The following is a 144,179-nucleotide window of genomic DNA, read 5'->3' on the forward strand; positions in this document are numbered from 1 at the left end:
CTTCTAACAAAAAACAGTGCCACACTAAAATACACTATGTTGCATATATAAAAACACCTAAACCAAACCTAAACACCAATATCCCATTTCAGATTTCAAGTCAAGTCATAAAGCTTTTACTGTCATTTTGACCATATATAGCTGAGGCAGTGCATAATGAAATGAAACAAAGTTCCTCTAGTTCCCTGGCACTACATAACGACATGTAGGCATAGGATAACACAGGACTAAGCTAAAAAGTCAAATTTTAATCTATCAGATTTAGCCCTGCCTTTGCTGTTATAATAACCTCCACACTTCTGGAAAGGCTTTCCACTAGAGGTTGGAACGTGACTGTGGGGATTTGCTCATTCAGCCACAAGCGCATTAGTGAGAGCAGGCGCGAACGTCGTGTGAGGAGGCCTGGGGTATATTCGGCATTCGGTGTTCAGTGGGGTTGAGGTCAGGGCTCTGTGCAGGACAGTCGAGTTCTTCCACACCAACCTTAGCAAAGCAGGTTTTTATGGACTTCATGTTGTACATGGTAAAACTGTTATGATGGAACTGGTTTAAGTTATTTTACATTTACTTATAGTAAATAGTTATTTACTATTATAAGTTATATTACAGTGTACAGGTATTCTAGACAATTGTGTGCTTCCAACAGTTTAGGAAAGACTCATATATGGGGATGGACATAAAAGTTCTCTCTCTCTCTCTCTCTCTCTCTCTCTCTCTCTCTATATATATATATATATATATATATATATATATATATATATATATATATATATATATATATATATAAATTATTATATTTATATATATCATGTTGTTTTGCCTTGTCATGCCTTTATTTATTTTAGTATTAATTATTCTAATATCATTTTCATGGGATATTAACAATATTCTAACAAACAGGTAAACACTTTCTGTTGTGCACCATCCATTTATTTATTTAACGTTACACATAAAAACCTAGACTGAAAATGTCTTAAATATGATTTTATCAAGTGTCTGTGTTCTGCCTCCTCTCTCTCTCTCTCTCTCTCTCTCACACACACACACACACACACACTAAGCTGTAGTATTTGTCGAGTGAGCAAGCTGTAATGGCAGAGCTCTCATCACCATGTGAAGAGGATGTGAGCAGAGATGAGTGTGTAGTCTGGTGCCAACCAAATATCACACCTCTTTCTTCTCCCTCTTGTCTTTTTTCCACTTGTCTTTCCTCTGCTTGTCTTTTTCCCATTACACAGCCCTTATCCTAATGTGTATGTGTGTGTGAGTGTGTGCTGATACCTGCTGAATCAGTAAGCAGGGTGGACTGACCTGTGGGGGCGATTAGATATTACAATGACGTCCTACCAGGACAGGAACTGTGCTCCCCTCCCCAAACAGGAAATGGATAATGGAGGACCTTGACCAAGGCGGTCCTGATGATAATGATGAGAATGATGCATCACTCATATGCAAACAACCCGCCCTCATACACACACAAACACACACATAAACTAACACATATATCATGGTATGTAGTGTGTATCAGAGTGGGATGTGAGGTTGTGATGAATAACTAGGATGTTAAGAGTGCACTTTTATCTCTCATGAGAAGAGCGGAAGGGTGGATTTCTGTGTGTGGGTGTCTGTGTGTGTGTGTGTGTGCGTGTGTTCAAATTGCTTAAAATATTGCTGCATGTGATTGTCTATAATGTTCACTGCAATTTGAGTAATGTAAAACATTTAAGTCTATGTGTAGGAGTGTATGTGTAAATGCCTAGTATGAATTTTATGTGTTATTCTCAACATACACACAAATACACACAAACACATACAAACACACACAAACACACACAAACACACTGTCAGTCACACAGCTCTATTGGCACAGCTCTATCTGACAGAGATTTCCACAGCGACAGCTCCTGTCTGTATCTTATTTCGGTGCTATTTTTACTGCCCGACCGCTGAAAGGCCTCGAGAATCAGTGTGTCAGTATCCTCACTCCTTTTAGTCCCACGCTGCCACGTGGTAATTTATTAAGACATCATTCATTACTGAAAGCGCCGATCCTGGACCGGCCTCCGCAAACAGTTACTCAGGAACACAGAGCTAGTACCCAGGCAAAAAGCCTTAGCTTTGCTTGATCGATGCAGTTCCGGCTGCTCTTAACCTCACTAATGTTCCAGGATGTTTGGCAGGGGAAGAGATTGCTGTGGGTTTTTGGAGGTGTTGATGTATATGACCTGTCTCTCATCTCCCCCGACACTTCGTTTAGATTTGGTGTAAACAACCAAAGAGAGTGTCTGGGGCCGGGGGTGATCAGATGTTTGTGGACATGCTCAAGCAAGCAGGAGGTGTACATATGTCCAATCATAAAGGAAAGAAAGAAAGAAAGAAAGAAAGACAGACAGACAGACAGACTGAATGTAATCAGTCTGAACGCACAGACAGACAGACAGACAGAGAGAAAGAAAGAAAGAAAGAAAGAAAGAAAGAAAGAAAGACAGACAGACAGAAAGAAAGAAAGAAAGAAAGAAAGAAAGAAAGAAAGAAAGAAAGAAAGAAAGACGAATGCACAGATAGAAAGAAAGAAAGAAAGAAAGAAAGAAAGAAAGAAAGAAAGAAAGACGAACGCACAGATAGAAGAAAGAGAAAGAAAGGTTTAATAAAAATTTATAATTTATAATTAATAAATAAATTTAAGTAAAGCCAGTGCTTTTTCCTAGAACTGTGGCACACCCAAGCTGTATTTTTTTTTTTCTTTCATTTATTTCAGAGTTCTTTTAAATGTCGTGATTCTGGTTGGTGAGTAGAAATAGTGTTGGACACTGCAGTGGTATAAGAGGAATAAAACACATAAGGGTGTGCTGTTATTGAAAAATAATCAGCTTTATGGTGTAAAAAACCTCACAGTCCTGAATGATTACATTCCAATAACAGCATGCTCCTGCTTGTTTTATTCCTTACTTAGCACATGCACTGTAAAATGACACATTAACACCTTATAATAGCACAGTCTTCAGGGTGTGTTTTGTGTGAGTGTGTGTGTGTGTGTGTGTGTCTGAGAGAGAGAGAGAGAGAGAGAGAGAGAGAGAGAGAGATAAAGGGGAAGATGGAAGGTTTTACCAGAGCTCACTGGATTTATAGCCATTTTAGTTCTGTGTCATGTTTATCACAGCTGCAGCAATTTCCAATAATATTATCAATATGGTTGTTGATTTTGTCTGTCAAGTGTTTCACTGTGATTCTCTATCTTTATAGACTGCACCTGGGGAAGGTGCAACAAACTTGAAGGAAGAATGGGCGGAAGAAAGGAAGGAAAGTAGTCAAGCACCCTGGAAAGAACAGTGTGCAACAAACTTGAAGGAAGAATGGGCGGAATAAAGGAAGGAAGGAAGTCAAGCACCCCGGAAAGAGCAGAAATTTGAGCAGTCAAGCGCAAAAGACAGAAGGATAAACAATAAAAAGAATTTAAAAAGGAAGGAAGGAAGGAAGGAAGGAAGGAAGGAAGGAAGGAAGGAAGGAATATCAAGCACCACAGAAAGACCAGACCTTCAAAACATCAAGAAAGAAAAATGAAAAAAGAAATAAAACCAAAAAATTTGAGAAAGAAAGAAAGAAAGAAAGAAAGAAAGAAAGAAAGAAAGAAAGAAAGAAAGAAAGAAAGAAAGAAAGAAGTCCAGCAAGTCACAAAAAATGACAAGACAAAAATAAAGTAAGAAGGATGAATTAAAAAAGAAAAATAAATAAAGAAGTAAAAAAACTGAAAGAAAGAAAGAAAGAAAGAAAGAAAGAAAGAAAGAAAGAAAGAGAATTATTAGTTAAAAATGCAATAAAGCCTTTCTGTACATTTTAATAGAAATTAAAATAAATCAACAGTTTTAGAAATGAAAAGTAATAAGTGGAAAATTTGAAACAATCTTCTAAATCAAAAGGTAGAGTCAGAGTCGGAGTAAACGTGGTAGAAGTCTCTGAGACTGAGACAGCGTCAGACCTGTGCAGAGGGGTGTCTATTCTTCACTCGTTCACCCCCCTCCTCCACCTTCAGCTGCGTTCCCTCGCTCCCTCCCTTCTCTCCTCCCCTCCCCTCCCCTCCCCTCCGCTCTTGTGGATGGTGTACTGCTCTGTCTTTCCCTCTCAGTCTGCCTGTGCACTGGACAGGACCAGAAGTGTGTGTTAGAGTGTGTGTGAGTGAGTGTGAAGCGTGGATGTTACGGGATCCATGACAAAGTCTGCAGTCCCTGGACACAGATTCACACTCAGCACCTTCCAGAGCCACAGAGGAATACACCTTAAACCCTAACACACCTCACACCTCACCCCCTTCACATTCCCAACCACATGGAGCCATGTGAGCTCCTGCCTGCCTCGCCGAGAATCTGACTCGGATTGCCTCCTGTAGAGACGCTCACGGACGCTCTGGATCTGCCTCGGAGCGCACAGAGAGGAGAGGAGCAACTGCAGAGATCTTGACCCAGGAGGGAAGTACTGTTCCCCGGGCACTGTGGGCCGGGAGCCCTCCGTGGGCTGGAGACCGGCGCTCCAGCACCATGGATTACCTGCTTGGGATTGTAGTCCTGCTGGGCATGGCAGCTCTGCCCGGGAGAGTGGCCCTGCAGAACCCTAAGAGGAGCGTTCCACGGCTCCGGCTCTCCTACAATGGTGAGTTTTGGGTGAATTTAATTTATCTATCTATCTATCTATCTATCTATCTATCTATCTATCTATCTATCTATCTATCTATCTATCTATCTATCTATCTATCTATCTATCTATCTATCTATCTATCTATCTATCTATCTATCTATCTCCATCTTTCTCTCTGTCTGCTGTCTGTACAAACTCAACCGTTCTGTATATTTTTGCCTCTCTGATTGAACCAGCTCCACTCTGTCTCTCTACTCTTTCATTTCTGTCTATTTTCTCTCTCTCTGTCTCTCTCTCTCTCTCTTTTTCTCTCTCTCTTGCGCTGGCGTACGATCGTCTATTCTCATTTCGCTCTGACAGATTGTTTCCATATGTTCCGGGAGGTCTCAGGGAAATGGAGCTGTATGTGTTGGCCCGTGTTGGGATCTCTCCTCAGGTTTGAACCCTGTGCCCGGTCCCCTGTTTTATAGCTGCCATGCATAACCAAGAGCTGTCTCCTGCTGTAACGACCCGATCGGCTATCCTGCGCTTTGGAGTTTAATGGTTGCACTCAGGTTTAAACAAAAAAAAAGTCACACAGATTCAAGTGCGTACATGCGTATAGAGTATAGCTATGGGGAAGTGCCCTCATACCCTAAGAAACCCTCATGCATTACTGGTAATGTGCTGTAGTGTGTGAAAACTGACATGAATTGTAGTGGTGGTGGGGAACATTATTCTTGGGACAGAGTGCTATTTTGCATGGAGACTGTGGAGAACCAAAAACTAGCACAACATCTTTTCTGAGCCAGCCTCTTTCATCTCAAATGGAAATAAGCACCAGCATTTTTGCCATATTTTTGGCCATTTCTCTTTTATTGTCAGCTAGGCAAGCCGCTGCGGTTCTTTGTCCAGACACATGGCCAAAAGTATATGACTCGACATAGAGTGGCAATCTCTCTCTCTCTCTCTCTCTCTCTCTCTCGCTCTATTTTTTCCCTCTCAGTTGTTTTTTAAAAGCTCACGTTAGCATGTATACTTCTTCCAGTGCTGGTGTTGATTGTAAGGTTAGTGTGAAGCTTAGGCTTAGATTTACTCCAGTGCGAGCCATTAAAACACCCTCTCATTACTTTTATAGTTGGCACGAGTTATTTTGATCCCTCAGCCTGTCATCTGAACTGCTCCGAAAAAGTGATGGTGTGAGAAATCACACACATGCTCACAGAGATTCGGTTAAAATTCACAGAAAGTACAGCTCAGGACTGAATATACATAAAAAACAACAACTTTAGTGTACCAGACTGGAATGTGGTTAGGATCTGCACTCCAGCATGTGTTTTTCAGGGGGAAAAAAATAGCTGCAAGGATTTAATATGAAAAAGGTGCATGTCCACCTGTAGCCAATCACATGCCTCTTAGAGCTAATACCACTGCTGGGATGGCCCAAAGGATTGTGGGAAATATGTTTGACATCAAAGCGGCTGCTTTCTAATGAACAAAAAAATAAGGAAATAAATAAGCGGTACTTGCCATTCATCTTTGATGTGACACAGAGGGAGTGGTGGAGTAGGAAATAATTGACAGATAACTTCATACATTAGGATTCCAAAAAGGACTAATCTGAGATGAGTGTGACATTTAAAAAAAATACACTTGAGTGCCATGTTTGGTACAAAGATCCCCAGTTTGTAAGAAAGCATGGACGATGGAGAGTGTCTGAAAGAGAGAGAGAGAGAGAGAGACAGTAGACGTGTTTATGGCGAGCTAGATGTGAGGATAGAGCCAGGCTAAGATAATTAGACACCTGGCCATGGTGATAGAGTTATGTGTGTGTCTATGTGTGTGTGTATGTGTGTGTGTTATTGAGTGGTCCACAGGTGTTTGATGGCTCTTTTGATGCCTCGCAGAGTGACAGATCGGCATTCACACCCACACTCTTTGTAAGTGCCAGCAAGCGAGAGAGACGGATGGAGGGATGGAGAGGGAAAGAGAGAGTGGCTTAATGAAAAGAGCCGGCAGACAGTAGTTGGCCAGACGAGGCTGGTCGTTAAGTGAAGTGTCATTCATTCGCACTCCCCCCTGTGAATACAGCATAGTAATTAAGCCAAATAAATGTGCCGAGCCACTCTCAAGGGACGCGCTCTTAAACAAGCACGAGGAGAACACACTCTCGAGGGAGGGCTGGTCTCTTTTTCTTCGCAGACACATACAAACTACGTAGATTTATCATGGCTTGTATCATCAGTGACAGCCAGTAACGGCAGTCTTCCCTAGGGGAAGGCCTGTCAAACAATCCCAGAGAAGGCGGTTGTTGAGCGATGGCCAGGTGATGGATACTCTTTTCTGTCTGCTGGTCCTGTAATTATCCCACCAGCCTTTGCTTTCTTTTTTTTTGTTACCCAGTTCTTCCTGTTGGCTGGGGCTGAAAATTGCTCCTGTCAACATCATCGTTGCATTGTTTCACGTGTTATCCATGGTATTCTGACGCATTCCTAAAATTAATGCCACATCCCAGATTTTGTGCTTCAGTACTTCACACAGGTGAAAGGTTTCCCCATCCGGCCTGTGATGCCATCACATAAGTACAGCACTTCCTCTCTTTTGCTCTTCTCTCTGTGGCTGGCTCCTACTTAGTGGAAATGAAAACAGTGCCCCCTGCAGGCAGCAGCATGTGTGTGCAGCCCACTGAGATGTCGGTTTATTTAACAGGGCAACCCCGTCGCCCGAGTCCTGGCCAACCAGCATGCGCGGAGGAGTTTAAAGAGCTTGTGAAACAACCTGATAATTACTCACTGCAGAGTAATTATGCAGGGCCTCCCATCTCATTACCCTGGCCAGCACCATCCTGGGATTGATTGGGATGGCGCTGGTATGGGGAGCCATTGTGACTCATCGGAATTCAACCTAAATCTTCCAAAATAGACACTGGGTGCAGTCTGGATGAGGTCTGTAATAGCGACTGCTCGCTTGTTGACAAAGGAAGTGCTGGATGGCACCGGCCCAGACTTCAGGGATGGAAGCTATTATACAAGGAGACATTTGTGTTGTTCTCTATTTCTCCCAATTCACTGTCTCTCACACACTCTTTCTGAACTGTTCACTTCATCCCAGCCTTCACCACCAAGCCACAGCAGTTAACAATATCAGTTCAGTATGTCTTCCTTTCTGACTCTCTCTCATTTTTATCTCTATCAGGGCATTTGTATGTTCTGCATTGTCTGGCTCATAATAGGAGAAGAAATCTCTAGAAAGCACACCATCCACTTTGTAATTCATACTTCCATGAATGGGATGTTGCTGTCTCACAGATCCAGGGTCTCTGGTTCAAATCTGACTTTGGGTTACAGTAACAGCGTGTGGAGTTTTTGTGTCTTTGTGGGTTTCCTACTGGTAGGTGGACTGGCGACTAACGGATCCACCGCAACCCTGACCAGTATAAAGCGGTTACTGGAGATGAATGAATGAATTATATGCTCACAGTGCAATTATTCCACAGTTCAACTGATACGCAGCCTATCCAGTACATTCATACATAGTTATTTTCTCCCTACTACACTCTTAGAAAAGGGTTCTTCAAGAGATTTATTTGTTTAATGTAGCTCAGCTTTTTAAAATCCATCCCTATATTCTCCTAAAGGAATTCCAACCAATCCTGTTTGCTTTCACTGGAAGTCTGGCCGATATTGCTTGCTCCAGTTATTTTATTTTAAATATAAACAAAATGTAATTTAAAGTACAGCTATTGCTTAAAAGACTATATTAAAGTCTTTTCTGAAGATTAATGATCTGAAAGAAGTGAATGTGGTGTTCTCTGAGTTTTGTATCTGAACTCTAGCTCCTGCTCACATGAGAGTAAAAACTGGATTCCTCTGCATGCCAGTCCTAACACAATGTATTATGTATACTTGGACCACTAAAAGTTTGCTAGTTTGGAACCCTTTCTAATAGAGAAACAGTTCTTTAAAATTTCCACCTTTAAATGTTCCACTTCCAGATTTGACCTCTTGCTGTTTTTAGAGATATAATATATGACATGTCAAGCTTTTAAACCTGTGATCATCAGATCATTTTTAAGATACTTCAGTAAAAACTGTGATTTACAATATTGCTTTTCAGTGGATATTGATATTATTTAAAATCCTTTTTTCGGACCCACAAATCAGCTCCACCCCCGACAAGTTAATCTCTTAAACCATCTCTCCTTTTCCTTTAAAGGTGATGACATCTGATGACAGGCAGAAAGGGTGGGTTTGATGAGGTGGAACTTGAAAGGCTGGTCAAGCACCATTCATCACTATAAACCAAAGGCTTTGAGTATTTCAACCATTATTTCTATCTCAAATATGTGGTACTGTTGGCAGTCTCAAATTAAATAAATAGTTAATAACGATTAATATGTGAATACGCAACAGTGGACCAGAGTAGGTGTTACAAATCAGAGGATGCTATGAGGAGTTTTCCATCTGTATTAAAAATTACATGATCATTTAGAATAAATGGACTACACTTCCCACATTTAGTCCCAGCATTAACAGGAAATAGGCATTGTTAAAGTTGACCAGTAATCTCTAAAATGTAATTAAATAGATCCTAAATTATGACAACGTAATTGATTAAAAAGAGTTAAATTAGCAGAAAAATGCAATAAATACTTATTAAATACTTATTGTCAAACGTCTGACTTCATTTTTTTATGTTTTTTCTTCTTCTCTTCTGTGCTTTTATACATCTAATTCTCTTGGATTTGAAAGTGGACTGAAGTTAAGCATATGTATGTGTTGTGCGCAATCTGGGCAGAGAATTAGCTTTCCTCTTTAGGTTTGACCTTTTCACTGAACTGTGTTAGGTCCAATTACACCTTATCAACCCCTATTTGACTTTATTATTTCATTTCCTCTATGAGGCAGACATGATGATATAGAGATGATGTTGATGATATGGTAGTGTCTATTAGTATGTACACCTGTGGGTCATGTGTTGCGGATCCAGTTACAGACTGGACATTGGGAGCAGTGTGGCAGGAAAGAGTGCACCTGTCTTGGAATGTCAATATCCATAGAAAAGCATTTTGGGAGTATTGAATGTCACAAGGCTTCTGTGTCTTTCTGTGTGTGTTTGTGTGAATATGTCGCAAGTAAGAAACTTTTAGCTCCATCCCAGTGGTGCTATGAGAAAACCTCCACCTCATTCTTCTCCAACCACAGACTTTCTCCCTGTAGCATTCCAGTCCATTAGTGATATTAATGATGTCCTGCTTTCTCTTTTCCTCTCTCTCTCTCGCTCTCTCTCTCTACGAGTCAGTGTATAATCTAGGACACTAGGGAGGAGAGTTAAGTTCTGTCTCAGCAGTGTCTGGCTGCATGCTCTGTGGCCAGAGGCGTGCTTCGAGCAGTCTCTGCGGTTTGCTTGGCATGTCCAGGGCACATTCAGGAGTAATTAAACACTTCCACACACTCTCCAAGTAGGGCCGCCTCGGGATAACGTCCCAGTGCTGTTTCACAGGCTAAAACAGAGGAGAAATTGGGAATTGTTAGACACAATAATGAATGCACATGCAAGCAGGAGAATGCATATACACATATTGACTAATTTTTGAACAGCTTTTGGAGCGTCTGTTGATTTTGCCGTGTTTTAGATTGTTGCCTTGTTTTTAGGATGCAGCAACATTTCATTGTTAACTTAATGGGATTCTATACTGGAGATGAATTGTTAAAATAGAGCTATATCTTGTACACTTCGCATGTGAATACTATAAGTAAATATGTGACATTAATAAAGCAATTCACATTTTAAAAAATTCACATTTTTTAAAAATTCAGACAAGAAAATATATTAGATAATAAATAAATTAGAAATCAATTGTGAAAGTAAATGAAGCATATACAATCAAGACAAATAAACTGTGTGACAATAATACATCAAAAATGTATTATTATGCACTTGTGGAGCTCATGTGGAGATATTTCTATAAGAATTTTACCCAGAAATCATGGGGGATGTAAACTTCTGCACTCAACCGTATTTATATGCAGGTAAATAGATGCTAGGCTTTACCTCACTGATTGCACTGTTGCCTCGAGTAATTTTTCTAAGCCATAAATCACTCCCAACTCATACACACTGTCTTTTGGGGGCTATCTGCTACGCTGATTATGTTTCCTGTTGGTGTCTTTGGGAGTCGAATGACTCTGCGGGTGCCTGCTTCCGCTCAACCGCCTGTCCTGAGCTGTCAATCAAAATGTCCTCATAGCCTGGCGCACAGCTCTGTTACCGAGGTTACTGTCACAAACCTGCAGCCAGATCATGATATATGAAGAAAGGTTTAAGCAGAAGAGCGTGTAAGCCAAGCATAGTGAAGCAAAACTAGAGTCTCAGAGCGACATTCAAACCAGCATGTTAAGCAAAGGTCCAAGTTTCCGTAAGCATAGTGAACTCTGGCATCGAACAAACCCTGAACAAAACCGCACCACACACTTCGCTTGCTAAGCGCTGGAGAGGATGTGAGTGAGCTGTCTGGCAGTGAGACTGGGGCTGAAACAGGGTCAGAGGCTGACGCGTGGTTTGAAGTGCACCATTGTTCTTACTAAAATAAATAGGTAGCGCCCAAAACCATCTGAAATACTGCTTTTCTTTTTATTCTTTTTTTTCATCTCTCTCTCTCTCTCTCTCTCTCTCTCTATGACGGCCAGTGGCAGACTGCGCAGACACAGAGGAGCCCTAAAACACACAGAACACAACTGCAAATGGACTGTTATGACTGATTGAAAATGTCCTATAATAATCCTGTGTGTAATAGCACTTGTCTGTTTGCTTCGTTCAAATGTAGCCAAGAATATAAAGCAATCCCAGTGAACAATTTTAGCTAAATATTACAGTTGTAAGAACTTTTTGTTTAAAGCAAATGGATTAAGGCATCCATCAAGCACACACAGGGGGTTCGGTTTCAATTCTGTTACAATGGTGGAAATCACAACTAATACTTTTGCTTACTTGAGTGGTTTACTGCATGGTTTTAATGCTAACTAAAACACACAGGCCTGTAAATAATGTGTTCTAAAAAAAAAATAGAGTCAAAATAAAAATAGAGACAAAAATGAAATTTTTAAGTAAAATAATAAAATAATAAAATAATAAAATGGTTTAAAATGGTATAAGAATATTGAATTCAGTTCAGTTTTTTTGTATAGCACTTTTAACAATGGACAATGGACTCAAAGCTGCTTTACAGAAATATAGAATAAAAATTATAATCTTTAAAATTAAGTTTATAGCATATTTATCCCTAACATTTAATAGTTGGATTATAATAATAAGATAAAATAAAATAAGTCAATAAAATAAGCCTGTACTACTGAGGTCAATAGATTTATTTTTCTTTTTTTTTCCGGTATAAGAGTTACTGACTCCCAAAACCCTGCTTTAATGAACATCTAGGACGTAGGAACTTTGTGTGTGCAACATTCTAATAACATTATGAAGCAAGCCAATATACGAGCAGATGTTGTTTTAAATGTTATGGAATATTATCTCTTAACATTATACCCTAACCATCTTAGAACCTGTTTGAATTCTTACTGAATGTTCTAGTAATGCTCTCCAGCAGATGTGATTTTATGTGTTTGTGTGAAAACAAGCCAGAGCGAGATTCAAGATTCAAGAGTTTTATCATATGTACAAACAGTCAGTTACACAATACACTGAAATCCGTACTCTGCAAACGCCTCCAACAACCTCTGACATAATTTAGAGGACATTTGGAAGAGACAAAAACAAGAATGATGCTTGTTTTACATTTCCTCAGCTTAAAACTTGATTCCCAAACCAAACTCCATTTGGGTTTAAATCTAATCTTCTAATCAGCCAAGACGAGTTTGGATATCCTATCGTTTTTGTACTATATCTGCAAGGAAACTCTTATTCTTTATCACCCTAAATCTTTTGGGTAACATTACTGCAAGCTTCAGACTAGGCTTTCCACACTTGCATTTCTTTTAACCACTGTGACACAATGACCTTTTCTGGAGCAATTTATAATTATTAACAAAAGTTCACAGCATGCCATCTGTAAAAGTTATACAAGAGTCTGCTTGGAGTGGTTAGTGGTGAGTAAACACGAAAGTAGGCGGCTATTGGCTGCATTTGATAACTAAACGTACCAGACTTTACAGCAAAAGCTCAAAGTCTGACTAATAAGTCTACCAGACTTCATTTGTGTTAAGAAGAACATTGTGTTCCTTTCGGTTGAACAAATCATTTAAAATCATATCATACGCATGAAGGTAACATGGCCACGTTCTGAAATCGTGTGTGTGTGTGTGTGTGTGTTTAATCACTACCCATTTGCAGGCCACCTCTTGTGATGAAATATAAGAAAAAATGCTTGATCTTTCTGAAGTTCAGGCAGAAGTCATACTCTCACCTTCTTTAAGCTCAGAGAAGGCTGAAACTGACCGAGCCGACAGATCTTCTGCCAGAATGGCAGGAGTGAAAGGTGTGAGGCAGATGGGGCAAAGAGAAACAGAATGAGAAAAACCAGAAGGAAAATACAGTGCATGTCTTAGTTGTAAATGGAAATGAGATTTATACTTTAAAACTCTTTTGTTCTCCAATGAACAAAATGTATTCAGATTTTGAACCAGAACTAGGCATGTTTTAGACCAGAGGCTTTTCATTGTTGTTGTTGTTGTTGTTGTTGTTGTTGTTGTTGTTGTTGTTGTCTTTAATGTCGTTGAACCCTTCTGGCAAAATTCTGGCATCAAGTGTGACTGAAAAAAAATTAGGGGAAACTATTTGAGGAATGTAACCATTGTTTCCCAACAGTTGAGCTTGATCACTTGATCACAATTTAGCAGATTTATTTCTAGTTTTTGGTTTTGTTTACAGTCCAGAAGGATGAGGACAAGTTTAAATTAGATCTTGCTCAAACTGAATGTAGCTTGATCAGTTGATAATGTCAAAAAAGATGCGCAATAGATGTACAGAGTTATATTTCTAATAAAAAATAGTGATAGAAATAAAAATAGTGCTTTAATTGAAATAATGCTTTGCACAGCATCTGGTGAGGGATCGACCAAATAAAAGAGTTTTTAGTGATTTTGGCCACAGTGAAAGAAATATAGTAGAAATATGATTTTATTTTGGAGCTCAGTAAAGTAGTATTTAGCTATTAGAGAAATCACTAATGTGGTTAGTGCTTAATCAGCAGTTATTTTAAATAGTCCTAGCTAGTAGCTCTCCAGGATGAATCATAGACTCTTACTGCTTAGTTAATTGTGAATTCCTCCATGCACATTTATTGTGTAATAAACTTCTTCGTAGAAAGTTAGTAGATAATTGGATTAACAAAGAGCTTCTCGTTTATTTCTGCTTAGTTTTTCCATAATAACCTATGGGATATTATGATATTATTAATTATTAATTGTTATTTTCCCCTCCTATTTATTTATGACCGGAATGAATAACTATTTATTTTTTCAGTTCATTTTGATTCTGAATTAGAAATGATATTTTTACATTCCATTCCATTTACATTTTATACCTCTTCTTTAGATGGAAACTGCTTGAGACTGAAATGGTTAATAACATTCTTTACATGGATATGAATAAAGCCCTCTTAATAAACCAGAAATGTGTATAAATTTTTCAACATGTTCGAGGAATCCTACTATCTGATGTCTTATGTTCCTGTAACAATCTAGAGTGAATTTGTTCATGTTTTCAATCAATACATTCAAGCAAAAATGTTTGGTTTTGTTTTTATTCCTTGTAATGTTTCTAATCCCGTGTGCAGGACACCGGTTGAGTTTCATTTGGGAGCCCATCATGGTTTCTATTTACTCAAGAACACTTGAACAAATGTTTGTTCACTGTGAGATGGATCATTTGGGGCCTTTTCAAATCCATTCCAGCTCTCTAACTGCACGTGATGCATTTGGGAAATTTCTGTACTACATGTACTACGTGCTTAATGGCTACTGCCACATACAAAGGATAGTCAAAAAGCCTATTCAAGTCTTTGTTCTGAGATGCACACACCGTTGTCCCGGTAGTCCCATGGGGGCATTTAGTTAACCGGTGATAGATGAGCTCTCACTTTCTATCTCTCTCGTTCTCTCTCAATCACTCTCTCCCTCTCTCTCCTGTTCTCCAAGCTCGCAGATGTCCAGAATCAAATGCAGATGGCTACTACAGCAGCACGTCGATCTGAGCTCTAGAGACTCACTGCAGTCTCTACGTGTCACTGATCATTATGATTCATAGACAGTCTGTGCTGAGCGCTGTCCAAGCATTGCAGAAATGTTCGCTTCTTTTGCGGAATAGGCAGAGGTGCCGGGAACGGACCAAGTGGGGATTTTTCACAGTCTGGCAATGATTACAGAGAGCCTGGTTTTCCTTAACTTCACCTCATTTACCTCTCCTACGCTTCATCTCCACCTCTTCTGCTCTGCCTTCTTTGTCTTTACGCTTTGGTAATCTTACTGTCTGTGGGAGCAGTTAAGTGTAGTTTCACTAATTGAACCTGTTCTCATTAAAATGCGTACAAATTCCAATGATGTCGTTTGGTTTAATTGGCTTCAAATGAATTAAAGTTGTAAGAAAAGGTACACACACTTACTCTTCCTCACTAGAGGGTGAACTTTAGACTTTGTTTTACTATATGTATAGTTCTGAGAACTACAGAACAATGTTTCTCTTGTGCATGTGTCTCAACTACGAGCAAAGTTTTTTTCAACCTGAATTCATTGCAACTGCTGTGCAGGAGCATCACAGACATTTTGACGGCTGGTATCTGATTGCAGAGTGTATTGAATTCAGCGTATGCCCATTTCTCTACACAACACAGCTTTCCAGAAACTTGATCAAAGCCTGACATTCACTGTGTGAGGAAGTCTTAGCTAGCAAGGTTTTGGACATGTTTAGTCAAACTGGCTGTTTTTACCGGTGCATTTGTTAACCTGACTCATAACCATAAAGAGAAACTAGGTAAGGTTAGAAAAAATAAATAAATAAAACATTTCCACTCTGTCCTAGTGAAATATGTATTAAACCTTTTAAACTTGTCAAAGTATGTTATAGGCTAAAAGTCAAATATTTCTAAAGAAATATGGGCACTTTCAAATTCAGATATTCAGAATAGATTATACATATTGCTATAATTCATTATGAAAATGCATTACACTTATCATCTACCTTTATCGCACGTTATGACATGATTCATTTCAAGATGTGTTCATAACACTTTACATCAACAAAACCAAACAAACTAACCCTAATTTTGCATAATGCATGGTATTATTTGATTTTTTTTTATTAACTATACCAGAGAGATTATCAGGAAAGCATAGTACAAAACTTTATAGATTATAAAACTTTAAAGCTAATAGGATCTGTTAGTATGTCTATGACTACACATAATCCACTACGCAAACTGCGACCAAATCTCTTTGGTATTAGCAAAGTGTCATAAACACTGCTTAAAATACATTCTGTACAAATTTTATTCTGTACAATGTTTTTTAAACCAGTAATGCCCTGTCACATGCCCTATTATATCTAATTATGATGTGATTATTATGATTGCATTTAAAATTCATTATTCATGTTGTCTACCTTTTCTACCAAAATGGCATTTTACAAATCTTAAACTAAAATATGTTTTTATTTTTATTTTTATATTTTTTTTGGTTACAAAGCATATAAATTATGTTCAAAACCTCCAGTGAAATCTATTGCACTTTTTATTGTATACTACGAATCTCTACTAGTCTCACATATTCATTACACATTGAAGTTACCTTAAAGTGAATAATTAGTATGAAATCAAACAAACAATGGGCATGTAAATAGTTTTACACAACATCTGACCTATATTTTTTTGATAAAATAGTCATTTTACTTTTAAATACTTGGATGTGAACACTTTTTGAGTAATTTAAGTAACATTTATTCAAATTCAATTCAATATCCATAGTTTTACTAAAATATTATTTTTCTGCTCGATGTTAACTTTCATATCTTTTTTAAAAAAAAATTGAAAATTATGGAAATTTGCATGTCTGAGGCCCATTTAATTTTTAAGTTTAATTTTACATACAATTATAAAATAATAATTTTACATTAGCTGTCAGTGTGTCAGGCAAATATTTTAATAATTATGACTTTAATGATCTTTTCCTGTCATTTTATTCCATCACCTGACATTCAAAAGATTAAAACTGTTTTATTTATTTAAAGTTTTGCTATGTGAAGACACTGTGGGAAAATGACTGAAGATTTCATTCATACAACTCAACTCATATGCTCAAAGTCCAAGTCCATACTCCATCCTTGTCTCAAGTTTAGAATAATGATTAAGAGACTCAGCCAATGGCATGAACACATTCAGAATCCTTGGGTGCCTGATTATAACTAACTCTAGTCTGATATTTCAGAATCTGACCTCATAACTCATTAAAAATACTCTAAGCGTCTCTCAAAATTTTGTTTCTTGAAATGCTGAAGAAATAAGACGTGGATATGGAACTGTCATCAAGCATCATGTGTTCTTACCAAGGAGCCAATAATACTCCATAGACTCATTTGTCTTTCTCTTTTTTTTCTTTTTTTTCTCTCTGTCTTAGAAATGTTGGACTCCAGTAATTTAGTGACTTTCACTGGAATAACAAACAGTTCAGGTTACGACACATTTCTAATGGATGAGGAGCGAGGGAGGTTACTAGTAGGAGCAGAGGACCATATCTTCTCTTTAGACCTCGTCAACATTAACAGAGACCTCAAACAGGTAATAATTACACACACACACACACACACACACAAAGACAAATCCTTCTCTCTTTGGCTTACCTCTGTTGAAATAATAGCTTTGGCATTGAATGATTTTAGTCTCATTTCCAAAGGATCGTATTGCATTCAAGCAAATGGGCATTTGGTATTCCAAAACCTCAGAGAAGAATGCTTAATTATATACTTTTTTTAAAAAAAAAAATCATCTTCCACAGTCATGCAAAATCTGTGTATGCAACCTCTCGTTTTTGTGTATAGATATAATTGCCAAAGATTTGTACCACACCACCAAACTGGCGTGAGTCCACTACTTTGTAAAGGGCAGTATGGCATTTCGAGTACAAGCCTGTCATTTCATTGTAGCAAATCATATAAGTGGTATTGGTAAAACCCAAAACAGGGCAGTGAGAGTTCATAGGAGCTGATTAAAGGGGATGAATGAAATTAACACAGTTTGAACTTTATGCCATATGTAATCAATCAGCCAAGACATGATTGGGGTCTGAAGTCCAGAAGATTTGCATTAAAAATGTCCACAGTAGTTTGGTTCTTTTTTTTTCTTTTCTTTTGCTTATCAGATCCATGTTTTCCTTCTGTTGTCTCTCCCTTATGTTCAACATTTGCCCATCTGTACTCAGTGATATACAGTATATTCCAGTAAAGCTGTCTTTCTCTCTCTCACACACCTTCCATCCTTTTCCATCTATTTGGGAAAACTATTCCATCTATTTTTCTTAGCATTCTGTCTTTTATTTATTTGCTCTTGAGAGGTCTGAGAACGTGCATTACAAACCCATGTATTAAAGTAGAGAGGGTTATAATAGATAATAGATAATAGCAATAGATATCATCAGCATCAGTTTCTGTTGTATCCCTATACTACCAGAATGAAACTGAGGCTGGTTTTATTTGGAGTTCACTGGACATAGTCCCATCTCCGAAAGGACTAATTATAACTCATTAATTTATCTTCTGTAAGTTTTATCATAATGAATCTGGACCCTAATCCCAGGGAACACTAGTGATATTGACATCTAGGACCAATTTAGTGTAGCCATTTCACCTACTAGCATGTTTTTGTGTGATAAAAGGAAAGACTTCCATTATAAGTGAGTTCCCAGATAAGCGGATTTCTGTTTTTCTCTCATTACAAGGAAGCATGTTTGTTGTAATCATTACATACACTACACATGCTGTGGACTTTAAAGTAAAAACAAAAACTATTCCTTCAAGAATGCTAGATGCAGACTTTTAAAAATACAAATGCTTTTTGCTATAAAGACACATTTTTGATTATATCGTTATTGATTTTTTTGAAGTGAGAATCAAACCGCTATTAAGTGCTATTGCGTGAACTAAAATAGGCATGTTTTGTTAAGTCTGTTGTGCAAGATGTGAAAGTAAACAGCTTTTATTGTGTTATTTATATAATAAACAATCACTATTAAAAATTGTGAATCCGCTTGATTCAAACTGATTCAGAGAATTCTATAATGCCAATATTTTAATTTATCTTATAAAATATGACAGTATAGCAGTTTAGCTGACTGTTTTTCGTCTGTACGTATCCGTAAGATTTATAGTGGCTGTTAGATTACTGTTGTAAATTTGCTAAATAATTAAGCTTTACCTGTTTGTGTGTGTGTGTTATTTGGACTCCTGAGATTTGTTCAGTGGTAGGTCCCGCTGGATCTTTCATTTATTTGCCACAGATGGTGACAACAGAAGGATGGCAGATACTAATCTTCAATTATTTTACTGCCTGCCTCATGTAGTCATCAATCATTTGCAGTTCTTTGTATTAGGTAATTCACACATTAACACACTCTGTCTTGCAGATCGCCTGGCCGGCCACACCTTCGAAACGAGACGAATGCAAGTGGGCAGGAAAAGACCTGGGAGTAAGTACCTCTGCTTTCAGTATGCTGTGTCGTTTAAACAAAACAAAACCGCAGGCAGGCGTGTGCGGAGCCTGTGATTTAGAAACAATGACATCACTGTGCATTAACGTTATATTTGTTGTATGTGTAAGTCTGCATGTGTGGTGTAGATGCTATGCTGTGTGTTACACAAGAAAGTATGCAGGGTAATGGGAATTCTTGCTGTCTTTGTTGTGTGTGTCTGCTCTGTCGTTCCTGCTGGATGTTTATTTACCCAGAGTGCCGTGCTTGGCAGCCGAGCCAGAACTCTTGGGGCCTAGCCTTGATCACAGACAGTTTATTTACTCAACAAGCAAATCGAGCATTCTCTTGCTTTCTGTTTGTGTGTGTGTGTATCCATTTGTGTATATGTCTGTATGTGTGTCTTCATGTCTAGAGTGTAGTATCTAATGCCAATTTCACGCATGAGGTCTTTCGTAGTGAAATGAGGGGCACCAGGGGAGGGGGAGTGGGCATAATCATCAGCGATAACACATACCACCTGCTCCACACACACACATGCACACACATGCACACTCGCGCACATTCACAAGTTAATCATGCACCTAATGAGAAAATGCTCTTACATGCGTTCCTCAGATATGCGTACAGTAAACAAACACTGTAGCCCCAAATTCCAGCCAGGAAACATTAAGGCTAAAGCATGCCCTGAAACTGTTCTGGAAAGATGTATGTTGGGAGTAAGTGAGAATGTTTGATTAGGACATTACGAAGCTATTTCCTTTTCTGTAGTCAGAAGTCTCTCGATTCTCCTTTTTGGCTGAAGGCTAGAGACGGCTGGTCCATCTGTCCTTCTTCCTGTTCAAAACTCCACACTTGTGAGAGTTAAAAATACCAAGAAGGGCAATTCTGTGAACATCAACTCCCTGTACAAATGCAGTTTCTGTCATTCTGACTGGCCTTGTCTTTTTTTAATCTAGGACTTCCCGTAAAAGTCCCCCTCAAACTAGGGTGAATGGATCTGTAGTCTCAAGAATCCTTGAAAAGCCCTTCTTATCAGGATGGACCCTTCCCTGATTGTTTAGAGTTCATTTAACATTGGTTTTGCAGGCAATTTATATACAATGGATGAGACTTTCAAGCATCTATGTTATGTACATTCAGCTCCAGAAGTATGGTAATGAATGACAAAATGATTTGACCTTATATTTAGTCAAAAAAAAAGAAAAAGCTGGAGGTTGTCATCTGTGGCCAGGAGAGCAAAAGAGGAAAATAGCCTTGCCCTCTAAATGGGAGATCAGATCAGAGGGACACTAGCCAATCATCAGCTTATGTGAGCACATGTATGTGGAAGAGAGCAGACAGCACATTCCACCATGTGTGTTACTCTGCTTAATGGTTTCATCAGGGCTGAGTTAATACACTTAGAGCCCATAATTATACAAGGACCTTTATCCGAAAATGGAAGCTTTTCCCTTATCAGTTGGCTGACGTTGTTTACTCCCTATTAATTAAATCACTTCTGTTCTGATTAAACTATTGATTAAAAGCTAATCTACCAAACAGAGCTCAGGGTGATAACTCTATATTTCAGTAGACTCATTAATGTTCTGTTAAGCAGTCCTGATTCTGGCTGGTAGTGCGATTGTGGATATGTCTACGGGAATATACTAGCACGAGAGCCTGCTGTTCTAAAAAATGAATCAGAATCTCCTGGCCAATCAGGTTTAAGAATTCAGTACTGCTATGGTATAATACTTTTATTTACAATGCCATGTTTCCCATCATTAACATAGCAGGCGTATTGTGTATTTGTAATTACACGGTAATTAGTAGAGTTAAAAAGCCCTGCTAGGTGGTTCTCATTGTGTGTTGGAGGTTTTGTGTGTTTAGAGAGCAGCAGGGAGCTCCAGCCGAACAGCTCACTGAGCCTGAGTCCCACCCCCGAGTGCTGTCTGGCACGGAGCACGTGGGCCGAGGCTTTCACACAATAACAGCTACGGGAAATTTCAAACACGTCAGTCAACACTGGGAGAAGTCGTGTTTTGTAATGTGTCCAAAATGAATTTGTTAGGAATGTATACACATATTTGTGCAGTTTAATGAAACAGAGCTAGCAATGTACAGCCGTTTTTGTTATATTTGCCAAAGTTATGAAGCAAAATCAGGAGGTTTAGAGCTAATTATACTCCCGTCTGTGACTGTATATGTTGCAAAAGGGACACTAATGAGTATTGAAAATGCCTAGTTTGGTTAAATACAGTTGGCAGAGATGTTAAAGTCATGGTTAAGTAGCATAAATAAAAGTCTGATGCTGTGTGGCTTGTCTGGCTTCAAACAAATGGCTCGTTTTAGTGTGCATTTAGACTTTTTATTTTAAGAGCTACAAAGAGCAATGTTGTGTTGTGTTAGTTCTTATAGCCTCTCTTTCTTGAACCTGATTTTTAATATTCAGTTGCAGTGTCTCAAAGGTGGACAATATAATGATTTATAGTGCAGTGAGTCACAAATCAGATCGCTCAGAAGGTATTAATTCATTTTCTATAAGAGCAGCTTTGACATAAATGTCAGCTATAATTCAAATCACAGGTTCATGTTAATGCGCTCATTCTTATTTTATGCTTTCTACACGAGGGTGAGCCAAATGAAAACCTTAAAAGCTTTGCAGCATAATTAGAAGTGAGTCTAATATTTTGATTATGCAAATGTGGACACTCATTAAGCGCTTGAACGCTTTCATTAAACGAAATGGAGATTATGTAGAAATTTATACACTTTTGTTATATCCATTTTCAATAAACCGTGCAAAACTGTGTGTGGACCAAATCACACTAGCTTGTCAATGGTTGTGTTCCTATAATATCATCCTCCTATCATCATCCTAAGTTATCATCAGTTCGAATAAAAAATTGTAGTTTGAAGTTGCCTTTACTAACAAGCTTAAACATATACGTTCTTAATGATATACTCTAGCAGTGTGTAAATGTGTAATTTTTCATCGTCTGTTGATTTATAAGAGTCAATTCTTTACTATTTTTTATAGACAAAATTGTAGTGCTGGTAGGAATCAGGAAAAGAGCCTTCACAAGACATTTCTATAACAGAAAATAAAATCGTTCTTGCATAGAAAGGGATAAAATAATGAAGCGTTTAGGTGAGACTGTTACTAACATGGATGCAAAGACATGACCAGAAAGTGGAGTATAAATATATACTGTACATAAATACATACATAGATATAAATATACATAAATACATGCATAGATAACTAATACAAGCTGTTTTAGAACTTTAGAAAAATCCAAATCCAACAGCAGGAGACCTGATAAAGTCTTTTTTTAAACATGTGTCGTTTTGTACTTGTGAAAATGAAAGATGTGTGAAATCTGACTCACATTAAATGTCTTACTGGAATCATATCATCATTTTAAAGGAGGGTGTGCAAATTTTTCAAGTACTGCTTTACTCTAAAAGTGTAAAAGCTGCAAAGCAGCTGACTGAGTGTTATGCTAATGATAGTTGTGCTCTTATTATTGTGTGTGTGTGTGTGTGTATTTGGTGGATGGGTAACTTATAATTGCCAGAGACTCTGTTAACATTGTTAGTGTGTTAGTGAACTCTGTGATTACACATATTTATTTTACAGTGTTTTTTTTCTCACTTTTTCATACTGCTTTGCAAGTGTGTTGAGTTTATTTCGTCTTCTGATATGATGCTGCCCATATCACCTACTTTCTGTATCCATTCTCGGTAACATCTTGTCTATAACTGAAAAAGAGGTGATGTGGAAGTAATAAAGAGACAGATGGCAACATCACTAAAAGACATTTCTGTCAGCTCCCTCTGCAGATGACACACACTACACACTACAGCACTGAATAATCGCTGTTTATACAGATGGGTTGCTCTCTTTTATTTAACAAGGAGGGTGTGTGTGTGTCCCTGAGCGTGCACACAAAAGAATCTATACCTCTGTGCCTGTGACTATGGACATGTGTGTTAAGCACACATCATTACATGCATACTCATCTGGTTTGCGTGTTTCCTGTGTTAAATAGATGTTTGCACTACGTAATGTGTGTTTATTATTGTGGAAGCCATCCTTCATGTATCTCTTAATTAAATGAACCTTGAAGTCGTTCATGGACTAAACAATCACACACACACATCGGTTTCCTCTCCGTCTCGTGTATACCGCATCGGGATTAGTCACATGTGCTGGTGGTTTAAGTCTCATTAAATCCAGATACACACTAATGCGAGTGAGCTGAGTGACTAAAACGGATAGAACGGGTTGGACTGTAATCTGTGGGAATTCGCAGGCATTTTAATGACATTTCAAGCTAAAATATTAGGGTTTGGACACGTTAAAATCGGTTTTGTATATATAAATTACAGCGTGTTTATTCACTTACATGTGTTCTCATAACGTAAGAACAGATCGGTCACTCATCGTGGATGAATAATTTATATTATACGGTTTAGCGCCGAAGTTTGCATGCCCCTCATGTACATCTTTATTAATATATCTGCCAATGAAATGAAATGTGGCTGTTTCCTTCAAACAGACAATGATCCAGAACATAATGCAAAATCATCTATAGTGTTAAATGATGTATGCAAAAGGAGAGGTTTGGGTGTTTCCAAAACATTAGGTGGAATAATAGTGTGATTTAATGTTAAATCATATACTGAAGAAGCAGGTTTGTTTACAATCTGTGTCGTATGTCTTTTTCAGAAAGAGTGCTCCAACTTTGTGCGGGTGCTGCAATCCTACAACCAAACACACCTATATGTGTGTGGCACGGGAGCGTTTCATCCCATATGTGCGTACCTGGAGATAGGCAAAAGAGCAGAGGTATACACACACACTCACACACATACGTAACATGCAGTGCTGCAATATTTTATCGCTTATCATTTTAACAAGATTTTTTCTCCTCGCTGCCTCTCATGTAACACATCTCCCAGACAGATTCACATTCACACGCTGCCTCTATAAGGATAGCGAGATTAATTATTCAGAGGATATAATCTCAGGCTAACACTTCCGATGACGCCTTGTGAATGATTTCAGCAGAGAAGTGAAAAATGAGAGAGGGGGAAAGAAGCACATTTGTTGAGAAACGGTGATTCATATGTGGAGAAAGAGCTGGTCTTTAGTTGCAAATAGCTTCTGCTTGAGATTTGGTATTTCTGCCTAATTATTCGGGGTGGAAGTTATTTTGTTGAAGATTATTGTCAATATGCAACACTGAGGAATATTTGGAGTGCAGGATATAGACGATGTGCATTAACTTGGCATTTATTTAGTATGTGGATTTCATTTGGGAACACTTTAAATTCTCTTCATATTTATTTACAAAATTAGTAATAAATCCTGGAATGAATACAAAATATATTGAAGGATTGGAATTAAAATTAAGATATTTTAAGCCTTATCAATTCATTGTAAATCAAAGAATAAATCAGTTTAAAATTATGTTAGTTTATATCTATGGGTCAAGTGCATTTTTTTCTTTCTTTTTTAATTGCAGCAAAATAAGGACAATAGAATCTAATGTAATTTAAATAGGAAATTCAATACTAAGAACAACTTAAGCAAAAAACAATAATAAAAACAATAGAAGAAAGAAAAGAAAAAAATAGAAAGTGACAAAAAAAATAGAAAGTAAAGAGAAGGAAAAAGGATAAATAATAAATATTTTTTTAAATCCATGGAAACAAATCATAATTAAGGAATAAAGCACAATGTGGAATGATGTAATAGGAAAATAATCAACCATGAGTTGGTGTGATGACCTGACACTAAGTCAAGATACTACTTCCCATCCCAAAATTATTGTCAAACAGCAACGTGTTTTATTGTTTTTACACCACACCAAATAGTCACCAATTATTTTTATTTGTAATGTCATCCTTTTTAACCATTTAAATGCTGTGGAACATCCGCAAAACGAGTTTGTTCCTATTATCACTTACTTTACAACACGTTATAAACAGTCCTTCTAGAACCAGTCATTTTTTTCTCTCTTGAAGTGAAAGAAACAAAAGAAATTGCAATTTCTTGTATTATAATAGCAAAGCCGCAAACTCCTTCATCCTGAAGGCTGTACTGTCGGTAGTCAAATTACTGGCTCTTATAAAGCGCTGACACTGGAGACTCCTTCCATAAATGTTAAATAAACATTCTTTTTTTTAAAAAAAACTAAAAAAAAAAAACTTCACTGTATTACTGACTATATGTTTTTCTTTCTTAAATAACAAGTACAGTAGTTGTAGTATAATTTTGAAAGCCATTGATTTTTACAAAATTATGTAAATGTCAAAAAATCACAATACAAGTGAGGTTTCTTTCTTTTATTTATTTATTTATTTATTTTTATTTTTACAGGACAACATTTTTAGGTTGGACACATCCCACTTTGAGAACGGCCGTGGGAAAAGCCCCTATGACCCAAAGATGCTCTCATCCTCTCTGCTGATTGGTGCGTTTCTGCAAAATATTTTGGATATTCTTGATTATCAACAGACTTGCTCTAAATGGATAACTTACTCTATTTTAATTAATGGATAGATGGGGAATTGTATTCCGGAACTTCGGCAGACTTCATGGGACGAGACTTTGCCATTTTCCGAACCCTCGGAGCTCATCACCCGATCCGGACAGAGCAGCATGACTCCAGATGGCTGAATGGTAAGGCAGACCATGTGTTTAAAAGACAGCTGATGATTGAGAGAAGAAAAGCAAGTAGGTGTGTGTCTATGCGAGAAAGTCTGCGGAGGAGATTAACTGCCCCTGAATGTTTCCTCTGACAGATCGTCTGAATTAGTTGGGACTTACATGACACAAAAGATCAATTTCTTCTTTAAGAGGCGGCATCGTATTTTCCCAGGATGCTAATCCCCCTCTCATCTGGCCCTGTTATCGGTTCTTATTTCAGCCATCAAACGCCCAGACCCTGGGTCACCATCACTGCCATAAACACTGCCATATTGTCATAAGAAAAGATGCTTTTGTGAAGGTATTCTTCGCACCTTAATCCCCGTCATCTGTTTCCACGGATACTTCAGATCTCACCTTCATTGTGCCTCTTTGAATGCTGTCTCTCTATCACAAAAGAGCCAGTGCCGTTCACAGGATTAGTCCAATGGCCATTCTATCAAGCCCTTATCAACAGACACACGGTCTCTTCAGAAAACTAACACACTGCTTTCAAAGCTATTGACTGTTTGCATCAAAGGAGCTTTTTGTCCATTTTTTAAAAGAAAAACTCTTGACCATGTATTCATGATTCACATATTTACACTGTTATAATACACTTATAATACGTTTATATGTTGTATATTAGTAGTCTATTTGCTAGAAGTCTGTGCCTTCTAAAATTGTTATTAAAATAGTAATAATATATGTTGACTACTACTGAGGATGAAAGGCTCAAACACAAAGGTCTGACAGACAAAAACTTGACAAAAAAAGTACCTTTAAAAATGGCAAGTCCAAATTTATTCAGTTTTTTAATTTTCTGTAACCATTTGATCCAGTTCTGGTTGTGGCTCCAGTATCTGTCCCATGCGCAAAGCGGTAAAACTACTTCAACTGGATGAAAGAACAGGATTCATTTTTCAAACCTGACACGTAAATGTTGACTTTCTGTGATAGCTGTACTCATGTTCAACACGTGTGAATCACAACACAGCTGAATGTGTGTTGTGGTGATGTCACATGATGCTTTTTGGCCCAAATCTGCAGAAAATCTGCTGTAATTTTGAAAAATTGCAAACACCTCAGAATATTGCAGAGTTTGCTTGATTTTGCATTCATTTCTGTGATCTCAAAATCATAAAATCCTGGACGGACCGATATGCGTGTCATGTGAATTGCATTTGAGGCAAAGGGGAGCAGAGATGGACATGTTGTGAGTGGGGATGAAGCTAATTTTATTCTAAAACAAAAAAAAAAAAAATGTAAAAAGAAGTCAGAAATGAAGTTATTGATCAAATACAAGGCTAGTATTGGGAATCACTGTTGATGTTGATGAGTTATTTTTGCATCAACTCCCTGAATTACTTGACATTTATATGTGTACCGATAATGAACAAAGGTTATGAGAAGGTTAATGAGTAAAAAAGAATAGGTTGAGGAATGATTGAAGAGCAGATGTATGACTTTTCTGTTGTTGTTTAAAAAGACACACACAAACTGATCCACATCCAGACAAATATATTTTGTATGATTGTAGTTTTCTGCATCATTTAATTGATTGTGTGGTTTTAAACAGCACCGGTTGTCTATGTGCTTGTATTCCATTAGGGAAAAAGTCAGTTTAAATGTGTTGTCACACTGTGGTCTAAGGACCTCTTGAGATTAACTCTTAAGATTAAAGATTAACATCTTTAATTATTATTATTTCTTGTTTCTTATACTTTCACCAGATCCCAAGTTTGTTGGAATTCACCTTATCCCTGAGAGCGATAACCCAGAGGACGACAAAATCTTCCTGTTTTTCAAAGAGAATGCCATGGACGGAGAACACACAGGCAAAGCCACCATCTCCAGAATAGCACAACTGTGTAAGGTAACAATATACATACCTCCACACTTCCACACAAGTAACTCTTATAGATAAATCTATGATCTCTTGGTTCTACAGTAAAATGTTCAGTTGTGATTGGAGATTGTGATTGTGAGTCTCAATCTCAGTGACGTCACAGCCATCCATGGCTGGGAATAAAGAGTATGATGTAACCCTGCTGTCTGAGTGTGAGGGAATCTTTCCCTGTCAATCACAACAGCACTAGGAAATTGTCAGTGTCCGTAAGATCACGTATGCAGAAGATTTTGCTGCCCTGTGATGCATGAGCAGCAGTTTAAAAAGATGTTAGGCTTGGAGGGGGCATGTGTTTGCCTTCATTCTGTCCATTTAGTAATTGAGTTGGGAATCAACAGAAAATTATGAACCCTTAGCTATTTTTTTTTTATACGTGTATCTGTATGTGATGTGTTTTGTGTGTCTCTGTGTGTTATCCAGAATGATGAGGGAGGACACAGGAGTCTGGTGAACAAATGGACTACGTTTCTAAAAGCTAAACTGACCTGTTCTGTCCCAGGGCTTAACGGCATTGATACACACTTCGATGAGCTCCGTAAGTGGGTGTTCATTTTTACACTCAAAAGAGCTACACGAGATAACAAAAATCACTCTATGTACAAGAAGAATGAATTTTGCAATGTTCTGCCCTTTCAGAGGACGTGTTTTTAATGAGTGCCAAAGACCCGAAGAACCCAGTGATCTATGCAGTCTTCACTACCTCCAGGTAAAAGCAATCAATCTCTTTCAATCGTTTTCCTTTACCTTAATAAATAGATGCAGGTCAGATGTGGATCATGATGCAGCTCAATGTGCCTCCTTCCTGTAATCTGTCAGATCTAAAGAAATTCCCCTTTTATCCCATATTCAAACTCCTATTTACTGTACCTGCTGCCTGATCAGCAGCATCTCAGCCCAGTCTGGAGGAAATGCGATTAAAATGGGAAGCCAAGTGGAACAAAAGCAGACAAACTAGTTACATGAGAAGGCCAGACTTTGTGGATAATGGATGAGCATGCGGTGCTTTCACACATATTGCCTCTGTTTATGCAAGCGAGATAAGAGGAAGGGAGCAAGCACATCATGATTAATTACTGTCAAGCAGCGAGAAAAAAAGTGTGGTCAGACAGAGCGAACTCAGCACTCCCTCCTCGCCGCATATCTAATGTATGCAAAGAACACGACCCTTGAAAATTCAATTACCAGCTTTGAGGAATTAGGCTGCTTTAATTGGCTTTCCAAGTGCTCTGTTCAAGAGATGAATAGAAGTGCATTCTGGGAACTGGCATTTAATATTACTACTTAATGAACCTCCAAGGCTACAGCACTGGATCAATGTTTTATCTAAGTGTGTGTGGGTACATGTGTGTATACGTGGCTATGACCTTGAGTGTGTACAAAAGAAACAGTAAGATCATTTCCCCTGTGCCAAATTGAATTTTTCCATTAATTAACATTTTACAAATGCATTTATCTTCCTTCAATTTTTTGATTAGTTTTAGTTATTTTTTTATTCTGTCAAATAAAACATCATTTTCTTCATTTACTTGCACAGTAACATCTTTCGTGGGTCAGCGATCTGCATGTACAGCATGGCTGACATCAGGAGGGTGTTTCTGGGCCCCTATGCCCACAGAGATGGCCCAAATTACCAGTGGGTGCCCTTCCAAGGCAGGGTCCCATACCCCCGCCCTGGCACAGTAAGTTAAATTTGTACTTTAGTATAAAATAATATAACTTGTGCACATTTAAGCCAATTGTATGTATAATTATATTGGTTATATGAACTTAAACTATAGTCCTATTGCTCCATTCTGATTGGTCAGACCACTTGTTCTAACACATTATAGTTTCTATAGTAACAAGAAATGGAGGAACTTGTTTGGTAAAGGATCAACAAATAGACTTAATTAGTGTGTACTGATTATGGTCACCTTTTTCTGTGTGCAGACTGTTATTTTTAGGTATTTGTTTGGAAATTTTTGGAAAGAGTCAGCATTTAGAAACTGTCAAAAAGTAAACTGTCAGCTATAACTAACACTAGTAAGTCTTCAGGACAGGTGACTTTGCACTTTCAAGTCTTTCAGTAACATGACAGGCTGCATTTTTTGTCTTGTTAACTTCAAGACAAAGAAAAAGAGGTTGCTGAGGGTACAAGCCATGCCAACAGTCACACAAAGTCTAGACCGGAGCATCTCCAGCTTTAACCTCATCTTCTTTTCCCCCCCTTCCACAGTGCCCCAGTAAAACCTTTGGTGGTTTTGACACGACCAAAGACCTTCCCGATGATGTTATTACATTTGCCCGTCTGCATCCTGCCATGTATAACCCAGTGCAGCCGGTTGGTGGACGACCTATCGTGGTGCGCACAGATGCAGAGTACCAGTTCACCCAGCTGGTGGTGGACCGTGTAGAGGCTGAGGATGGGCAGTATGATGTCATGTTCATTGGCACAGGCTAGTAACTATTCATCATGACACTGAAGAACTACACATAGTTTTGGACCACCACTGACCAGACATTATTATGATTGATGGACTTTTCAAAACATATTTACAGCAACATTGTAATAGTATGCTGCTTGTTCATGTATATCAGACGTAGTACTACAATGGCTTAAAATAAGTGTTCATCCTTCTTGAACATTTTGAAACTGAATTATACTTAATTGGGATTTACATCATGACCTCCATTGCACATCACATAAGATCCTATAATGCTCCAGATGTTGTCAAAGAACATACCTATACAAAGAGCATTCGGGAAAAAAGGAGCTACCTAAACTAATCTGAAACTAAATCACTGGAAAAGTATCTAAGAAGCAACCAAGAATTCACTTCCCCACATGATGCTAACACCACTATGCTTTGCTTTCCAATGAAATGGCCATTGAGTTTACTGTATGTGTGTATATATGTGTATGTATGAACAGATATGGGGACAGTGCTGAAGGTGGTGACCATCCCCAGAGAGAGCTGGCATGACCTGGAAGAGGTGGTGCTGGAGGAGATGACCGTCTTTAGGGTATGCTCCTCAATATTCAAAATAGCAAGAGTTATTGCATAACCACACAATTGTTTTACAGTCCCACAATTTATGCACAACCCTATAATCATTGCACAGTCCCTAGTTATTGCAGTGCCTTTATTAATACATAAATCTGTTATTATACAAAACCGTAATGGTTGCACAATCCCACAGTTTTTGCACAGTCCCACAGACACTGCATGGCTTCAAAATGAGTTAAAAATCCTACAGTTCGTGCACGACCTCATTACTTTTGCACACTTTATTGTAGTTAAACCGTATAATAATTCCTATTTAATATCTTTATTGAAGCAGGCGCAAATGAATTTTTAAACGGTTTTAATTTGCACATTGGCACTCTATATTTTCTGCCAGAAGGTAGCAGCTGGTACTCAGAGTGGAGGACATGGGATTGAGTCCACCACTATCTTCTGTGCTCAAGTAAACAAACTGCATTCATAGATGCCCTGGAGAGACAGTTTCAGTTTTTCCTATGACTTTCAATACTGTCTATGCTATGGAACTAAGATTTTGACTTAACAGAAAGGCTACTGTACCATGCCTTCAACCCATGACCAATTTAACTCTCTAAAACCAGAGAAATAGCAAGTTTATTGCTGATTCCATACACTGTAAGCGTTCTTTCAGCAAAGGTTTTCTATATGGATGCATTATCAATATGTACACTGAGATATTTGTAGGAACATACTTTATTTTTAATTTTTATTTAGCCTTTTTAAAAGGAAAAGCACATTGAGATAAATACACTTTTTTAAAAACACCTGGGTTAACGGGAATGGTGTGGATGATTTCCTGACTATGGTTGTTGTTGTTGTTGTTGTTGACCTTCTGCTGCTCCCTATTTGGAGACACCGCAGCAACTTTTTATTTGATTTTGGCACAGGTTTTACTCTGGATGCCTTTGATTTCCTGGTCTAAGTGAAAAATAGCCATAACTCTGAGCTGTTTTTTTCTGTGTAGGAACCCACCCCTATCACTGCTATGGAACTCTCTACTAAACAAGTAAGTCTACACCTGATAGCTGGTTGATATCACCTTGTGTGTGGCTCAGGAAATGTTACATTGGTTTGTGTTTTCTTCCAACAGCAACAGCTGTACCTGGGTTCAACAGTGGGAATATCACAGATGCCGCTGCATCGCTGTGAGGTGTATGGCAAAGCGTGTGCGGAATGCTGTTTGGCCAGAGACCCATATTGCGCCTGGGACGGCACTGAGTGCTCCAGATACTTCCCCACCGCTAAGAGGTCAGGACTTGCATTCAGACCTACTTACAGTTGAGTGCAAAGCACTTCATACCCTTAGGGCAAAAGGAATAAGACAAAAAAATTTTTGTACCAAGAAGAGTTTCATTTTATAATGCAAAATGCACTCATTTGTGCCAATCAGTCCATCTGGAAATATACCTCTAAGAGGATTCATTCAGCATTCCGCAGTCTGACCGCCACACATCATTCCACAAGTATTCATAAGCCAAGCAGTACAAATTCTACCTCTAAATATACACATTTATTTCCCACAGTCTCATACTATACATACACCATACACCACCCTTAGAGTCCAGTTCTGCCGTTTTTAAATATAATCGACCACCTACATCTCATATACCACAGGATAGGAGCTCCACACATCTCAGTAAATAATATAGAACACACACACCCATACACACACATATATACACACAAAGCTCTCTCAGCTCTTTACCACAAGCACATATCATTTCTCCTGTAAAATATACACCACTTTCTATCCTGTAGTGGGGATACCATGTGCAGCCATGATATTATGGCATTTCCTCTTTGGCATATGTGGACATGGCGACACCCTTCTCATCAAAGAAATATTTTATTCCACCAATCCAGCAATAAAGAACAAACTTCTCAGACCTGTTCCGTTATGTGTGTGTGTTTGTGTGTGTGTGGACGGATAGAATTACAGGGTGTGACACATCAAGATGGAGTGTAAGAGGAAGAGGGATTTAAAAAGTGGATATATTCAGATCCGGGGGAAGCAAGTAATTAGGAAATGGAGGGAAATTACACAAACAGATGATGTTTAAAGTTCTTGCCTATATCTTTAACGTGAGTCTGATCCAGAGGTGCAGCTGGTGGGATTTCAGGTCTGAGCCATCATAAATCACAATTTTAAATTGTCAGTAGGTCATTAATATGACATACAAAGAGCAAAGATAATTACAAACATGAAAGACAACACAATTTCTGCAGTAACTGTGCTGAATATAGTCATAAATGGACAACAACAACAAAAAAATCATTATCTAAGGTGCAGGATGAACATGTCCCTTAGTTTGTATTTGTACTTAGTACTTAGTTTGTACATTTGATGGGCTATGGTGAGAATGAATGAGAATAATTATGGTGTGGATTAACCAATCATAATCAATCTTTTTCTTTTAAATAGATCTGGCTCTTTATTAGGAATGCCCATAAAGACACATTAACATTATTTATATGGCAAAATTGGTTAATTGTAAATTATTATTATTATTATTATTATTATTATTATTATTATTATTATTATTACTAAAAAAATCCACAAATCCTCTTATCCGAGATTCATTTTATAACCTGTTCAAATATTAAGTTCAGTGATTTGCCTTTCAGTTCTTGAGGCACGAATTAAGCCTGTTTAATTCAAGTCACCAGTCAAACAGGTTAACTATAAAATTAAAAAATAAAACTTAATAATTAATATAGCTTTGGTCATAGTGAGTTGATAATGGTGGGATTTCCACTACTGCAACAAAATTAAAAAATCACCTACCCCCGGCTATGCTTCATGGACCGCACTCTGAGAACCACTGCCTTAAATAATTAAAATGAGAAGTAATGAATATCATCAACCGAACTGCATGAGCATGTCACACTTCACTCGTACAGATCATGCTGTGATTTTATTTAACATAATTCCTCATTCCCCAAAATTAATTCCTAGCTATGTCACAGGTCTAATCTTTGGATTTTCCCCCCCAAAGTCATGTTTAAGAAGCGTGACTTGACTCACATTCTTTTAAAAAAAAACAAGCCTGGGTTCCAGTTTTTATTTCAGTGCAGGAAATCCTTATAATTAGGTTTAAGCAGTTGTAAAAAATGAACAGGGATATGACGCTCTGCCTTGTTCTTCAGCATGTGGTAGCATAAAGATAGCACAAAACTGCAATAACAGGCCTAACTTGAGCTTGGACCAGGCACCAGACTGAAAGTGGCTTCTAGGACTGCAGACTCCTATTTTAACTGGACATCAGAAGGGACTACAGAGTGGAGGCCCATAATGAATCAATGGAAAGTCTCCCAGCCATGAGTCATTTTGCTGTGTGCACCAACTGGCCTTCCAGCATTCAGTTTGTGTGCCAGTGTATTTTCTTCCCCTGGCTGAGAAGTACTGTGCGTTGCTAAAGTTGCTTTCTTAGATTAGAGCAACAGTGCACTCTAGTGGTGTTGTGTTGGCCAAAATGGAAACTGTGATCCGTGAAACTGAGCCCTGTGCATTAAACACTCTCAGTTGTGTTTGGTCAGAAGGTGCTGAATCATTTTCTAACCTTGACAAGCTGCAAGGTTTAATCTACTTGTTCTAATACATTATAGACTTACTGTATATGTCAGACATGCCAAGTAGTCCAATTAAATAACATGTGTCACTGTTCCTATGGTGATGTTTTCTATGTGGAACTGTCTATTTAGCAGTTTTGAATGGAGACTCCAGTGTCAGTGTTTTGTGACCTTTACATTTACAAACGTAAATTTTCTGGTTAACTCTGAGAAAAAGTGTTGCTGCCACTCCCTCTACTGATATCAGGGAAGTTTCTTGCCATATAACCGCTCAGAGAGAGTGATTGAATAGCAAAACTCTTGAATGATGAACAAGGAGTATTTATACAGAAGAAAGATGTTATATTTTGTGTTATCTAATGATAAACAGACATTGTGGTTGATGTGTTCGTTGGTGGTTTGGCGAATTTATTACAAAAGGATTATCTAAATTACGAAGCACATGTTTATCTAAAGAGGACAGGAAGAATTTCTAGGACAAAACAAAATATATCACGATCATAAGATAAGGTCATAAAACAAACAGTATTATAGCAGAGCGTGCCAAGATTTATTCAGAATGTATCAGTAACGCTACAAAAAATAAAGTACTGTAACCTTACATTTTCCAACAAAGTAGGTCACAGTTTCTCAATTACATAACAAGCTGGGCTTTTTTATTTTTTCCTTATTAACTCTTTTAAAAGAAAGAGAGTAAAAGAAAGGTTGGTGAGAAAATGGCTGCTTGTAGCTGGTATAACATAAGGGATGGCAGGAACTAATTTGTTTTGTGGATATTCTACAATGATTGTGACTATAAGTGGATAAAATGTATAGTGGATCATTCTTTAATTAATTGAAAATAAGTTATTAACATTTATGTAGACTAAGCAGAATAAAACATGCTTTGTGCTGGTCTGCATTGCACTGCAACATTAATGATTTCTACCTGAGTTCCAAGTTACTATTTAGTTATTTAGTAACAATTATAAATTATTCATTAAATACAGTGAATTTTATAGAAAATAGATAAAGAGAGTATGCTTTTAGAGTCAAATAGTTCTCTTGAATTACATCATTAATCTTCTTCTGCAGGAGAACAAGACGTCAAGACATCAGAAATGGAGATCCTCTGTCTCAGTGCTCTGATCTGCAACACAATGGTAATCACACACACACACACACACACACACACGTGTCATCATAATCAAATGCACACAAAAAACAAATCAAAAGAAAATGCACTGCAGGTGACTGAACGTGTATATGTGTCTGGTCTGTTTGCTGTAGATGATCTGGAGGGCTACAGCAGTGTAGAAGAGAGGAATGTATATGGAGTAGAGAACAGCAGTATGTTCCTGGAGTGTAGCTCGAAATCTCAGAGAGCTCTCATCTACTGGCAGCTACAGAAGCCCAATGATGAGCGAAAGCTTGAGGTAAGACCTGCACACACACAGCTGGTCCATTTTTTTTTGTTGGTGGTGCCAGATGGTTTGAGTATTTCAAAAAGTCCTGAAATCCTTTCACGTACATGAAATGGTGCAAAAAAGGAATGTCCTGTTAATGGTAAAGATCAGAGGTGAACGGTCAGACTGCTTATAGCTTGCAGACTGCTTTAAATAACCACTCTTTACAACTGTGGTGAGCAGAAAATCATCTCAAATCGTTACCCTTATGATTTTATGCTTTATGCTGCTGCCACATGATTGGCTGATTGAGTATCTGCACAAATAACCAGGTACACAGGTGTTCTGTCGAGTGCATTTCAAATGGAACGTATTTATTTGTGCTTGACATATAAAGGCTAAAACATGATACTCTAGTCCAGGAATCATCAAATGTCAGAGTCATCAAATCCTCCAACATATCACAACAGGCATTCAGATGTGCTTGCAGGTAATATCATTGGAGTGTGATCACTGAGTGCAAGCATACTCACATTAACAGCTAAAGGTGCTACAGTAAACTCTTAGTCTGAAATATCTGTGCTGTTAGACACAGTTTTGGAAAGAAACCTTTCGGTTTTGTCTAAAACTTGGCACAGCAGTTACCTTTAAAATACTAAACATTTAAGATGTTGTGGATTACATTTAATCTTACGTTGAAAACATAGATAAAGACAGAGATGCACCTTTACTGTGTGACATTCAGCTCTGTTTTTATGGAGTGTGCAAGGTAACTGTGTTACACACGAGTTAGAGTGAAAGACACGCAGATCAAATGTTGTTGTTTTTTTTTTTATTAAAATGCCAATCAGTGTAATAATCTCTTATTGAATTATGGTGTACATTGTTAATAGATCATTATTTGTGCTCATATCAAATCTAACTGAAGTCTTTCACTAAGCATCTGGGAAATATGAACACAACGCATGATTTAGCTCGCTCTAAGACTTACTGGTTATTTCATATTGTCAGTTTAAAGGTAGTTAACAGTGGAAATGAGGTAAAATATCAACCTTTCCATCAGATATGTTGTAATTGCTAAGACGCTCCAGTTGCACTTAGAATACTAGAATACTAAGAGCGTGGTTTAAAATGAATTATTACAATTTTGTATCTTTGTCGATGCTTCATCTTCATATCTCACTTCATAACTAGAGAATGGTGTAGCTTTTGTCTGACTGAAGATTTTATTATGGCTGACAAAGGATACACACACACACACACACACACTCACACACACAGCTGTATTGCTCTTACAGATAGTAATCTTAAACAGTACTGCACCCCTCACCCTGAAATAGTAATGATGATAATTTAATAACTCTCCTTTTACATCCCTCCCACTGTGGAAGAAAGCCTTCTCACAGAATGTTTAAACATCCCTTCACCCCATGGATGACCCAACACTCCTCAACCCAGCACGCAGAAGCAGTTCTATTTACAGTAATCAGCTTAGAATAATTATTAATGATATTATACAACAGGACGTGAAATAAAGATTTGGATAAAACGCATATATAAATTGATGTAAAGTGAAACTATAAGCAATAGTGTTTCATATATTTTTGGAACTTATGATTTAACTGTCTGTTTCAGATTAAGCTGGATGACAGGGTGAGTCACACCGAGCGTGGCTTGTTGATCCGCAGCCTGACGCAAGCTGACACCGGAGTGTATCACTGCCATGCTGTGGAGCACGGCTTCATCCAGCCACTCCTGCGCCTCACACTGCAGGTCATCCCGTCTCAGCGTGTGGGGGAGCTGCTTCTGCGGACCAGTGCTGCTGAACGAGACTCGACTTCCAAACAAAAAATCTGGTACCGAGACTTCCTCAGTTTGCTGGAGCACCCAGACCTGAACAGTGTGGACGAGTTCTGTGAGCATGTCTGGAAAAAGGAGCGCAAGCAACGAGGCAAGAAAGCGCCGAAAGCAGGGCTCGGACTCGCTCAGGCTCAAGCTCAGGCACAGAAGAGCAGCCAGAATTTACAGACTTCAGCCCAGATTCAGAATGATGGCCCCAAAGCGACAATTGTTCCAAATCTGCCCAAAATACAGAGAAGCCAAGTTCCACAAGGGACCACCAGCACAGATAACCAGAGCCCCAAGCCGAGTCCAAGCACCACCTTGAAACTCTCAAGCACTCAGGCAACCCAGAACCAGGGGAGTCAGGGAAAGAGGGGCAACTCACCAGCCCGAAGAACATCAGGCAGCACAGCCAAGTGGAAACAGCTCCAGGAGAATAAGAGGGGACGCAACCGGCGCACCCATGAGCAACAGAGACCACCTCGCAGTGTGTGAAACAAACAAATACACACATAAACACACATATACACACATATACATGCATCCATTTACACATGCCGACGTCGATTCAGCAGCCCTCATACATGTGTATGTTGCAAACATTTAAACAAAAGCACAAAACTACTAGTTGTACTAGTTGGAGAAATGTCACTGCTTTACCAGAGGAAGCACAATTACAGTGGCATAACAGAGAAAAAACATTTCACAGTAACGTGTATAGTTAAGGACTGATACACCTTCCTGTACATAGAAAAGTTTCTAGAGTGTGTGGGTCCCCTAAGACTCGTTACTCCTGGACTGAGAGTGGGGGAATTGCCATTTCCAAGACTGCTTCCACTGCTGAAACATCTGTTGCAAAAGTGGTCGAAAAGCTTCCATGGAAACCAAGATGATTTATTCAGGAATAAAACCCGAATGTTGACTATTTACTCAAATTCTTCCTGGAGGATTGTACCTGTTACTATGGTTATGGATCTGACAATGTGGACTGCATTTCCAGCCCTAAAGATAACTATAAAAAAATTAAAAAAAAAAAAATACTATGGGAACTTCTCGCTCTGATTCACAACAACAGTGTTATAGGAGTAACTATAGTGGACACTGTAAAAATAACGGCGTATCCATGCATACAAGACGTGGTTGGCCAAAACGTTAGCATGTGTTGCTACCAGCCCGTCTGACCCTTGTAACCCTTTGACTTAAATGTTAGCCTAATTATTTGTTGTATATTCATAATAAACGAATCACAAAACAAATGGACTAAAAAGTCAAAAAGCGTGGAAACTATTTGCCCCACAAATAGTACAGAATTCAGATATGTTGTGCATGATGTTTAATTGAATACAAAATCTTTTCTTTTTTTTTTTTTCGGATTAAGTTGCATAGCAAAACTATTCAACAAATTACAGGGGGTCTTAAGGAATTTAGCTATTTGATTTCATTTAAAATAAAATTTAAAAAAAAGTCTTGTGCCAACCGTTGCATCGAAGGTGCTATGTTTGGTTATTGCCACATCATCAAAAAAAAAAAAAGTTTTTTATTTTTTAAGTTATTTTTATGCCTCATACAAATGTGCTCTTGCAGTCTATGTTGTAGCTTAGGCTGAAAGTGTAAATATATACAGTCAGACACCACATGACTATTTATTGCTGATTTTTAAAGGGTTACAGTTATTTTTGATATTGTAATGTTTTGAGCTCAAATGTAAACAAAAGTGACTGAAATATGACAAAGCACATGGAAGGACCAATAATCTGCCTTTTTTTAGTTGAACATATTGTTAACACATTACTCCTAAGAACCCAGAAACATGCAAAAATTTTGGTTAATTTTTTAAATATCTTTTTTTTTCTGTCAATGACTCTCTCTCTCTCTCTCTCTCTCTCTGTCACTATGTCTCTCTTTACTCTTCAGATTTTCTCTGTAATGCCCCCCAAACAGATCTGTCTATATTTCTGTACTGTATTTGTATGAATGACTCATTCATGGAATTGCAAAATAATATGGAGCTATGAACAATTTGTAAGAATGCCATTAGATGTGAGACTCCTGTAGAAATGTGTAGGCTAAACATTTGACTGACAGCCACTCAGTACGAACCGCATGTGCATTCGAACCCTAGTGTATCTCCTTTTACTGTCAGTGTTTTGTGTGTGATAACTTCCTTTCCATGAATATAAAAGATGTGAACATTTTTGTTTCGTTTTAATAAGACAATAAAAAATACCCGCCCCTTTTGTGCATTATAAAGCTGTAATCTTTTGTACAAATACCTCCCCCAGAACTGTATGATGTTTCAATGCAATACAGAGCGCTCCCAGTGTTTGTTGCTTCAGACATGTTTTGTCTGGTGGAGATGGGGAATCTAAGGGAGACAGGAGCTCTTATAACTGTCACTGGGTGTTTCTGGCATGTTTCGGTTGTCTAAATAAATATTTCCTCTATCATTATATGTTGGTCTTTAATGTTTCTATGTTCCCAGGATTCTTACCTTTGTTTTTGATGGCTTTTCTGTGGTTAGGGATATCTGACTGTCTTTCTGTTAGACATGCTAATACACAAATAGCCGATCAGCTGGCAGTTACTTCCACATAAAGCTTGACAGCCCGTACTGGACACAAGGCTGGCCTGACCATTTTTTCTTCTGTACCAGCAGATCGACTGAAAGGTTAAAAAATATGCTGTGGTAACAGTACCTTTCAAAGGAATGTTTGGTTTGGACACAGATGCTGTATGCACTGACTCATTTAGCAGTAATGATGGCCAGCAAATGCTTCAAATAGTATCCTGTACAAACTGCTTAGCAGTTAGTCCATATCCTATGTACAGCAGAACCATTGTTTTGCGCAGAGGTCAAATGTAAGCCTACTGACCAGCCCCAGTGTGCAGACATTGCTGCCAAATAGTGTGCACACAATGGTGATAAGTTTTTTACATACTTGTATACAATCACTGCACACACTACAGCATGTCCACCAATAAGACTGTGTTTGATTTCTTGTGACTGTACAGTATGCTGGGCCAGAACCATAATTTGAAAGAAGAGCATGGGGGATCCATCAATAACAGATGGACCAATGATCAATTTCAAATAAAGCCAGAATGGGGTTATTTTCAACATTGGTTACATGCTATCAGTGTGACCCATAGAAACATCATCAGTAGAAAACGGTACAGCTATACATATAGTGAGCACATCTTAGCCCACTCACAAGTGTTCCTCTGCTTCCCCTTTCCTTACTCAGAGACAACTGTTACAGTATCTTTCTTTACAAGGGGATGAATCAGATGCATGCGCCATAGAAAGAAAAAATGTGAGCTGGACCACATACTTACATGTTATTGTGTTATGGATGAAACACAGTAAAAATTCATCCAATGCTGTACACCAGTTTTGAACACCCCGGGTGCTAAAAGGTAAGGACCTTGAAGTAGTGGTAGTAGAAGTCTGTGGTCCACATCATTTGGAATCATGTTTGTTCACCACTCTCATATCTAGAAGCTATTTCAAAAGGAATTCTTTGATAGAACATGGAGTGGATGTCTCTCTTTTTCAGAATCAGAAAATAATATCAGTCAATCTGGTTGATGTACCATCATTGTTGCCTGTTGTTCTAGTAGCAATTGCCCGTGTAGTCAGTATTACCAATTGATACAGGGTTTTGCACCCTTTGTGAGAGGATGTTGGGGTCCATGTTTCTGGTGATGGTCAAAGGTGAAACTGAAACCAACATTGTGGAAATAGTGTAATAAGATATGAAGGCACCTACTGCTGCATATCTAAACCCATGTATTTGCTGATGGTCAGCAGTGAAGCTGTAACCAATACCAATGAAAAAACCAGCATTGTGGCATTAGAGTGACAAGAGCTGCTGTGTATCTAAACTGTGAGCTGCTGTGTATGTAAACTTTGAGACAAAAAGAGGCATTGATCTAGTGCCATGTCCACAGTTTAGCCCCAGGGAGTGTGGCTCAAATGGTTAAAGCCCTGTGTTCTTGTTTGGAAATCTGGGGTTCAAGCCCTAGCACTGCCTGTTGGACTCCTGAGCAAAGCCTTTAACTCCCTCTGCTCCAGGTGCTGTATCATGGTTGAATCTCTGCCCTGACCCTGACTTTGTAATAATCTGGAATAAAATCCTGATTGACCAGTGTGCCAAAACATTGCAATTTTTCCTTTCTCCTAATGGTGGCAGCAAACTTAGGTAAAATACTTCAGCCTTTTCTTTCTCAAACTAAACATGCAAATGAATTTACAGAAAGATATGTAGTTAAAAATACAGACAAAAATCACAAAGTTAACAGTGAGAAGGCAGAGTGGTGTAGAATGTGTGTGTGTTTGTACAAGTCTGCAGCAATGATGTTTGGGCCAGACACACTTCTGTAGCACTCTCATTGCTTGTGAAACCGTAGGACCCTGTAGGACCTCTGTACATATTGTGCGGGCATTCATTCATTAGAAGCCAGGAGCTACTTTGCCACTCTGGTAAGGATACAAAGGATCAGATAACAGAATCATATCAGTACTCTTATTTCCAAGCTGTAAACAAAATGAGTTTATGACTTCCACCAGCCTGGACCACAAAGTGAGGCAATCAGTGTCTATCACATTTGCTATTGCAGCTAGCAAGTGTGTCATTTTATAGGGTCATAATTTTATTCACTTTTAAACATGCGCAAGGGATTTCTAATGAATTTGGTGGACTACATTCTGGCTGCCACAACATTCCAGCAACGGGCTATCAACAGGATGAGGTCATTAACCAAGATCAGAGTCACTGAGATTAGATCAGTGTTTGTTTCTATGTGTGGTAGCTGTATTACACTTATTTAATGGTGCGAATTTAAACAGTATCACAATAAGTATCAATACACAAATGATGAGAGAGCTAGTTTCTTTGAATTCACTTTCTTAATTTCTGGCAAAATGATGGGTAAAACATATCACTGGGTGATTTGGTTCACCAGCTAGAAAGTGAACTTCATGCAAATATATAGTTGGTCCAAAATGGTGTTTGCACCTTTTATAGTAAAAGCCATCTCAAGCCACATTTAGTACACAATACAAAAGTATTTTTGTGATTCTGCTATAGCCTCTTGAACCTAAAAAAATATAATTAAACTTGACTCAAAGCCATTATCGTCCAACAAAGCCATAGTCATTGAGCTAAACAGGGTTATTCACAATAAAGGTAAACTAAACCTATACTTCCATCTAGTGGTTATTATTAAACTTGCACCCTGAGGTAACTTTTAACACATTACCCTAAGCTTTCTACCAAAGTGCTTCAGCAGATTGTTCACCAGAATTGTTTTAGTGCTGTTTTACGTGTAGAGGAAAGACTCCACAACTACTACAAGGTAAAACCACCATCTGCACCATTAAAGTAATGAACGTTGAATCTGCTGAGATGAACTGGTTGAAAATAGTTTCCTGTTTTCCAGGCGCTTTATATGAACTATTTTATGGTTTTAACATATAAGTCAATTCGGTCTAATTTATTAAAAATAAATAAATAAAACGTTTGAGGCCATGATGCAGTAACTCGAGTTTACCACTAGGTGGTAGGCAATAACTTGAAATGTGGAATAGTGTTTTGTATTTAAACCTGTCTGGCACTTTTCCATATTTACTTAATAGGGATAATATGTATGAATCTTTTCTTCTTTACAAATAAAACTGATGCGATGGCATATCTGTTCACCCCGTTGCTGTGAAATCTCTATATTACTTTATCAGAGGTCAGAACCTAAAACCTGAACATGTTAGAATGATCCAGCCAAGGCCCAGAGAATCTGTTGCAATACTTGAAAATTACTGTTCATCAGTGGTCTACATCCAATCTGACAGAGCTTGAAGAATGTGGTCAATAAGAATAGGGCAGAAATATCAAAATGCAGATGTAAAAAAAAGCCAAAAGAGGCGTACCCAACCTGAAACTTCCACCATATATTGACAAAAGGGGAAGAATATGGATGGAATGATTTTGTGTTTATTTAACCTTTGTGTCACAATAATTATTTACACCTTGAAATGTTAGCTATACGTAGATTTTGTGTAAATCAAATGGTAAATATTCCAGGTTGTAACACTACAAAACATGGAAATTTTCAAGGAGGTGAGTACCTATGAAAGACATTGTAAATGTACTGGATCTGACAGTATATATATATATAAAAGGAAATGCCGGCATTCTATATATATGAAGATGCATAACATATTGTTTGAAATATTGGCCTTCACATCAACCACTTCACACTTTCGGTTAGGGTACTATTTTCAGGTTTTGTGTATTTTGCAGGGAAAAATCAAGCTTGATCATATATTGTGATACACAGTGACACAGTTCACATCATGGTTTAATATGATTCGAGGCATGCAGTTGGTTTAAAATATGCCAGTGAACCATGATAAGTGTGTCTGAAACCCTTAACTACTCATATGATGAGTGTATTTGTCATGTGAGGTGTGTATGTATGTTCTATGACGAATACATGCTTGTGTTGTATGTGTGTGCATGAATATGTTGACTTGTGAATCAATGCACACGTCAGACTCCCTGACTCACACTGCAGCCCAGAGAATTCTGAGTGAAGGGATAAACTAGGCAAACAAGTAGATTCAGGTCAGCCTGAGATAAAGCAAGTCTTTTCCTCCCTCTCTCTCTCTCTCTCTCTCTCTCTCTCTCACTCTCTCTCTCTCTATCTTTCTCTCTCTCTTACCTTCACTTTCTCTCTGCATTTCTCCGCTTCCAGCCAAAGTAAGTACAAATGGATTATAATTGCTGACCAGGCCAGATAATGTTTTTTTTTTTTGCTGACATGCAATTATTTTTAACAGTGTTCACAGCCCAAATAACAGACTGCACAGGTCTAACTTGAAAACATGCACACACATTCACACACTCGCATTCACTCACTCATGCCCCTGATTGCACAAAATGTCTGTTAAACACCTCATAATTACACACCCCAGGTGGCTAGAAATGGCAGGTAACCATAGCAACACTGGGCTGGGTTATAGCATGATGGCCTGACGGATGAATTCAGGAAAGCAGTTACATAACTGGGCCAGAGTGGTGGCCAACTCACAGCTCAAGAATCCTGGGTTTTGTCCTGAGCTTGAGTTGCTGATAATATGGAGTTTCTCCATTTTATGGATAAAATGGAGTTTCTGGTGGAAGGATTAGTGACTCTGAAATCAGCTTGGTGTGTAAATGTGAGTATGTGTGGTAGCCTGTAATGGACTGGTGACTGGCAGGGTGTATTCCTGCCACAGCCTGACCACTCTTTCAACCTGACCAGGAAAAAGCGGTTATGGTAGATGAAAGATGAGATACAACAATCAGGCATAACATTATGAACACTGACAGGTGAAGTGAATAACACTGATGATCTCCTAATCATGGCACCTGTTAGTGGGTGGGATATATTAGACAGCAAGTGAACATTTTGTCCTCAAAGTTGATGTGTTAGAAGCAGGAAAAATGGACAAGAGCAAGGATTTGAGCGAGTTTGACAAGGGCCAAATTGTGCTGGCTAGACGACTGGATCAGAGCATCTCCAAAACTGCAGCTCTTGTGGAGTGTTCCCGGTCTGCAGCGGTCAGTATCTATCAAATGTATCATTTAATTCCTGTAAGTCCTTCAAGTTCTCTAAGTTGCAAGCTGGGGTCTCCATGGGCCTTCTGCTAACATCTGTCCGGGCCTAGAGAGGTCAGGGCTGTTTTGGCAGCAAAGGGGGATTAACACAATATTAGGCAGATGGTCATATTGTTCTGTCTGATCGGTGTAAGATAATCCTTTATTCGTCCAGCATCGGGGAAATTTGCATCGTTACAATGGCAAAGGGAGAGCAGTTAAAGAAGAAGATCAAGAAAAAGATATCAAAGCAAGGTGACTTGAAATTATATGAGATATTTTATAGAGACTTAAAAAGACTTATAATAATAATAATAATAATAATAATAATAATAATAATTTACAAGTTGTTATAAAAACATACAAAAAAAGAGAAATAGTGGCCACTTTAAAAGGAACACCTGAACACATGTACACCACCAGTCAAAAGTTTGGACACACCTTTTAATTCAATGTTTTTTGTTTAGGGATTTATTTTCTCCATTCTAGAACAATACTTGAGATTTCAAAACTATGAAATAACACACATGGACTTAAGTAATCCATATGTAATGACAACAAAAAACAGTCAGTTGTTATTTTAAGACACGAAGGTCAGGTGTTCTGGAATAGTTCTTGCAAGAACAGTATTGTCAAGTGCATTTACAAAACCCATCAAGCACCATGATGAAACTGGCTCACATGAAGACCATCTCAGTAAAGCAAGACCAAAACTGACCTCTGCTGCAGAGGAGAAGTTCATTTAGAGTTACCAGCCTCAGAAATCACCAATTAACAGCACCTCAGATTAGAGCCGTTATGAAGGCTTTACAGAGCATCAGTAGCAGACATATCTCAATATCAACTGTTCAAAGGACATTATTGTGCATTTCGGCCGCCTTCAGCATTGTTTTACAATGTAGAAAGAAAGAAACATCAGGAAAGACCATGGAATTAGAAGATGTGTCCAAACTTTTGACTGGTAGTGTACATTGATGCAATTATTTAACCAGTCATGCTGATGCAGGTCAAGAGTTTTAGTTAATCTTCACATTAATAAATATCTAGATGTGGAAAAATGTAACTGTCATGTTTGTTATTTTGAGTTACTGTCTAATTCTGGTGAACTTTTTGCCCAGTGTAGACTCTTTGCAAGGAACACAGTGTAGTGTTCTGCTGTTGTAGCCCATCCACCTTTAACATCTAAGCTTCACCATCTGCATTCTGACATCCTTTTCTGTGCACCACGCTTGTAAAGAGCTGCCGCAGACTTCCTGACGGCTTGAATCAGTCTGGTCATTCTGTGTGTGTGTGTGTGTGTGTGTCCTTCCCATAATATGACTCAACGATTCACCTCTGTTCTACATTGATGGATATTACAGCAAATCCACAACACATTTATCTCCCTTTCTCTTTCCTAGCCCATTTCAGTGTGCTTACAATTTAAACACACTACATTTCCATTTCTTCCAAAATTTTTAGGTAGAGTATTGATAGTAGTAGGAGGTTGGTGACTGCCTACCTTTTGTCCCTTATTGTCTCATTATTGCTTTTGCCAAATACTATTCATCAGAACAGATTAAAAGAACAGATTAAAACAGATTAAAAGACAATCGTTTTTAACAATCATTTTAAAAACAGTGATCAAACGCAATGTGTTCCAATTGCTAGGTAGCTTTCTACTGTAGGTAGGCTTTAGCCAGCATTTACACAGTCCTGAGATTAGTACTGATCCACTAGGAAGTCAGTTGCTCACTGAGGTGCTTATTTTGGCCAAAATGCATTGCATGAATCGTTCTCTAACACAGCTAGCTAATATGTAGCTGTAGTTATAGCTAGACGTAAGATTATTCTGAAAGGGTGTCCCAAATGCACACTATACGCAAAGATGACTTTTTTTTTTCTTAAAATGCTGGTCAGATATTTTACCTTCGAGGAATGTGGCTGTGGAAACAAATGGAACTCAAACAATAACAGGTACATAAAACACCACCTACTGGCAGCATAAGGCATGTTGCCTTAATTCTCGCCCAAAAAAATATCAAATAATTATTTCATTTTAGTTATCCAGGCATCCAACCGTAGCCTTTCTGGATAACATGACATGAAGATGTTCTGCCAAACTGATCATAGTTAAAGGTAAGTCCTGTATGTTTTCAAAAAATGTTGCAAAATATTCAACAATATTATTTATTTGGTCCTAATATATGCCTGATTATAATAGCAGAATCCTCATGGAATATTTTTTTAGGATGTCAGAAAGGACGTTTAATGCAAGTGAATTTTTTATTTATTTATTTATTTATTTATTTATTTTTCAATTTAACAATAGGCATGGTCTCAAATAAGCTAGACAGAAATTTGGAAGAAAAATGGAAAATCTTACTCATATCTTTCTGGTTAAAAATAAGCTAATATATAAAGCTGAATGGCATTAAAATAAAAATAAACAGACATCCTCATGATTTTTGACCTGATTACCGAGCTCAGGCTTATCTGCAGCATGTGGGCAAAGATAGACAACAAGTGTGTGTGTGTGTGTGTGCAAGAGAGAGAGAGAGAGAGAGAGAGAGAGAGAGAGAGAGAGAGAGAGAGAGCGCAAGTTCTCTGGCTATTTCACCTTGTCCTGATCTAAGGTTAAAAACAATTCCACTCCACCTACAAACATTAATGCAGTGTTATATAATGATGCTGAGGAGGCGGTCTTCACCTGTTGAACAACAGAATCTTTTAACATCTCCTGTTTAACTGTAAAATTAAATTATTGTCTATTGTTATCTCTTGTTAGTTTATCAAGTGCTTGTTAATAGCATGTAGTATTTGACCTAAGGACTGTGTGTGTGTGTGCGCCCATGTGTGACTGAGCATGTGTGCTTTTCCTGTCCGTCTTTCCTTGTCATTGGCTGTTGGATCTTAAGAAAGCAGATTAGGCCTGGGTGAATTAAATGGGGTGTGTCTTATCGCTAAGGTGAACTGCTACAGGGAAGAAGAGACACACGCCTCACTGTCGCTTTAAGAGTCTATTTTAGTCAGACACTTTTTAGTTGTCATCAGCAGCAGAGCGGGACGTTAAGGGTGGAACCAAGAGCGTGGAACTGTTAAGAGGGGTTAGAAGACTAATACATCACAAATGAGGAAGACTGAGCAGCTGGAAACTTGTCCACAGACAGTTTGCTCTATATGGAAAGAGACCTAGAACACTGTGAAGGTATGTGATCTCATAGTATTAAACTTTATATTCTCTCTCTGTACTATTGTATACATGTTAGTGTTGCTGTATTTGTTCAGCACCGTAAGTATTTATGTATTTATTTTGACAAACTGAAACATGAAGACATATTGTATCATTCACCGGAATATTTAAACGCTGGTGTGTTTTGTGTCAGTTTTCCAACGTACACTTATCTGTAAGTCTTAATATTGGACTATTTCAATTTCATTGTCTCTCACACACAATATTCAGGCTATAGAGGTGCATATTCAAATTTTAATGAAGGTCATGGTGTGTGTGATCAGGTGTCAGGCTTCAGTTACACACTTCACATGAAGTGCAGCTGTATGCACTCACGATATACACCAAATATGTCAGACACACACCACACATATCTGTGGTAACTGTGGTTGCCTTTTTATCAGTGAATATGGCACGGCAGAGCTCGTGTTCATGTTTCCACTTGAGAACATTAAAAGCATTATAGTATTGCACCACTGCTCAGTCATTCTTGGGAATAGCTGTCTGTCTTTCAGTCATCATTGTAGTAGAGAGAGAGAGTTAGAGAGCGAGACAGAGATGGACAGAGACGTGGAGAAAAAGAACACCATGGGGTGGATTCTGTGATAGTATTTCTTGTGTTAACAGCAGATAATGCTAATGGGCAGCTTAGTCTGACGTTAATACGGTTAGACCTCTTTAACTGATGGGCTAAGGTCATTCTTGGTCTCTAACACAGATAAAGGCCAGTGGGATGATCTCAGCATGGACACTGAAAGAACAAGTTAACCCCTGAGCTTTAAAAACGTCCTCAATCGTCTGTTAAGTGAGGTGGATAGAGTTACATTAACTTTTGGGGATATTTAGCGCCAAAGGACATCTACGCTTCTGTGATTGAGATGCATCTGGTGTTTTCAGAGCGTTTGCAAGGCATGTGTTCATGCTCGGATGAATGTGCAGATGACATTGAATGTGTCTGCATGTCAGCAATGATGAGGTGTGTCGTGAAGTGAAATGAAATCCTTCTCGAGAAAAATATATTCTTCCTAAGAGATATCTTGTCAAAGTTATGGTTTCTCAAATAAAGCTGCTGTCATGAACTTGGAGCTATGAACTTTTTACAGATGCCGAATTTTTTGGGACACTTTACATAAGAATAGAGTCTAACCAATCAGGGCTACATGACACCTTCATAAGCCATTCATGATAACTGAAATACCTTCATACATATTAATAAAGGCTTATTCCAGTAGGTGTCAGCTGTCATAAAGGCTGCGTGGATCATGACTCTTTGGTTGAAACAAGGCTGCTTCATGACATTTTCCAGCCTTACTCATGCTAGACTTCTGGTCAAACATCAGAGCCAAACACTAGAGACATTCAGTATAACACTCTCATTGAGATATCATGGAAATGGCAGAAGAGTTCATTAATAAATGTTTAATCCTGCAATCTGTACAATACCACAACATATACACAGCAAATTGTGTGTTTGTAGTTGATGCTCTGCATAAACAGTAAAAACGTGGGGAATTGTTGATTTGGATATTTTCTTTTTGTAAGGAGTCTCCAGTCTCACTGTTATACATTATAGCTGTGGTCATGCATAAGTAATAAAAGAACTTATGCTCCATAAGATTAAATAACTATGGATAAATGGATAAAAAGTGTGTGTGTGTGTGTGTTTGTGTACACCGATCAAGCATAGCTTTATGACCACCTGCCTAATATTGTGTTGGTCCTCCTTTTGCTGCCAAAACAGCCCTGACCCACTGAGGTATGGATTAGATCCCTGAAGGTGTGCTGTGGTATCTGGCACCGAGATGTTAGCAGCAGATCCTTTAAGTCCTGTAAGTTGCGAGGTGGGGCCTCCATGGATCGGACTTGTTTGTCCAACACATCCCACAGATACTCGATTGAATTATTGAGGATTGATTGAGGATTGATTGAGATCTGGGCAATTTAAAGGCCAAGTCAACACCTCAAGCTCTTTGTTATGTTCATCAAACCATTCCTGAACCATTTTTGCCTGGCGCATTATCCCACTGAAAGAGACCCCAGCCATCAGGGAATATTGTTTCCATGACAGGGTGTACATGGTATGTAACAATGCTAGGTAGGTGGTACATGTCAAAGTAACATCCACATGGATGGCAGGACCCAAGGTTTCCCAGCAGAACATTGCCCAAAGAATGACACTGCCTCCGCCGGCTTGCCTTCTTCCCATAGTGCATCCTGGTGCCATGTGTTTCCCTGGTAAGTGACACACACACACCCGGCCATCCACGTGATGTAAAAGAAAACGTGATTCATCAAACCAGGCCACCTTCTTCCATTGCTCCGTGGTCCAGTTCTGATGCTCATGTGCCCATTGTTGGCACTTTCAGCGGTGCACAGGGGTCAGCATGGGCACCCTGACTGGTCTGTAGCTACGCAACCCCATACACAACAAACTGTGATGCACTGTGTACTCTGTCACCTTTCTATCAGAACCAGCATTAACTTCTTCAGCAATCTGAGCAACAGTAGCTCGTCTGTTGGATCAGATCACACGGGCCAGCCTTCACTCCCCACGTGCATCAATGAGCCTTGGCCACCCATGACCTTGTCACCGGTTCACCACTGTTCCTTCCTTGGACCACATTTAATAGATACTGACCACTGCAGACTGGGAACACCCCACAAGAGCTGCAGTTTTGGAGATGCTCTGATCCAGTGGTCTAGCCATCACAATTTGGTCCTTGTCAAACTCGCTCAAATCCTTACACTTGTCCATTTTTCCTGCTTCTAACATCAACTTTGAGGACAAAATGTTCACTTGCTGCCTAATATATCCCACCCACTAACAGGTGCCATGATGAGGAGATAATCAGTGTTAGTACTCTCACTGCTCATAATGTTATGCCTGATCAGTGTATGTGTATATAATTTCAAATTTTATATTTTGCATGTTGCATATTGTTACTGACTAAGCTGCTGTAACACAATAATTTCCCTCATGATATCAAAAAGTCTATCTATCTATCTATCTATCTATCTATCTATCTATCTATCTATCTATCTATCTATCTATCTATCTATCTATCTATCTATCTATCTATCTATCTATCTATCTATCTATCTATCTATCTATCTATCTATCTATCTATCTATCTATCTATCTATCTATATCTATCTGTCTGTCTATCTATCTATCTATCTATCTATCTATCTATCTATCTATCTATCTATCTATCTATCTATCTATCTATCTATCTATCTGTCTATCTATCTATCTACCTATCTATCTATCTATCTATCTATCTATCTATCTATCTATCTATCTATCTATGTTTGGCGAAAAAATGTCAGTTGTCAGCTTATGTCAGTTGTCATGTAAGTGCTATGTATCTCTATTAACATTGCCATTAAGTAAAATGTTACACATTTCTTTCTCTATAGATTAGAGTATAACAGAACTATGTACTTTAAAGTGGGTGATGACTTCCACCATCCAAATGAGGTTTATTACATTGTAGCTGATATTTAGGCACACAGGTTTGATATAGTAAACAACACTCAAGTGCCTGTATGTACTGATATCCCTTGCTTAGAAAATATCCCACAGCATATGATGTACATAGATTGCAGTTATATGGTTAATGAAAGGCAAGTTCTTTGAGGTTGTGTAGACTCTTAGACTCCACCATAGACACAATCTGTTCTGCAGTGGAGATCAATGAAGAGCTGAGATTTCACATCATTATAGCCTAAGAATCTTCAGACCTTGAGAAGGTTAATCATGTATGCATGTTTTTGGGGTATTTTCCAAGGTATGGCTGCTGTGTATGTAGATAGATTGTATTATATAGATATAAACAATCTATATAATATTTTCTATCTATATATCTTTGATAGATTTATATTCAGCTTCATCAGCCATATTAAGTAAATGAGAGTACAACTACTGTCTGAAATCATATATCACATCATGCACTCGCATAGTGTAATATATCTGTGTGTGTGTGTGTGTGTGTGTGTGTGTGTGTGTGTATTAAATATAAGGATTCTTATACCTCCACTGCTGCCTTGTGGAGCTTGTTGGTGATATAACTGACTGTTATTTTGGGGTTTTTCTTCACAGTTCTCACAATTTTTCTGTCATCAACTGGTGTTGTTTTCCTTGACCGACATTTTCAATGTCTGGTTGTCATTACACCAGTGTTGTCCTTTTTTAGGACAGACTGTCGTATTGGCTGTGCCCAATGCTTTTGAATCGATCAGATGTTTCCTCTTTTCTCAGTTTCAGAATGGCTTGCTTTTCTCCCATGGACAGTTCTCATGTTGGTTAACCCTTTTTAAGAACAAATGCAGTCTTCACAAGCAAAACCCATATTCATGTTTAAAACAATCAGTCTAACACAGCACACCTGGGTAAGAAGAAACTCGTGTCAGTCACATGTTCCAATACTTTTTGAAAATGGGTGCATTCAAACAAAATGTGCCATATTCTAAGTTGTTTAACACATCTGGATGTAAGTATCAGTAAAAGCTATAATTCTGATATACCATCACTTATCTAATTTCAGCTTTTGATCACAAACCCAAATGCTTTAAGTGTGTAACAAAAACAAAAGAAGTGGCCTCACTGTTCTTTCCATTCCAGCCTTTATAATGTTCTGTACTATATACACTTATACACTTATATAAACTTTTAGATATGCCTCTCAGGGAAAATATTTTATGAAAGGTCCTACAAGAGTGGTTCCCTATCAGAAATGCAACCCTTTTCTAATGTTGAGAGAGCTTAATTATCCAACAAACAAAGTAACCATGAGAAACCTTTTTTTAAGGTTCACAATGCAGCCATAAAAAAGACACTGGACTAAATTCGGATGGGAAAAAATCATCATTGTGAACTGCCTTTGGTCTAAACTATTAGAATGGAACCTAACACATGTCTAAGCAATGTTTTCAGATATACACACTGACCCCATTTAAATATAGACATTCTAAATGTAGTTTTATGCATTAAATATTAACAATCCACTGTTGGGTTTTGTTGCCAGTAAACAATTATTTTACCTGCATTTATATAAGGGACTGGTTGCTCTGATGTCCATATGTAAATGAAATTGCTGTGATTTTTTATATGACATCGACTACTGATATACAAAAAAAAAGGAACCGAAAGAATCAAGACACTGACACAACCTAAAATGAAAATAGTAAGGAAACAGATTCAGGTGTCTCATTCAATATTATTTCTCTGTTGACTTTACCACAATCTTTGGTGTCTAGCTCCTTTTGCGTCATCCACTCTTTTGTGGATGTGGCCACGTAGAATTCAAGGACTGGAGGAGCATACTGAGTAGGAACTGTGTTCTTGTGAGTAGGTGTAGTCACGAGCGTATGATCTCTATGGCTGTTTGATGATTTAACCTATTGAGAGGTGACTCACTCGGCAAACCTTATGACCGATGACTAAGTGTGTGTGCACGTAACAACTTGGGGAATGCTCCTCAATACTGTAGCTAAGATGCATTCAGCTAAATGTACAGACCAGTACAGTGGCAGCTTGGTGGCCCTGGGATCTGAACTCAAAGCTGCCACTTGCCATACATGCATCATTAGATTATTATTAGTATGCCTTATCTATTCATTCAGTAGCATTCTAAGTGAGACTATTTTGTACTTTTTTGGAGATTTTATAATCATAGCAAAGTCAAGATAGACATACAATGTTAGGAAATGTATTAAATACAGTACATCCCATCCTATCAAGGTTTATTCTCTCATTTTAATAAGGAGTGGCAGTGGCAAATTAATGAGGCACTGATGATACCCTGTAATGAACAAAAGCACTAAGTGGGAAGTAGCTAATTAAGACTTTAGTTATTTAATCTGGACACTGTATTTTGGAAGATTACAGTATGCGACTTGTTTTGGGTGGATGGGATGGGTGTTGTGGGGGGCTGGTTTTAACGCAGCTGGTCTCCTTTAATTTCGTTTCTCCTTTGCGATGGCTCGCGATCGCCTGTCACGGTCGGCGCATGCGCACTGCAGTCAAAGGGAGGCGAGGACTAGAGGAACCGCGCGCAGAGACACCGTTCTCGGTAAAACAGAGATGCGCGTTATTGACCAAAGCTCTCGGACAGCGAGTCGCGCAAATACGGATGTGAAGACGGTGTAACATGCCGTGGAGAGCCGCGGACACCGACCTTACTGCCTTCTCCCAACCTGTGAATCCGTATCTCTGAAGGAGAAGGTAGCTACAGGAAGGGGAAGAGGTTTTGATCATGGGGAACGAGGCGAGCATGGAGGGTGGCGACGGCGCGCTTGCCGGGGAGCTCACAGGTCCAGAGGCGGAGCTCAGCCGCCTGAGCGAGGAGGAGCGGAGGAAGCTCATCAGCACCATGGCAGAGGCGCAGGCCAGGCGAGTTGTTTATTCCGGGTCGGAACGTATTTTAGGTGTTGGAGGGATGCGCAGACCTACTACGCGCGAGCGTGTGTGTGCGTGTGTGTGTGTGTTCTGCGTTGTGTTTTGAACGGGCTTTTCTGCAGGTTGGCACCTCACGACAGAACAAAACACACCCACTTAAGATGCATAATCCCAATCAGCTAATAGAGTACTGCACCAAGAGTCCAAACGGTTTAGACGCCACGGTTGTATTTGATTATCTGCTGATGGCCAACTTACGGCAATAAATCCCAACCATCTTGCCTACAAACAGAAACCATAGCAAGTAAATGGGTATCACTGCTTCCTGCCTTAGAAAAATGCACCTTTTGCAAGACTGATATATTTCTATGAGTGTTTGGATCAAATGCTTAATTTTCCCACTAGAATTCATCAGATAGCAGTAAATTCTAAAAATTACATTTATACAGAAAATGTACATTTTCTTGTAGAATCCCTGGCTCCTATCTGTTCTATATTTTCTCCAGAGGTCCTTGTTATTTTCCCCTCGTATTATTTGTCGATCTGTAAGTGATTGGCCTTCGCTTTCTCCGTGTTACACACACCCCCTTCTTTACGGGCTGGGTGGGTGATGTCATACGCTGCTGTGGAAACCACTGGGTCGGAATAAGACGCAAAAGGAGAACGCGTCAAAATCAGATCTAATGCAAAAAATATATATATATGTGCAAATATAATTTAAATTGTCATGCTGCCAAAAGCCAGAGGTTTAATAGGAAGCGTGATAGCAAAACGACCCTGTTCTAGTGAATTGTTTTTAATTTGAGGGGTAAAAAGGGGAGGGGATATAAACGTTAAGAACACTATATATAGCACGGCGAGCAGGAATGCCGTGACGCGCCATGGATCACTCTCTCTCTCTCTCTCTCTCTCTCTCTCTCTCTCTCTCTCTCTTTCCTTTAAGGAGGATGTATAGTGTAATGTTACAGCTGAGGGCGGAGAGGATCGAAGGTTATAAGGAAGCAATGATGACCGCGAGGAGCCTGCGATGGCTGTAAGCTCGCTCTCCATGGTGCTGAAAATTTTGATTGGTGTGTGGAGAAATAGAAAACGCATATAGAGTTACATTTGTGCCAATGTTAACTTTTAAAATGAAGAAAGAAAGAGAGCAAGAGATGTTGCAAATACAAATAATGTGTTGAATCAAATTTAAATAAAAATCGTGATGTGCTATTACTATTTTTCACATCATTTTGCTGTTAATGTCCTTTGAATCAAGTATTTTACATCTTTGATACAATGCTACACTCTCAGAAAGAAATGAACCAAGCTATACTTTCATTGTCCCCACTCTTCTGGCAAGGCTTTTCAGTAGATCTTGTAGCATGACTGTGGAAAATTGTTGTCCATTCAGACACAAGAGCATTAGTAAGGTCAGGCACTGATGTTGGGTGAGGAGGCCTGGCACATAGTCAGCATTACAATTTATGATAAAGTGTTCAGGAGATTGAAGTTTTAAGTTCTTAAACTTCAACTTTGGCAAACCATGATTTTATAAAGTTAACTTTGTGCTCAGCAGCACTGTCATGCTGGAACAGGTTTGGGCCTATTACTTTCCGTGAAGGGAAATCAGTGGAAGGAAGCTAGCACATGAAAGGCATTCTAGATACAATATTTTTCAAATATTTGAGGACTTTGGGGAAGATCCACATATGGGCATATTGGCCAGGTGTCTCTTTGGTAAACCCTAAAGCTCTGAGAACTGAGAACCTGATACAGACATCATCAAGCATCTGATGGTGCCATGTTTTACGAAATGTGCTGTCATGTCCATATGCATAATTTCTTTTATGTTTGTCAACCATTGCATGTTTACAGATATGTCAGTATCTCTAAACAATACAAACCCTTCATTTCAAGCCACTGTCAGCATCTGTACTATTGGACAACTAGACATTTAAGGTGCATACAAGCCTGACTTAGGATCATTTGTGTTTTCAGCATCTATTTCTAGATTGCTAGGCGTAATGTAATATTTTGTATGCAGATACATTTGGTACAAAATCATCCCATGAGTGTTTTTTTGGCAAAATGAAAAAGCATCAGTATCATACAGTAGACAGTGCTGTGTAGCATATTTTTCAAAGATCAATGTAGATTCAGATCACACTATAATTCCTGGTGGGTGAAATGTTGCATATAACTGCATTAAGAGTGCATCTCACTGTGCCTGAATAAAGTATTGATCAGAATGAAGCATGTATTGATGTGAAGTGACATTTAAGACCATCCAACTGCTGACCTAATCACCAGGCACATGTTTAAGTAGTTTTATTCAACCTCTTTCGTAAGGTTTTTATAACAGTGTATGGCACTGTACATTGGGGTGGAAGATAGTTAAGGAATAATCCACAAAGGGGTGTGCTGTTATAGGAAAATAATCCATGATGGAATGCAGAGTTGCTGTTGAGTATTTTTTTTTAATAACAGCACAGTTTATATTTATTAAAGAATTACATGACATTACATGGAACCTAAATGGATAGATGCATTTAGGTTCCATGTAATGTGGTGAAATGTCTGCAAAAAAAGTTAGTTCCTGTTTCTATGGCAGTTCTGCTTTACCATACATGTACTGTGCACTCTATCAACCCCTTAACTGTATGAAACAGCCTAGATGTGTTCATGCAAGTCAAAAGTAGGTCAAATAAAAGTAATTGGTAGATGATAATTTAAGTCTTTGTTTGTTTGGTTTATTATGTTGAATATGTTCACCAAGCAATGCTTTTATATTCAATGGATGTCACTTTACTGTCATACAGTGTCTGAATTCAGATGTCGGCTCATGTTGTCTGCCGTCAGTAATCAATATGTCTGGATCATTTATCCACATTAGGCCTAAAGTTGTTTTAACGATTTCAGTTATGTTATGTAATCTGTGGCATAGACCACCAATCTCAATTCTTAACAGAGAAAATCAATTTACCCATTATTTGTTTACGTTACAGGTCTTCAGAGCATCAGCCGTCTGGAGGAAGAGGTTCTGGGGGCCTCAGTAAGAGTCGAACAGTAGATGCATTCGGAGAGGGTCCACCTCCCAAGCCAAAGCCAGGACGCAGCCCTTCCTCCCTTAGCCTTCTTGAGTCCCGTTTTCGGCAAGAGCCCAAAGACCCTGAGCAGCCTCGCACCGGCATGTTTTCCTCATCCTTTCTAAGTGGGGTTTCGTCCGCTGTCTCCTCTGCTAGCATCCCCAAATTCAGCCTTTTTGGTGATGATGAAGAGGATGCAGCCAAACAGGGACCAAAATCCCCTGGCCCACAGCAAGGTTCGTCCAAAGGACAAGGACCCCCAGGGCAGAAACAGGGAGCTGCACCGCAGGGACCTGGGGGAAAGCCTACTGGGCCTAGTCCTGGACCTGGGCCTCAACAGCAAGGACCTAAACCTAAAGACTCTGGGCCCCAGCAACAAGGTCCTGCTAAAACAGATAAAGGAGGATCCGGCAAACCAGGTGGGCCACAGCAAGGCCCAGCCAAAGCTGCACCTCACCCTGGTGGGACTGCACAACCTGGTGGACTGCTTTGTCCTCTATGTAAAACTACTGAACTAAACTTGCAGGCCAAAGACCAGCCACCCAACTACAGCACCTGCACACAATGCAAACAACAGGTGTGCAGTCTGTGTGGATTTAGTCCTCCTGACTCAGAGGTAAGATTTCGCAACAACCTTTACATAACCCTTAATGAATACACCAAGACACCAGGGTGGAGATAATTAATAGCATTATGTACTGCATAGATAATTAGACAATGTATTTTTTAGACTTCCACAATAGGGAGGTGTGCACTGAGAATTTTTCTGATAAAAACATATGAACATTTACATGCTCATTAACATATGAGTTTTCTTTATATTAATCAATTTTTTAATCCTGAAGTTGATGGTTGGCAGAATGGAAACTTCTGCCTCTTATGATTTGCAGATTAAGATTGCAGATTGAGATTTGAGGATTAAAATTAAAATTTATAGAAAAACAGAAAGGTTTAGTCCTAAAAAATCAAGTGCCCAAATAGCTGGGTGTTATTGTATTTAAAGCATGGCTGGGATTAATTATGAAGGATGCTCACCAGGCATGGTAAAGCTGCTGCCTGTATTGTTTTCACTTAGCCTAAAGTGAATGTGGCCATATGGGCTGTGGTGGAGGATTATCAAGGTGATTCCCATCGTCCTTACTGGATATTTAACATTTATTTTCAAGAAATCTTTTGTATTCATAATAGTAATTTATTCTGTACCAAGTGTTATATTTACAAGTGTATTCGGTTTCCTATGTCTGTATACTGAAAAAATAGATACAATTTACTTCAATATTTAAAGACTGAACAATTGGCTGAACTGTTAGCAACATTAGCCATACAATGGACGGATGTCTGATTCAGGGTCTGTCGGATTCATAACTCCCTTACACTCAGTGTTCTCAGGATAAAATCCAGATTTCAACACTGACCAGTGAAGTGATTACTAAATGATTACTAAGTGCATGACTAAATTGACTTTTTATGACTTTTTATTCACCATGCATTATCATTATTGTTATTAGTAATCATAGTAGTAATCATAGTAGTAGTATAGTCACATGCATAAGGACATCATTACATCAGGGTCCATAATATATGTTCAAAGCAACATACAGTCATCACTAATGTTTAGAGGCTCTGGCAGAGTCTGTACTGCATCGTATAAGGGTCATAAATTTACCTTGGATTTCAAATTATTCTTCAGCATTTATTATAGTCTTCAAAACATAATAAAGCAATTTGTCGGGTCATTTTTTGTTTACTTGATGTAAACTTATTTTAAATGTGCACAGAATTTAATTTGTGAAACCAAACATGTCTGTCAGGATGTCTTATATAACATGCAATACAGATACTGCACCAGACCTTGTGCTTTAGAACACTTGTATGTACCATGTTTTTATAAACAGATATTATAACGCATTATATAATCTGACATTTTTACTCCATACAAACATGATCTGGGATTACATTAATGGGTTAACCTCATATGGAATGACACTTTGTTAGTTCTATGAATACCTGACCCTTAGAGTTATGAGCTCCAATCCACCAACTGGAAATGCAATCTTCTTTGCATTATATTTTAATGAGGGAAAATATAAACAGACTCTGTTCATAAAATTGCTTGTGATTGTAGTGTATGTGTTTTGTTAATTAAATGTTTTCGCTTGCCCTTATCTGTTAATGTTTCTGTTTGTTTTTTTCCTAGGGTAAAGAATGGCTATGTCTAAACTGCCAAATGCAAAGGGCAATGGGGGGTATGGAACCTCCTGGCCCTCCAATGATGAAACAGCCTCCCAAGCAGGGCTCGGCCCCTCCATCTCCACAGAGGAAGGAACCACCAGCTGGGTTGCCCTCAAAAGATGAACCAGGTAAGAAGCCCCCAATGCTGACCAAGCAGCAAAGCATGTCGGATACAGGAAAAGGAGCCACTCCACCACAAACTCCCAAACAGAAGAGTACTGGTCCAGTGGCACAACAGAAGCCCACTAAAGGCCTGGAGGAAGCACAACCTGGACCAAAAGGTGGACAGCAGCCATCTCCACTTCAGAAAGCTGAACAGAGTCCAATGGGCAGTCCCCAACCCTCTCCTGCAAAAACCACCCAAAAGCAGGATGGTGGTGGCTTTTTTGGAGGCTTCGGTCTTGGAGGGTTGACAGACATGACAAAACCTCCTGCAGAGTCAGTTACAGGGAAATTATTTAGTGGTTTTGGCTCATCCAAACCACAGGGTGGCACTGCGCCACAGGCAAGTGACTCAGTTACTGGGAAGCTTTTTAGCGGGTTTAGCGGACTGACTGAAACACCTAAGCCACCCGTGGCCACTTCTCAGTCAACTGAGGGTGTATCTGGAAAGATGTTTGGGTTCGGTTCAACCATCCTAGGCTCAGCCACCAACCTCATCACTGGGGAAGAACCGAAGTCTCCTCCAGGGTCATTGTCTGACTCCACCATTGGCTCTGGATCAAAATCTACTCCAGGCTCTCCTCTAGATTCTGCATCCCCACCAGACACCCCACCAGTCTATTCCAAAGAGCCTACTTCACCCAAACCTGAGTCCACTGATGAAAAAGTCCTAGCAGATAAACCCATCTCAGAAGCTGCAAAAACAGAAGAGCCTCAGACAACCTCCAACTGTCCACTCTGTAAAGTTGAACTCACTGTGGGATCAGCAGATGTGCCCAGTTACAGCACCTGCACAGAGTGCCAGAAAACTGTCTGCAACCTTTGTGGATTCAACCCCATGCCACATCTCTCAGAGGTAAGTTGTATGTCCTTTATTAAAAATGATATTCCACTTGCAAACTTCTAACAGGCTGCACAAATCAAGCTGAAGGAAAAGTTAGAGGGGTGGGACTATTTACAACAACAGCTGGTCAAATTTGCCCAGATTTCTCAAGAGATCATGAAACTACCCATTAGCTTTTAGGCTGTTAATTTCACCAAAGACTGACAGTGCATGAAGAAATATGCAGGGTCCTAGAAAAATGGTTCCTCTGGGGTTCATTGTATTGTTAAGGGTTCTTCGCTTTCTAAAGAAGTTTAGTTTGGGAACACAAGAAAAACACCATTTTGAAGAGTCTTGAACAGCTTGTCCAGAGGGACAAACCAAAGAACCCTTAAGGGGGGTGGATGGAAACTTTTTGTCAGAGTCAGAACAGATGGTAGCCAATATCGTTGCACCAGTGACATAAATGCAAGGTCTGAGCTTTGGTAGTGGTATCCTGTTAGATAAAGAGAGCTGTAACTATACTCATACTGAGTTTTTTGTTGCCATCTTCTTTAAACAGATTTACTTTTCTTAAAGACTGTAATGTGCATAATTAGAAACACTTCAGTTTTACTTTTTAAAGCTCCACCCATGCTCCATACTCTTCGAAGAAACATGAAGTGACAATGCACAGTGCTAGCATGTACTTGGATTTTGAGCATCCGGTTCCTTGTTGTAATCCTGCTAAACTATTTCAGGTGTGCTAATCAGATTAGCCCTAAGCATGACCATCCTGCAATACCTCACATGGCCAATACTGTGTGATTCCTTGTGACTGCTCCCACTGCTGTGTAATCAGTGTAGTTGTGGGCCAAGGGGGAAATTTTAATATCTGCCATCTTAATGTCATCATTTGATGTAATGTAGTGAAGGTCTGTGGTGTGTGTGAAGCTAAATGTCAGCTCCAATATGCTTCCATTTAAATAAAAAGAATGGTACCTTCCTTTACAAGATCACTGGCTTTTAGTACAGAACATAATGTTGTTATAGCATTGCTAATTATGGGAACAGACTGATCATGCTTTTAGAAATATCCCCTCCTCCCATTGTTGAGTGCTTGTCTGAACTGATCATGTATGAGAATTTGTTTGTGATGTTCTTTGCCTGAGGCAAAGGAGCTTGATAAATTGGATAATTGGCAATGGTGTGGACTGGGCACTCAGCATATTATTCTACAGTTGCTCAAAATTGTATTATCATCTTGCTGAATATTGTGCACACAAGCCAAAAACATACATTTTTCCCTTTTTGGTATGTTTATGTGTTATGAAGTGTCTGCATGTGCATATGTTTCTCTCTCTCTCTCTCTCTCTCTCTCTCTCTCTCTCCCTCTCTCTCTCTCTCTCTCTCTCTCTCTCTCTGTATGTGTGTGTGTAATCCTTTTTTGCTAACAGGATTTAAAATGTAGCAGAATGCCTAGAGGTTTTTGTAAAAGCGGAACATTTCTTAATCTGTCCATATTTATTTTATACTGCGATGACAAGATTTACCTTTAGTCCCATTTGCTTTCCCCCTTTGTCTCTTTCTCCTCACTCCATCTACCCAGAGGCACCACTCATCCTCTCCTTTGGGGTTTTCCCTTAATAGGACTGCGATGCCTCACAAAGCCTTTTCTCCTTTTTATCCTCTCTGTTCACATATCTGATTACAGAATAAGGACGTTCTAAGAATTGCCTTTATTCCGAGATAACCTTATTTATACTCACAGCTCACCATTTTAATTGCTTATCTACGGCTTGCTTTGAGCTAAGTGTTTTGAGATGCTCCCTCAGCTGAACAGGCTGTGCACTTGTGGAAAGCTGAGCAGCCTAATGGCCCATTCAGACGCGTTTTAGTACCTCGCCCCCTTGATGGAGGGAGCGTGTGCCAAATGCATGCCTTCACTGCTGTTGCTCCTCCATGGCGACAGTGCATAGCAACACTGCCATGTCCCCCATAGTAGTCAGTTATGAAACGCTGTTCAGACAGCCGTTGCATAACAGGAGCGCACATTAGAACTGAGTGCTGATCTCTTCAAATAAACGGTGATTGCTTTTTCAACTAGCATACTGCTACAGTTTACATTCAGTTCTATATGAGCAGACATATCCTAAATTCACACTACATTGTAAAACATTGGTTTAAATTTCACAGTACTTCACAGTGAAGTAAAATTCACAGTCAACAACTATAATACCTATTTATGGTAAAGTACTGTAATATCTTACATAGGATAAAGCAATACATAATCCAGTACATTTGCTCATTTGTCTGAACTGAGCTGAAGGTTCAGTTTTGTGTTCGAGGACCCAAAGATGGCAGTTTCTTAATGCTGGGAATTACAGATCACATTACGATTTAACCACTAAACAACCACATCTCCCTCAGTTACATGCATTAATCTTTCTTTTTTTGACCAACGAAGCCTCACTCTTTATTGACCAGTGAGCAAATCAGGTGTCATTGCATTCATGCACTGGAGTGTTGATGATTTCACAGCAGGTCCCCACGTAGAGCTGGACCAAGATTTAGATCCCTCTCCCAGGGTGTGTTAGCCATCTGCTCCTGGCTTTGAATCAGGATCAGGCCACCTGATGTGTCGCATTCCTCTCATTCTCTTTACCTTCACTCACATTAAAGAATGTATTCAATCAAATGTTAGCTAACATGTGATACCTAGCTAGTTAATACATGCAGAGCTAGTTTAAATAGGTAGTATATGGAGGAAGTAGCTATTCAAATATTCATTAAAATACAAAATCATCTTTCTATCAAACACTCTATGTTCTGACTAATAATGATTACAACCTTCACCTATAGACTGTGTAAAAGTTTTACATGGTTAGCTTATAGGTGGGCCCTGTTGAAAAAAGGTTTGACGATTTAGCTAGCAAACATGGGTTGCTAGCTACTTGAAAAACATATTGTATATATTCTGTTATACATATTGTAGATTCTTTTGCAAAATTGTTTTGAACTTAGTTTTAAAATACTGTGCATTTCAATATGTGTATTACTGTACTTTAAATATTAGGTACAATAAGCTTTTTTCAACATCCACAGCAATTCATTTCAGCCATTGTGTCTTTCTTATATGTTTGTGTCTTTTTCTGTTGTGATGCCTTCATCCTCTATGGTACCACCCACATTTCCATCCACTGTGACCCATCCGCCTCTGGCTCAGGGCTGCATGCTTCTCTATGGGCACTCTCGCATATGGAGTGTTTAGTCAGTCTGAATCAAACCCTGGTGCATTTATCCACTCTGTATGGTTTCTAAGGAGCAGGTGTGAACACACTCTGGTGTGGATTAAAGCAACCAGTATGAGAAGGGAGTAAGACCCTGATTCATCCCAACTAAAGGAAGTGAGTCAAAGATCCTGTGGGTTGTGAGCAAGCATTTTTATTTACTCACAAGCTGGCTGAACTGACATGCATGAAGAAGATACAGTAGCAACTGCTGACTGAAAGAGAAGCACATCTGGCCTGGACAATTGCTGTGCAAACACTCCTTACAGACAATTGTACTGAAATTCTAACAAACCTTTTAGACTGAAATGAGCGCAACCCAGGACATAACAATGAATGGGAATATAGTGGATATTTGACATTTGTCTGTCTTCTTGATGCTGTGCTAGAGTGCTGAGACTTTAACCTATTTTTCTTTTGCAAGCTGCTAAGGAGCTGTTCTGTCTGTCTGAATGCGTGAGCTCCGTTCCCATAGCTACAGTCAAGTTTCTCCTTCTGTCTGTTTGGAGACTTTATGTAATGTGTACACACATTTGTGGACATCTCTTTCTCTAACTGTCCAATCACCATATCTATTGCCATGGCTATCTGCCCATCTGTCTGGTAAACAAATTGTGTTTGTTCAGGCCGTCTGTCTCCTGGTTTAGCCCTATTTACATCCCTCTGACTAGAGCTGAATTTCCATTGGTGTACTTTGTGCACTTTTAGTGCAAGTAGGGTACTGCGGTCTAAATTTGTGAAAACGGCCAACGCATTAAGAAAAAAATGTCAACAGTGTTGACAGGATCATGGTTTTCCCACAGAATTGACCTATTTTTGGATTGCAGCTCATGTCGGAATATTAATATATATTCAAATCTGCTTTCATTTGCTGCTGTATAAAATGAAATCCTATTCCAAACTGACCCCCAAGATCATCACAAGTACAGACTTTGCCTGAAAAACTCTACATATTTTATCATGATCTTGAATGTCTCTTCTGAACACTAATCTCTTGATCCCATTCTCAATATTAGCTGTTAGTAGGTGCGTTTACATGGACACTTTTTAATCAGATCGGACTGAATTCAATCAGATTGACGAATCCGATTGCAGCGTTTACATGAACGCGGTATAAAGTAATCAGATTGTTATGCGCGTTTACATGACACATGATTACAATCGGATTAGATCTTTTGACATGCGCACAGTCCATGAAAACAGGATTCCCACCGACCACAGACCCAAACCAAACAGACCCAAAACACAGTTTTGCTTAGCGCCCACCATTTTACCTACGACATCCATACGTCCTACATCATTCTTGCGTCACTGCACATGCGCAGAACTTTCCAGGAACATATTCCATCCGATTAAGTGTTTCCTCTCGATCGGACTAAAAATGGTTTAAACCACCCCTTACCATCCGACTGAAATTTTAATCGGATGTGGCAAATTCCATCCGAATGACGTGTTTACATGACACTTTTTTAATCTGATTGTGCTTCTAGTCCTGTTACGATCGGATTACAAGTGTCCATGTAAACACACCTAGTGTCCCTTTCTGAAAGTGTTATTTTGAATGTCAGTGTTTTGGTCTATGCAAACTCAGAACTAAAGAGAAGCTTTTGTTTTTAATCCTGCTTTATTATCTATTTTTATTCAAATTATCTAGGTAATTTGAATTATTACAATACGTTTGATAGTGCTAGTCATGATATTGGCCTTTAAATGTGGTACATGGGCAGATTTCCAGGTTTGGTGTTCTGCTGGTTTTATTGACTATTGGACTACTTTTGTCAACAGAGCTGCTGTTATAGAAAATTAATCAAAATCTTATGAGCAATCAGTGCTGTGGTGTATGGTTTTATAGTATGTAAATATAATAAAACCATATAAATAAGACATTTAAAAAGCATCTTGGGTCTATATCGATCCCTAATAGCACTACTGTGCTATTTTATTTGATCTGCCATTCTCCTAGTGTGTACATGTGTCTGTGCATGAATGACCACAGGGCATTCTGGGAGTTTGGGCTTCTTTATGTTGCTGGGCTTTTATTATGTATAAATATAGTCAGTGAGACTGTGTGCATTTTATTTATTCTCAAAAGCCACTCTGAGGTCTGACACACTCCTGCCCACCATGTGTCATCCTTTGTCTGATGTTTTGAAAGCAGACATATTTTTAAGGTAGACGTGTGTGTGTGTATGTGTGTGTGTGTGAGAGAGAGAGAGAGAGACAGAAAGCAGGATACTTTTTCCAAAATTGTGTTATAGTTCATCTTAACGTTACAGTTATTATAAATGGTCTTTTCAGGATGTCCTTTATTATTACGCTGGTTTATTTGTATGATTCTGTGAATTCAGGCAACTTGAAGATCCATCCCCATTTTGGCTCAGATCTACTGAAACTCTGCTTGTAAAGAGTTGTCAGTGATTTATCCAGTCAAGCATCAAGTGCCCCCCCTCACCACACTCCCTCCCACTAGGAAATCACTGTGGTGCCAAACATATTCTAACAGGAAGTTGCTGCCTCACTGAGACCTACTGTGGTTTGGTAATAAGGAGAGGAAGACAGGAGGGGGAGCGGATGTGACAAGTGAAGAGAAAAGTGCGGGGGACTGGAGAAAAATGAAAGATTAACTTGAAGATCGAAGGGTTGGCAGAAAGAAGGACATGACCGTGAGGCTGTCATGGACTAAAGCTAGCTTTGTTTTTTTGTTAGTTTGAGACCAAAAATTTCCACACCATTACTTCAAAATCATGAAACTGACAACCATTTCAGAGTTATAACAGATACTTCAGGTCTTTTGCTATTTAATTTGGCTTTTTGTATCTCTGTCCATTTTCCTCTTCCATCCTGTCATCATGTCTTGTTTCCCTTTGATATTTTTAATCCATCTCTGGATGAAGTCAATAGTTTCTGTTTCATATCATGTGAGAGCTGTACTGTACAGTATACCGATTGAGAGTTTGAGCCTGAAATCGCCATGCTTTAAATAAAATTTTATACCGTGAATTCTCAAATCAGTTTTAGTCAGGAGGTGGTGATTTTTGGATTCTCTATAAGGCCAGCTCTGACAGGCGTTCTGGTTTCAAGGCAAATAACAGATTTATATTAATATCCTCCTTCTAATACAGTATCGTTTCTATGGTAACCAGTTAGACATGGGCTTGTCAGACGCCGCATGGATTTAATAAGCAGGTGCAATTGTTGGTATGGTGAAATGTTCTGTGAAGAGTTGTTTATTAAGTTTGTGTGATTTACAGTTAAGTAATAATTTTCCTTAGTTAACATTTTCCAGACAAAGGGCTTTGCAGTTGTTCTATAACATAACAAGCAGTAATTCTTGTCTTATTAACTTTTAGAGAGAGAAGAAAGAAGGGATTCTGACTATTTATAGCTGTTAGATCATATAATAATAATAATAATAATAATAATAATAATAATAGTAATAATAATAAGTTTATTTCATTGTTATTCCACAACAATTAATTGCTAATTAAATGTGTACTTTTTTAATAAATTCATAATTATTAGCACTGGCAAACTGCTGTAGTATAAGAGGAATAAAGCGGTAAAGAGGTATAAAATCACACCATAAAATAATATTTTCCTGTAACAGCACACTATAACAGTTCTATAACCAGGATTTTTTCCTTAACAAAGTAAATGTGCAAAACTCTATTAAGTTACAGTCATTGAAATTATCTCCACTATGCCTGCCAAGTGTACCAATTCTTTTGCTCTTGCTATTAATGTTAACTTCTGTATATTTCTTTAATATTTTAATAAACCATAAATAAACAAATAGACAAGCTGAAACCATTCACATTTTCCCCCAGAAACTAACTGGAATGCATCATTTGCTTGTATATGCAGTGTGGATAGTTATACGCTAACATTTCTTCTTCCTCTGTTTATACTCCGTTTTCACTTTTGGAATGATGATGAATCAGTACGAGAGGTTAACCTAACGTGATCTGGCAACAAAGAAGTGAAAAAATTAAAAGACTTAAAAGACTAATGCAGGATATGAAATGAGAACATAGCTTCTTTCATGAAAACAACAACACACCCAAACTGGCCTCTCACACCTGTTCACCATTTCACCTGTTCACCCGCCTTAGCCACCTGGGGGGAAGAAACCTGACACATGGTTTTTAATCTCTCTCTCTCTCTCTCTCTCTCTCTCTCTCTCTCTCTCTCTCTCTCTCTCTCTCTGTTTCTGTGTGTGTGTGTGTGTCTGAGTTTGCAGGTGAGCTGAGACATAATTGGTATCATGGTAGTTACTCTAGTTCAAAAGCATCCAAGAAAAAGAGTTTTGTATTTCTGGCTTAAAACATTCGGGGGCGTGTCGTTATCTGAAAATAATCAACAACCGTTCTGACAGCAGCCTGACATGAAGTGAAGTGAAGGTTAACGCCCCAAAGTTGATTATTTTCTTTTAATAGCATGTCCCAATTTTTTTTCTCTTATACCACAGTCATTTGTCAACGATAATAATGTTCCGTTTATTAAAGAACAAGACATCATTCTTTTTATTTGTGCGTTATATTTAGTGTTGTGGAACATCTGTGAAGCTAGTCAGCATGTCATCGCTCATGTTATAGCATTACCAGCCTCCTTCTTCTCTCTTTTGAAATGCAAAAAAATGAAGCTTGTCTACAGAACAAGTGAAACATTGGAAAACTTTAAGTTACAGCATTATCTCTGATACACAGAGGGGACACTGGTGCTGACAGTTACTCTACATTAATCATATCAGTACGTTCTTGTGGATGTGGAGCATCTTACATACAGGATTCTGCGTATGCTGTTATTATTGAAACGTAAACATATTCAACCAAGTGCATTAATCATCAACCTTGCATCTGAAGCTACTGTCCAAGCTGCTGTTATAGAGAATTAATCAACACCAATCAGATTCAAGAATTCAAAAGTGCTTCAGTGTACAAATATGAATATATAACAAATCCTTCCAATATATTTCGTTCACCATAACAGAAAACAGAGCTTGTGATCCATAGTGAATGTATTGGTGAGCAGAAGCCTGCTACATTGCCAGAGCAGAGGGTAAATTTAGCTCCAATTCCCACATTTACTGCCAGACTTCACACACACACACACACACACGCACACACACACACGCACACACTTGTTCCCATTTCTTCTTTTGACAGGAAGCTCTCCCTGGGAATGAACACATCCGCCCTCTACACTCCTGTCAAACAACTAAGAATACCACCTAAGAAACTGCATACACACGTTTCTTGCACACTTTTCTTTTGTTTCATGGTAAGAACATTTTGCTCCCTGTGCTCCTTTTGAGATAATTCACAAGACTCCCTGAATTCAGTCCTTCAAATATTTGCGTTCAATAGTTCAGGATGTCATTTTCTAGCCATTTAATTCCAAATTGACTGCTGATTCCAGCTCACAGAGCAAATGCACTAAATGAAAATGAAAAATCCCCTGAGAGGTTTGCTCCGAATGGCTGACTTCCTGAACAGTTACATTTAAAGTGCTTTTTTATTTCTTGCTTACATTTTCTTCGAATTCTCATCGCTTATGTCAACCAGGTGCAAAATGTGGGAAAGAAAACATCTACAGTATTCCTCCTATAATCAAAGACACTATTGCCCTTAAGTCTGATAAAAGAGAGGAAATGAGAGAAAGACAGAAGGACTGCAATGCAAAATATGTCATTATGGTGGGGTTTTTCAGTGTTTGCCTTAGTGTCAATGGTTAATGTTCAGGAATTACTGAATAAATTAGTTAATGATTTGCATCATTTTAAAAGCCACCTGTTATTTGTATAAACTAAAACGTTAGTCAGCAATTTTTCAGTCATTTATACATGTACTTTGTATCTGGATGTCTGTAGAACGTAAATTCTGGAGCATATCCAGTTACTGAAAAGCATGTGAAAGAATATTGTCTCACATTACATTTCTTAATGCCTATGAGAGAGAAAATTACTTTTTTTTAGTGAAATTATAAATAATTTCATTTAGAAGAGAAAAACTGACAGTAGTAAGTGTATTGAAAGGAGGTTCAGCAAGATCAGATTGTGAATAAGTGTCCTGGGATGACAGGACAGAAAAGATCATCCACTGGAACTTGGATAAGATGTGGAGATAAACTGTTTTTGCGAAGTCTACCATTTCCCTTTCATATTTAGTACAAGATGCTTTTTCTGGTCTTAAAGTCTAGGCATAGCCTCGGCCTCACTTACTTCTCCCATACACACCTGCATACACAAGTAGATTCTCTGACACTTACATGCTGGCTGTCCCTTTCACTCGCATCTTAACTACAGGAGACAGTTTGTCCCTCTCCTTCTCTGTGCCTCTGAAAACCCATCACTTCCTCCATGCATTTGCTCACACCCAGTGACTCATACACTCAATTTTTGCTCAGCTGGTCATAGTTTTATATACCAGTATGCATTTTCTCTTTTAGGCTTTTATTCCCATTTTTATACATTTGTTTTCCTTTTATTACTGACCGATATATTCAAATGTTCTTCTAATACACACCTTCCTAATTATACATCGTCTTCGAACTGTACATTGTCCTTGGGTATCATGAAAGGTGCTTGTAAATATCTTGCCCTCAAAGTCAAAAAGAGGACAAAACCACAATGCTACAATATTTTTTAAAAATCAGGGAAAAAAAGTAAATTTTGTCTTTTGGTAAAAAAAATTTTTTAGGAAAATTGTAGTATCTTAGTATAATTACAAAAAGAGCAAGTGTCACAATTTATTTATTTTGCTTCCTAAAATATCAAAATATATTGTTTACTCACTTATGCATTACACCGATCAGGCATTATGAGCACTGAGAGGTGACGTGAATAACACTGAGTACCTCCTCATCATGGCACCTGTTAGTGGGTGGGATATATTAGGCAGCAAGTGAACATTTTGTCTTTAAAGTTAATGTGTTAGAAGCAGGAAGGGCGAGTTTGTCAAAGGGCCAAGTTGTGATGGCTAGACCACTGGATCAGAGCATCTCCAAAACTGCAGCTCTTGTGAGGTGTTCCTGGTCTGCAGTGGTCAGTATCTATCAAAAGTGGTAGGAACAGTGGTGAACCGGTGACAGGGTCATGGGCGGCCAAGGCTCATTGATGCATTTGGGCAGTAAAGGCTGGCCCGTGTGATCCGATCCAACAGACGAGCTACTGTTGCTCAAATTGCTGAAGAAGTTAATGCTGGTTCTGATAGAAAAGTGTCAGGATACACAGTGCATGACGGGTCAGGGCTGTTTTGGCAGCAAAATGGGGACCAACACAATATTCAGCAGGTGGTCATAATGTTGTGTTTGATCGGTGTATATTGGTGATATTTCCTCTACTGTGTCACCACTGACTTCACTTTGACTCTCAAAAAAGTATTTGTCACCAGGGAAACTCTTAACATCATGATTCAGTGCTAATTTGCTTTGAATACATTCATGGTTTATGGAGAAGACTGTTGCTACTAGTGCTGAATGACAAGCTACATCGCTAACAAAAAGAAATGACATGCTCCTATTCACCTCATTTCTGTTCTTTGCATGTGACTGAAATATGTTGATGTTAATTGAGCAATAATAATAATAATAATAATAATAATCCATTTTTTGTATCAACTCAGATTTATTTTTATTAGTTCCAATATTTACTTGAGCTGTTTTTCTCAGCATTGGCTGTGATATACTAGTTTATGCAAGTACCCCTGCTGTGACACAGGAATCCCAGGCCTCCTCAATCTAGATTTAGCCCTACAGCTAAACCATTGGAGAATAACAGGGATGCTGAGCATAGCACAGCTCATCTTTTCAGCAATCAAATGTGAGAGAGCAAACTCTCAGGATTTACGTAAGCTACTGGAGTGAGGCGCTTCATGGGAAAACAGCTCTATTTGGACTCTGACTTTAATATATTTTTGTTGCTGTTTCTAGCAGTCACAGACTGCGTGCCTTGTTTGTACAATATTTGAACAATACTCATGTGAAATAAATTCTTATCATGACCTGATCTTGTGTTACAGGTTTATATCAGTTATGCTCTGCTGAAATGCATCACTTAAAACCAATGTGAACTAAAGTTTCAATCAAGCAGAAAAGATCCTGCACTGTATAGACAACTGCAGACAGCAGCTCTTTTATTGAGTCTGCAGACTGTTTGCTGACAGGTCTAATCGTCTCTAAATACAGTCATTAAGTCATTAGGCTGTAAGACCTCCCCAGAACAATCAGCTGGCCACTGTGGTAGTTTATAAGCACAATATGTAGTAGATACATTTTGAAGCAATTTTCAGAAGGAAGAAAGAAATCCACAATTATATAATATTGGTATTGCACTAAATTCCCAATATGTTGCAATAAATATTGGTATTTGAAAAAATATTTAATTTCATAATGTATCATGAATATTGTTAATATTTTTAGAACACTTCGAAAAAGTGTTTGGAAAAAGTCTGCAGATTGTAACTTGTTAACCTTTTGTACCTGTTTGTACCTATTTGTAAATAAAATAATAATTTAAGGAGTATCATCAAATGCCATGTAATCATTTTGATGGCATTTTGCATGATACATAGTGTGTAGTACATCTTTGAACTCCCTGATGATTGTAATATGATATTTTTGTCATTATTACCCATTCCTACCATGTCATTAAGGTATCACGACAGTGTCATAAGGATTTGTAAAAACCTTTGTTAAATTTGTAGTACACTTTATTTAATGTTCATTTTTTTAATGTTTTAATGTTCATTTTTATTTTGTTGCAGGCCTAAAGATAATCTTATCAGCCATGATAGTCACATTTGTTAATTTGATTGTTGTCTTACAGAATGAGTGGCTATGCCTGAACTGCCAGACCCAAAGGGCTCTCTCTGGACAACTTGGGGACATGCCACCTCCACCTTCTCCTTCAAAGATGCCAGCTAAATCCCAACCTACCCCTCCCTCTTCCCCAGCCAGAACTGTCTCCTCAACTCCTTCAACTCCTGCTCCTACTGTCACTGCTTCCCCATCCAAAGCACTCGTTCGGACCCCTAGTGTAACTCAGGCTCCAGCTGACAAGTCTGAGCATGACTCAGTCACAGCTGATGCTAAGCTTGTAGTAGAGTCAGCTGCAGTGAAACAGGACGAGGAGAGCACACAGGTAGTACCTGAGCCAAACAAAGAACAAACACTTGACACTGCATGTGAAAGCACAACACTGAAATCCACTCCACCTGAGCAAACCATCAGAGCTGATGTCCCGCCTGCTGACATTATCCTGAGGGATATAGCAAATGCTAAGGAGACAGATGCCAAGCAGTGTGGAATCATACAGCAAATTGAGCCTAAAACCCAGAACAAAAAGGGAGGGGGGAGTGAGCCTGAGCAGCATGAACTAGAAGAGAATGATTCACCTTCAAATCATGCTAATGTAATCAGGGTAAATCATGATATATGCCCCAGTGAGGCCCCAATACTTGATAACAAGCCTGAGATTAGGGAAGACAGATTACAAGTGACCAAAGCAAATTTAAAAGACATTAATGAAGCCAAGAATGGTATCACAAAAGGGGAATTTGTAGAGAATGAGAACACGGTAGAAATAAAAACAGAGAATATGTCTCCCCCTGAAAATCCATTTGTATATTCAGGAAGGTCTGCAGTTGAGAATAATAAAATAGAGGGAAAATATTTTGATCACAGGGAAGAGAAACAGTCAAAAGAAGAATCTAAAGTTGAGCAAGAATCAATAGCAGAAGGTAAAGTACACAAAAGCACACAAGAAACTCAAGCTCCTTCTGTCGAAACACCAGAATATGGCAGTCCTGCTTTCCCTACTACCAATGAGCAGATAAAATCTAAATTAAATACAAATCATGACATATTAGACGAAATCTCACATGATACTTGTCTAAAAACAGTGGATGTCATACCAGGCGCATTCCCTCTGTTAGCTGAGACTGGTAGAAATACTCATACAAGGACAGAGGGTGCTAATGTGGGTGTTACTGAGAATGAGGGAAAAGGAGCAGAGGACTTATCACAAGCTCAAGCAACTGAATCTTTTATTCCTAATATAGCTGTTGAATTTACCGCTGGTAAAGATAACAAGAAGACACCGCAAAATGAACTAGAACTAGAACATGTTAGGGGAGAAGAAAGAGAACATCAGAATCAGGCAAATCCTACTGGAGTAGAAGAACTTGACACATTTTCTGCACTTAACAACACAAGTATAATTGACAATACTAAAAAGGAAAAGGTTCAGCAACATGATGAAGTGGGAGACACAGTTAAACTGAAGACTTCCAACACAAATGATGATAATAGATCCCAAATAGATGTGGTTTTTGTAGCCTCGGAAATGACTGTTCCCAAAAAAGAGTGTTTGTTGTCAGTGAGTACACAGCCAGTGGTGGAGCATTCAGAAGAAACTGCCCCAAGAACAGAAAGTGTACATGACAAGCAGTACTCTGAGATAGTAAAGAAAAGTGATATTGTAGAGCACAGTGACATAAGATCAGAAATGGCATCTTCTCTTACAGAAGCTAAGAAAGTGCAAAATGTTTCCAATGAAAAAACAGTAACATCCAACATTGACAGTGTGAAGACTGAAAGTGAATGTAAAAAGAATGATTCACTCTATGCAGCAGGAGATCAGGAATCTCCTGAAAGTAGAAAAGATTCAGTGCCTGAAGACAAAAAAATAAAACATACCTTAGATACAGCCTCAATAAATGCTCCAGAAGAGTCTACTATACAGGCTGCTTTATCAGGCCATTTCCTTTTCCCAGTGCCTGATAAAGAAAATGAAATAGCAAGTGGTGAACAGAAAGTAAATGCTGGCTCACAACCTAATAAGGAAATCCTAAACACTCAGTCTAATAGCCATAATGTATTCTGTACCTTAGACCCTGTAGAAAAACCCAGTCCTCAATGTCCTGTATCTAGTAAACAAGACAAAGACAGTTCATCTGAGGAAGTACAATCTCCATGCCCTGAAGAGAGAAATCAAGATGGGACAAAGCCATTTATAAAACTTAAAGATATTGAGAAGTTGGGACAGGTATCTGTATGTGGAGAAAAGACTAGTAGATAGAAATGTTAGATAAAATCAAATTTAGATTAGACCTACTTTTGTAACATTATTCTATATTCTGATTTCCATTGTAAATTGTAAATTTCCTCTTGCTTGCAGAAAAAAGAAGATGCTGCTAGGCCTGTGGAAGACAAAGAGATTCTGATGAAACCTAAAAACAAAGACAGCGACAGTCAAGAGTATAGCCCTACAAGTCCTTCAGATTTGGCCAAGTTAGAGAGTACTGTTCTTCCAATACTTGAAGCTAAAGCAACATCTACTAAAGATCAGTTACAAAGTGAGTCAGTCATCACTGAATGCCAAATGGAGGTGTCCCCAAAGGACTCTCCAAAACTCACCTCCGAAGAAGACATTCACAGAAATGATCAAGAAGAAGTGAATGATGCTGTAGGCCCTACAAAAGTGAGGAAAAAGCTGCTTGTCCCAACAGAACTTAAACAAAATTTTCTGGATGACAGTAGTGAGGGAGAATCTTCACCGCTCACTGATAATGAAAATAAACCAGGTGAAGTAATAGAAAGGGACAGTGCAGGGTCATCAGATAAAGATATTATGGCGATAAGTATTCATGAGGACTTATCACTATCTGTTGAGGAAAACCTTACTAAACAGAAAATAATTGATCATGAAAATAAGCTACTAGAAGAAGATGTAAAGAAGGATATCAAGAAGAATGAGTCAAGCAAGGCAAGGGGTCTTGTCAAAAACAGTAGTATTAACCCTGAAGAAGAACTAGACTGCAAAAGTATCATTTCTGTGGCTAAAATTGAGGAACTAGGTAAAAGAGAACAGACCACAGAAGACAATGGTGCTGGCATTCGCCATTTCAAAACAATCGAACTCAACACTGTGGCCACTGTTCGTCAGGCTTCAGATGATGGTGAACTTGAGAGCCTTACAGATTCCCCTGATGACAGGTCTAGAGGGGAAGGCTCCTCAAGCCTACATGCATCTAGTTTTACTCCAGGCACTTCTCCAACCTCACTATCTTCTCTTGATGAAGACAGTGATAGCAGCAGTCCAAGCCATATTAAGAGCAGTGGTGAAGGCAAACAGCACAGGAAAGCCAAGCACCGGCAGCCAGGCCAAATGCTACCTACCATTGAAGATTCATCAGAAGAAGAAGAGTTGCGTGAGGAAGAAGAGCTCTTAAAAGAACAGGAGAAGCAAAAGAATTCCAGTAAGAAATCAAAGAAAGATAAAGAGGAAATACGAGCACAGAGAAGGCGAGAGCGACCTAAGACTCCACCAAGCAACCTTTCACCAATTGAAGATGCCTCTCCAACAGAAGAGCAGCGTCAGGAAGCAGAGATGGAGGAATTCCGTAGATCCTCTTGTTCAGATTTCTCCCCAAGCATGGAATCTGAGCCAGAAGGTTTTGAGATTCTTCCAGAGAAGATTGCTGCTGTTCAAAAAGTGTATCATCTGCCAACATCTGTCTCTTTGTATTCTCCAACAGATGACCAACATGCTAATAAGCAATCCAGGGAAATCACAGAAAATCAGCCTTTGCACACTTCATATGACGCTTACGAGGAGATAATGCTCAGAACAAAATCTCCAACTATAGAGGACATTCCACCTGGAAAAGAGTCTCTATATGGCGGTATGCTAATTGAAGATTATGTCTATGAATCGCTGGTTGAAGAAACACATGTAGAGAAAGAACAAGATAAAATTTCTGTGCCTGAAAAAGCAAGAAAATTGAGATCACCAGATGAAGTATATGAGGACATGATGCAGATAAAGAAAGAGATGTTGCTTAAAGAGCAACAGCTAAAAGAAAATAATGCAATGAAAGAATTCCACACAACAGACACAACTGAAGATGGTGTCTTTTCTTGTACCAAAGACACACCTGACACAAGACAAGAGACCATCTCCACAAGCATTTCTGGCCAGTTTGGGAAGGATGGGAAACCACTGTTAAATGCAGAGGAAGCCTATGAGGAGCTTATGAAAAAACAGAGAGCAGTCCTGACACCAGGCACCAGCCCAACACAAACAATTCCTGATTTCAGTGACAGAGCACAGGAAATAGAGGTTACTACTTCTGCAAAAACAGGGACTTTTCCTCAAAGAAGAATTCTCCCTATACCGGATCTTACAGTGACTCAGTGTTCCTCAGGTGAAGAGGAATCTGGTGAAGAGAGCCCTGCAGATCAAAATCAGGATGATAAAACAGTTTCAGTTTTTACATCAGATTCTACACCTACTGCAGTGACTGAGCCATCATTTGATGTCACGTTATCTCAGGAAAGAACTGAACCTTCCGTTTCAAAGCCAGCTTCAGAGCCTGTTATGGATTCCATTTCATCAAGTGAAGAATCAACATCACAGCCAGGGTCATCACAGGCTCCCATGGTTGAACCAACAGACCAGCCTGGTGTTGTCGATTTGTCAAAGTCTTCAGTCTTGACTCAAGAGAATTCTTCACTGATTCCTAGTGTAGTTTCTAGACCTTCTGTTCCAGTTACATCACCTTTACCCACTGTACCACAATATGCTCCAACAGTACCCAGTGTAATATCGACTGCCCCCCCTGTCCCTCCCAAGCCAGTAGTCCTACGTAGGGGCGCATCTCAGGAAAAAACAGATATTCCTGCTCCCCCTCCTCTGCCACCACCTACTCTACCTAAGCCTGCTCTTTATCCCAAAAAGATTCCACCTCAGGTTCCACAAAGAACAGTTGTAGCTGGTATTCCAAGTACAGGTCCAAGTGCACCGATGAGGCACCCTATGGCACCAAATTACAAGCCACATGCTCCTCCCCCTGTCCCACCAAAGCCATCCACAATTCCCGCAGGCCTGACATTTAGCCATAGACCAGTTGAGGCAGTCAAGCCACCCATAGCTCCAAAACCCATGTCAAATGCCCAGCCACTTTCTTCTATTTATTCCCCAGTCAGACCAAGCATACTCCCAACGAGCAGTGAAGATGGTGCTTTGAATCTGAGTCCTGCATCTGAGATTAAAACAGGGCCTACGTCACCAATAAAAACCCCTACATCTCCTAGGTTTGGGAAGTCATTATATGATACTTATGTGGTTATTACTCTGCCATCCCAGCCTGGTTCACCCATAGAGGGTGTCACTACCCAAGCCCCAACAAGTTCTGGTCCCTCATCACCTAGCAAACAGTCTCATTTACAGTTTGATTTTCAGTCACAGCCACAAACACAAGTACCACCACAGCCTCAAATAACTAGAGTACCGTTAGCTTTCACAAAAATAACAGAATCAATAGAAAGACAAGAAATATGTGATCCAGAAAAGGTCATTTCAAGCATGAGTCATGTCATTGAGGCAATTTCAGCTGCACAGCCTTCATCTGTAACTCCAAATGTTGATGTCCAGGTAGTAACTACTGAAGTCCAAAGAACAACAGTGTCTGTTATGCATGGAAAAACACCTCCTCCACCTACAACTCCAAGAGCCTTTGGGATACCAGCAGTCTCAGGAGACATAAAATCTCAACCAGTAGCAGTACAGAATGGACATGCTTATCATTCAGGAGTGATTGTTGATCTGCGCGCTCCAAAATCAGATGCAGAGATATGCATGAAAGGTATAGATCTGTCATCATCAGAGTCACAACGGCAGTCCTTCCTGGCTGATGGGCGACAGCAAAGTGCAGTACAGTCATCTATAATAAACTTGAGCACTGATACTTCATCAGTGTCTGTTGCAACTGACAGCATGACCATTGTCACTTGTACAGCTACTATAGCATATGCCAACAATAATCTTTCTCATGCCACTTCATTGCCTCTACAACTAACAACAGCTAAATCCTTTGAACCCGTTTCCCAGATTATTTATCGTCCTGTTGATTCTCAGCCAGAAAAACCAATAAATCTTTCCACAGCTCTAGGTAAATCACATTCTGTTCCTGTGACAACAGCCCCTACAGTTGCAAATAATGGTGTTAGCACAAGTATTCCACCTCAACTGGAAACTTGTGCATCTGGTGCAGTTGACCTCACAACAGTTAAGCCAGTACAGACTATGGTGTCTGTAGATGGTTCCTCTTTAGATGTGGTTACAACAGTGATCACAGAGGATGATGGCAAGCCAGTAGACCTAACAGCAGGAAGACGGGCAGTGTGTTGTGATGTAGTGTACAAACTTCCATTTGCTGGTAGCTGTGCCACTCAGCAACCCTCAACTCCATTGCCAGAGGATCGTTTTGGCTACAGAGATGATCACTACCAATATGATCGCTCTCCATATGGCATGAGAGGACTTGGTGGAATTAAGCCTTCTATGTCTGACACAAATTTGGCAGAAGCTGGCCTCTTCCTGTACAAAAGTAAGAATAGGTATGACTACAACGGGGAAATGGAGGGTGCGGTAGATCTTACATCTGGAAAAATGTCTATAGCAGGTCAGTGCGATGTTGCAGATCTTTCACAGAGATGCCATTTTGAGTTAGCTTTACTCATTCCCATCTGAGACACTTTTTTTGCAGTTTAAATTGTGCTCCATTTATGTTTTTATTTTTTGGACTTGCATGCTGGTATTTGGGGGTTTTTTTTCAATTATTTTTATATTGTGATGTGTATCTCTGCATGCCACTTCATGTGCTTTGCATTTCCTCAAATCTTGCAAAAACATTTTGCATTTAATTAATTTGGCATGGTTTGGCTTTCTCTCTTTACCAAAACATGGTATAAACGTTGTGTAAACCTTTTATTTACAATATGAACTTTTAACAGGTGAAGCTGTGGATTACTCAAGCAAAGCTACAGGGGTACTTACTGGAGCTACAATCCCACAATACTCTCAAGCCAGAATAACTGTTGCTGTTGGAACTCACTTTGGAACTTCTAGTGTTCTGAGATCTTCAAATGGTGTAGTTTACTCCTCTGTAGCAGCACCAGTTCCTTCTACATATGCTATAACTACCCAACCTGGATCTATTTTCAGTACAACATACAATTCTCTTTCAGGCATGCACACTAGTGACACAATGCCATCATTATCAAATCTGCAAAATCAACCCCTCACTAGATCACAAAGTTTCTTTTCCACTCTTGCTGTGACTACATCAGAGGAGCAAGATGACATGCCTTTGAACTTGGAGATAAGTGTTTCTAAGGATATTTTCCCTGCTGGTCAAACAGAGAAAGCTCCATTGATAACCACAGCAGCATCACTGGACTACACAGATGCCTCACTTGAGGCAATTGCAGCGTCACTAGAAGCTCTCTCCTCACCCATGATTCCAGGTGATGAAAAGTATCAGATGGAACGTGAGCTTCTTGAGCTGGAGAAGATAAAACAGCAACGTCTTGCTGAGGAACTAGAATGGGAAAGGCAAGAAATCCAGCGCTTTCGGGAGCAGGAGCAACTTCTAGTACAGAAGGAGCTTGAGGAACTCCAGGCCATGAAGCAGCAGATCCTGTATCAACAAGAGGAAGAGAGGCAAGCTCACCTCATGATGCAAAAAGAGACATATGCTCAGCAACAGGAGCAGTTGGAACAGATTCAGAGACTCCAAGAGCAGCTGAGGCAGCAACTAGAGGAGCAAAAGTATAGACAAATGTATCCGGGTGAGGTCCACGAGCAGACGCTTGGTCATATTGTAGGGACAGACAAAAAGATGGACAGTGGTTGTCAGACTGATGAAGAAGACAATACAGAGAAAGCCTACACTGCTGGAAGAAAAAAGAAGAATGCCAAGAAAAGTGTAGATAGTTGTGTACAAACAGATGATGAAGACCAAGATGAGTGGGATGTTCCCACACGTGGCAGGCGTAGCAGACCACGAGGTGGTAAATACAGTTCTGGTGATAGTTGTGGAGTTTCAGTGCAGGCACTTACCGAAATTTCTGTACAGACAGATTCCTCAGGAACTCTTAAAGGGCACACTGTGCAGACGGACACTAGAATTGATTTTCCTAACTCTGATAGAACTTCTCCTAAGAGACGCCCCACCCCTTTAGAAATAAGCCAGTCTCCCCACCTCAAAACAGAAAACTCCTGTCTGCAGGTTTCTCCTGTTCCCCCCAAATCCCCCAAAGTCCTTTATTCACCAGTATCTCCTTGTATGTCCCCTAGTAAATCTCTTGAATTTGTTTCCTATGAAAAATCAAGTGGAGACACAAGCCCACAGAAAATATATTCTGCAGATCCATCCATAGGGGTCCCTGGTAGTCCGAGGGCAAAAGTCATGCAGCGGTCACTGTCTGACCCAAAACCTATGAGTCCTACTTCAGAAGAGAGAGCAGCCAACTTCCAATATTCCGAGGGTTACTCCGTGAGTACACCTTTAACATTTAAGTTTTAACATTCTAATTCTAATGTAATTCTGTAGAACTTTTTATCATAGAATTGTGTCGATTATCAGACATCCTAATCTTGTGTAATTCATGTGTTTAATTAATGCCTAATTGTTGCTAATGCTATTTTTTTTTTTTTCATTTGAGGCTTGGTTTCCATTAGCTTGCTTTCTCCCTGCTTAATTTATGAAAATGTTTATATAGAAATAAGTAAAAATCACATACATGTAACAATGACATCAATGTTACATGTACGGTGTATAATATAGTTTGTATTGCTTTTTTCTCTGGCAGGGTAAAGGATCTCCAAGTAGCACTCCTACTGGCACACAAAAGAAAGTGAAGCGAACCCTTCCTAACCCACCTTCAGAGGAGGAAGCAGCTAATACTGGCCAAACGGCATACAGCACTGCTTCTGCCCGTCGCCGCCTTTGTCGAAGCTCCAACATGGCAAGGGCAAAAATTTTGCAGGATATTGACCGTGAACTGGATTTGGTAGAACGGGAATCCTCTAAACTTCGTAAGAAACAGGCCGAATTGGATGAAGAAGAGAAAGAGATTGATGCTAAACTGCGCTATCTGGAGATGGGGATCAACAGAAGGAAAGATGCTTTGCTTAAAGAAAGAGAGAAGAGAGAAAGGGCATATCTACAAAGTGTTGCAGAGGACCGTGACTACATGTCTGACAGTGAAGTGAGCAATATACGAGAGACAAGAAGAAGTGAGGGTAGAGGGGAAGTGAGTGAACTTGGACTTGAAAGACCACATACCGCTCCACAATCAGAACTAGATGAGTTTGTTCCTCCACAGACTAAATATGAATATGGCAAGTACTCCCAGTATCATTACCCACAATATCAGCAGTCCTTGTACCAGGCTCAACAGCCCTTCCAGTCCCAATCCATCTATTCTTCTGTGCCCTCTCTGACTGCTTCACAGCAGCAAAGCTACCACCAAATGTTGCTACTACAGCAAAAGGCAAGACAACAAGCTGCACTTTTGTCTGAACTGGATGCCACCAAAGTGGCCACCAACTATGAAAACTCATCCTATCTGGGAGGGAAGTATGGCAATCATCTTGATCTGCATGGCCTGGAAGACCGTGGAGGCAGCATGGCAGGAAGTCCCATGTCCAATGTGTCTGCAGACTCTTTCTATGCTGACTTAGATCAACATCACCAAACACCCAGAAGTTACCTGCTCTTAGAGGATGCAACTGATCTTACCAAGAGCACAGCTGGTCTCTCGTCCACCAGTTATGGAATTGCTGAGAGGGAACTTGCCAAAGCAGAGTGCCTGCTGAGACGCACAGCAGCAGATGTTGGCACTGATTACCTTGGGAGCTCTTCAAGACTTCATTCCTATGGAAAAGCACAAGATGATGAAGACCCAATGGAAGAACCATATGAGTTGAAGCTACTAAAGCAGCAACTGAAGCAGGAGTTTAGGAGGAGCACAGGAGGGACTGAGAGCTTAGAGCAATTGGCTAGCCTCTCACATCACTACACTCCTAGCACAGGTGTAACTAGTGGAGGCTATAGGGCTTTCCCCAAGACAGAGAAATACAGCATAAGTAGATTAACCTTGGAGAAGCAGGCAGCCAAACAGCTTCCAACATCCATGCTCTACCAGAAACACAAAAGTACCAGCAACATTGGAAAATACTCTATCCAGGACAGTAGGGGTTTAGATACAGATTATAGCAGCTACTTGGGATCTAGTAGTGCCTCAACAAGATCAAGCAGATTATTACAGGATGAGATCACTTTTGGGCTTCGTAAAAATATTGCAGAGCAGCAGAAGTACCTCGGTTCAACTCTAGGGGTCAATTTGGCTGGTTCACTCAACTTAGGCCAGAGTCTGAACTTGAGTTCTGGTGTAAGGTCATCTCTGGGAGAGGACTCTGCTTATCCAAGTGGGAGTCGCTCCCGGCCTTCTTCTAGGCCTACCTCTATGTATGGCCTGGATCTGTCTATCAAAAGGGACATCTCTAGCTCCTCCTTGAGGCTCAAATCAGAGGGTGACACTTCCTCAGAGACTGCTGCCTATCAGGCGCCATCAGGTAGGACAAAGCCTACCAGCTTGCCTATAGGTCAGGGTGGGCGTGGGCGAATCCCAATTGTGGCACAAAACTCTGAGGAAGAGAGCCCACTGAGTCCGGTGGGTCAGCCGATGGGTATGGCACGGGCATCTGCAGGTCCGCTCCCGCCTATATCCGCCGACTCCCGTGACCAGTTTGGGTCATGTCTCTCTCTTCAGGATCCCCAGCAGCAGCACCTCAGGGAGGACCCTACTAGAGGACGCAGCTATATGCTCATAGATGACCTGCAGGGCACAATGTCTGATAGTGAAGGTAATTTTTATTTCCTTCTGCTAGGGTACCAAATCCTACCCATTTGCTTCAGATTACTTTGGCTGACATCTGCACTTTCTTTTCCTGAATATTATTCAAGTATCTATATAAAAGCCTTCATTAATTAGTTAAGCATGTTATAATAACAGTATATGTCTGTCACTATCTTTGCTTTATGTTTTTATTCATTTTATATTTTTGTTTGGTTATAAATATGTATGCTTTATTTTTCATGTGTCCTCTGGCTGCCTATTTTGTACCTTAGTTTATATAGAATGAATATACCATATTTAATTCATTTGTACTCTAACAAATATGCATGAACAAAAGGCATTATTTACACAACTCTAAGAGGAATTGTTGTCTAGCCGTACAATCATCTGGTAATATTCTAGTTTTAGATATAGAGTGGATTAATCTAATTAATGTGCTGGCTTCAAACTATGGAGAAAAAACCATGTTCAGCTGTACTGTCACAATTAACCATGGCTGACTATAAGTTGTGGGGCATAAGTTGTGGAGAATATTGAGTCTAGCAAATTTTTTAAAAACAAATAGATAACAGATTACTTTGGTATAATGAAAATAATTCACAACAATAACAACAACAACAACAACAACAGTAATAATAATAATAATAATAATAATAATAATAATAATAATTGATGATTGCATTGATGAATAGCTGATGATAGCATGTTGATAGATTTCATTTCTGTGGTTAGCTGCTACGTACTAACTACTTTCTGAATCTCACAGCTCATGGTTTCCATGTAGATATTGTCAATCGATTTAAGTAAAGTCATAGAACAACTGAATTCCTGCTTGAAGGCACATGTACTTGCTCCTAATTCAGGGAAAAATATTATATTCTGATTGGCTGACAATTTAAAATTAAATTCATTTAAACATACATGCCCATATCCTAAAAGATATATTAGAGAACAAACATTTCATTCACTTTTTTAATTGCTGAACTTGTTTGTTAGTGTTAGCTATATTGTTGTGCCTATATTATTGAATAATTAGATTTGACATGTATTTAGGTTTCCATTCATCATATAGCCTGTTCATATCTGAACATATAGACATGTCCTTCTTTTACAACATGAAAAATGAACATGAAATTTTCCAACAGTCCTCTCCGAGAGTTTTGTTGTACTTTTGTTTAAATGACCTAAGTTATTATTTCTTCATTTTTAATTGCATGCATGTTTTGTGCTCTTTCAATAATAAATAAATGGATTGCATGTGTTTTCCTTTTGTTTGAATAAACTTTCTTGCTTGCTTGCTTGAGGGTCTACTCACTTCTGCATGCCCTGCTTGTCTTATACTATATAATTGCTTGTTTCCATATGCATTATTTGTTAATGTATAAACTGTAAATGATGCCATTTACACAATATACTACACCATTAATTTGTAAGTGAATATTGTTCGAACGCAGTGATAATGCACATTTAATATTTTTTATTTTTATTTTTATTGGTCTCCTCACATTTAATACCATATGATGAACGCATCATATGTTCCATATGGAAGTAAATGCATTTGCCTTGGTTACAGCACTAAGTGAATCCCTGGTGGGTCTGAACAGAGACGATCCAGGAAACACACATGAAAATATCACAGACGGTAGAGTATGACCACCTTAGCTTTCAGCTCCCCCCATCCCTCCCTTCTAACACCCACCATTTACCCGCCCTCTAACACCCAGTGCGAAAGCCTACCCACTGTACCATGACCACCCAACTCCCAATCACCCATAAGCCCATGGTCCACTGTATTGACTGAAAATTCATTTTCATAACAAAATACGGGGAGTATGATAAGCACACATTAATACTGTATGTGCAGTAGTGAATCAACGTGTATAGTTTCAGTTTTTGTTGCATGTTCTGCTCTATTAAACATAACCCATTTTTTTCTAAACAGGCTACAACAAGCAACAGCATAATGTATAAACAGTGTCTCATTAATACTTGTAGAAATAGGTTACTTCATTATATATACAGCACCTTTAATACTTAAGGTAATTAGACTTCATATTTTACTTTAAATCCATTGATAGTCTTCATTTTCATATCATGGTACATTTGACTGTGAACGTTCTAAGGATCAGGTTGGTACATATGTATCACATACACATTTTTTTCACACTATATTACAGCTAAAGTTGAATATAGTTATGTCTGTTTACTTCATGATAGAGACAATTTTAGAATTATTGGCACCCTGAGAAAAAAAGAGCAAATATAAATATGTTGCTATGGATAAAAAAAAAATCATGTTGTCTGTTTGTTTGGGGGGTTTTTTTCAGCAAAATACTGCTTTAAATTTATTAATACTCACATAATTTATATTTGGTTAAACTGCCTGTCGGTTTCAGACACCTACAGATAATCTTGGACAATCCTCCATGCGGAAAATTTCCAGCTTGTTTATATTCTTAGCTTTGCAAATGTTAATTGTTGGGTTTTCTTTTTTGTTTGTTTGTTTGTCTGTTTGTTTTCAAATTGAATATGATAGTTTTATATCAGAGCTGAAATCCAGAGACTGGCATGGGCAACTGCAAAATTCTGTTTCCTGCAGACTGTATTGATTCAGATTAAAATAGATTCAGGTTATTATTCTGTTGAAAAAATAATCAGCTAAGTTGTAACCTCCTAGGAGAGGCAGGGTTTTGGGCTAAATCCTAAAAGTACTAAGCAGAATTCTTGATGCCATCAGCTATCACAAAAGTACATGAACCAATACCATCTACCGATATCTGAAAAAATTTGCTGCATGCCAATTTTTATACTAGGTACTAGAAGTAAATACTCTTTTTGGGAAGAAAAAGTATATTATTGTGTAGCAAGAGTATGCATGGGCTGGGACATACGGATACTTCATGTAACAGAAGAGAAGGAAGCTGTTGCCTAGTTACATATACTATCTCTGTAAACTCCTTGTAGTTTTTAGCTTCATTCATTATTTTTTATACTGTATAATTAATACTATATGATTAAATTATCATTTTTGTCCATTTTTTTAATTTACACCTCACTAAAATGCATTCCTCATGCATGGAGATTTGGGCAATATTAAATAAAATATAAAATATTATCTGAAAAAGTGTCCATAGATCCACACTTTGAAAATCTCCCAGAAAGAGTACACCATTTGGGTTACTTTTGGGATACTCATTCCAACATTCTACAATTTGGGACACACCAATTCTGATCTTGGTTTCTATTTAGATTGGAGAAAAGGCACATTGGGATGCAGCAATTGTTTGTAATGTTCATTTCATACATCATACATATTTTTACACTCTTCTTTTTTGCTTAAGGGTGTCAAAATTCTAAATACTTTGTTTCTGGACTTCATTTCAGTGGGTACAAAAATATTTACACCTCTTCTGAAGAAAATATGTTTCCATATTCTTCTAATACAGCTCAAGCTTCCATTTTCTCTTCCATATGACTTTAAACCACTGGGCAGAAATAGACAAAGACTTGTCCTTATTTGGACATTTGCGTCTTCATTTTTGGTTTATTTTTTATGTCCCCAATTTTAACTGGCATAAAAACCATGGATATTCCCCACTGCACGATATCCTGCGTGTGCATGTTTGGAAAGATTAATAGTACCTTGACCGGAAACTCTGTACAGTACACCTGTCCCCAGTGTTTATGTTGACCCTTAAGCCTCATGCTAGGGTTCTGATTTATAAACTGGCAAGCAGTTTTTAATAGGGTCGATTGTAATGTGATTTTTCTGAAGCATACCATCTCCGTCGGGAAGAGACTGACTGGTTTGACAAGCCGCGAGAGGATGGACAGGGGCTGGACAGGAGACAGGTGAAGAGTGACTCAGCATACAAACACATGCACACGTTCAACACATATATACAGTACACGTTCTTGTACCGTATTCCACAATTTCAGACATTTAATATGAATTAAATGTGGCAGACACATTATGAGAAGAGAACATTTTAGAGAACATGTACTGTTCGTTCCTCTAGTGCGGTAATGAGCCGTTATTAATTCTCAGCTAGTACTAGTAACGGTATTTCTGTAGCAGAAACTAGGTGTCTCTGTGTGAAACTGCTTGTGCTTATTTAATGTGGTGCAGATGAAGTCCCAGCAGTACCCATTTTCCCATGCAAGAATAAAGCTACAGAGGGATCCTAAAGACCGCAGTGTGTCAGGTAAATTACTAATATCACTACTCACTGGATAGCGCTCACTGTATTTAAAGATTTCATGCAGAAATAAGAAACACTAATGAAAATGATTTCTTATTATTTAATAATGTACAGTATATATGCATAAATGAGCATATAGTATAAACAAAGTCAAAACATATAAAAAGTGCTTATATTAATATGCATATGAATAATAACTGTATAAATAATAACAATAACTGCAACTATCTAATAAGCTGGCTATAAATCTATTACATATAAATAGGCCAAGTCAAATATATGTTAAGCTGGATTCATAAACACAGCTATACTAATACATAAAATAAGCAAGATATATGCAAGATTAAAAAAAAAAATAAACAAAAACAATTCAGAGCTTGAAAAGTAATATGCAGCACTATTTAGTTGACTGGCAGCCAGAGTAAACGAAAAGACAATGATAATATGCTTTCTTTTCACGGTACTGATGCGTACTGAACTAGCTGAGGCTTACATGCAGACATAAGGAAAGCCGAATCTGGCCACTAAAACAATGAGTGTAATGACAAAAACAATAATTCAGTTCTTTCTGGCATATAATGCAAGTAACGTGACAAGTTAAGAATGTTTTCTGCCGAAGCTCAACTACCAAGGACCCCTTTCATGTTGTTCCCAGTTTGCTATGAGCATCTTTGTGTGCCTGTAATTAGTCCATCATGCAGTCTGTAACTATGTAAATGCTTTGCACAAGATAATTCAAATCTTTTTGTGCTTTTGTTTCCTTCTTAAATGGTTAAGTGTGTGTTCTCACAGTATATACTGTATGTCTAGATATTGGAACTGAGCAGATATTTCATGGCAAGGCACATTTTCTCTTTCCTCATTAGTCATCACAGCCCAAAGTGGCATGAAATACACATGTCGGATTATCCTTGTAATTATGTACCTTTAAATAAACAAGCTTTTCTTTTAAAAAACCTAAGCCTTAAATAAACAAGCTTTTCTTTTAAAAACCTAAGCCTTAAATAAACAAGCTTTTCTTCTAAGCCATGATGATCTAAAAATGTCTTTCGTAGTGTAAAAAAAATCCAGAGAAATTATACTCAACTGAAAGTCTTACTTTTTTTTTTTTTACATCTAGCAAGATTCCAGCCAAACATATAATTGAGTGAAAGTCAAAAAGTTTTATACTTTTATTTGCAATCAGGTATTTAAAAAATGTTTTCGATTAAATTCTTCACAGCAAATGACATGAGATGATTTGTGTCATCATGATTGTGTTTTCTTACATCAGGGAATTTGATTGGATGCTTTAAACTAAAATGCAAATGAAATTAGTTATTGAAGGCTTTCTACCTACAGTCATTTAAAGATCTAAATAGAGATGTAAAGAGTATTTTTCCTTGGAGTTAAAATATCCTTAAGTAAAGAATAATATGCCCCAATATAATGCTTAAACAGAGTACAAGTATATTTTTTGTGATTGTAACTAGTTTTAAAACTTAAAATGTGAGTCCTAATTCTCATGTGACGTATTACATACTGTGCCAAAGTAGTAAATGTACTTGAAAGTCAAAATGAGATTCCTTTTAATTTAAGGTCTTTGCAATGGGCCTGCAGGCAACGGACTGGGCATCCGCATAATCGGTGGTAAAGAGGTTCCAGGCAATGATGGAGAGATCGGAGCATACGTGGCCAAAGTCTTACCTGGGGGAGCAGCAGAACAGTCTGGAAAGATTGTAGAAGGTAAGGCTTTGAAGGAAGGGTGCATTTTTTAGAAAGCTTTTGAATTTATTTCATTGATCATGAAGTTTAAAAGCTCTTCTGTGAACCTGACCAAGTTCTCAGATCTTCACAGAAAAGATCAGCTCTGTGACATTAAACACGGTTTGACGTAAGGTTTGAATGAAGAAGACTGGAAAAAAGAAATAAATAGATCTGTATCTGCATGGTGATTCGTCACCTTCAGGCAGCAGGAATGACTCATTCGTAAAGTGAAGAAGTATAAAGATAGATGAGGCCAGGAATAAGCAGCAGTAGATGCTCTAGTCAAAGTGGGTTTTTTATGTGATGGCATGAGTTCTGCTAGCTTCACTGTGGATTTTTGAGAAAGTCGGATGTTTATCTCACGCATGAAGAAGCCTATAGTTTTGACTTTCTTTATAAAAGATCTTTATTTTACTTAGCTTTTTTGTAGTTCATGGTTCCATCCTTTTGCCACATAATTGTGAATGTTGAGTAAAGATGACAGTGCAGTAAACAGAGTGTGCGCAACCAGATAAATGCTTGGGCATGTCAGAGCTTTTCTAATAATAGTGAAGCTATAAAAACTACTATACAACAATAAGGACAGTCAAACAAATGAAAATCTTATATTTTAGATTCTTTAAATTGCTTCCCTTTGCCTTGACAGCTGCTTTGCTTGATTATTCTTGCCATTCTTTCGACCAGCTTCATAAAGTAATCTCCTGGGATGCTTTTTTAAACAGTTTTGAAGGATTTGCTACTTATGCTAAGCACTTGTAGGCTCATTTTCCTTCACTCTGCAGTCGAAACTATTACAAATGAATAAGTCAAGTTAAATGTGTGATTTTAAGCTGGATCCCCACTCTTTTCAGCTGGGCTTAATTCTGGTGACTGTAGAAGCCAGGTCATCTGCTGTAGCACACCTCCTTCTCTTCCTACTTCATTCCTAAATGTGTCTTACACAGCTTTGGCTCAATTAAGAACAAATCAGATGACATGGAATCTTGCTATATTAGCCATACTGGTTAACATTTCTTGCCATATTATGAACCACTGCAACCACAAGTAATGGCCTTCTAAGAAATGCGGTTACTTATACTTCATACTTATACTACCTCGTTACAACACAGATGCAGAAATGCATTATCGAAGAAAGGCATTACACTAAAGAGCTTGTAATAAGGTTTACAGAGTAATTAGGTTGAGATAATGAGCAAAAATCCATATTTTGCAATGAAAACCTATAAGCATGCAAAGAAAGAAGGTCGAAGCACTGATTCCACTGATAACACACACAATGTTGAACATGTCGTTGGTGTAGCATGTAGCTGCCTAGGAGTTGTCTGTTAGAATGATTTATCAGACTGAATAGTAGATAATAGATTTCAAAAGGATTGTGGTAAATTACCGTCATTAAATTTTAGTACCATAGCTTAGCTCTGCTTGCCATTCAAATAAGTCACCAGAGCTGCCAGACCATCAAGAACTTTTTAAGATATCAAATTTATGGTAGAATCATTATTTTAGGACTTGATAGGTCTTTTGTGGGTTGTTTTAGTTGTAGTAAATTTTGCAACCCGTATTGATCACAGTTGTAGTTGACAGGGAATACTAATGACCTGCCTTTCTCCTGGCACAAGATGGTGCATGAGGGAACAGTAAATTAGGACTGCTTTGGCTTTGTCTATTGTGTTGCATCCAGTAGATGCATCCTGTCAAATGAGAGAGGGAGGGAAAACACACACAGCAATGTCTCTGTCTGTGCTTGAGCTTTTTCATGAGGCTTGAGCAAACAGCTGGTCTTTTTCTAGCCTTCTGGAGCCTTCTTTTCTACTGATGCCACTCATCTCTCTGTTGATATTTCAGTCTGTTCTCTGCTTCACTGAAGCCTTTTTATTTCTTTCCGTCCACTTGTATTTCCTAATAACACCATCAATCATGTTTCAGATGCTTGAAATGAATATATATATATATATATATATATAAATATATATATATATATATATATATATATATATATATATATATATATATATATAGTATCAGACTTATAACCCCCACTTTCTAGATTTGAATCATATGAAATTTTGTATTTTTATTCATTCACCTCCAATTCAATTTTTTTCATAATGCAAAAATCAAGAATTTTTCTTTGTTTCTAAATAACCTGCATTCATGAAATTGTGCATGTTCATTCCTATTTAGAAGTATATTCCAGAGGATTTTACTGAGATGTTGATTATTGTTTGGATTTGTTAGATTTTATTTAAAAAATAAATGTAAACAGTCTGGGGTGTTTTGTAATTAAACAATAAAGCAAAACAAATATTTTAATTCTAAAAACATCCGAAGACTAGGTTTATGGTTGTAGTAACTATGCAGATTCGTGCAAATATAATTTTTTAAAAAATCCTCTTTCACATAAATAAAAGCATTTTTTTAAAATAAAGAAATACTTTTGGAAATATCAGCAATAAACTCATCTATTGTTTAGATTCTATTATTCACTTATAGTATCATGCCTAAAATAACGATCAGATCTAACCTTTCGCCTTAACATTTGCTTCCTCTCTGGGTGAGCTCCTTCTCAGTATATCACATTCCACCCATGTAGCAAATGTCAAATGTTTCAGCACTCTGTGCGAGCGTTGGAGGTGCGTGTGGTCGGCATGGCTACAACAGCTCACAGACTTGCTGTTACACACCAAGACTAAGCAGAAAACGAGGTTGTTAAAGAACTGTGAATAGGACATTCATTTCCTATTCCACACCTTTTAGTGGATGCATGTGTTAAGTCTGTGAGCAATAACCACGTCATACGCTGACCCTGCAGGCATGCCAACGCTCTATCGCAAGGTGGGAGCACTACGACGTAGAAAGAGGGCTTACCTGGCTTACCTCAAGACTCGTTTTCACCTGTGTAAGTGCTCCGAGTCGGAGCCTGTGTTTGAGTTTGAGGTTGCTGTGGCCTACACTGAACTTTTGCTAAGGCTTTCTGAGTGTGTTTATGTGTGCGTCATAGAGTCATAGAGGTTCTGACATGGAGTGGTGCGGTATTGCTTTTTTTTTTATGCTTAATAACAGTGTGTGTTACTGATTGCATGCATTTCTATGTGTAGGAATGCAGGTCCTGGAATGGAATGGCATCTCTTTGTCTGGTAAAACCTATGAGGAGGTTCAGGCATTGGTCAGTCAGCCATGTTCAGAAGCAGAGCTCTGTGTCAGACTGTAAGTGTCAGAGTGTGTGTTTTCATATAGATTTTTCATCAGTGTCTAATTATTTATAGATTGTAGCCCTTTTTCTTATGTCATCTATTTCATGTTAGGGATCTGAACATGCTGTCAGACTCAGAGGGCTCCCACTTGGACCTTCATGAGCAGACCAAAGCAGGTACATTTAAAAAACATTACAGTTAGCTCAGTTGTGAAAACTTTCAATGTAACATGTGATGCAAGACGGGATGCAAGGTAAATTCAGTATATAATGGCAAATTACAAAGAGTGAGTAACAAAGATAACAAAATAGGCAGGCGAAGCTGAACAAGATTAATCTATAATCAGAAACAGGGAAAGGAATCTAGGGTCAAAACCAGGAAGTGCAATGAACCATAACACAAAACTAGAAACTATATATTTAGATACACGGAAAATATAGAGAAAACAAGGCTTGAACTTAATGAAAACAATGTACAGAAAGACAATGAACAGTGATATAAAAAGGCGAACGTATCAGGAATTAATACAAAACAGTTGAACACAATCGAGCAACAAACCAGTAACAGGACAGCAGTGGAAAGAGGACTAGGACAAAAATCAAAATCAAAACAAACACACGTACATGAGGTTTATTGGCAGCGGTACCTGTGAACCAAATGGGCGAAAGCATGTCACATACTTATTATAGGAACGACACACTTATTACAGGAATACTCCAGTGATTTTCAGCCTATTCTCGATCTACCACATGTGTAATCACCACAGTCAGCCATTTTAACACATATCCCTGTAATCAGAGAAGTGTGAAGCCTAAGGGCAGTTGCTGAATTCCTCTAATAAAGATTATGTGACTATATAACACATATTAAAAATCAAAATAGATGGATAGATATATGTGAATGTATTACTAAATGTGTTCGTTGGTAGTTTTATAAAAGGAAAATGTCCTTAAAGTTAAGTAGATTTTGTGGTATCCTTGTGCCATGAGGCAGAAACCACATAATCTCATATGTGAAAGGACTTAGCTCTAGGATTTAGAGCTTAAAATAAACAAATCATTAAATGATCGTCAGAAAAAGCCCCGGCAACTGTTTTTTTTTTTTTTCCTTAGTGCAGGAAAATTGCTTGCTCAAATGCTATAATTCACTTCATTTTATTTTAGTTTGTAAGAGTAAATATTGTTACACAAAAATAGCTGCTTCACATTAACAGGCAAGCTAGTGATGATAGAATCAATGTATAACTCAAGTGACATGAGGAAGAAAAATTGTGAGGACTCATCCCCTTCTGGGAGACACTGGATCATGGGATTATATATTTTTTACAGTATACAAGTGTAGAAAAGTAAAGACATGCAGAATTAAATGTGTTGAAAGGATATTATGCATGGGCAGATGGTAAATAAGGGTCCTGCGAAAAGCGCAAGACATTCTTTATGACTACAGCAGCAGTTCTTAGGTGCAAATTTAGACTATAGGTTGTGTAGTGCTGACATTACTTTAAAACGGTTCTTCGGAAAACAAAGGAAATAGATTTCCTCTGAGCTTCCTCCATGCTGTGTGTAGAACGGCCACCACGGTCTCCAGGTGTTGACCCCAAGCAATTGGCTGCAGAGCTTCAAAAGGTGTCTCAGCAGCAGGCGCCCAGCTCCACAGCCTCCTCACTGACGGCTCTGGACAAATCCTCGGCTTCAGGAGCTTCCAGCTCTGTGCCAAGCCCCGGGCAGCCTGCTTCACCTTCCGTTAGCAAGAAACGTCACAGCAAGGTGCTCATACACATACACACACAAGTCCTGCATGTACAGCCTGCTTCACCTTCCGTTAGCAAGAAACACCACAGCAAGGTGCCCAAACACACACACACCCACACACACACACACAAACACGCACACTAACACTGAAAAACATAGACACAAACACTTATACGCAAAGCCTGCTTATATGAAATACAAAAAGTAGAGCACAGCATTACACCTTCATAGACTCATATTTACATTTTATATCTTTTGACTAGACCTCAGAATCTGCAAAGACCCAGTCTCACCCGATCACAGGAGAGATCCAGGTGAAGCTTGCATTCTTATTTAATCCTGTTTGTTCAGTTGAGATTGTAGTATATCACACTGACTGTGCTTTGTCTCACATCTCACCTGCTTTTGTAGCTTCAAATCAATTATGACAAGCAGTTGGGCAACCTCATTGTTCATGTTCTCCAAGCACGCAACCTGGCACCACGGGACAACAACGGCTACTCTGACCCCTTTGTTAAAGTCTACCTGCTGCCTGGAAGAGGGTACGTGAATCGCAAAGACCGTTTGTTACACATCATAGCAAGAGTAAAATGATTATCTGTGGAAAATATTTAGTGTGGAAAGGTTTGAATGTGCGTAACGATTTGAGTTTTATTGTTTAGTGATGTTTGCATTCGTTCATGGTTTGGAATGAATAAGGTCTAAGTGATCTATATTTCACAGTTAACTTTTAAATCACTACAAAATGTAATAAAGGGATATCTTACAATGAGACAAAAATATTAAACACAAGGTAAAATTGACAGACAATGTAATGTGGGTTTATGGTCTATAGAGGGGTGAATATATAAGGGGAAAGGAGCAAGCAATAGCTCTACAGAGGATATGCAAGAGACTAGCAACATGTCTAAGGGGAAAAATATCTTTTATATTTAGTAAATGCAAACGTTTTACACTATATATGGCCTTATCATTGCTAAACCTTTATTAACAATGTGAAATTGCTTTTAACAGCTAATAGGATTCTGGTGTATAATTACAATTAGGACTCAATCAACCAAACAACCCTTTAAAAGCCTATTATGTTATAATGTAACCAAAAGTGTACTTCTTCTTCTGGGTGTGTGTGTTTGAGAGAAAGACGAAGATAACATTATAGAAAAATCAATATGTCTGTTTGGTTTATATGTAACTTGAGAATTCCTCTGTCCTGAGTTATTGTGTAGTTGTGTGTTTGTTGCTGTGGTGTATGCTTGTGTTAGGTCTATGACCAGCTATCACAGCACTACTTGTATTGAGCCTGCTGAGATTACAGCAACGCTATTGCTATGCTCCACTAGGGCATGAACGCATGGGCTCCTGCATAAGCATCAGTGCACACACACACACACACACAAGCACACACACACATACAGTCACAATGAATTTTAGAATTATTTAAACTCAGCCTTTGCATGGACCATGCCAGCCACACTGTTTCGCTCATTCATTTTCTCTGCTTCTCTCTGGCTTATACACACACACACACTCACACACACACATATATATATACACACACACTGATGCACACATTGTCACACAACAACACACGCCTTATGGATTGTTGTCTGTTTCTGCTGCATGCTGGATCCCCACAGTCAGGTCATGGTTGTGCAGAATGCCAGGTATGTTTTTCTGTCCTACAGTACCATCAGATCTTCACTCACGCTCATATCACTATAGATACAGCAAATCTGAATGGCTCAAAAAAAGCCTTTGATTTGTTCAACCTAACGTTGCTTTTCTTTTCGTGGTTGTGTTCTTTTCTTTTCAAGATCATTAGACTTCTGCTCTTTTTCATATTTTCATAAATGTCACTGTAAACGAAGTATAGGTCACTGTAGGCCTATACTGTGCCTTGGGCTGTGTGCAACTCATTGTTCATTGATGTGAGGTGTTGTAGTCCAAATGTAAATGTAACACATAGTTGTTTGGTGCTTGATTTGAACCCTGGAGTGACCCCTTGTGGTGTGTGATCTGGTTGCAGCGCTGAGAACAAAAGAAGATCCAAACATGCCCAGAAGAGCTTGAACCCTGAGTGGAATCAAACGGTTATCTACAAGAACATCCATCTGGAACAGGTGAACCAGTCACTGTATTGCAGGACTGAAGGATTTTTTTTTTCGTATTGTGGATACCTTAGTTCCTCAACAACAATTTATTAAGAGGAGTTACTGTTGGACCGTTCTAGCTATCTAAAACATGTTTACAGTGCGTTATAACTGTATTTCTGACATTATATTACATCCACTATACAGTGTTGTGCTTCCATTTTCATGAGACATTTATTCAACAATCATGGAACGAGTTTCCAGTGTCAGTGCTTTATAATGGTCAATATATTTTCTACCTCAGAACAGAGGAGTTTGCATTTTCTTCCATTTCTTTTCTTTTTTTTCCATAACATGACAATATGCTGTTTTTTATATTATTATATTCAAATGAAAAAATAACTGGAAATAATTTGAATGCCTGTTCTATGACATTAAGTGCAACTATAAACAGATTTTAAAAAAAAAAAAAAAAAAAGCATAACATTTTTGTATTATAAAAATTTAGAAATTGTAATCACCCTCAAGTCACTGTGGTATAGGAATATAACACAGTTTGTCACATGCTGTTAAAGGATATATAAATAAACTGTAACTCTGCTCTGTGTCTGGCCACATCGCACCACACCAGCATGGATTATTTACCTATAACAGCATGGTGTGTTGTGTTGTTCCTTAGTGCAATTAAGTGCAAGCTTTGCATGCAGTTAATATAGGTAAAGGAACTGTATGAAGCTTAATGTAGAGCATACTTTTACTCCTTCCTCCTAAAATAATATTCGCTTAATAATGTTAAATCTGAGTATTGAATAATAAGCTCTGGGGTTCGGAAATGTAAATAAGTCGAAGAGAGGAATCGAAGTGTTTGGTAGCTTTTAAAAATAAATAAATAAATAAATAAAAAGGATACAAGACACTCAAATCTGACTCAAAAAGGGAAGCAATCACTTTTTGTGAGAATCACAACTACAGAGAGATCTCAATTAGAAAAAAAAACAGCTCTTCAGAGAGAATCGGAGGCTTTGGTGTGAACAGGGACCGGTCTCCAGGCTCCCAGAAGTGCTTTAGCTTAATTAAGACCAGAGCTCCTTCAGTTTCCTCAGCTTTTGGAGGCGAATAATGACAGCCCCAACTGATGTAGTGCCACTGGACTGCTGAGGCAAGGCAAAGAGGTATTAATTGAGAGACAACAGAAGGTAGAGAGGTGTGCAGAGTTGATCTGGACCTCTGAGCTGTATTGCTAGTTGTGCTGTTAGTGATTGATACTTTTATTTGTTATTCATTTCTTGCCAGAAATGTTTACAGGGTATATAGTTGACAGTGAAGATGGGAATTCTGTGGGATGCGATATATAGTGAGCAGGAGGTTTTTGTATTTTCATGCAGATTTCTCAAACAGAGAAAGACCATTTTTCATTATTATGTGTTTAAAGCGTTCATTCATTCATTCATCCTTAGTTGCCGTCTGGTCAGGATCATATTGCTAAGGGGTTTTATATTACATATTATACAAACATAAATGTGTACACATGTCCATTTGATTGATTAATTATTATTATTATTATTATTATTATTATTATTATTATTATATAATATATGATTATTATTATTATTATTAACTTGTGTGATGTAGATGGGGCTGTCAGAGCTATAATTCACAGACTATGCTAACAGTGTTGATATTTCTACCTCTGAATTTTTCGGTGTTTTCTTGTGCTTTCAGGGGCATATTGGATAGTTTATGTTTAATTTTAGGAAGTCCTTCAGTTTTAGGTCGCACTTACTCTGTGTTTAAATTCGCCCACAGATACATATATAGATATTTGGAGCAGAAACAGACTGTGGCATTGTATTATACCTCTACAAGTATTATAATGTCATATGACACATTTTTAAACATATTTAAACTAATGAGATAAATGTATTCAGTAAATAAAGCTGATGCTCTCTGTTCTGTGTGTATGCATGTATTTAGCTGAGGAAGAAGACATTAGAGGTCAGTGTATGGGACTATGACAAATGCTCCTCCAATGATTTCCTGGGAGAGGTAGGAAATCAGCCATTTTATACACACACACATACACACACACACATACATATGCACCCAAGCTCAACCTAGGTTCTGTTGCATGCTGTAGGTGCTGATAGACCTGTCCAACACTGCTCAGCTGGATAATGTGCCCCGCTGGCTGCCTCTGAAAGAGCAGTGTGAAGGAGAGCACCATCGGCGCTCACACTCAGGCCAGGGACGCCAACACTCATCCAAAACGACCAGCGGGCACTCCCCCAAAACATCTGGGCACAGCAATCAGGACTCACCTAAATCCTCTGTCATCAAGAGTCGCAGCCATGGCATCTTCCCTGATCCTGCCAAGGGTATGTTCAGCTCAGTATTCATCCTCAACGCTGGATTCCTGCTCTTTCCTGGCTGTCTTCCTTTTGTGTTCCTCATCATCTTTACCACTTAGATTTGATCTCTCTATTTTGCTGTCCTTGCTATTCTTGTTCTTCTGTCCTTGTCCTCTGTCCTTCCATTCCCTGTTTCAACCTGTGCCCAGCCTATATAATTCACTCATCATAGCTTTGGCTCCATACTCTTTCCATATACACAGTAAATCCCCAGTGCTGAATTAAAGAAGTAGTCAGGGACTTTAAAAGCCACACCCCTGAAAAATACATTAGAATATTAAGGCAAGTGGTGGACCTTTCTGAGTTGACAACAAAGTGCCTGCCATCATTGTCCTGATTAGTTGGATAGAGAAGGCCTACATCATTTACCTTATATATATGTATACCGCAGCATTTTCATTTGATGTGTTGGAAAATGGTGATTAATTTTCTATGACAGAAGCTCTGACATTAGTGCTAGTCAAATCACATCTATATATTTATCTGCTTATTTAATAGAATGGTATCACATCTTTAGTAACAACTCGCATATGGGTTTATCACATGGACTCTAAATGTTAATCTAAGGATAGATTTTAAAATGTGCTGTTATTTATCAAACATAAACAAAATTAGATTCTATTGACAAATTGATGATCCCCATTAAAAACCTTGCAATGTTTAAACCAGTCCAGTTGCACATGAACACTGTGAGGTAGATTCAACACTGTGGATTTCACTGTTCATGAGTTTAGCTCATAATACCACAACGCTCTCCAGCTCTCCATCTTAGCCTTCCCATACACGGTGAGACCGAACAAAAATCACTCACTAAACTGAAGTCACTAAACATTAAGCATCACATTAACTATATAAATATATTTAATATAAAATATCAATATACAGTATTAAATACATAATACATTCGAAATGGTAGCTCGAAATCAGACATTCTTCAGGCAAGTTGAGGAAAGCAGAAAACAGGAAGCTCAGCATCGTATTTTGGTTGTTTTAGATACACAGGTTCCCACTATTGAGAAATCTCACAGTAGCCCCAGCACGTCGAAGCCGTCTCCCTCAGAGGGCCAAGCCCGCTCCCATGGAACCCCGCGCGCTCACGGCAAAAGTGGCGCATCTCGGGCACACCCTGACGACACCATGGCAACAGCTGAAGCTGCCAGTGAACAGCATCGCCTCCAACCAAGTAAACGACGCAAATAAAGCCCCTCCAGCACGGCTGCCTTCACACTCATCTGCTCTTTCTTCTGTTCCTTTTAATTTGCTACCTGTTTTTTTGTTATTTGTTTCATATATATATATACATATATATATATATATATATATATATATAAAAACATTTTAGATTCTCTCTCCCTTGTTCTGGTCCCCTTGTGGTCACAGTCTGTTCACCTCACTGCTTCCTCTCCTGTATGTTCTGCCCTGTGTGTTGGAGACACTTCGCTACTCTGCACACATACACACTTGCACGCTGGCTAGCACTAGAGCCAATATATTTACTAAATAAAATATTTAAAGCTGTAGTGTACCTTTAATGATCAATTTTAGAGAAGTGACACTAAATAAAATATCATCATTAAAAAAGTAGTACCATTATAATCCATGTTCAAGGTCTAATTTACCCAGAGCAATAAAAGAAATGAAGAGTGTCCTTTAAAAAAATGACAACATTAATGAAATAAATTTTTAAAAAAAAACAGATTAATTTAAGCATTTCAACGCTCACTAGCTAGCAGGTGAACAAGTTGCTTACTAAACTACTGGGGGTCAGACTGTCAATCACTGCGGGGGGATCTGATCCAGTTAGTCAAGTCCCCTGTATCCTGGGGTATCTGCATGTGCAGAGCTGTTTGCTACAGTTACTAAGTCACAAAAATAGCTGGGTTCAGCCCTATTATTGTCCAATTAGCTTCAGCCACAGCAGCAACAGGACCTTCCTCACCAGCAATAAGGGAGTTTTCTTCGCCGCCAACTGATCCCAGACTTCTGCTGACTCCTTCATTTTCCGATCCTTTCCTTTTCATTGTCCCACCGGGTCGTGTCCCAAATGACCCAGCTTTTTTCTGCTGTCCTTTGCACCAACGAGCCAGCTGTGCATGTGGCCTCCGCCCTGCAACCACCCTGCCTACCCTCTCTATCCGCCTCCTACTCTCCCTGTGGCTATTGTCAGCCCACAATGCAACTCAGTGGACGCGCTATGCCCCCTACCTGCCCCCTCAGCCAGGGAAGGCACACACTGTGGCTGCATGTGACTATAAAGTACAGTAAAAAGCTGGTGGTTTCCATGTTGTACAGAGTTCATACTCTGAGTCTCCATCTCGTTGCCCTTTCCCTAACTTCCCTTGAACCTTTCCTCGTCCCTTTTCCTCCAATGTTTTGGGTTTTTTACATGACCTCAACCCCCAACCTTACCCAGCCCAAACTGGCTGCCTCTCCATGAGGCAACACAGGCACAGCGTAGCAGGTGTGCTCACCATACAGACAGCCCTGTCCAACACACCTGGCAATGAGATCACTGACGTCCGTCACCTGACCCTCCGAAAAGCCATGTCGGAAGAAAGGCCTCAGCGGGATAGAGGTGAGAGAGAAAGAGAGAGAGAGAGGATGCTGGATTACTAACGCACATCTACAGAGAGATGAAGAGGGCTAGACATGCAGATAATTCATGCAGCGAGATTCAGTCTTGTACCACACTCCATCAACCTGCTTCACTAAAACCAGATGAATAAAAAAATGTATTAGCTTGTCATGTGACCCAACCTCTGCTAACACACTATTTATGTTAGTCCCTGGTGTTAGTGAAGCACATGGAGCCAGGGTTAAGGAGTGTGTTTAAAGAAGGCTGTGTGCATGAATTATGTGTCGAGACAAACAAACAAAAAAATCATGCATTTCACGCCACACCATCACTCATCACTCAAAAGCAAGGTACAACAGCACTGTAAGACTTAATAAAGAAACTAAAATGCACATTTTCCCAAACAAAATTAACATCCATTAAATAGATTTAAACACATCATACCAGAATTAGCCTAATACGATTATCTAGGCTACACACACACAAGTAGCTAATACACTTACTAATGAATGATTTCTTCTTTGTGTAAATGCTTCTGCTGCTGTTCTGTGCAGTCTGCTTTGTATATCTGTGTTCTTCCGAGATTTCTGTCAATGGATGGTGTCTTATATGCTGCTCACATGTAGTCCGTAGTGCATTTTAAATGTGTGTATGTACACCACTGCTAAAAGTGTGGAATCCTTCGCGATACTGTTGAATAATATGCGATAGGTGTGTCAATCCATTCTCTGTAACAGCAGCTCGGACAGTAGTGTAATTCACTCACAGGATGCGTTAATGCACTCGTTCTAATATGTTTTTAGATTCTATTAGATTAGATTTCATTATTCATTTGTTGTCTTGCTTTCTTCATGATAGAAGAAACGAAAGGCAGGTGAGGGAACGAATGTTTTTAGCTGCTAAAACGTAAATGATAACAGTAAAAGAAAAAAAAGGTATGATAGTAAGATAAAATGCAACGGTTGGCAGATTGCTGTTAGTATTGTGTCAGTATAGCATTTTTTCTTTAACAGCACAACCCTAAATAATTCTATTCCTTAACTAATAAAATCATTTTTACAATAATGACCATGTAAACGACTCATCTTGCTCGACCATGTAAAGGATTAACCTAATAACAAAAGGTATCTTAGATTTGTAACTAATTGTTTCAAGTGCTAAAGAATACAGAATATTGTGTTATATATTACATTTTATGTATTTTCTAAAACAATACTGAAGGTACAACTGTTTTCAGCTATTATAACTTAAGTGACAGCAAATGGATCAAAATGACAATGAGATGTTCTTTATAAGGGGAAGAAGAAGAAGTGCAATCATCAGTAGGTTGCCATGGCATAATCAGAAATAACACTCAGAGTCAGACAGTGATTATTTCCTTGTGACTGCAAGGTCCTGGCTTAGCCTCTGGATATTAATATCGCAGTGCTGTCTACAGCTGTCACGATCATTAGGACACACCTGCAGTTCTATTTATCGTTCTATACACAAATAACGATTCTTTAAGACTTTCTCTGTACAAGTTAGTTGCATCATAATCTTAACTATATATACAGTATATATTTGCTGATGTTCATACTCATACATTGCTGGAAAGCTCCTGGTTATACAATTGCACTTGACTATGTAGTGTACAGCTACAGGAAAGACAATATTACTATTGGTGTCATCCAGATGAGGATGGCTTCCCTTCTGAGTCTGCTTCCTCTCAAGGTTTCTTCTTTACACCGATCAAGCATAACATTATGAGCACTGAGAGGTGAAGTGATGATCTCCTCATCATGGCACCTGTTAGTGGGTGGGATATATTAGGCATCAAGTGAACAATTTGTCCTCAAAGTTGATGTGTTAGAAGCAGGAAAAATGGACAAATGTAAGGATTTGAGCGAGTTTGACAAGGGCCAAATTGTGATGGCTAGACGACTGGATCAGAGCGTCTCTAAAACTGCAGCTCTTGTGGGGTGTTCCCGGTGTGCAGTGGTCAGTATCTATCAAAAGTGGTCCAAGGAAGGAACAGGGTCATTGGCGGCCAAGGCTCATTGATGCACGTGGGGAGCGAAGGCTGGCCCATGTGATCCGAGCCAACGAACGAGCTACTGTTGCTCAAATTGCTAAGAAAGGTTCTGATAGAAAGGTGTCAGAATACACAGTGCATTGCGTTTTGTTGCGTATGGGGCTGCATAGCTGCAGACCAGTCAGGGTGCCCAGGTGGTCATAATGTTATGCCTGCTCTGTGTAAATCATCTCAGGGAGTTTTTTTCGTTTTTTCACTGTCGCTTCTGGCTTACTTATTAGGGGTAAATATACATTTAAGTTTTAAGCTTTATCATTTTTATTCTGAATTTTGATTTGAATTGAATGCAATTGAAAGTATTAATGGCAAACAATTTTAGCAGTAGTGTATGTGTTTGTGTGTGCACGCCCGTGGCTGTCAGGTCACTCACACTGCATGCAACATACAGTACAGCGCAAGAGTCTTAAATACAGTAAACATTATTTATCCACGTCTCATTTCGTTCAAGATCTTTTGCACAGTACTGTAGTTGTCAGGAGCATGTAGACAGAATGTGTAGCAGATCTTTTAGGCCATGCTTGTTTCCTTTTCTAAACATGTTTTAATTCCTTTGCTGCTGGGTAAAAGAAGTCTTTAGGCCAGTGGTAGCTCTCCGCTTTAAAAGACAGGATAATAGTCTAACTCACATAGTACACTTTCGAAACAGCGTCCCGCAGCCATAGATCTGCTGATGCTCCTGTTACTGCAGCCTCACTGGACAGCGGTCTGAGTGGCAGCGCCTTCAGCCTATTGGAAGAAGAAGGAGAGACTAACGGAGTGGACAGCGCCATCTTCCAGGTTCCGAGATTGTACGTTTGCAATTTTATTCTCATTTCACTTAAACAGCAGTGCCTAGAATATAAATTTGATCATATACAAAACATGAATAAATGTACTGTATTTTTAGACAAAATGCAAAAATGTGTGTGTTTAAACTATAATACTAGGAGTTCGCATTTTGATCAGATACTTTCAGTATAATTTGTGTAGCAAAATGATTGTCATGTTTCTCTTTTTTAACTAGCGGAAAGATTCCAAATGGAACTGACGTCGTGAAGTCAATACACGGAGAAACTGAGGGTAAGCGTGTGTGTGTTTGGATGCTTGTGTGTGTATGTGTGTTTACACTGTAATGACAGAACGGCGTCATATTGTGTATTGTGTCACAATAGATGTGAATTAGTGAATAGATTTCAATTTAAATCTTCATCCAGATTTCTGTAAAGCTACTTTGTGACAGTGTCCATTGTTAAATTCATTGAATTTATTGACGATCTTCTTTCGTTGGTTAAATGAATTCTTGAAATGTTGGTATTTTGGTCAGGATCACTGATTATAGCATTCCCTTTAAGTAAGTAAATATAAGTTATTTATAATAACAGCAATATGTTATGGATCATCAAATAAGGATAAAACATTTAACTATTTAAATGTACATTATCCATCTATAGTAAAATTCTACTAATACTAAAGAGTTTCGGTCGCTGATGCTTACTTGGACATTCGATATAAACCCACAAACTATACATTTAATAAAATCACATTTTCAATACAGTCGTGAGTGTGAATAGGTAGATGGTGTGTGTGGGTGGATCATGCAGACACACTGTCTATTTTCATCTGAGCACCGATGACATTTCAGGTGCTGAATTGTTCAAGCATTTTCACACAACACAACACAACTTGTGCCGATTCTAACAGATAGATTACTGTGGAATGCATGTCATGTATATTTTGTGTGTCAGGGATTTGTAGGGTGGATGAGAAGTGCAGATTATGAAACTGTGAAAACGAGAAATAAAAGCATAAACTGAGGATACAAGACAGAAACATACAGCTATGAGCAATACTGTGACACAACAAATGAGAAGTACAAGCTTGACAACCAAACACTGAAAATTTGTGTGTTATTTTTTTACAAATATGTAAAAAAATAAAGTACGTGTAAAGATGACAGATTTGTGATAACACTGCTTCCCCTTAGGTGCTTTAATTGGTGGATTGTTTCTTAACACTCCAGATTTCTCCTTATAACGATTACTCTGTATACTATGTGTGGTCACTCAATCACTCTGTATACTATGTGTGGTCACTCAATCACTCTGTATACTATGTGTGGTCACTCAATCACTCTGTATACTATGTGTGGTCACTCAATCACTCTGTATACTATGTGTGGTCACTCAGTCACTCTGTATACTATGTGTGGTCACTCAATCACTCTGTATACTATGTGTGGTCACTCAATCACTCTGTATACTATGTGTGGTCACTCAATCACTCTGTATACTATGTGTGGTCACTCAATCACTCTGTATACTATGTGTGGTCACTCAATCACTCTGTATACTATGTGTGGTCACTCAATCACTCTGTATACTATGTGTGGTCACTCAATCACTCTGTATACTATGTGTGGTCACTCAATCACTCTGTATACTATGTGTGGTCACTCAATCACTCTGTATACTATGTGTGGTCACTCAATCACTCTGTATACTATGTGTGGTCACTCAATCACTCTGTATACTATGTGTGGTCACTCAATCACTCTGTATACTATGTGTGGTCACTCAATCACTCTGTATACTATGTGTGGTCACTCAATCACTCTGTATACTATGTGTGGTCAACACTCACAATAACTTGGAAGACTTTCCGCACATATTCCACTCTGAAAATGACTAAATATTATTATTATTACATGCCAGATGTATCATATGTGTGTGTTTAGGTAAAACCCAGGTCATGGGGGAGATAAAGATCGCTCTGAAGAAGGAGATGAAGACCGAGGGAGAACAACTGGTACTGGAGATCCTTCAGTGCAGAAACATCACGTACAAATTTAAGACTCCTGACCACCTGCCAGGTATCTTGATGATCGTGATTAGCAGATTGTTAAACTCACATTATTACAGCACTTGCACGGCAATCATTTAAGCAAGAGATTCATTCAAATAGATGGAATGGAATTGTCTCTTCGTCCCTGCTAACTTCTCTTTCTTTCTCTATTCGCTCATTTCTTGCATCTTTTTTTCTTTATATCTGCTTACCTCGCATTATTGTTATTTTTTGTCATTTATTCCTCACAGTATTGCTGCATTTCTCATATTATTAACCCTCTTTCTTTTTCTTACTTTCTACTTGTTTACTCTTTCTGCGTTTTTTGCAATCTCTCTGTTTGAAGAGATGAATGAATTCAGGGACACCGAAAGAAAAGAGGAATAAAAAAATCCTCTTTTCTTTCTGTGTCCCTTACTTTATTCTTTTTAGCAGGCACGTAATTCTTAATTTTTAAGCACACACACACACAGACACACACACACTCACACACTGCTGCTGCTCCTCACTGCTCTTGTGTTTTTGAACAGACATGTACGTCAAGCTCTATGTGGTGAACATAGCCACACAGAAAAGGATCATTAAGAAGAAAACTCGGGTGTGCCGTCATGACCGCGAGCCGTCCTTCAACGAAACTTTCCGTTTCTGCATGAACCCCACTGGACATTCCATTCAGGTGAAGTACACATTTAGTCAACAGAGTCCTCACATTCATTACATGCTACAGAGACAGGCACAGTCCAAGTGGCTTGATTGGCTCTGAGTCAGCAAATTAAGTTTCCACTCTAGGTACGTTGCTAATTTAAAGCACTTTAGGCCACCACAGGGGTTTTGTTATGACCAGCTGCTCACAACCTCATTCTGTTCAGGTCAAAATGACCTATTAAAATTTATTACTGAGCAAAGTCCAATATGGGAATTTATATGTTAGGGTCAAATGATCTAAATACAAAAGCTAATTTATATTATAGAGATTGTGTTCATTCATATGAATCAGTGGGGGATTTCTTAAACACTTTAATTGATATTAACAAACCAGGAGCTTCAGCTTTAATAAAATAGAAAATGTTTGAAAAGTAAAAGGGATGTTAATACATTTGTTTTAATGTGAATGAAAGCTACCTGCAAGGTGACCAAGTGCATAGTGGTATATTTACAATAAATTATGGATAGATATACAGTTATGGGGTTGATATATACAGGGCGTGTGGAAGATTCAAGTACAGGGGTGCAGTAGTTATTATAAATAGGATACACACCAATCAGGCATAGCACTATGACCACCTGGGCATCCTGACTGGTCTGTGGCTATGCAGACCCATTACGCAACAAACTGTGATGCACTGTGTATTCTGACACCTTTCTATCAGAACCAGCATTAACTTCTTCAGCAATTTGAGCAACAGTAGCTCGTCTGTTGGATCGGATCACACGGGCCAGCCTTCACTCCCCACATGCATGAATGATCCTTGGCCGCCCATGACCCTGTCGCCGGTTCACCACTGTTCCTTCTTTGGACCGCTTTTGATAGATACTGACCACTGCAGACCGGGAACACCCCACAAGAGCTGCAGTTTTGGAGATGCTCTGATCCAGTGGTCTAGCCATGGGTCTAAGGCCTAAGGAGGAGTGGCCGGGTGTTCATTTTACTGCGAGTTGTTTACTGTATATAACTGTTTACAGTATGTGACAAACTCTTGAATCGTGAATTAAGTGCTCAAATTACAACATTTTATCCTGCAGATATCCTCTTTTTAGTTCCTGCTAATTATTAAAATTAAGATACGGGTGTATTAAAATAATTAGTTATCCTGTTCAGGATGTAGCCTGCTTTGTGCCCTGGGATAGTCTCCAGATTTCCCGCTGACACAGTAAGATGTAGAGAATGAGAAATTGGATGCTAATACAGTAATACAGTTTCACTGATTGCAAAGATTTACTGACGAGACAAAACGTTAATATTAGAGGAGTATGAGGCACACATTGATGACACTGGATCGCAGTTGAAAGTAGTTTCAGGGACGTGTTCTACCTTCTTGGCTATTGATCACTATAGTAGTGAAGAGAATTCAAGGTCCTTACCAGTTCTACATATCTTTTTTTTATATACAGCTATTCCTGGTATCAAATGGGGGCAAGTTTGTGAAGAAGACTCTGATCGGTGAGGCCTACGTGTGGCTGGACAAGGTGGACCTGAGGAAGAGAGTGGTCAGCTGGCACAAACTGCTGGCCACCACAGCCCAGATCCAGTCCTAGAGGAAGCAGAACTGTAGTTTAACACACACACACACACACTCTCTCTCTCTCTCTCTCTCTACAGGCTGTAGAGAAGTTACTACACTGAAAAACTTAGTCCCATGTGTTTGAGGGATTATGCTAATCTGCATTGGGGTGAGGTGGGGAACAAGGAGCAGGAAGTGTGTCCTGCATCTACACCGATGTGCATGGGGTTAACGGTATAGCCTTAAGTAGGAAGTAGAGCAAACCAGGATAAAGGGTTGTGTAAGTGTTGAGCTGATTTCCATACATCTGTACACACACACAAATGCACACAAACATACTCTGACACAAGGCTCACTCACCTGTGTGTGTGTGTATGTGTGAGCACATATATTTGTATCAACATAAATAGTCACCGGTCCACAAAAGACAGGATGGGAATGAATATGTTATGTTCATTCTTCTTACATTGCACACTTTTTTTTTTGGACATCTCACTGCCAAGTTCAGGTTTTGGAGCTCCTCACACAGAGAAATTATGTATCAATAAACTTTAACTATCACTCTTAGAAGGATTTATTTATGATCGTTTGCAGAAGGTAGATGAAAGCTATTATATTATTTTTGTATGATAGATTTGAGTCATTATTAGAGTCACCTTTATCACTCTGTTCTCTCTCTCTCTCTCTCTCTCTCTCTCTCTCTCTCAGATGTTATAATTTGTTGGAAGAAGAGATCATATTAGTGGATTTAAACTATATTTTGAAATATTTTATAGATATAAATAGCTGAAATCTGATTTACGTGGTGTTGTAGAAATATGTTTGGCTGGTATCTACTCATATTTCCTTGCACAGAAATAGCACTGATACCCTCGTGACATTCAATCTGACTTTGATTGAGGTAGACCTCTCTTTTAGAAATGAACCGTTCTGTTGAGACGAGACGATTCTGGATGAATGATTATCTACCAGAGAAACTTCTTTGGCTTCATAAAATTCTAAGGAGAATCAGACAGATCAGCCTTCTAATTGGCTCCTCTCTTTATTTCTATAGGTGAATGTTGCCATAGGATGTTACAAACATTCAGGTTAAAAAAAAAAACAACAAAACAAAACAAAAAAACATTCTTCTAGATGTTTTGCACTTTGTCTCTAGCATGTCTTGAATGTAATGTTCCATAGTGTAAGACTATTTAGAGACAGATTTCCCAAATTCCCAGTCGAGTGTTGCCATGCTTGTTCCTATTACCTCATTTCCTTAAATAGTCACTTAATCAAAATTCCCAGACTGAATGTGGTGAGCTATCTTAAAATAGAGAGCTTAGGCACAATGTTTAGGTTGGTTGTTTTAAAGGTCTAAGGGGGAAAAAAATCATGCTAGGTCTACTGGGTTCTGTAAAGCACAGCAACGGGTCTGCATTATTGGGGATTTTTAGTTATTAGTCTGTTTAACTGGTCTTTTGCAAGGAATCCAAATGTCAATAACTCAAGTCAATAAATAATAGTAATTCGAATCCAACAATTGAATTGAATGAATCTTATATAATTATTATAAAAATGCATTGTGAGTGGATTTAAAAGCTGCCTGGTTTCTAATGATCAATTATATTATTAATATAATATTATTCAAGACATTTAAATAACAAGCCTAATATTACATACTTCATAAAATGAATCTGTACCGAAAGGATCAGCTTGGAATGTGCTCACATAAGTCGAGTCAAGATAAGGACTTGGGTGTATTTTTTATTTCTTTTCTTTTCTTTTCTTTTTTTTTTTTTTACTGCATATCAAACAACTCAGTGTCTTTTATAATTTTCCGAAAAACTCTGTTGCCATACTCTCTGTACGCAAACGTGTGCGCTTGCATAATGTGCCATGTGTAAGGTATTTTGTTGTTTTGTTTTCAACTGTCTTGATCAGTGGATGCCATAGTCATTATAGTCATTAACCTGGATATATCAAAACCAGACTCATCAGTTCATTTGGTACAGGAATACAAATATGAAGGCCTGGTCACGGGGAACTTTTAATCTGTGCCATACTTTGGCCATATCCACAGGATGTAAGCAATTCTATGCAACCTAAATGCATCTGGTATATCAACTATTTATGTGTCAGAGAAAGCATTATGAATAAGAACTCTTTTTTATATTTTTCTATGCTTTTATGTATGCTTTTCTTTTTTGGTTTGTTTTTATTTTTTAATTTAAAGGCCTGATTACTCAAACTTTTATGGCTATGAGATTTATGTTATGTTATGCTGCACTAACTATGAAGATAATACATCAAACCTTTACACTACCTTTACCCTCATCCAAGAGCTAGATTCCAAGAAAGATCGGATGTATATACATTAACATAAATATCGACGTGTCTCGTGATGGGTGATGTACATTGTGTGTTTACAAAAGGTCTCGTGAGCCCCGTTCCCATTTAAACCTAGCCGCATCAATTAGCTGAGTTTATCGCCCACGTCAAGATTTTTTTAGAACGTTCATGTACAAACATATGCACCAACTGCTCCTATGAAAAGTAGTCCATGCGTATGTTTTCTCTATTCGAATATTAATATCCATATCTAATCACGCTCCTGCTTTCAAGATACAGTGCATGTTTTCTCCACTTCACCACTGGCATAGTAAAAAAAAAAGTAAAAAAAAAAGAAAAAGAAAAAAGTATTTCTTATCCTGTAAATAAAACAAAGCTTTCTTTTATACACATAGGATCTTTTTTGGTTAATTTTCCAGTTCAGTACAGAGCATGTGTGAAAGCAAACAGTGGAGTGTGAGAGAGACACTCTTGAGCACATGCCCTACGTGGAAGGATAATCTCCACGCTTTGCCTATGACCAACCCGACCCAACCTGCACAACAGACACAGAATTAAACTGTGATGAGAAACTTGACCCTGTTCACGCTGGTAGTATCAGGACACCTGTGATGTACTCACTTTGGATGTTGCATGTTTTGTTGGTGATTTGTTCATACTATTTTTGTGTCCAGATTCTGCTCTACGAAAAGAAAGACAATGAGACTAATGGGGTGTGGTGTGGTGGTGGGGGGGGGGGGATAACTGAAATTATTATCTAAGGATGTATGCTGACTGTACAAAGATATGCTTGTATAATCTGTCTGGTTTTCCACTCAATGTAAACTGAAAAACAAACAAACAAACAAAAAAAAAAGATCTAATGTCATGGTTTTTTGTGGTTGTACACAAACGGTATTGATAAATTATGCAAATTGTGCTGTACAAAAGGCTGTTGCCCTAAATAGTCTAAATATTAAATAATATATGTAAAATTCTCACAGAGATTGAGTCTTGTTTAAAACACTTATTGAAATGACACGCTCTTGTTATATTATTCAATTTGTATTTTAAAATTTCAAGTTATATTAGATGGATGGATGGATGGATGGATGGATGGATGGATGGATGGATGGATGGATGGTGTGTGGTCCCAAGTTAACTTAACTCATGTCCATTTCCGCTTACCTTCAGTTTCTCGGGTTTCCTCCCACCTCTTCAAAACATGCTGGTAGGTGCTCTGGCTACATTATATTGCTCCTGGATGTAAATGTTTGTGTAAAGTGTTTTGCAATAGACTAGCATACCATCTAGTCCATTCTAGTACCATTCTAGTCCATTCTAGTACCATTCCTTGCTCATGGCCAGTATCCTGGATCTCCTGGATGACCACCTGACCAGGATTAAACTGGTAATGAAGAAGAAGATGAAGAAGAAGGAAAAGGAAAAGAAGAAGAACATATATATATATATATATATATATATATGTGTGTGTGTGTGTGTGTGTGTGTGTGTGTGTGTGCACTGTGGGAATGGTTCTGTGTGTGCAGATTTTGTGGTAAATCTGCAAAATCTTAACAATCTGAGCAAGATAAATAAAAGTATTCTAATGAGTTATATTAATTATATAAAATTAATAACAGCTGTATGATCAGGGGCATTCCTAGGATTTGAAAAAATCATGGGCTGAGCCTGAAACATCAGGGGCTAATTTGGGAGAGGGGGTAAGCAAGAATAACACATTTTGTAAGAGCAATTTTTATGTAAAATTGTTTAATAATAAATACAAATGAAGAGTATGCAACTTTAGAAATTTTTATTCAATCTTTTTTCTGACTCCTCCCACCATTTCAGAGTCTTGCTACTAAAAAAGTTCATTAAAAGTTCATTAAATTCATTACATTTTCTCTCACACAGCTATGCCATGCAATATTATCTTTTTTACAGCGTGTGTGTGAAGCAGTGCCGTGTAGATCCTTTTTTATTATTATTATTATCATTTTACAATAATCTATATTATACTTGCACCTCTTATTTCATTCCTCATTTATGCTGGCACGACTGTATGTATTATTCTTTATTTATAATTTTTTTTACAGCCTCTCTTCTCTTCCCTTATTGTTCTCTCATCTCTCATCTGTCTTGCTGCTTGTATCTTGTCCACTTCATGCTCTTGGTGACTTTTCTGTCCTGTTACTTTGAGGGTGGAATCATCAGAGAATATCTCTGAGACTTGACTTGAGCAAAACAGTCAATTCCCGTACTAGTATTTCTAGTGCTGAGAATTCCTTTATCAATAGGCAGAACAGCCGAATGATGGAGTCTGTTCTGGTCCATTGTTCACCTAAGTCCTGTCTGTATTTTAACTTAAATACTGCATTAGTTGAATAATAGAAAGTCATGATGTTCAGACTGTGACGTCTTAGAGCTTTAACAGTTTATATTTTATTTAGATCTAACTTTAGGCTTATTTCTTTTAAGGCATTTGTACGTCTTGGGTATGGAATAATATTCAGAAGGGTCCTATATGTCAGGGGTTTTCAGAATCCAGAGACAGTGGGCGTCCCTTTTGACACAACATACATTTGTTATCAGACTTTTATCAGCTGTGTTAACATTAAATATTAAAAGTTAGGCTATAATCTGAATAATAAGATTGTTTCGGGGTTTTTTCAGTTTTTTTTTATTGCTGTCGCGCTCAAGGGCTGTAAGGTATTGTAGTCACGTGGTGTGTGAGTGTGTAACGGCGCAGATCGATAGGTGTGACATTAAAATATCGCGAGAGCGGTTCTAGAGCATACTCAAGCTGCGTGTGTGTGTGTGACTATATATGATATATATGACGGAACGATGGCCTGGTTCAGCCGGCCAATCACAGCTCACCCTGCACATCTTTCTCGGCAAATCACATCCGCCCGTTCTATCTTTCTCCATCTTTCTTCCCCAATCCCTGTGCTGAAAAGATGGACAGACAAAGATGGCCACGCCCATAGCGAGCCAATCGAATCTCTCGCGTTTTATATATGGTCAAAAGGACAATAAAAGCTTCTTGAATTGATTTGAATGTACTATTCTTTGTTTAATCATTATTAATAGGTTTGGGGATGTTATTTATAATATTTATATATATATATATATATATATATATATATATATATATATATATATATATATATATATATATATATATATATATATATAGATTTATATACATATATATTTACATATATATTTAATCATATAAATATTGATAGTTTTTTTGTTTATAGATTTCTATACTTTGTTACTATTTTATAATAATTTATCACTTATTAAGTTAAAGTTAAGTTGTCTTTATTTGTCACGTATACATTACTGCACAGTGAAATTCTTTCCTCACATAGCCCATCTGTTGAGGGTTGGGGTCAGAGCACAGGGACAGCCTTCATGCAGCACCCTTGGAGCAGGGTGGTTTGGGGGCCTTGCTCAAAGGTCCAGCGGTTGCAGCTTGGCAGTACTGGGGATTGAATCCCAATCTTACGGTCAGCGAATTATGTATATTGTTATGGTGTGTGTCTTGTGCTATATTATTCTTATCTTTGTAAAAAAAAAAAAAATACAATATTTCTAGCAGCAGGTATGTACTGAGAAGCCATATTTTGCATATAATTAAATAATCGAAATCAACCAACTACACTGGAGTTAAAACTTATTTTGACAGCAGGAATGTTTCTGTAGACAAAAAGTTGCCATTTCAGTTGTCTGAGATGGGATTCGAACCGAGTCCGTCTTGATGGGAGGGGGACTTTAATTTTTTGTGATTTTTGGCACTTAAAAAAAAAAAAAAAAAAAAAACAGGCGCATATAAATCACACGTGGCATTCTGTCTCTCCTTTACTTTCTTCATTTCTTTCTTTTCTTCTCCTTTTTTTTTCTCTTTTTCCCTTCTTCCCCACCTTTAGCTCAGAGAACATTTCTATTCTCAGGTCAATTCCGTTCATTATTCAGCCATATTGGTTTACTTTGAAAAGAAATCTGCGGCCATTTTCACTCCACCATGAGGCGGTTGCTGCTTGCTTCACAACAAAAATATTAAAATCCAAGAAGAAAACACTTTTGTTTTAAAATGGCTGACGAAAACACATTTAAACTCTTAATCAAGTTGACTCAGGACGGGCAGCTGTGCAAGCTTAAAAAGCAAATAGAGGAAACGAGCGAAATTAAACAGTCTTTAAATGCACATTTTGGGAAATCTGGAGACACTCTGTTGCATTATGCTGCCCGGCATGGACATTTAGATATTGTGAAGTATTTTGTTGAGGACTTGAACATGGACATCGAGCTGCACAATAATGATTATAAGCGAGCTTTACACGAAGCTTCTTCCATGAGTCACGAGCAGTGTGTTCGCTATCTTATCGATAAAGGAGCAAAAACCGACTGTTTAAAGAAGGCAGACTGGTAAGTTATACGTTATAGTAATTTTCCGAAGTTGATTAAACCTTTTTTCCTGCATTGCTTTTCGTGTACTAATGATGGAAATCCTAGCTGATTTCAGTGAGTCAGATCATTTGACTCAGCTCATCAATAGAATCGACTCTCCGAGCTCCGTTTTCAAACCGGACAAAATGTGAGATATAATTGGTGTCATTATTCTTTTTCGACTAACTATGGCAACGATTTTGATTTAAAAAAAAAGAGTTTTCCATAAAAACATTGTAATTAAATTACACCACAAAATGAATGGAAATGCCTATATGTACCAAACGCTGAATCATTTAGAAGAACCGGCTCAAAGAATCGAGTCATTGAATACGACACAGCGGTATTTACTGTGGTATGTGGGTAGTCCAGGCTTACCCATCATGCCCTTCGATAGCTCAGTTGGTAGAGCGGAGGACTGTAGCGGTTATAGCTGATATCCTTAGGTCGCTGGTTCGAATCCGGCTCGAAGGAGGCGATGTTTTTCTCTAATGAAATTATTTATCTTTCTTATTCGGGTCACCGCTAAAAAATCCCAACACTCTTGCGTTCCAAATTACGTCTTTGTAAACATTTTCATCAGCACCAATCACTAATATTTCCTTTTTTTTTTATCTTATTAAAAAGAGAACAAAAGAGACTGGTCAGGGAAGGACTGTTTTTAAGCTGCCATAACATAATAGGAACTTGTTTTGTGGCCTTTTCACAACATTAGATGTAACTATAAACTGCCAGAAGTGTAATGTGTCGTTTAATAAATATTAATTGTAATTGCTGGTAATTGCAAATAGTTTTGGTATAAGAGGAATAAAACACTTTGACATGGAGTTAATCAGTGAAATAATCAATTTCCACAAACACAAACATCTGTTTTACAAAAGAAAAAATAAAATTCTTTCAGGACTCCCCTTATGATGGCCTGCACACGCCATAACCTTGAAGTTATCCAGATGCTTCTGGACCATGGCGCTGACCCGACTCTGCAGAATAAAGATGGCTGGAACTCGTTCCACATTGCATGTCGAGAAGGCGATCCAGCCGTGATTGAGCATCTTCTGTATGCCAGCCCGGACGTGTGGAGGACAGAGAGCAAGACACGCCGGACTCCTCTACATACCGCCGGTATTGCAGCAGTGGCTGTGTGGCACATACAGAACCACAAATAATCCATTTGAACTGAGAACTAAAGCATAGATTTAGATCACTATTAATATAATTAACAACCATGTGCTCATGATTACAATATTATAAAATAAGTATCTACAAGATCTTGTGACACCATGGCAAATGAGATAAACTTGCACAATAATTTTTAATGGCTTATTCTAACAATTAGCTATTGAAAAATAAACTACCGTCATTTATTTTAATGGAAAGCTGACGTAACACCCGAGTATAATGATTTAGGGTTCTCATTTTTTCTGAGATAAAACAAGAGATTTCATTCACGTAACTACCACTACACTAGTACTGTATAATAGTTGGGTAATAAATGTAACACTCAACTTTTTTTTTTTTTGCCTAATTTTAATTCCCTGCTTGTGTTCCAGCTCTTCATGGATGTCTAGAAGTTGTCAAGATTCTTCTTGAGAGGTCAGTAGCTGGTATTGTATATTCTGTGGGAAATATTTTGAGGCTGCACAATTTGAACAAATGACTATGTAGTGATAAAACTGCTGAATTTTGAGAAGACCATATCTAAGGAATAAAACACAACAAGATAGTGTGTTACCAGTAACTCTGCTTAACCCCTGTTATCACTTACGTTATAGCAGATATAAGTAGTCATTGTTTTTTATCTCATCTGAAGTTAATAGGTCAGAGTCGCGTCTTGTTAATGTTACCAAGAAAATGCACATTTTACATTTACTTCAAATCCTGTATGTAATATACACGTGGGTTTTGTGTGGATGTATTCAATTCGTAGCTCCTTATACTGTGTAATAAAACAGTAATGAAAAACAAAGTTCTTTTGTCATCCAGATGTGATTATAAGCCTGATGAGAAGGACAGCTGTGGAGTTACGCCATTCATGGACGCTGTGAGAAATGGACATCTGAGTGTAGCCAAGCTGCTGCTGGAGGAACACAAAGTAAAAGACAACATGACTGGTCAGTTTAGCTGAGCTTTAATTGCCGAATAAAAATATAGTTAATTGTGTGTGTGTGTGTGTTTCAAAACAGGCCTGTCCAACTGCTAAAGATATTCTGGGAGCGCAGCCAATACACCAGGCCTCTGTAACAGCCCAGGAAGAGGCACTGCGTTTCCTCGTACATGAGCTTAACATTGACGTGAACGTGAGAGCCACAGCATTGGAGCTTACAGCTCTTCATTACGCTGCTAAGGTAAACATCTTTTTGATCGATTTCTAAAATAACGCACAAATCTCCATTTGAAATCTCTGCAGTGTCTAATGGTAAGTCTTATCGTGCATTGCTATTGAAAAGTCCCCCTCGGGTCTGGTGTATTTTTCAGGAAGGACACACCAACACCATTAAAACCCTGCTGCAGTTAGGGGCTGATCTTCATGCCAGGGATAAGAAAGGGCGGTCAGGTAAGAAGTTTTCACACCTAGACTGTTTGGTTGAATATGCAGTTTGATCTTTTGTGTCATTGAATCTTTTTTGATTCCGTTTGGTTGATCAAATTGCATGTTTTCAAGAACACCAGATGTTTTCCCTCCACATTGTATTGGTTTTCTGTTTTTGTTTTTGTTTTTTACATTTTTCTTCTTCCATGTATTTGTTCCTGTTTTGCTGCCAAATTGGGGTTTGGGTTGGATTTGTTTGTGTATCATGTACACGTGCATAATATATTTTTCACTTTCTCTTTCTTAATTTTAATTTCTAGCATTTATTCTGTTCTTCTCCTCCACTCCTATAGTGTGGTTGTAAAAGATTTAACAAATTTGGTGGACTTCTTATTGGTTTTAGAGTAGTTTTCTCACTGGTTGTCATGCAAATGCATTTTTATTAGAGGAAGGTATTTACTAGAATAGTACACAGGGTAACTACCAGTTAATAACATGACAACATTGCTAAAAGTCATTTGGCCAAGTAGCGTATAATGATAAACAATATGTTGAATCCCACAAACTTTCATTTGGTTTTGTAAATAAATCAGATCATTTCAGATGGTTTGCCAGAAAATTTATACACAGGCTGGAATACAAATATCTTAACTGTTTTTAAAAAAAATCTACAAACTGGTTAATGGTGGACTTTTATATCAGTGTCTCTCATTCTGTAATTTCCAGCTTTACACATGGCGTGCATCGGCCAGCATGCGATCACAGCGAGGACACTGTTGCAGCTCGGACTCACAGACACAGAGGACAGCGCGGGAACTACAGCTAGACAACATGCCAAGAAACCAGATATCACCAGAGTATTTGAGACGCCTGAGGAGCCAGAGCCTTAACAAACTATCCAAATAAATGGTATTAAATTATAATATTAAAACAAATCAGTGTGTAAATGAATTTGAAATAAATCAAGTGCTTCTCTGTGGAAATGTACACTCATTTTGTGTGTGGTTTGTTAACTATTATTAAAAATGACCTTCTTTTTCTATTTTGGGTTGAAGTAAAAGGCAGTGATGCTTTCCTGAGTTTAAGCAGTTCTAAGTTATTTCAGAGAAAGCCTTTCAAAGAAAGATTTACTGATGATAATGCAGAATAAAATATAAGCAGAGATACATTTACAGCTTTTGGCAGACGCCCTTATCCAGAGTGACTTACATTTTATCTCATTTTATACAACTGATACTGCAATTGAGGGTTAAAGGCCTTGATCAAGGGCCCAGCATTGGCCAGCTTGGAGGACCTGGGATTTGAACCTTCCAATCAGTAATCCAACATCTTAAGCACTAAGCTACTATATACTGTAAACCCTAAGCCATACTTAGTTTCTCTCTCTACCTACACACTTAAAGCCTCAAATCTTCTAATCGAACTGAATGAAAACTCAAAAGTACAGCACTTTTACAAGCTACCATAAAGCAAAACCTGTGCAAATTTAGATTATAAATTATGGAATTATAAAAATTATAAAAAATGGATCCGATGCCTAGGATAATTAGATATTATAAAACAGTATAACAGTACTGTATAGCAGAAGATGGCATACTGTCCTTTTGATTAAGCAGTTTAGATTAGAAAACACTCCAATACGTTATAATATTTTTTTATCAAATGTTTTTGGTCACGTACAGAGTCATACACTGTACCACATGCAGTGAAATGTGTTTTTATGACTGTCTGTTTTATTAAAAATATTATGAAATAGAATAGCTTAAAAGGGGGGATTTAAAAAAAATACAGTAGAATACAATGAGAGAGTAGAATAGTAGAAAAAATAGTAGAAAAAAAATACAGTAGAATACAATAAGAAAGTAGAATAGCAAATCAAATAAATTGTCATTAGCTGTACAGTCAAAAAATAAATAGACAATATATACATATATATACATGCAGCATATGAAATGGTAAAGTTACTGGTGAAATATGGATGTATGAATATATGATGACTGTTATGAATAACTGTAATGAATAAAGTGCATATGTGTAGTTATGTGCATTTTTGTGCATAACTATTTATTTGCTTGATATCTAATATTCTCTTAATATTAAATTTAAATATCTTTGAGATAAGAAATTAAGGTGTTAAGGCTTCAACAATGCAAACTAAAGAATGTTCTTGAATATACTAAGGGTCTTCTGAAACCTCACTTGTAAAAGAACTAGCAAATGTGAAGGAAGGAATAAAATATGATGTTATAGATCTTCTGTCACAGAAAAACTAACCAACAGCAGAGTGGTGTGTTGACACATGCAACAACATTACAAATTGTTTTTATTTCACTTATTCCAAAGCAATTTGCTTTATCCCTTTATTATTGTTATTGTTCAATCCCTTTATTATTGCTTAGAACTTAATGCTGTGGAATGTCCATGAAGTCAGATAATGCCTATTATCATAGACATTGTCTATAGAAGCACCCATTTCTTTTCTTTCTTTTTTTTTTAACAACGACAAAACATGACAAGTCTCTTTGATTTGTTGCTATAGAAATGATAAATCATTGGCAAGTGTGCATTAATATACATGCCTAATATATCCCACCCACTCATCAGATCATCAGTGTTATTCACTTTACCTGTCAGTGCTCATAATGTTATGCCTGATTGTGTGTAAACTTACAACGGCTCTATTGTCACAATTACATTTGCACCATTTGGCAAGACGCTCTTATCCAGAGCAACTTACATTTTTTTTATCTTATTTTTTACACAACTGAGGGTTAAGGGCCTTGCTCAAGCGCCCAGCAGTGGTAGCCTGGTAGACGTGGGATTCGAACCAACAACCTTCTGATCATCAGGCCAATACCATTCCTGTTACAGACGACAAACGAACCTGTTTGAACTGTTTAATAATAATAATAATAATTATAGTTAATAATGTCCTTTCTCATTGTTTTGGCACAAAACGGTCCTGATTATCCTGCTTTATTTTTTGGGAATTATTTACTATAATATTATGCAGGTTGACATATCCTCCATCACAAACACATGGCTCCTCCCACACATAGATTCAGCCCCTCCCATGCACGCAGAGGCCACTCCCACGCACAACCCCCTCCCACCCCGTTCATCCAGCCTGTTTGACGTTCCACCGCTTCTTTTTCATTTCCAGCTTTGCCGCTGATCTCCATTTTCTACTTCAGGCCCGACACACAGGAAAAGGGGGATTAAACTCGTGAAGCAAAATGAATGAAGAATACGACGTTATCGTTTTGGGAACTGGACTCACGGTATAGACTCGTTTTGATCCAAGCTAAAATATTTCTGTGCGCTTTTCTGGATTTGATTTGCAGCTGTAAAGCCTGATCAGCTAGCTACTTAGCTGGCTAGTTAGCTAGCTTTATTATAATAGAATTCCGAGTAAGTGCATGCTAGCTGTTTTTGTGCACTACATATATATCTGATTTACTGTGCAATCTGTATCTAAATGCGACTAATTTAGGATTCCGCCCTTAGTCTATGCTGACTTGGTCGTTTCTTTGACTTCGCCTTTGCTAAGTAGCGCCAAACGTATGCTTTGCCTTTATTCGGCTTGCTAACTTATTTTTATTCGCTTGACGACACTGCGACTGTTATAAGTTATTGTGTTTTTGTATTGTAAGAATTTCCTACAAAAACGTTATGATAACCATCTGATAAATTCGCGCTATTAGTTTAATTGCCGTTTTAATGTAGCTCGCAGGCTAGTTATTAACTACTCGCTAGCTGTCTAGGTGGCTGGTTAGCTTGTAATTTCTATATCTCTATCTCTGGGCTAACTGAACAGCGAGCAGGGCAACATTTCATTGTGAAAAGAAAATTAAACGCAAATGAATGTTATTTTGGCGTTAGGTAGATACGAGATATTTGAAGACGAAAAGCGCACGAGGAAGCAAAGTAGCTCGCGCAAGTGAAGTTTGCAGTGTGTGTTAGCTGCGTTAGCTAGCCTGCTCTCAGCCTCCGCCTTTTTAAACCTTGTTTTATAATAGCTAATTTCCTTTGGGAGGACGTTGATTTTCTTCCTTTAATTGTTTAATTATGTCAAAGCAGTGCTTGTAGTCGAAAGCTAATAAATTGTTTGACAAACGTTAGTAAACAACCGCGCCCTCATTTACCGAGTCTTTAAGTCTTCATACAGTTCATCCAGCCTGGTATAATGATAGTCCACGTAGTTTTTGTGTGTGTGTGTGTTTGTGTACGTCAAAATCTGAATGGCACACATCTCGTTTCCGGCTTTATGCTGTGACTGAAATTTAATTTATTTAGACCTAATATAGCAAGAGAGAGTACTATCATCATTCATCTTCAGTGACTGGGGTCAGGGTGCTGGAGGATTTGGAGTTTATCCCAGGAAGACTGGATGTGAGGTGGGAATGGGAATACACCATGAACAGGGAGTCATGTGCAGCAGTCTCTCACACACACACACACACACACACACACACACACACACACACACACATTCATGCACTTAGATAAGCAGTTCACCTACCAGCATGTTTTTTTTTGTCCCCCCCGAGAAGGAATCCTACACAGACTGTGCTCTATCTGCAAGTTCATTCATACAGATGATGCTGCACAGCAAAATCCCCAGTGTTTCTCCAGTAAAATAACACCTAGAGGGTGGAAGGAACTCTTTCAGAGTTCATTTGCATCCAGTCGGACACTCCAGGTGTTGAATTAACACCGATTTTGGGTGTAACTGCTGCATCACCATGCTGCCCTCATGATATACACAGATCAGGCATACCATTATGACCACCTGCCTAATATTGTGTTGGTCCCCCTTTTGCTGCCAAAACAGCCCTGACCTGTCCTGCACTGTGTATTCTGACACCGTTCTATCAGAACCAGCATTAACTTCTTCAACAGTTTGAGCAACAGTAGCTTGTCTGTTGGATTAGATCACACAGGCTAGCCTTCGCTCCCCACGTGCATCAATGAGCCCTGTTGCCGGTTCACCACTGTTTCTTCCTTGGACCACTTTTGATAGATATTGACCACTGCAGACCGGGAACACCCCACAAGAGCTGCAGTTTTTGGAGATGCTCTTATCCAGTCGTCTAGCCATCACAATTTGGCCCTTGCCAAAGTCGCTCAAATCCTTAGGCTTGTCCATTTTTCCTGCTTCTAATGCATCATCTTTGAGGATAAAATGTTCACTGACTGCCTATTTTTTTATATATATATATATATATACATATATACACACCCACTAACAGGTGCCACGATGAGGAGATAATCAGTGTTTTTCACTTTATCTTTCAGTAGTCATAATATTGTTGTAGTTCAGTTCAGTCGGGAACAGTGTGAAATCTGATCTGATATAGATCCAGGACTTTAGATCATAATCGCTTTCGCATCATGTTCAGTATCAGATTTATGTGGCATCGTTTCTGAAATGATGAAGAAACTGATTTTCCGAGAATCGCCTGCACTTTTCGGTTGAGTGGAATTTCTTTTCAGCTTCATAAAAGGGTTTGATTTTTGCACAGGTTTCATTTCATACCTAGGAACACCGAACGCCCTGGATGATGGAGATCCTTCGAACAACACAAATGATTTATATAATTTGCATAACTGCAGAAAAACCCTGTATGATATTCAGGAAACTGCTTAATGCCAGCTTGACTTTTCAGAGTATCACACAACTGAACAGGAAAGAGGAAGTTGGGAAGTGGGGAGTGAAGCGTTTGCTGTTGGTGCTGTAGTCTCAGTACTCAGAAATAGGCTTGGCTTTGTAATAGCAAGGAAATGAAAGCGTGATGTGTAGGTAGTTCTGCAAAATATCATTTGTAATACTGTGGTGCGCAATTCGATTTATTTCTATATTACAGTGTAGCCTAAGGTTTCTTAATTAAAGGAGCATTTTGTACGATCATTTTGCCGGCCAGCATTTTGCGCCTGTCAAAATCTTTATTGTAGTTTTTCCTCTCTTTTCTTTCTCCTCTTTACCAGAGCTCAAACTGCAGTGATTGCTGCTTGTCTGTCATATAAATGAATAATGTGAAAAGGCCCGTTTCTTGCGTCAGTTCAATACAGAATGCTATTTGTCTGTAACTTCAGCGAGTGGGATGAACTGAGTCATCACCAAAAAGAAAAGTCTGAGCGATCGTTGTGTCGTTCAAGAAGAAAACAGAGGAAAGAAACGGCAGTTTTTTCAAAGCAGCAAGCCTTGGCAGAATTGTGACACCATGACAGCATGCTGACATTTGGGGCCGGAGGACAGACAGGACGGCAAATATCTGAGTCTCAGCAGGCAGTCAGCGCCATCAAAAACCTGTCAAAATGTCAGTTTACCTGAGACAGCGTCACATTTTCACGTGACTGACCGAGTCTCCTTTGACTGCAAAGCCAGGTGCATATCGCATGCAGTCAGCTGATTTTTATATATATATATATATATATATATATATATATATATATATATATATATATATATATATATATATATATATATTTGTTAAGTTCTGTTAACATTTAACTCCTCCACAATTTCAGTACTTTACCAAGTGCAACACTGTAAGAAGGTTCCTCTTGCACTTTCTTTTCCTGTAAACTTGACGTATCCAGATGTAGGATGGTGTTAGTGCTAGATCTTGATTTATTATTGGATTTGTAGCCATTAAGTGTTAGACATGAGCTTGGCCTTTACATTTTTCCTCTTTTTAGATGAAAATAATTCTACTGTGTCTCGTAATTATGCTGTAGGTTATTATGCTTTATTACAGTCTGTACCATGTTGCTGTTGAGTTATGATAGCTTATGAAATTTATGACTGATAGGAAGGTTTTCATGGCGGACGTTTCAGATTAACAGATATATTTGTAAGTGTCTAATTTTGCTAAAGCTTGTGAGGAACTGTTTAGTGCTTTTGGAAGTATCAGCATTTTGGTTTTTAACTTCAAGAGAGGAAAAACAGGATGGGTTATAATAGCTGGTAACTAACTGACGACAGGAATTAGACAGAATTACAGTTCATTAGGAAAATGTTAAGCCAGCCTTTCGACCACTTTCAGATCTAAGACTTTGTATTCAAGCTCTCTCATCATACTTGTGCTTTGTCTGAACGCTTTATTGAATGCAAAAACAACAAAATATATCGTGCATAGATAGTATCTCTCCTAAAACATCGTATGTTAGAAGAGTCTAATCAGTGACCCTGATCTAGAGCTGTCTCTTAAATGCTGTATTATGTTGTAGTGGATTCTTACGTAAGGTATAATATCTGAATAACTAGATACTCGCACTTTCTGCAAACCAAATTGTGACCCCTTACAAGTTACTACTTTAATAGTAATTTGGGGGGAATTGAAATTCTCTCTCTTTTTCTTTGGCCCTCTGTTTTTCATCTGAGACAAAGCTGGGTCTGTTAAACATACTCTCTCTTATTACACTGCTGAACAATACCCCTTTATCAGGCTTTATATATGTTTAAACTTTACACAAATCTCCATAACTCAAAAACAAGAAGGGTTGTATGTAATATCAACTGAAATCTCATGACAAATTTAATAAAAGAAAGTGGACGGTGTAGTAAAATATCCATAGTTTTGTACATAGTGAAATATTCAGCCTAAAATTTAAACACATGGCTTATATAAATTAAAAAATAGATGTAAAAGTGTGTGTTGCTTTGCTTTCACTACATGGGGCAGGCTGTGATACCTGGAGGCAATATGCAATATCAGACACAGGTTCGGCCTTTAGCAGTTAGATCTAAAATATTTTGATTTTCTAATCCGGTGTAAATGGTTTTTATTTGAATTATTATTTTAATTGCAGCTTCATTGCATTTCTAGGCCTAAAACGAGCAAAGGGTTATAAATGATCACTTGTGGCAGTGGAGTCTGGTGGTGTGTTTGAGGGTGGGGATGTTTTTAGATTAGTAGTTATTGAATGCAGCTCAGGATATTCTGGTAAGGAATGAAACCAAGAACAACATTACTATTCCACAGTCTGCTCTTTCTCTGACGGGCCATGGCAGTGCATTTATTTGCGATTTTAAACTAGAAAAGACTGAATTATTAAATCGTCTTTACAAATTAAACTGTTTTATTTTCAAGTCCCTGTAACACTGCATTCTGATGTGTGGCGTCATTCACTTCCTTTTTAAAAGAATCATCTGGCTCTTGTTTGCATGCCAGCAGTGTATCGTAAAACCACTTTGCCTGAAGTCTAGAAGCAGGTATGTCATAGTTTAGCTCGTCTGTGGTGCTGTGGATGGGACATACTGCACGCTCCGTATAAAGTCCACTTCATCACATGAGCTCTATAACTAGTTAATCGCATTATGGACTCAGGAGGAGGGCAAACACGCAGTTTTTTTCCTCTTCTCATGAGCCTCTATTTGATATCTTGTGCCCATGCTTAGTAGAGTCATAAGAGCAGGGATTGAGTGTTGTAGCCACACGGTCTGACCGATAAAATGGATGATGCTGTGGTACTTTTTCCCGCCAGCGCTGCCTCACATTTCTGTTTCCCTTTGTTTACTTTATTTTATTTTTTTTATTAGGTCTTAATTACTTAATTTAATCTGTATTAGTGTACTGTAAAGGTTCTGTGTTAGCAACTGTCCTAGCATGCAGTCAATTCTACTGTTTTGTTTTTTGAGTACTGGCTTCTATAAAAGTATAAGCAATTTCTGAGTCATAAGTCTGCTTCAACTGTTCCTTTCTCACACTCACTTGCTGAGCTGAAATTTGAGAGTCTAAGATTTGTTTTTGGACGCATGGTGCAAGAACGATGACGTGTGTGTGTGTGCGCTTGACTACCAATGCAAAAGATTTGATGGGATCTGCAGTGTTTGGTTTATTATCTCTCACAAGGTCACACTAGGCAGTCTTAGAACTCACACCCTTTTTGCACATTACGTATTTGTGAATTGCGGCACTGACGTAGCGGAGTGTCATTATGTGTTTAAGCTTAGCAGTAGAGCAGCTCAGCTTTTACAGAATATGCTGTTGTGAGTGTATAGAGGATCGTGTATGTAAATATGCTGTGCCTTGGATTTGTGTTTCTCTCAGGAATGCATCCTGTCTGGGATCATGTCCGTGAAGGGCAAGAAGGTCCTGCACATGGACAGGAACGCTTACTATGGAGGAGATAGCGCATCCATCACCCCTCTGGAGGACGTAAGTTTATTTAACCGTTCAAAAAGCATTCAAGGCAACTTGCGTTGACATTTATTCATCAGGCACATGCTATTGTCTAAATGGTTATACACTTGAGCTCTTGATAAAATAGCTAATATCTCAAAGTAATGATTTTTGGCTGCTGTCAAATGTTATTTGAATTTATTTGGTAAAATTTTAGGCAGAGCTTGTTGCAGGGCGAAATATTAAATCCCGTTTTGTTTCACGTTCACTTTTGCAAGTGGGCCATCAAAGAGCACCTCATGTTAAAAACTTTTTGTGTTCTTACTTCTGTGATGACAGGAACTAATTTGACACGCAGATATTCCAACGATTAATTGCTATAAATTTAAATGAATGAATAATGTTAGCATTGACATGATGAGGTACACAAGGATTAACACTTTAGGATATAGTGACCCTTAAGGTTCACAACAGTAACTCCAATTCTCCGTGTCAGTTCTCATCACATCACCCTCTACTTGATTATTTTCCAACAGCAGCACGCCTGATCATGTCGTGTTTGTTGCTTGGATCGTAATTTGTTTATATAATGATTGTTAAATGTAAGCAGTGTTTATAAAATGCTTCTCTCTTGTCTCTCAGTTGTACAAGCGCTTCAACTTGCCCGGTACCCCTCCTGAGTCGATGGGGAAAGGTCGTGACTGGAACGTAGACCTCATTCCCAAGTTCCTCATGGCAAACGGTGAGAGCGCATCAATATCAGAGGACCTGTAGGTTTCAGCAAATAGAAAACAAGTCATGATCTGGAAATCTGTGTGCCGATTGCTGCACGCTTCAATAACTCTGCTGTTCCTGTTGCCTAGCAATCAGTTGTAATGTAACACTTCTCCCAGCTCACTGATCATTCACGCATCAGAGACAGGACCATAGTAATATCCAAGTGATGTGAGAATGCTTGGTGATTATGTTATCGAGTTTCTGGGACATTGATGCTTAATCTTATTAATGTCACAGAAAGGTTTTGTTTATTTTGTTTTGTGTCTCTGTGTTTTAGGTCAGCTTGTGCGCATGCTGCTGATCACACAGGTGACGCGTTACCTGGACTTTAAAGTGATCGAGGGCAGCTTCGTCTACAAGAAGGGGAGCATCTACAAAGTGCCCTCCACCGAGACTGAGGCTCTGGCTTCCAGTAAGTGGACTCCAAAGTTCTGATATTGGATGCATAATTCGGTCCTGCTGATCCTCGCAAAACAAGTGCTGTCACAAAACTAAAAAAATAACCTGAGGTTAGAACTAGGCTTGATGGGTCACGATGTAATTTTTTGCTTCCTTTTGACGTTCACAATGTTTTGGAGCCACAGTATATATAGTCATATAGCTATATTTACATTATCTTATGAGGTTTTGGTGAGGTGATGTCAATTTCTGGCCATGAGGCAAAACCAATACATGGATCTTGGTGAAAGCAGAGAGAGTGGTCAATGTGACGTCACTTGGGTATGTCTGCCACGTCAATACCAGAGTGTGTTTTTCTCATCTTATGAGTAGGGTTCTCAAATGTTTTTATATTCAGTGTTTCTTATATTCACGGTTCTTTTAGTAACCTAATGTACATCTATTCCCATTCATTCATTTTCAAACCTTTCTTGTTAAGATTCCTGTACTGTGATTTTTAATTAGTTCATGCATGACATTTATGCATACTATTTACTAATAAACTTTTTTATTGAAACTCTAACAATAGTCCGGTCTGATATTTGATATTGGTTGATTTTGTTATGGAAGCAGAAAAAAAAGTTATTTCTTGGATTTGGGTAAATGCATATAAAAACGATTTCTTGAAGCGAGTTGCTGAAAGATTTAAATATTGGTATTGCTTCCCCATTTGCTCTACACAGGACACTGCACTGTGGTTAGAATCATATTGTTTAGTTAAGTGCCCTGCAGTTCCGCATGCACTTGTAGTCAGCAGGTGTTTCTCCATCATTCAGTCTCACTCATTTCTGTAATCATTTTTCTCTAGGCCTGATGGGGCTGTTTGAGAAGAGACGGTTTCGTAAGTTCCTGGTTTTCGTAGCCAACTTTGATGAGAACGACCCCAAAACTATGGAGGGTGTGGATCCCAAGAAGACCACAATGCGTGAGGTTTACAAGAAGTTTGACTTGGGCCAGGATGTCATCGACTTCACAGGTCATGCCATCGCACTCTACCGCACAGACGAGTGAGTCTCTCGGAGAACGCACTGCTACACAGTGAATGAATTAATGATCGGATATCAGGAGGCTGGATGTTTTCTCTTCATGTGAAGTGTGTGATCATTCTCTCTTCCTCTCTGTCTCTGCAGTTATCTGGATCAACCCTGCCTAGACTCAATAAATAGGATTAAGTTGTACAGTGAGTCCTTGGCGAGATATGGAAAGAGCCCCTATCTTTACCCGCTCTATGGTCTGGGAGAACTGCCTCAGGGCTTTGCCAGGTCAGACTCTCTTCTATCATACACACAGGGTTTATAATTACGTGCGTTCAGAATCTGTAACATAAATATTTTCAACTTGCTTTACTTGTTTGTGTTTTACAGATTAAGTGCCATCTATGGAGGAACTTACATGCTCAACAAGCCAATTGAAGATATTATTGTAGAGAATGGCAAAATAGTGGGCGTCAAATCTGAGGGAGAGGTGAGGAATTCATTCTTCACGCATGCTATGCGGATAGCATTACTAATTCAAAAAGGTGGTCAACTTAGAAACTGATTCAGGAAATCTTTATTTTAAAGCTACTTTATTAGTGCAGTTAAATGATGGTCGCATCAAAAGAACACAGCAAAGTGCACTTCAATTCACAGACCAGCACGGGCTTCAAATTACATCTCTTTCTTGGGTTACTTTGTGAATGCTGAATAATGAATAAATCAGTGCAATAAATGTGGAAAACTATAAGTCTGCATGTAATATTACACTTTTTAACAGAATACCAATTTGTACGTGATGGCTCAGCTAAAATAATAGATCCAGGAACTGAATGTTCAGCATTGAATTCCAAAAACAGGCTCATCCTTATAGCTTAGAATGGCCTTTCTTGGGTAGAGGATGCTTCGTTTACAGCAGCTATCAGCAAAGTCTTCCATGCTTCTAATAACTTGGTATTTATTGGACATGTTAGCTCAATTCCTCAGTAATGCCTGAAAATCAGATTGAATGAGAATCTGTCAGCTCCCATGAATAGTGGGAAGTAAACCCCTGCACTGAAGGCACTCAAGGCATTAAGTGGTATCTATGAAGCAAGAGGGCGTGGGATTAAAAAATACACCTGCATGCCTCTACACTTTGTAGAATGTATTATGATTGTGTTAACACCCCAATAAAGCTAGAAGTAAATAAGGTAATTAGTGAAAGTGTTAGTTGATTCATCTAAACATCTCACACTAGTAAGCAACAAGTCACTGACTTCACTGCCAAGAAATGTTTTCATGATTTCAAAACTAAATGTAGTTAGCATCTAACCCTTTGTGTGTAACATTGAGTGTGTAGTGCAGGAAGAGGCAGTAAGGTAAGTGTAATATACAAATGGAAAAATGGAATGATATTGCACTGAGAGGGTCTGCAGATTGACTGCCGGCGGGGAAGATGATGTTATCTAGCCTGCTGGTGTGATGGCAAAGGCTCCTGTAGCACTTCTCAGATGGGTTGTGGTTGGCATGAGAGATGTCCTTGATGGTGCCTTTTACCACCAGTGATTTGTTGGTTGGTTTTCACTTCCCACTGTAGGACCTTCTGGTATACCGCAATGAGTTACAGTTTGTATGCTCTCAATGGTGCAATGATAGAAGTTTACCATCATTCAGTATGTTCTTGATCAGGATTGTGGTGTTGAGGCCCTGGGTGAGGTCCTCAGAGATGTGAACACCCAGGATCCCAGGTGGACTTAAATGTACCTCAGTTCCATTGATGTATATATGGGTGTTTTTGGACCACTAGTAGTCCATACTTCTTGGTCTTCTGAGTGTTGACAGACAGGTGGTTGGCACAAGCCACACCTCCTTTCTGGACCTCCTCCCTTTAGGCTGTATCCTCGCTGACTGACCACCGTGGTGCCATCTGCGATGCCTGCAATTGCATATCCATATGATTTGATCTGCATGACCTGTTACCAGCATGCAACATTTCTGTTTTGTGCTGCAGTGTAGTTTGTCAGGGTCAGGACCTTATATCTCCATGTATGAAATGTACAAGAAAACTGTTAATTCTATACAATACTGTGTTAATATGGAGTAAACAAATGTCATAAGTACAATACATAAAATACTACAATGCCATGCCAAAATGTAAGGCACACTATGTCACTAATGAAGTCTTGCCATGGAAATGGTACAATTTAAAAGGTATGTTTTTGTGTATGTTCAGATTGCGCGCTGTAAACAGCTGATCTGCGACCCCAGCTACGTCATGGACCGGGCCAAGGTCGTGGGCAAGGTGATTCGAGTCATCTGCATCTTAAGCCACCCCATTAAGAACACCTCAGACTCCAACTCTTGCCAGATCATCATCCCTCAGAACCAGGTCAACAGGAAGCATGGTGAGGCACACAGGAAGTGAAGTTCATACAGTCAGTCATTATGTGGGTTTGTAGGTTTCATTTTGAGGATTTACAATATTTGTTGTTTGTTGTAGACATCTATGTGTGCATGATCTCTTATGCACACAATGTGGCAGCGCAGGGTAAATACATTGCCATCGCCAGCACCACTGTGGAGACTAACGACCCTGAGAAGGAAATTAAACCAGCTTTGGATCTGCTGGAGCCTATCGAGCAGAAGTATTTTTTTTTTTTTTTACGTGACTTAATATCCTGAAGTTATTATATATATTATAGTAGGAAAATACAAAATGCTTTGTGTTTATATTTTTCCCGTTTGATCCTCCACAGATTTGTGAGCATCAGTGATCTCTACGCTCCAACCGACGTGGGAACTGAGAGCCAGGTTAGTGTGTTGGCGAGTTAATTTGGCCTTTTAATTGATTATTATATGTTAGTTTACTCTTAATAAAATAGTTAATGTAAATGTTGAAAGCCTTAAACATACAGAAGTATTCAACTGAAATTCATAAATCTCTAATTTCATATGTCTTGCCCACAAAAGTCTGGATGAGCAGCTAACTTTAAATGGTAACTGCTGCCATTTGTTAATGTTTAACCTTTTCAGGATTATATTGTGGCTATATACTAGACAAATCAGATGATTAGTTTGTTCCACAATGTTGCTTCACCATTTACTGATTTTGAATGTGGGAGGATGAACAAATACTTCTCTGTACATTGAGTTTTAAACTGTGAACACTCCCCTTATTGATAAAATGGCGGCTAGCTAGTCTCTGGTCTGATGAGCTGCTTTCAGCTAAAATAAATTCTCAGAAGTGTTTGGACAAGCCACATTAAAGAAGCTGACAGACCTTTAGCTGGTTTGTGTTTAGAAACTTGCCGTTGGACTTTTTTCAGGTTGGTGTATGTATGTGTCAATTGACACTCCTGCTAAATATCCTCCTAATAAAATACTTTACTGGATCCTGTTTGATATACTCTGACATTCGTTTCACACCAGATCTTTATCTCTCGCTCCTACGATGCCACAACTCACTTCGAGACCACCTGCGATGACATCAAGGACATCTACAAGCGTATGACTGGCACAGACTTTGACTTTGCCGAGATGGAGCGCAAGCAGAACGACATCTTTGGCGACGGGGCCGACCAGTAACCGAGCTCTTAACACTGTTGGATATCAGATATTCAGAGGATGGTAATCTTTAAGGAAAAAAAAAAGAAAATTTGGGAAAAAAAAAATGTTAACCAAAATGGGCTAGCTGATTATCTCAAATGAGTTTTTTTTTTTTTTTGTTTGTTTGTTTGGTTTTTTTCTTTCCATAAAGGAATTATTTCATGTATACAGTTACAGATTTAGCATTTAAAAGGGGAGATGGGTCAGGTGGTCTGCTTTGTATAATCAGGTTTTGAGACATATTGCACTGATTGTTGGTTGACGTCCTGTATTCAGTTGCCATCATTGTGTTTTCACCCTGTGCACACAGGGAGGGCATTTAGTCCAAAGATGCCAATTCATCCCACGTACTCAAGTGATATAAAGGCACAAGTAACAGAGTGAATTAAAAACAAAGAAGCAGAAGTATTTTTTATATTGATGTACTTACAGATGGCCTCTCAAACAGAAGAGTGTCACAAGTTTGCTTGATTTTAAGCTGCAATTACCAGCTTTTAATGCCAACCTCATACGATTAAGTACAGTGTATTTTCTTACAGATTGGTGCTACTAGTTACTTACTAGTTACTGCACTGTAGCTAGCAGTATCTCCAAACCTTGCTTTGCAAACGTAAGGGACGTGTCAACAACCAAATTCATATAACCTCTTCCTTTACTAATACTTATCCAATCTCTGATCATATAAACATTTCTACAAATGAGGATTATACATATATACATAATACAAATGAAGACTTTGGCATAACTGTTAACAGGGACAGGAGTTCTGGGGGTTTTGCAGCTTTTGCCTTTACATCTCTGTTAAGAGGCGATGTGTGAGCCACCGTGTCATCCGTACACCTTGGATTAGTGGAAAAAATACGCAACTGTTAGATCCAGCCTTTCCGAAAAGTACACATTTTTTGCACATTTTAGTTGGTGTGACAGATATTACCTTCAAAAAGCCACTAGGGTCTGTAACTGCCTCTAGGTTGCAAATGAGCAATAAAGTAGTGCCATGAAGGTTTTTAGTAAAGGTAACATTTTGCTCTGTATTCCTTTTAAAGCAGTTTTCCAGTCATTCTAGGTCCCATAGAAGCTTTTTTGGAGGTAATTTTAAAACGCTAAAGTGTACACAAAATGTTTATTGGCGAAATTGTCAGACCTTTCTTTGTTAGTCTATGAAGCTGCTTAAACACTGTGCTCTTATTTCGGCAGCCGAGAGAAAAAGCTCTTGAAAACACATGAGAAAAGTGGCCTGGTTCTCCTTTATATCTCTCTTGCTTTAGAAAGGACCAAATGTCTACTGCAGTATTGACGTGGCGGGAGCCCTGTGCAAAATGTCAGTGTTTTAATGAACGGAAGAACTGTGCTGAGCAGATGGGGCTCAAATAATTTCTGTACTGCTAAAGTAAAAACATTAAGTAAAAAACATGAAATCGTAGTTTGTGTTTTTCTTCAGAATGGATGACTTGACGCACTAGAAGTATCTTAAAAACATTACAATTGAGTCTTGCACTATCTTTCATTCACGTGTTAACATTCACGTGTTAACCCACCTCAGGTAACAAGTCATTTTTACAAGCATTCTTTTGCACATGACTAAGTTTAAATCACGGAAACTAGCAAGTGCACTACATGGCAAAAAGTACACTATTTTGCCAAAGGTTTTGGGACACCCCTCCAAATTATTGAATTTCAGAATTGTATAAATTGTATAAAATCAAGCATCTAGGCATGCAGACTGTTTCTACTAACATTTGTGAAAGAACGGGTCACACACTCAATTTCCTCACTACTAAATATTCTACGGTCAACTGTTAGTGGTATAACAAAGTGGAAGCAATTGGAACAACAGCAACTCGGCCACAAAGTGAAACTCACAGAGCGGGGTCAGCGCGTGCTAAGGTGCGCAGAAGTCGCCAACTTTCTGCAGAGTTAATAGCTACAGACCTCCAAACTTTGTGTGGCCTTCAGGTTAGCTCAAGGACAGTGCGTAGAGAACTTCATGGAATGGGTTTTCTTGCCTGAGCAGCTGCATCACAGCCTTACATCACCAAGTGTAATGCAAAGCATTACAGTGGTGTAAAGACTGCAAAACTGGACTCTAGAGCAGTGGAGACTTGTTCTTTGGAGTGATGAATCATGCTTCTCTGTCTGGCAATCTGATGGATGAGTCTGCGTTTGCCAGGAGAACGGTACTTGCCAAACTGCTTTGTGTCAAGTGTAAAGTTTGGTGGAGGAGGGATTATGGTGTGGTGGTGTTTTTCAGGGGCTGGGCTTGGCCCTTTAGTTCCAGTGAAAGGAACTCTTAATGCTTCATCATACCAAGACATTTTGGACAATTTAATGCTCCATACTTTGTGGGAACAGTTTGGGAATGACCCCTTCCTGTTCCATCATGACTGCACACCAGTGCACAAAGCAAGGTCCATAAAGACATGGATGAGAGACTCGATAGAACACCTTTGGGATGAATTAGAGCGGAGACTGTGAGCCAGACCTTCTCGTCCAGCATCAATGCCTGACCTCACAAATGCGCTTCTAGAGGAACGGTCAAAAATTCCCATGAACACACTCCTAAACCTTGTGGAAAGCCTTCTCAGAAGAGTTGAAGCTGTTATAGCTGCAAAGGGTGGGCCAGCTCCATATTAAACCTTACAGATTAAGAATGGGATTTCACTAAAGTTCATGTGTTTGTAAAGGCAGACGTCCTAAAACTTTTGGCTATATATATATATATATATATATATATATATATATATATATATGTATGTATGTATGTATGTATGTATGTGTGTATGTGTGTATGTGTATGTGTATGTGTATGTGTATATATGTATGTATATGTATATGTATATGTATATATGTAATCATTTATCCAGGAGAACATTAGTGAGATCAGGTGCTAATGTTGGATGAGGAGGTCTGGGGTGCAGTCAGTGTTCATCCCGAAGGTGTTCATTGGGGTAGAGGTCGGAGAAATGCTGAGGATACTCTTCTGCTTTAAACTCTGCAAAAACTAGTATGTATAGTAAGTAGTTTGGCTTATAGTGGATATCTCCTGGTAAAGGATGTCCCTGGTATTTGTACATAAAATGAATTCATGTATTAATGCATAGAGAGATAGATAGAATCCCAGTCATGGAATCGACTCTGATTCTATGTAGACCCATAAAACAAATTTCCCCCCTATTTTAACACAAATTGAGAAAGCTAATAATTATACACATGGAATTGTAGCAGACTTTTATTATGAAGTGGGGGAAAAAAAACTTTAACATCACAAATAAAGACGAGGTCACTTAAAGAAACCATGATTCCATGAAGTCGGACCTGAACATTAATCTCCAAGTTTATATTATTTCTTTATCTAGAAATAAACGCTTAGTCATAAACACAGCTGCTTGTATGGAGAAATATGAATAAAGGTTTCATGAACATGTCAAATAGTCACGCTAGTTAAAGTTAGGACTAAACCATTTAGCGGGGGTGATGGACGGTACCATTCTAAGTGATAATAGGGCCCATAATAATACGCCGACTTAAATATGGATTCATCTGCAGGGAGGACGTGTTTTGGAGAAATCGGTGAGTCAGGCTTCTCTCGAGGTGTGAAAAGTCGAAACGATTCATTTCCGATGTTTACACTGCAGATTGTTTACTCAATATTTACTCACAACGGTGTTATTCTGTTTGCACAGAAATGTTTAATGGATAAAGTAAAAGAAGTCAATATATTCAACTCTAAAACTGTTGCCTCTGAATTATTAATAGACACAGTTATTAATAGAGACTATGTGTTGTATTGATATAGATTTTAGTCCAAATGTCTATTTTCTTTCCCCTAAATTACTGGCTTTTTATTTTAATAACTCTATGTAACTAATTTTTAGTTTTTATTTACTTGTTCCTGGGAAATAAGTGTTCTTTGTAACCCAAATAAAGAGAAAAAAACCCATCTTAGAGATGAAAGTTTGGGGCATTTATTTTTTTTATTTTTTTTTAGTAAAATGGGCTGATTTTGAGGTTTTCGTTCTCTTAAAAGCCCAAACCCAAACTTCAAGGGGCTTAATGGCTATTTTTTTTTTTTTTATTATCATTTTCCATCAAGAGTAATTGGAAAATGTCATTCACTACCCAGGAACAAAAATCGTGTTACATAGTGTAATAATTAAGAGAAAGGATGGAGGGACTTTTACCGGTGTCCAATGTTCCATGCATATTACAATTACATTATACACTGATCAGGCATAACATTATGAGCAGTGAGAGAGGTGAAGTGAATAAGTCTGATGATCTCCTCATCATGGCACCTGTTAGTGGGTGGGATATATTAGGCAGCAAGTCAACATTTTGTCCTCAGAGTTGATGTGTTAGAAGCAGGAAAAATGGGATTTGAGTGAGTTTCACATGGGCCAGATTGTGATGGCTAGACGACTGGATCAGGGCATCTCCAAAACTGCAGCTCTTGTGGGGTGTTACACAAATCTACACTGTTTTTTGCACTTCACTTGTTACTTGTTGTACCACAACTCCACTTTAATAAGACTGAAAAGTCCACATTCCAAATGCCATAAAAACCTTGATCCGGAATAGTTTTGGCTCACATTTTTTAACTTCACCTTATATACCTAAACTTGACCAATTTGACCTCTGATGCCATCATTCACTGTCTGTATTTGTCAGTACCTCAGTTTCTGAATTATGCAAAAAAAATTAATGTATCATGAGGTCTCCTACACACTTTCTATAGGCTTCTGGTCCGAGCGAACGCCGGTGCATGAGGCTGCATCTTTAGGACAGGTTGAAAAGCTCCAGCTTCTGGTTGATAGTGGAGCTTCAGTGAATGCAGCGACAGTCGACAACATGACCCCGCTTCACGATGCCTGTATACAGGATCACTCAGAGTGCGTTCGAGTCCTTCTGAATGCTGGTGCACAGGTGAAGTGTTGTCTCTTCTCTCTAGGGCATAACTTTGCTTTATGGTCTAATAAAACAGAGATGAACAACTTTTATGAGTCACTAAACTTGACTTGTAGAAGAATAGAACATAGAGTAACAGTAATTTAACGGTACTGAAATCCGTATTTTTCTCGAAAACACTGTCCTGTGTTGTTTGTTGTGTTTAAGGTGGATGTACGGACTATTCATGGTAGCACACCTCTGTGCCATGCGTGTGCAGCCGGCAGTGTGGAGAGTGTGAGACTCCTCCTGGACCATGGAGCTTCAGTGAATCCCTCCCTCACAGCCCTCACTGCCTCCCCTCTGCATGAGGCCTGTATACGAGGTGACACTAGAGCAGCGAGCAGATCAAACTGCGATTACATTTGTAGCCATAACCACTTGTGTAACACACAGATACGTATATTCAGATGCTTGTGGAACATTGAGGATAGAGTAACAGGTAGTACTAGTGTATTGGTGAATGCATATGCAGTTTTAAACCACTACAAACACAGAGGTGTTTCATTCATTCATTGGGATGATTGGATGCAGGAAATCCAGAATGTGTGAAGCTGATTATATCGAAAGGGGCCCTGCTGGAGGCTTTTGACATCCACTTTGGGACGCCGCTGCACACCGCCTGCGCTAAAGCACATCTGGAGTGCGCTTTGCAGCTGCTCAATGCAGGTGAGAAGGAAAAACACGAGCACAGCTACCGACTCTTTATTGAATGTTTTATTTATTTATCTGTTACACCTAGGGTTGCAAAGGGGCGGAAAATTTCCGGTAAATTTTCAGAAAATTTCCACGGAAACTTCATCTCGGGAATTTTGGAAATATTCCAAGTTGGAAACTTAACAGGAAGTTATGGGAATTTTACGAGAATTTTCGGGAATTAATGGGAATTTATTTAAATTATTTAGAAATTTGGAAAATGTATATAAACTGTATATACAAACATAAATATAGACATTTAGTTTGGTCCTAAGCTGACATGCAAGCAAACTAATGAGACTTTCGCCTTTGATTTAATTGTAAGTAAAACTTTAATTAATTCTTTCATTGAACAACACAAAAGCATAAACGTTGAATGTAATAAAAAACATATTTCCTTGTGTTTGCTGTAAAACAAAAGCACACACCCTTTCCCTTCCAAAAAAAAGTCCCATTAAAAACTGTAATCTTCGGGTTCAAATGCAGAACTGTGACGTTGATATACTTGTGATTAGTCAGAGCCTGGAGAATAGGGAGGAATTCCCCCCTTAAGTGACTGATGGGGATTGTGTGTGTGTGTGTGTGTGTGTGTGTAGGATGGTCTTTTTTAGACAGTTTTTTTTTTTTTTTGTTATCTCACCTAAATGTTTGCTCAGTCAGTGTATTTGTTTTTACAATAGTAAAATTTTGTCTTAAATATAAATCTATGTAATATTTATGTAATTTACATGATCAGTGTATGTTATGGAGGAATGCACAGTGCATGTGGGGGCGTGGCCTCAGTCGCTCTGCAGTGCTGTGTGCATGTGATTGAGGAATATACAGGGTTGTTTTATCTGGTTGTTTTAACCAAGATTATTCTGCAAGATATTTTTTTTCATCTACATTTAAGTTCCCTTTATAGGCTAACCTGCAATTTTGCAAATTCCCAGTTTGTTCCCATATATTCCCGTTAATTCCCATATATTCCCGTGAATTCCCATGGAAAGTTTCCAGCCGTGAAAATTCCCGGAATTTTGCAACCCTAGTTACACCACACATATTGAATTCTCTGATTCTGATTGGTCAATATTGTGTGATGATTCATTTTCTATAAATGCAGCAGCTCAGAAAGTAGTTCCGGCTATAAGGCAAATCACAGATTTATATAAACGCACTCATTCCAATATTTTGTTGTTTCTGTAGCAATTCACGTGCATCTGTCACATTATCAAAGCCTAATGCTGACCAGTTTGATGAATTGTTGTGGACGTTTTCTGTAAGGAGATGTTTTTACTTCACTTTCATGGAAGGAGTCTCTGGTGTCAGCGCTTTGGAACAGTTTGCAACCACATGACATTTGAAAGGACAAGGACTTTTTTTTTATTATTATTAACATGAAAGCTGTTTTTTTGTCTTATTTGGAAAAAGAGCAGTGATAGGACAAACTTTTTGTAGATGTTAAATCTTTCTGTAGATGATATATAAATTTATGTGGATATTATATAAAAGAACTAACTTGGTTCATCAACGTTCCTCTATAAACAAGCTCTTCTTCAGAGGAGTGAAGGGAACACCACCCCAGTGTTAATTATTTTCCTAGAACAGCACATCTTGTAATGTTATATTCAGTGTAGAGGTGTAACCTTAATGACATGATCAGCCTATTATACTGTTGTAATGGTAAGGCTCAAAGGGTACTACATTTCTCATCAGCCTCAGAATGTCCTTCATCATTCAGATTTGTTTCATGTTACTCCTCATTAGCACCCATATATAAGTTCTAGTTTCTGTATGTTTCTGTTGTAATGATATTGTGTTGTATGTGCCACTGTTTCACTCGTATCACCCTTATATCTTTGCTTTGTACCACAGTTCATGCTCATGCTCCTTGTGTTCACGTCTTTTGCTGTTTTGTTAGCACTATTAATTAATAAATAATTTCTTGACGAGTACACTACTCATATAATGAAGGGAACATTACTACTTATATACATTGTGTAATTTTGTTGAGAACAAAATGACGTGACAAGGGTCGATGGAAACCATCACGTAGTGACAAGGACCCTAACAAAACACAGAACTAGAGATAAATCAGTCAAGAAGGATAAGGAGAGAGCAATCGTCTGTGACCACCACCTCCAAAACCCCTTATGGGGGTTGTTTTTCTGTTGCATATCAGGTGCACTAAAGCAGGTGAAACTGATTCACTGATCAGTTATGCTTCCTAACGTGACAGATTGATATCACTGAAGTTTAATTGGCTTGGTTTTATACTAATGATTAATTGTTCCCTTAATTTTTTGAGCAGTATATTATTTATATTTATAAAGACAGTGAAAGTTGTATAAGAATAAATAAATGCCAGATAGAGCATTTAATATGGAATATTTTTAAAGGTGCACGTGTAAACGCCACAAAGTTCCATGAAACGGCTCTGCACCATGCAGCAAGAGTGGACCGGACGGACCTGATTGAGCTACTGGTGGAGTTTGGTGGAGATATTAATGTCAGTGACAACCTGGGACGCAAACCGATAGATTACACAACCCCTGGATCCACTTCTCACGTCTGTCTACAGCATTATGAGAGTAAGTATACATTTTAAACCTATTTCATGTGGAAACTTAAACTTGATTTGTACTGCACATATAGCTAATGTTTGATTACTATGAATAAAAATGTTGTCAGGTTTCTTTATAGTGACCACAATAAAAACAGAAATCTTGAGACACCAAGTCTCACAAATAATAGAAATCCAGGGGCAGTTGTTGTGCAAAATATACAAATTTGTAAAACAGTTATTAATTCTTTATCCATTAATATAGTTATAAATTGCGGTCTAAATCCTAAGGTCTTTATAGTTTATCGTGCAAACATGAATAAATGTGGAGCTCCTGAATTCAACAACTACACTTTAACCATCAAAATAAACACACTGTTATTTTCTCTGTACAGGGAAGCATGTCAAAATGAATCTCACATAGGCTAGTTACAGATGTTATAAATAAAGATTAGTTTTAAAGACACTGGACTGTCCTGTTAAGCAATGAGTGTTGTGTGTGTCCATTCAGGTTGTCCTCTGTCTCTACAGCAGCTGAGTCGTATCACACTGAGGCGTGTCCTGGGCACCAGAGCGCTGCAGGTCATCACCAAGCTAGACATCTCACAACGCTTCATCAGCTACCTCTGTTACAAAAAATACAGCTAAACAATGTTATGAGAGTTTGTGTTAGTGTGAAAACTGCAATAATGGCTTCAGGTTCAGGGGGAAAATGCTCGACTAAACATTTTTATGCTGTGACCAGCTGCTGGTTGTCTTTAAATATGCTGCAAGAAATATTTTCCATTGTCTTTTGATGCGTTAATCAAACTGTTATATATAATGTGCAGAACATTTGATTTAGTTTTATGTTCATTAGATAAATAAGTATGTAAACTCTGTGGTTAATGTATACTTTGTGCCAAGGTATTGCAGTGCTGGATTCAGCAAGTCCTCCAAAGATGAGGAAACTTGTCTTTGTCTCTTTCTGCATATTTTAAGATGTTATGGAAAAGAAAATTTACTTTCAGAGTGTTGTATAACTGTGAACTTTTATTCAGCTTCCAGGTTATCTTGCCCCTTTTTGGTGTCTTTCAAATTACTTAATACATTAATGAGGCACATTCAAATAAATGAACCAGAGATCAATTTGAGCTGTAATATTTAGGATATTCAACAGAACAACTAGTACATATAACAATTCTGTTGATAGATAGACTGTAAAATAATGATTTGGTTTTTCATCATGCAACTGATAACCAGTGTGGTGCCATTTCGTCTGTAATTAAACTTTATTTCTTATAATTTTTCAACATTGAATCTAAATTATACACCGATCAGACATAACATTATGAACACTGACAGGTGAAGTGAATAAGATTGATGATCTCCTCATCATGGCACCTGTTAGTGGGTGGGATATATTAGGCAGCAAGAGAACATTTTGTCCTCAAAGTTGATGTGTTAGAAGCAGGAAAAATGAACAAATGTAAGGATTTGAGCGAGTTTGATGAAGGACCAAATTGTGATGGCTAGACCACTGGATCAGAGCATCTCCAAAACTGCAGCTCTTGTGGAGTGTTCCTGGTCTGCAGTGGTCAGTATCTATCAAACTATCTGTCATGGGTGGTCAAGGCTCATTGATGCACGTGGGGAGAGAAGGCTGACCCGTGTGATCCGATCCAACAGACGAGCTACTGTTGCTCAAATTGCTGAAGAAGTTAATGCTGGTTCTGATAGAAAGGTGTCAGAATACACAGTGCATGATGGGTCAGGGCTGTTTTGGCAGCAAAAGGGGGACCAACACAATATTAGATAGGTGGCCATAATGTTATGCCTGATCGGTGTACGTTTAATCTATAGTTTAGATAAAATGCTATCTAAAGCTGTAAAGTGAAAGAGCTGTCATAGAAAATATGGAAAATGAAACGAGACATGTTTTATTCTTCCAATCATCTTTAAAAAAAATTAAAAAAATTGATAAAAAGATTTTATTACAAGGAATCTTTGCTGACTGATTCTCAGTAGTGCACGTGCACTAAAAGTGTGGACATAAAACAATATCAAACTGTAATTTAGCTAATAGGATAAAGTTTTCAAAAAATAACCACAATATCACTGAAAATAAAGAACACATGGCGAGGGAACTTCTTCCTCAGTTAATTGCGTTGAAGCCACTTCCTGAAGTGATTTTTGGTCAGGTTTGAGTGAAGGTTGTGGGATTCAAATGTACATTTTTCAAAACCTATAAGCAACCTATATAATGCTGTTTACCTTTACTTTATACAGTATGTTGCATGTGTGGAAATGTAGTCTTACTAGCACACACCCGGGCTGTAGTTTAAAACAGTTGGACTACATTTCCCATATGTCCCGGAAGCGCCTACAGACCACGTGACTCACACACCGCGTTTGTAAACACGGCGTATTTATATGCGGCTTTTTACCTGATTACTAACCGGCTCCTAAAGCGACTTTAATTGTTTATCTGTTCAACTTGAATGATGGAGGTGGAAAC

The 144,179-nt window shown here is 38.5% G+C and overlaps 6 protein-coding genes and 1 non-coding gene across 16 annotated transcripts in view; all 7 read left to right on the forward strand.

Annotated features, from left to right (window-relative positions):
• The first annotated feature begins 4,108 nt into the window (after positions 1-4,108).
• sema3aa (sema domain, immunoglobulin domain (Ig), short basic domain, secreted, (semaphorin) 3Aa) lies at positions 4,109-39,953 on the forward strand. Its single transcript, XM_058417528.1, has 17 exons — positions 4,109-4,644; positions 17,229-17,389; positions 19,230-19,292; positions 24,010-24,129; positions 25,666-25,759; positions 25,849-25,968; positions 27,708-27,850; positions 28,304-28,418; positions 28,520-28,589; positions 29,418-29,562; positions 30,099-30,318; positions 30,795-30,886; positions 31,871-31,912; positions 31,997-32,154; positions 35,551-35,618; positions 35,746-35,891; positions 37,497-39,953. The coding sequence occupies exons 1-17, from the start codon at positions 4,533-4,535 to the stop codon at positions 38,196-38,198; spliced, it is 2,571 nt and encodes an 856-aa protein (XP_058273511.1). The 5' UTR covers positions 4,109-4,532; the 3' UTR covers positions 38,199-39,953.
• A 14,633-nt stretch (positions 39,954-54,586) lies between these two features.
• pcloa (piccolo presynaptic cytomatrix protein a) lies at positions 54,587-112,609 on the forward strand. Of its 8 annotated transcripts, none has more exons than XM_058417503.1 (26): positions 54,587-54,945; positions 57,939-58,635; positions 60,217-61,269; positions 73,330-73,644; positions 75,682-79,969; positions 80,301-81,844; positions 82,161-84,219; positions 85,786-85,854; positions 87,988-88,064; positions 88,342-88,417; positions 89,993-90,139; positions 93,259-93,367; positions 93,466-93,530; positions 94,921-95,120; positions 95,369-95,419; positions 95,517-95,647; positions 96,743-96,769; positions 97,132-97,225; positions 99,170-99,241; positions 99,333-99,570; positions 100,598-100,786; positions 104,899-105,040; positions 105,256-105,311; positions 106,966-107,100; positions 107,603-107,748; positions 109,185-112,609. In XM_058417503.1, exons 1-26 carry the CDS (start codon positions 54,809-54,811, stop codon positions 109,326-109,328), a joined length of 12,261 nt encoding a protein of 4,086 aa, XP_058273486.1. In that variant the 5' UTR covers positions 54,587-54,808; the 3' UTR covers positions 109,329-112,609. The 8 variants fall into 8 exon arrangements, with proteins under 8 accessions (XP_058273486.1, XP_058273489.1, XP_058273487.1 ...); XM_058417506.1 differs by having other exon boundaries at positions 104,941-105,040; XM_058417504.1 differs by having other exon boundaries at positions 90,014-90,139.
• A 2,975-nt stretch (positions 112,610-115,584) lies between these two features.
• Positions 115,585-119,582, forward strand: ankrd16 (ankyrin repeat domain 16). The gene is made up of 7 exons (XM_058416599.1): positions 115,585-116,044; positions 116,967-117,187; positions 117,616-117,658; positions 118,049-118,157; positions 118,249-118,410; positions 118,541-118,619; positions 119,322-119,582. Exons 1-7 carry the CDS (start codon positions 115,710-115,712, stop codon positions 119,483-119,485), a joined length of 1,113 nt encoding a protein of 370 aa, XP_058272582.1. The 5' UTR covers positions 115,585-115,709; the 3' UTR covers positions 119,486-119,582.
• Positions 116,453-116,539, forward strand: trnay-gua (transfer RNA tyrosine (anticodon GUA)). Its single transcript is given in 2 exon segments — positions 116,453-116,489; positions 116,504-116,539. It is a non-coding gene; the product is annotated as a tRNA-Tyr (tRNA).
• A 2,135-nt stretch (positions 119,583-121,717) lies between the features above and the next one.
• gdi2 (GDP dissociation inhibitor 2) lies at positions 121,718-134,918 on the forward strand. Its single transcript, XM_058417243.1, has 11 exons — positions 121,718-121,876; positions 127,652-127,759; positions 128,366-128,465; positions 128,778-128,912; positions 129,747-129,945; positions 130,069-130,200; positions 130,303-130,402; positions 132,128-132,299; positions 132,395-132,539; positions 132,651-132,705; positions 133,324-134,918. The coding sequence occupies exons 1-11, from the start codon at positions 121,832-121,834 to the stop codon at positions 133,477-133,479; spliced, it is 1,347 nt and encodes a 448-aa protein (XP_058273226.1). The 5' UTR covers positions 121,718-121,831; the 3' UTR covers positions 133,480-134,918.
• A 1,529-nt stretch (positions 134,919-136,447) lies between these two features.
• asb13a.1 (ankyrin repeat and SOCS box containing 13a, tandem duplicate 1) lies at positions 136,448-143,708 on the forward strand. 3 transcript variants are annotated; one of them, XM_058417656.1, is made up of 6 exons: positions 136,448-137,070; positions 138,236-138,423; positions 138,613-138,769; positions 138,979-139,113; positions 141,519-141,710; positions 142,214-143,708. In XM_058417656.1, the coding sequence occupies exons 1-6, from the start codon at positions 137,031-137,033 to the stop codon at positions 142,477-142,479; spliced, it is 978 nt and encodes a 325-aa protein (XP_058273639.1). In that variant the 5' UTR covers positions 136,448-137,030; the 3' UTR covers positions 142,480-143,708. The 3 variants fall into 3 exon arrangements, with proteins under 3 accessions (XP_058273639.1, XP_058273641.1, XP_058273640.1); XM_058417658.1 differs by having other exon boundaries at positions 136,465-137,070; positions 142,194-142,474; XM_058417657.1 differs by lacking the exon at positions 136,448-137,070 and having other exon boundaries at positions 138,187-138,423; positions 142,194-142,474.
• Positions 143,709-144,022: 314 nt separating this feature from the next.
• Positions 144,023-144,179, forward strand: part of asb13a.2 (ankyrin repeat and SOCS box containing 13a, tandem duplicate 2) — a 9,714-nt gene continuing 9,557 nt past the window's right edge. The window contains exon 1 of the mRNA XM_058417659.1: positions 144,023-144,179. This exon is cut by the window's right edge and continues 29 nt beyond it. Within this exon, the coding sequence (XP_058273642.1) occupies positions 144,163-144,179 (17 nt within the window). The 5' untranslated portion in view covers positions 144,023-144,162.

Source organism: Hemibagrus wyckioides, linkage group LG19, assembly GCF_019097595.1.
Source record: "Hemibagrus wyckioides isolate EC202008001 linkage group LG19, SWU_Hwy_1.0, whole genome shotgun sequence".
NCBI lineage: Eukaryota > Metazoa > Chordata > Actinopteri > Siluriformes > Bagridae > Hemibagrus > Hemibagrus wyckioides.

What these genes read in the sequence shown, in the direction of transcription:
- asb13a.1 (XM_058417656.1), top strand. Translation starts at nt 137,031, where the DNA reads ATGGATTCATCTGCAGGGAGGACGTGTTTTGGAGAAATCG. An exon ending in TTCTGAATGCTGGTGCACAG is followed by an intron (nt 138,424 to 138,612) that starts GTGAAGTGTTGT and finishes GTTGTGTTTAAG; the next exon opens with GTGGATGTACGGACTATTCA. An exon ending in CTGTCTACAGCATTATGAGA is followed by an intron (nt 141,711 to 142,213) that starts GTAAGTATACAT and finishes CTGTCTCTACAG; the next exon opens with CAGCTGAGTCGTATCACACT.
- sema3aa (XM_058417528.1), top strand. Translation starts at nt 4,533, where the DNA reads ATGGATTACCTGCTTGGGATTGTAGTCCTGCTGGGCATGGCAGCTCTG. An exon ending in TTAACAGAGACCTCAAACAG is followed by an intron (nt 17,390 to 19,229) that starts GTAATAATTACA and finishes TCTGTCTTGCAG; the next exon opens with ATCGCCTGGCCGGCCACACC. An exon ending in TACTTCCCCACCGCTAAGAG is followed by an intron (nt 32,155 to 35,550) that starts GTCAGGACTTGC and finishes CTTCTTCTGCAG; the next exon opens with GAGAACAAGACGTCAAGACA.
- gdi2 (XM_058417243.1), top strand. Translation starts at nt 121,832, where the DNA reads ATGAATGAAGAATACGACGTTATCGTTTTGGGAACTGGACTCACG. An exon ending in CCATCACCCCTCTGGAGGAC is followed by an intron (nt 127,760 to 128,365) that starts GTAAGTTTATTT and finishes CTTGTCTCTCAG; the next exon opens with TTGTACAAGCGCTTCAACTT. An exon ending in GCGTCAAATCTGAGGGAGAG is followed by an intron (nt 130,403 to 132,127) that starts GTGAGGAATTCA and finishes GTGTATGTTCAG; the next exon opens with ATTGCGCGCTGTAAACAGCT.
- pcloa (XM_058417503.1), top strand. Translation starts at nt 54,809, where the DNA reads ATGGGGAACGAGGCGAGCATGGAGGGTGGCGACGGCGCGCTTGCCGGG. An exon ending in TTAGTCCTCCTGACTCAGAG is followed by an intron (nt 58,636 to 60,216) that starts GTAAGATTTCGC and finishes TTTTTTTCCTAG; the next exon opens with GGTAAAGAATGGCTATGTCT. An exon ending in AATATTCCGAGGGTTACTCC is followed by an intron (nt 81,845 to 82,160) that starts GTGAGTACACCT and finishes TTTCTCTGGCAG; the next exon opens with GGTAAAGGATCTCCAAGTAG.
- ankrd16 (XM_058416599.1), top strand. Translation starts at nt 115,710, where the DNA reads ATGGCTGACGAAAACACATTTAAACTCTTAATCAAGTTGACTCAGGAC. An exon ending in GACTCCTCTACATACCGCCG is followed by an intron (nt 117,188 to 117,615) that starts GTATTGCAGCAG and finishes CTTGTGTTCCAG; the next exon opens with CTCTTCATGGATGTCTAGAA. An exon ending in TGCTGCTGGAGGAACACAAA is followed by an intron (nt 118,158 to 118,248) that starts GTAAAAGACAAC and finishes GTTTCAAAACAG; the next exon opens with GCCTGTCCAACTGCTAAAGA.